Source organism: Vulpes lagopus, chromosome 22, assembly GCF_018345385.1.
Source record: "Vulpes lagopus strain Blue_001 chromosome 22, ASM1834538v1, whole genome shotgun sequence".
NCBI classification, from domain to species: Eukaryota; Metazoa; Chordata; class Mammalia; order Carnivora; family Canidae; genus Vulpes; species Vulpes lagopus.
The window spans coordinates 110,969-241,381 of record NC_054845.1 but is presented as its reverse complement, the minus strand read 5'-3'; the positions used below and the strand labels follow the sequence as shown (position 1 = coordinate 241,381).

Here is a 130,413-nt window from a genome sequence, read left to right as displayed (position 1 = left end):
AAATGGTTCCAGTTTTTGGCCTAAGAATGAGCATGTGACCCAGTTCTGACCACTGAAGAATAAGGGAAAAGTGTAAGGGGTCTCCTGGCAAGCATGTTCCTCTCCGATTAGAGACTAGGAGGAGCTCTTGGACCTGCACCACTAGCTTTTGTCTTTGAATGTGGTCCCAGAAGGACGAGGTGCTCGAGATCCCTGCCATGAGCTCGCCATCCAGAAAAGTCCAGGAGACCAACCTCCTTTTTTAAGTTTAATTCCAACGTACACTGACGGGGGCACTTGATGGGATGAGCACTGGGTGTTATTCTATATGTTGGCAAATTGAGCACCAATAAAAAATAAGTCTATAAAAAATAATAATAATTCCAACGGAGTTAACGTACAGTATTACACGACGTTCAGGTCTGCAATATAGGGTTCAGTAGTTCCGTGCATTACTCAGCACTCTTGGGGTAAGTGCACTCTCCATCGTCCCCACTTATCTCCTCCACCACCACCCCCGCCTCCCGCCCGTAACCACCAGTGTGTTGCCACAGTTAAGACTCTGGTTTTTGGTTTGTCTCTTTCTTTTTTTCCTTTGTTCCTTTGTTTTCAGGCATTGAGTTGTAAGGTTCTTTATGTATTTCGGATACTGACTCTATAGCAGATATCACAAATACCTTCTCCCATTCAGTAGGTCAGCTTTTAGTTTTGTTGGTTGTTTCCTCTGCTGTGCAGCAGCTTTTTATTTTGATGTAGTCCCAATAGTTTATTTTTTGTCTTGTTTACCTTGCCCCAGAAGACATAACTAGAAAAACGTTGCTATGGCCAATGTCAAAGAAATTACTGCCTGTGCTCTCTTCCAGGATTTTTATGGTTTCAGGTCTCATATCAGGTCCGTAATCCATCTTGAGTTTACTTTTGTGCATGGTCAAAGAAAGTGGCCCAGTTTTATTCTTTTGAATGTAGCTATCAGTTTCCCAGCAATACTTGTTGAAGAGACTGGGTTTTTTTTCCCCATTGCAGATTCTTGCCTCCTTTCTGGAAGATTAATTAGACATATAATGTCTCACACTGTTTTGATTACTAAAGTTTTTGTAATATAACTTAAAGTCCAGAGTTGTGATACCTCCAGTTTTGTTGTTCTTTTTCAAGATTGCTTTGGCTATTTGGGGTCTTTTGTGGTTCCATACAAATTTTAGGATTGTTTGTTCTAGTTCTGTGAAAAATGCTGTTGGTAGTTCGCTAGGGATTGCATTAAATCTGCAGATTGCTTTGGGAAGTATAGGCATTTTAACAATATTTGTTCTTCCAGTCCATGAGCATGGAATGCCTTTCCATTTCTTTGTGTTGTCGTCAATGTCCTTCATCAGTGTTGTGTTATTTTCAGAGTATAGGTCTTTGACTTCCCTGGTTAATCCTACTCCTAGATATTTTATGATTTTTGGTGCTATTGTAAATGGTATGGTTTTCTTAATTTCTCTTTCTGCTACTTCATTATTAGTGTATAGAAAGGCAACAGATTTCTATACATTGATTTTGTATCCTATGATTTTATGGAACTTATGTATGAATTCTAATAGTTTTTTGGTGGAGTTTTTAGGGTTTTCTGTATAGAGTATCATGTCACCTTCAAAGAGTGAAAGTTTTCCTTCTTCCTTACCAATTTGGATGCCTTTTATTCCTTTTGTTGTCTATTTTCCATGGCTAAGACTCCCAGTACTATGTTGAATAAAAGCAGTAAGAGTGGACATCCTTTTTTGTTCCTGTGACAAGTTGTCAGTTTGTCACCACTGAGTATGATGATGTTGGCTGTAGGTTTTTCATATAAGGCCTTTATTATGTTGATGTATGTTCCCTGTAAACATACTTTTTGAGGGTTTTTATCATGAATAGATGTTGTCCTTTTTCTGCATCTATTGAAATGATCACATGGTTTTTATCCTTTCTCTTATTTATATAATGTATCACATTGATTGATTTGTGAATACTGAACCACTCTTGCATCCGGAGACTAAAACCCACTTTATCGTGGTGAATGATTTTTTTTAAAATGTGTTGTTGGATTCAGTTTGTTAGTATTTTGTTGAGGATTTTTGCTTTAATGATGATCAGAGATATTGGCCTGTGCTTCTCTTTCTTTTGTGGTATCTTTGTCTCGTTTTGTTATCAGGGTAATGTTGGCCTCATAGAATGATTTGGAAGTTTTCCTTCCTTTTCTAGTTTTTTTGAAAAATTTGAGAAAAATAGGTGTTAACTCTTCTTTAAGTGATAGAATACACCTGTGAAGCCATCTGGTCCTTGAATTTTATTTGCTGGGATTTTTTGATTCTGGTTCAATTTCATTGCTGGTGAACAATGTTCAAATTTTATATTTCTTCTTGCTTTAGTTTTGGTGGTTTATGTGTTTATAGGAATTTGTCCATTTCTTCTAGTTTGTTCAATTTGTTGGCATATGATTTTTCATAAAATTCTCTGACAATCCTATGTATTTCTATGGTGTTGCTTGTTATATCTCCTCTTTCATTTCTGATTTTATTTGAACCCTCTCTCTCTTTTGCTTCATAAGTCTGCCTAAAGAGTTATCAACTTTGTTGATTTTTTTGCAAAGAACCAGCTCCTGGTTCCATCGATCTATTATTTTTTTAGTTTCTATACCATTTATTTCTGCTCCAATATATGTTTATTATATCATTCCGGCTGCTGGCTTTGGGTTTTGTTTGTTCTTGTTTTTTTCTAGCTCAATTAGGTGTAAGTTTAGGTTTTTATTAGAGATTTTTCTTGCTTCTTGAGATATGCCTGTATTGCTACAGACTTCCCTTTTAGAAGTGCTTTTGCTGAATCCCAGAGATTTTGTACCAGTGTGTTTTCATTTTCATTTGTTAACATGCATTTTTTAATTTCTTCCTTGATTTCTTGGTTGATCCGTTCATTGTGTAGTAGCATGTTATTTAAGCTCATATATTTTTGCTCTTTCCAAATTTTTTCTTGTGGTTGATTTCTAGTTTCATGTTACGGTCAGAAAAGATGCATGATATGATTTCTATCTTTTTGAATTTGTTGAGACTTGTTTTGTGACCTAATATGTGATCTATTCTGGAGAATGTTACGTATGCACTTTAAAAGAATGTGTATTATGCTGTTTTAGGTTGGAATGTTCTGAATATATCTGGTAAATCCATCTGGTTTAGTATGTCATTCAAAGCCATTGTTTTCTTGTTGGTTTTCTGTTTGGATAGTCTTTCCATTGATATAAGGAGGGTATTAAAGTCCCTTACTATTATTGTATTTCTATCTATTATTTTTCAATGTTTATTACTAGCTCTTTTGTGTATATGGGTATCCCCATGTTAGGTGCATAAACATTTATAATCTTTATATCTTCATGTTGGATTGTCCCCTCTATGAGCATATAGTGTCCCTCTTTGTCTCTTGTTACAGTAAGAGACTAACAACTTCTTAATAGCAGAGCCAGCATAAAATTTAAGTTCAAAGATTCTAGGCTTAATATCAGAAGATCAGAGAGGATCTCCCTCTGATCAGAAGAATCTCCCTCTGATTTTTAATTATAAAAATAAAAGGATTCCAATAGATATATTTCCTTTCCCTTGGAGGGGCAGTAGTTATATAGGAATACTTTGAATAATATTTACACAATATTTTATCCAGAGTTAATCTGGATATATATCAGTCGGACATTTTTTACCAGTAAGCCTTATAAACACCTCAGAAATGCTTATATACTCCTCTCTTGGTTGAGCCAACAGTTCATATATCCGGATGGACTTTTAGGTTTAGTTGTGTAAGCTTAACTGTCTTTTTACAGACATGTTTGGCAGAGAATTGGAAGTAATTTTAACTGGAAATATTGAAACAACTGGAAGTTATTTTACTCTTTTTCTTTTTTTTTTAGACAATAAACATGTATTGGACAAAATTATTAGCAATCAGCAGAAAAAGTTTGCACTGTTTGGTATACTCAATGAAATTTCAGTTTTGTGTTTCTTTAGGTGCTTCAATTTTTGCATAAAAGGTTCACTCCAGACAGATGCAACGATACCCTATAGGCATAAGTGTTACCTTGTAGTGGGCAACAGGCAATTAAAATCCACCAAAATCACATTTCACTGTAAATGTCATTCCAAGAGGGAAAGGATGTAAAGTTTACCGGATCTATGCCCTGTTTCTAAGGGAGGGGAATATCTTCAAAATATTTAGGCAATTCACATGTATCAAATGTCACCAATTTCAAAAAGAGCCCATTTCTAACATCTGTTACTTAAAGGAGTATCTGTTATGTAATAGAAATAGCTTCTGACAGCTTTTAGTAGCTGCTTTGGGAGTGTGAACTTTCTGATTAAACACTAATTGATCACTCCTAGAATGTAAATTCTTACTAACATTTAGAGAAAGAATGTAAGCTCCATAAAGGCAAGGATTTTTGTCTTTTTTGCTCAGTACTGTACCTGGCCTAGAGTAAGTGCTCAAATATTTGTTGAAATGACTCTGCTGAAGTATTTAAGGTATAACCATTATATAAAAAAACACATTTTGGCCACAGGCATTCTTAATGCAACCACAATAAATAGGTTTCAGACATAGTCTTATTTTAGGGGAGTTCAAGAACTGAAAAGAAAACAAAGGTAAGAGGACATGCACACTAGATTTCCCATATTGGATATTATATTTATATACTTTCTCTGAGATTGTTAACAATCTGGCAGCCATCACAGAGGCCCACTTAATCTAAAAAACTGGTACTTATAGCTAGGACATTGTGGGCCTCTATTTTCTGTATAGCTCTTAACTCCTTTTTCTCAAAATCCTTCCCTTGCTTTTGAGTAATTTATTTTTAAATATTTCACTTTAATATTTTACATTTTTGTATTATACTAATCTGGCTAATCCTTAAAATGTTAAAGGCAAAACATTACTATATTTCTTAATGAATACACTAAACCTTTACATAGAAATTCAGCCCCTCTAAAGCCATCAGATTTTGAAAAGTTTTTAAACATGAATCAAAGAGTCTAGTTTTAAGAACTTAGCTATGAATGGGTGAGATCATTACCCATTTAATATAGTCCCCAAAAGGAATAATAAGAGTATGTAAAATGAAAGAAAAGTCCCTCAGTTTGAGATTCTGTTGCACAATCCTGTCTCCTTTGTTCAAGAGGTTTGTAGTCATTCTCAGAATCCACTCCAGGAACCAACTTCTTAATCTAGACATCAGGCAAACCATTTATGGTAAAAGATACACGAAGATGCACAACACCACATTGAAGAGGATGAAGAGCCACAGATCCAGCCAGTAGGAATGTCTCAGAAACCGGTGGGCTGTGGGTTGAGGCCGCACTTTGTCGTTCTGCTGCTGCCTCCCAGCCTCCCCCAAGCTTAGCTGCTCCTGGGCCGCCCGACCATCTTCTGCAGCCTCCACCACCCACCAGTTGTCGCCTGCCGCAGCCAGAAATCCCTCAGGTCCCCTATTTTGCTCTTTTTCTATATGAAGATAATATCTAGTTTATTTGACTAAAAGGCACAGTTAGGGCACTTCTGGGATATTTGTACCATGGAGGCTTCATATACTGTTATGGTTTACAAAGCAGTTTGGAACAAATGGCATTGATGACCTGAGCAATATCTGAAATATGTGAAATATGTGAACAGGGGAAATCGGTAGAGTTGCCATATACTTTTACTTAAACAAAAATATCAATAGTTTGAAAGAGAAAATATGCCAGATTTTCCCTGGGGCCAGATAGCACCTTCAAATAAAGATACATATCAATTTAATGTAATTCTGGAAATTTTGGTGAGGGATTTTTTCCTAAATATCCGAATCACCGGCTCAAGATAAGCTCACAACAGGTAGATGAGTACACTTTACTTTCTATGATCACAATGCTGTTTGACCTGGTCAACTACTTAAAAAATGAGACTCTTTTAGTATACAGAAGAGACTCTTGTGACACAAATATGCTTTTCTAAACCATTTTATCATCAGTGTTCAACATTAGCTTAGAAGGCCCACCCTATGAAGAGCTGACACACAGTCATTATTTTGCATCAGTCTAACTTTACCTTAAAGGGCAATCAATTGCATATAGAAAGAAAAACAAATTAGACATGTCTGAAGTAATTGGTACTAAAGAGAAACAACTAAACTCATTTAATGATACCCTACATCCTTGTAAACTGGTAATTGTAGTCTATGTGTTGTTCATTTGCAGTTTTAAATTAGTCAAAACATTCATGTTTTCTAATGTGACTTCCGAGGAATGCATTATTATTTTTTTTCAAAGGACGGAACCATCTTAATGCTGATGGGAACATAAAGCAGATGACACGGAACGTACACACCTTGTGACCACAAGAAATGCGATGCTGAGCTTGCTGCGGCCCAGTAACTGGTTAGGGCTGTCTATCAGGAGGAAGGGGCAGCGATGGACGAGGACACACTCGCGGCCAGTACAGAGGGAGGGGGAGGTAGACCTAAGAAAACAATCTGACGCCAGCCTGAGCTGGACTTCCAAAATCAGATGAAACCTCAAATTTCAAGGATATTCTTTGAGATGGGCCACCTTGAAAACAGTTTTGCCAATCAATTCGAGTATCATATTTTATATATTTTCGGCAACTGTATATGCATTGAAAATCTCACACACAAATGCAGTGTTCTTCAGGAAGCAAAGTTTCAAATATTGTCACATTTAGGTAACAGATGGACTCAGCCACTCAATTCAAACAATAATTTAAGCACAGAAGCACCAAAAAAGTTACTAAACCAAGGTTCCTTAGTTGGTGATACTATTTTTCAGGTTATGAATATTTGGATCCAGTAGATAGGCAGAAAATAAACAAGAATTATCCGTTGCCTTAATGAATAACTCAAAATTCTCCAGAGGTATAATAATGGAATCCAGTCAAATGCAAAATCAAGTATAGAACACTATTTACCCGCCATTCCTCTCAAAGGAAACAAAACCCATATGTATGAGAAATATCTATTAAGATTTCTTTCCAAGCTATTATTGCAACTCAGATTTTTAAAAAGTTGTTTACTTAGCATTTTCAGGATCCACGTTTTTGAAGAGAATTTGCAGTTAGCAAGTAGTGAGTCTCAGTCTTTTTATACGTACAATAGGAATAATAACAATAGTACTTCATAGAGATGTTGCGAGGATGAAATAAGATCTGCTAAACACTTTGGCATCTGGCACTTGGATTGTGCTCCAAATATACGGTGCCTTTGTTCTATAGGTGGCTCGATGCAGACAACAGCTTAGCAAAACCTTTCTGACAGACGGTCTCGGGAGGGGCCTTCACTGGATTTTGAACTATCCCTAAATGTTGAAATAATCACTCCAATCACTATTTTCTAATTGCATCGGCGAGGAAGGCTTTGTCCAAGACACACGGTCTTCACTGGATCAGGATCTGCCTCATTCCACTCTCGGTCTGCGTGAGCACAAATTCAGAGACCGCAGAGGAGGACTATCATCTGATCAGGATTTTACGTCTGTGAGACACAATTACAACCTACTATGCTGCGCTCAGAGCTGATATGTTAATTAGGCATTTAATGAGATAAGAAGGACAAAGCAGCAGTATGCAAGGGGCGTTTCTAGAAACAAACAGAAGAGCAGACACAATGACCACATCACAAGAGGCTGGGGTCAGGAGGGAGCTGGATGCGGGGGGCACTGGGCGGGTCAACTGGCCCCTGGGGACACAAGGAGCTGGACAGCTTGGCCCGGAGCCCAGCAGGTGCCTCCCACACCAGCGTGGGGCTGGCTTAGGGGGTGAGCTCCGAGCACACAGCCCTGAGGTCTGTAACCCAGAAGCCCTCCGCTGGCCCCCAGGCAGGCCTCTCAGGCGGGCCGCGGCTGCAAACAGAAGTGACCACCAGCGAGGGAGGCCCCCGTTATGCAGCCCCCGGGGAGCAAGACCTAGAAAGGGCCCAGGAACCAGGGCAGCAGTGCTGGGGCCGTGTCCTCTGACTTTAGGGACCCAAGGCTTGGGTTGGGTTGCTGGAGAGGCTCCCTGGGGCCAAAGTTGGGTGGCTGCAACATTTATTAAATGACATTTGTATGTGTTTTCTGGCCTTGCGTGGAGAAAACCAACGAGTGAACTCAGTTCCACGTGCCAGCTTCCAGGGAGCATAACAGGCAAGAGGTCTCTGTTCTCTTTCCAAATCCAAGATCTCCGCGGACGACATTTGGCCCACATTGGTACCAATGAAAGCTATTCCTGAAAAACGGCAAAGTTCCCATATAGCAATAGTTTTTTGTTTTGTTTTGAGATAAACTTCACCTAACATACATTTCACCATTTTAACCATTTTAAAGTACACATTTCAGTGACTTTTAGAACATTCACAGTGTTGTGCAACCAGCACCGTTCTCTTGTTCCAGAACGCTTTCGTCACCCCGAAAGGAAACCCCATACACACTAAGAAGTCGCTACCCACTCGTCCCTCCTCCCAGCCCCAGCCCCTGACAACTAACATGCTCTCTATCCCTATGGATTTGCCTTAGGAATGTATTTCTTTTGGGATCTTCTGAATTTGCATTTAATTTTCCAACTGGACATTGTACATAACAGAGTGTATGCGTGTGTGTGGGGGGGGATGAAAGTCAATATTCACGAGAAACTTTGCAAGATCAAATCTGTTTAAAATATGCGAACCAAATGAAAACCTGAGAGGTATTTATTTTTCAGTTAGATGTCTGTAATTTAAAGCAGGTGTCTGAACTTAAAAGTTCTCAAGGGTTCAGTCAGTTACAGGTCGTGGAAACATCAAACAGTTCTTGAAATATGTCTGTCACATTGAAAAAAGGTGTCTGAGCGCATGGGGGCTTTGTGTGTAGCCCCTAAATTAAGCTGCAAGGCCCCAGGGCCCCCAGCTCGTCCTGGGCCCGAGCTCATCCTGGGCCGGAGCTCGTCCTGGGCCCGAGCTCTTCCTGTAACAGCTGCTGACAACCCCGTTTCCTCCAAGCATTGCGCTGCTGACCGTTCTTTACTCTGCCTGTCCTGGGGAGCACCTCAGATACAGCGGAGCACACAGGACGCCTGCGGTAAGTGAAAAAGGAGCTTAGACATAAGAAGACCCCCCTTTTTCCCCAACCGTAAATACCTCTCAATTTTAGATGGTTTGTACATTGTATTCTGGCTGGAATTTATAAAAAGCCTCGGTGTCCATCGAAAGATGAATGGATAAAGAAGATGTGGTCTATGTATACAATGGAATATTCCTCAGCCATTAGAAACGACAAATACCCACCATTTGCTTCAACGTGGATGGAACTGGAGGGGATTATGCTGAGAGAAGTAAGTCAATCGGAGAAGGACAAACAGTGTATGTTCTCATTCATTTGGGGAATATAAAAAACAGTGAAAGGGAATATAAAGGAAGGGAAAAGAAATGTTGGGAAATATCAGGAAGGGAGACAGAACATAAAGACTCCTAACTCTGGGAAACGAACTAGGGGTGGTGGAAGGGGAGGAGGGCGGGGGGTGGAGGGGAATGGGTGACGGGCACTGAGGCTGACACTTGATGGGATGAGCACTGGGTGTTTCTCTGTATGTTGGTAAATTGAACACCAATAAAAATTAATTAAAAAAACAGAAAAAAAAAGCTAACCTATTCACAAACTTAAGAACTTTGAACACGAACTAGAAAAACTAGAAAATGGTTCTTACAACATCCTGTTTCTTTTTATTTTTGGTAAAGTGCTTTAAAATTTGCATGGCTTTCTTAGTTATGATTATATTAATAGAGAAGTTGCATTTTTGGAGTTCTAGAAATAATGCATATTTTTGAAAGAATTTTTAATTTTCAGCCAAGTAAGTCCTCAGAGTTGGGTCTTGTGATTTATGCCGTGCTCTCTAACCCCGAATGCCACGGCCAGGAGATTCCTGGCATCTTGCATCCTGCACATGTATTTTGAGGACTTTTATTGCATTTTCATTTTCAATTCCTTTTCATTTCATGAGCCTCAACTAAGGGATCTTGCGCTTTCCGTTGGTAAGGACTCGGGACTCGCCGGCCAAGGCTCCGACGCCCAGTGGCTTCAGGTTCTGCATCCGCTCGGTTGCTCTCCAGACTCTCCCCTGCGCACTTCGCTGTGGCCTCTCCTTTGTCTTTGTCTTTTTCTTCTCCCCGTTTGGGCTCCTGGGGACCCCCTGCGGCGGCAGAACGCAGCCTCCCCGTGACCTCGAGGCACAGACTTAGCTGCCGCCGCCGCAGTGCTTCTCAGGCCAGGTCAACTGGAAGCAGTTGTTTCTGCAGCACCTGGATGTGCTTTAAGGCCCCCGGAGGCCGCGCGAAGGTCAGCTCAGCGTAGGGCCTCGGTCCCGTAGCCGCACACGTGCCCGCCCAACCCCCCCAAACCCCCCCAGGACCGGGCCCCCGCGACCCGGGTCACCTGCCCCGGACTTCTCGGGGAGCGAAGACCACGGACTTGAAAGCCCTGCGGGAGGGAAGCGGGCACAGGAGGCTGGAAGGGCCAGGCCGTCGGGGCAGCAGGTGGGCGGCGGGTCCCTATCTCCGCCCTGCAGGCCGCCCGCCCCGCCCGCGGCCCGGGGAGGCTCCCGATGCGGCGCCCAGATACCCTCCCCCCCAGCCCCGGGCCTGGCGACGGAGGCGGCTCGCGGCCGGGCGCTGCTGGCCCTCGCCGCCCCCCCCCCCGGGACCCGCCGCGGATGCCCCGTCCCTGCGCCAGGAGGGTCCCGGCCGGCGGGGCACGAGCGGGAAGGGCCGCGGGGCGGGGCTGCAGCGGGGCTGGAGGGAGGGTGAGCGCGGCGGCCTCCAGGCGCCCGGCGGGCGGGATGCCCGACCCTAACCCTGGGCTGGGGGGGGCGACGACCCTGGGGGCCCGCGGGGGGCGCCGCGGGAGGAGGCCGCAGGGGGAGGCCGGGAGAGCGCACTCGGACGTCCGGGGGCGCTATGGAGGCCGTGCTCCGCTCCCCCAGCCGGCGGGGACTCTGCCCCGCGGCCCCGGCAGCCCCGCAGCTCCCACCCCCCACCCCGCCCCTGCGGCTCCGCGCGGTCCCCGCGGCCCAACGCCCCCCGCCCCACCCCGCAGCGACCCCCGCGGCCCAGCGGACCCCGCGGCCCCCCGCGCTCCCCCCACCGAACGCCCCCGCGGGTCCGCCCCCCGCGGCCCCGGCGGCACCCCCTATGCCACCCCCTCCCAGCAGCGACCCCCTGCGGCCCAGAGCCCTCTCGGCCCACGCCCCCGCTCTTCCCCGCTCCCCTGCGGCCCCGCTTCCGCCCCTCGCGGCCCCATGACCCCCCCCGCCGCCCTACTCTGCCCCTGCCCTGCGCGCTCCGCCCCACCCCTGCGGCCCAACGTCCCCTCCCCCCGCAGCCCAAAGCCCCCCGCCCCCCATGCCCCCCGCGGCCCCCGCTCCCCCCCACCCTGGGCCTGGCCCTGGGCCTGGCCGGCTCCTCACTGACGGCTGCGGGCGGGGGGCGGGGCCGGGGCGGGGCGGGCCGGGGCGGGGCGGCCCGAGCGGGCGTCCGCGGGGAGCCCCGCCCCGGCCCGTATAAGCGCGCGGGGCGCAGCGGACGGCGGGCGGCGGCGCGGGGTCGGGTGCGGGCGGCGGCAGCGCGGCCTCCGCGCCTCCATAAGGCTTTGCCTTTCCGACTTCAGCTACAGTGTTAGCTAAGTTAGGAAAGGAGACCCCGAGGGCCCCGGTTCTCCCGCCCCTGCCCCGCGGTCCTCGGTGCTCGGCGGGGCCCGCGCCTTGCACGCCTTGCCTTGCACGCCTTGCCTTGCACGCCTTGCCTTGCACGCCTTGCACGCCCAGCTCGCCGGAGCCAGCGGCCGCGGCGCTGCGGGGTCGCCCGGGGTCATGCCCAAGGCCGGGGAGCAGGCCCGCCCGGGAGGATGCTGCGGTGAGTGGGGCGGGGGCTGCAGGGGCGGGGGCGTGGGGGGACAGAGTGAAGAGTTAGGGTGCAAGGGGCGCCCTCGTGCCCTCTGGGGTCCGCACCTAGTGACCGGCGGTGCTAAGGGAAGAGCCCGCGCCTGCGACAAATGCACATGTGCGTCCCACAAACGAAGTCGTAATAACCGTGTTTGATAAGAAAAATGAGCGTGGCAGCCCGCGCACCCAACTCACCGCCCCTCTCGCTGTCTCGCAGGGTCCCTAGCAAACTACCTGACCTCCGCCAAATTCCTCCTCTACCTTGGCCACTCTCTGTCCACTTGGGTAAGTGACTGCACGGTGACTCTTACAACACACTTTTGCATAACTTCTTGTTTCCTTTCGTTCGGACCAGTTTCATGAAGCCATCCTCCAGGTTGGCCAGGGAGCGAAAGGAAGAAACCATCCAGGTACACCTGTTCTAATGAAAAAATTATTTTCACCAAAGATATTCTCCCATAGGGGTTAGTAAGTGCTACTGAATTATCATACTTTATATATAGATGAACAACCCTCCAAAGATAAAATGAACAAACACAGGAATATTTGCAATGCCTGTAAATTTGTAGTTTGCATTTCAAGGCTTAGTAAATGGTAAAATTTGTTACTAAGAATGGATGAATGTCTCCTGTATCTTCTACTTCTACATTTTAAGCTATTTCTCACTTTCTTCTTTTGTTAAAATGATAAGCTCCAGCATATTACATTACGAAAATAGAGTAGAATAGTAGTGACTGACTTGCGCTAAAAATAGTATACTCAGATTAACTTAAATATAATTGACCCAAGAGCAAATATCTGAGTGATAAAAATCCTCTGCTTTAAAAATGTCACCCATTGGTAGATCTGTGTGGGGCATCTCAGGCTATCTTAAAAACTATCACCCACTGAAAATTAGCCATGATATTCATAATCTCCCTCCGACTTCCTCTGTGGTCCTAGAAGGCCAATGTTTCATGGGCCTGGGTTCCTCCATCAACACCCCAAAAAAGAATAATCCCAAAAGGATGCTGGGTGTGTGTTTAATTAAGGATTAGAATCTTTAAACAATTGTTGCTGAAAAGCAGTATCTGGATAAATTCTTTTTGTGCCTCATATATGATATTTAATTTAAAAAAAATCATATATAAGGAGGGAGAATTTTTAGGGTAAATTTTGTGAATGTTATTTTCTTTCTAAATTGGGAACTTCTACGGGATCATCCTTAAGGCGTGAATGCAGACTACTGTATGAGGAAATCTGTACCCATGCCCTGGGGAAATTATTAAGCTAGGTTATCAGCTCTTTAAGAAATAGCAGTTCAAAGATGGCTTTGGCTTTTTAGAAAGGCCAGCTCCTATCTCCCCAGAGGCTGAGACAAGGATGACTCTGCAAATACACATAAACAAATTGAGTGTGTTTGGTTTCCAATAGCTGATGATTCTAAGGAGAAGTCTAGTGAAACTACTCCTAATTATATCTAAACCAATAGTTTTTTTTCCTCCTCCATTTAATTTAGTAAGTATTAAGTATTTTAAAAGCCAGTAGCCAGTGGTGGAGACAGTATCTGAAGCTGTCATCTTGTGACCTGGGCCTCTCTCCTAGGAGAATGAGGTGCCTCGCTCCCAAACACTCATTATGTTGTTTAACATTTATATGCCCTTTCGGTATTTGGTTGGGAGGTCAGATTTGCCAAAAGGGTGGAACTCTAGTTGTTCCAGGAGGATTTTTTTGTCAGAGTAATTAGAAGTCCCACAAGAAAAGTGACAGACATTTACCCCTACCTTACCGTAAGTTGAGCATAGGGACTTCTTGTGGAACATTGGATCAAAACAAAACAAAACAAAACAAAACAAAACCCAACAACTACAACTGTATAAGGTTGAGTGGAGTTTTACTTCTTGTTGCAAAAGAGGAATGCTCACTAACTAGATCATTCTGCCTTTTAAGTTTTGTCTCCTGTTCGACACTGATTTTGTTCGAACAAAATCTATGTGCTTATGTGTGTGTATACACATACACCCTCTGCCTATCTATCCATTCCCCCCGCAAACTCTACCAAATCATGGTTTCCTATACCCTAAAAATAGAGGTGTTAGCCTAGAAGGTTCTATGTGCGTGGGGCTGAATGCCTTTTGTGTCTGTCTGCCAGTAGATCAGTGCATCTCTCCCCGTACTGTCAGGATACAAAGTACTGCAAGAACTGGGTCTTGTTGTCAAGGGCCTTATAACATAGCTTGGGCTTTAAAAAAATGTATCTGGTCGCAAAAACCTAACCAACAGCAAAAGGCAATGGAGAGGGGTGGCCAGTAGTTTATTTCTTGCGTCATTATCCTATAGGCTGTGTGTTCATAATCTGGATGTCCGCACGGCCCCAGCCCTTATTCCTTTCAGGCCTCTGCTCAGAGAGGTCTCTACGTCACGCTCAATGCCACCTTCCGTGCACGCTATGTCATATTTCCTCGCAGCAGTTATGCCACCTGCACTGCTCTAGGCTTGCCCTTGGTCTCGGCCTCCTAGGTACAAGCTACATGAAAGTATGGACCTTGATTTTATGTCCCGCTGAGTTTGTCACGCCTGCAGTAGTGCTGGGTACATAGGGCCCCTCGCTAAGCAGTGCGGGCCTAAGCACTGGGATCCTTCATTCACAGATACTCAGTTGGCCCCCAGCCCTCAGTCCACTGGGGTACACGGGCATGTAAACAAATCATCAAAGTACAGGGAGCGCACATAGGAGGGCAGGAAATGGATGTAAGGAAGGAATGGGTGGGCTCGAAACTGCACTTGGTCAACATTTACTTGGACTTTGCCTGATTCTTGGGCTTCTTAAGCATGGACTCTGTTGCCACTTAGAGCCCCGACCCTTTAGGAATTGAGGTAACTAGAGCAATTTGATGCCTCTCTATCAAGGAGGTGTTGTGTCATATAAAGATAAACCAGAAAGAACATTTTCATTTAGTAGCACTTGTTTTGATGGCCTGCTGTGGAGGAATCTAAAAAGCTTGTGGGTAAAAGATAGTTAAAAAACAAAGAAAGAAGCTGTAGAAAGTAATATTTTTTATTTTTTACGTTGAGAGGAAATTCGCTCATGGAGGCAACTTGTAGTTTAGGGCATGTGTGTGTTTTTTGTCTTTTCCTTGGGAACTCTTCAGAGGAATGGAGATTAAAGTAGGGGAGGTACTTTACTTACTCTTTATTCCTAAGGGAGCCACTTGCTCTCCTTATGCCATTGTATTTTAATTCAGCCTGGATTTGCTTCTCTTGTTAAAGATCAAGAAAACAGTTTGTTATTCTAATTGACATCTTCCCCTTAATATAAAGTTGTTTTTTTATTGGTTGCAAACCAATTGTGTGTCATACACTTTTAATCATTTAATACAGTAGTATTTGAAACTTAAACAATTCCTGCTTGATTTAAGCTTTCTCTTATCAAAACAAACACAAGCTGTGTCAGAAATACTTGGGTACGGTGCTGGTTAATCCTCAAAGTTTTGAACGTTCGTGGAACTAATCTAACGTACCAGAACGACATGACTGATAAATCAGTCTAGGGTTTTGCCACTTATTTTATATTTTCTCATTTACAGTTGGGATTCACTACGTATCTACTCCTTTTTGGTTTCATGGTATCTAATCTGGGTCATGCACTTGGCTGAGGTTTGAGATTGCAGAATGTTCTAGAGCCACATTCCAGACCATCAAGTTAGAATCAGTCTTTCACACATGGTGCTTCCACTGGCTTCCAGTGTTTGCTTTAACATTTATTTGATCATATGCACCCAATCCACCAAGGCCCTGATGTTACGTTAACTTAGAATTGCATTTCTAAATTGTGTTCCTAATCTCCTACGTCAAGGTTTCTTTACCTTGGTACTGTTGCCATCTTGGGCTGAATAATTATTTGTTGTGGGGACTGCCATATGCAGTTGTAGATGCCAGTAGTACCCCCACTCCCTGCTCCCAGAGTTGTGACAACCCAAAACAGTTTCAGACATTACCAAGTGATCTCTGGAGGGTAAAAGCACTCCCACAGAGAAATACTGGTCTACAGGAAGATTATTGTAGATGATTGCTATTGTATATGTGCATTAATTTTAAATTTTTTTTTTTTAATTTATGATAGTCACAGAGGGAGAGAGAGAGAGGCAGAGACACAGGCGGAGGGAGAAGCAGGCTCCATACTCCGGGAGCCCGACGTGGGATTCCATCCCGGGTCTCCAGGATCGCGCCCTGGGCCAAAGGCAGGCGCCAAACCGCTGCGCCACCCAGGGATCCCTAATTTTAAATTTTAAATGCATAGGATTATTGCCTTGGTTTTATTGATTTTTTTACATTATTTGATAGACCAGGATAATACTTTGCTCCTGATACAGTAAATTTATCAAACGGTTGTTAAGAGACTTTGGAAAGAACCAAGACTCAGTATTTCCACATAGAGTCAAATTCATAAGTAACTTAGCCTGGAAATTTTGTTTCCTGTAGTGATTTCCAGGGGTAGGTTATAATAGAACATTGTTGTCCTATTTTATGTTAACTCAGAAGTCAAAGTTGGAGCCAAAAATCTCAGAATAAGACCCATTAAATATTTCTTACACGTTAATTTACCTGATTCATTAAAAGTGTTTGTTTTTTTTTTGCATTTTACAGTAATGAATTCCAAAATTTCCTATATAGTCTGAAGAAATAATTAGATTTTTTTTCCCCTTTCAAAACCCATCTGTATTAAAATGTTCAAATGAAAACCTGCTTATGGGTTTATTTCTGACATTTATATAAATGAATTTGCCCATATTAATTTGATCTTTCTGAGCCCTGCTCTTTTTTGACTTTGAAATTTGTGAAAGACATGGATTTTATATTTATTTATTTATTTATTTATTTATTTAAATAAATTTATTTTTTATTGGTGTTCAATTTGCCAACATATAGAATAACACCCAGTGCTCATCCCGTCAAGTGTAGGGCATGGATTTTAGAATGTTAGAGGCCAAAGAAACCCTACAGATCATATAGTTCATTCTTCTCAGTTTACAAATTGGAAAGCTGGCTTTTTCTTGACATTCAAGGCATATGAGTGTTTATAGGCTATACTGTAGTTTCATTCTGGTTCAGTAGCAAAACTACTTTATGCCTCTCAATTCAGGATGGGTCAGTTCCAGACCCGGGTAGAAACCTGACATGAAAGGGAAGACATTTTGTCTCCAAAAGCCTTCTTTGGTGTGGCAACTACATTTTTTTTTTTTCTAGAGTGATAAGCAGTACGTGTGTTTCATTAATATCATGTTTTTTGGGTTTACTTAGTAAATGGGCCAGAGCATTTTCTGTTGGGCCATGATGGATGGTTTTAACACCTGACCCATGCTCAATTCATAGCGAAGTTGTTGACTTTGAAAATCTCATGGCATAGCTGGAAAGTACCTTTTTGATAAGGAAGCAATTTCCTGAGTAGAACTGACTAGAAAGTAAAAAATGATTTCATCAAAACATTTTCTCTTTTCTTCTTCAAGGGAGATCGGATGTGGCACTTTGCCGTGTCCGTGTTCCTGGTAGAGCTCTATGGAAATAGCCTCCTCCTGACTGCAGTCTATGGGCTGGTGGTGGCAGGATCTGTTCTTGTCCTTGGAGCCATCATCGGTGATTGGGTGGATAAGAACGCCAGACTTAAAGGTGAGTAGAGGTAAACTAAGGCTCTATATTCGTGGGACCCATGCCTGAGCTAAAGAGAAACCAGTGTGACTGACCCATTGCATCTGCCTGCCACTCCTGAGTGACGGGATGCTCAATGGCAGCACTTCTGCCTGGAGGGTCCTGGGGCCTCTGCACAAAATTGGAATGCCAAGATATTAAGCTTATAGATTTTTTTTTTTTTTGGCTCTTTGGCAGTTCATGGATTCCAGATGTTAATAATTAACACCATAGTTCTTTTCTGGGAGGAATGTTAAACATTAAAAGTTTGCTTAACTCTGGTGTTTTTTCTAACCATGATTTGCACTGAAATCTGTTGGTATGATGTTGCTGGGGCAGTTTTAACATCTGTCCTCTGGGTTACAGTGTTTCATATAAAGGCATGTGCGAGGAAATAAAAAACTGTATATTTAAGGGAGAGTATCTGAGTCTGGGTCATGGAGAGCTGAATTACAAATTTTTTAGGGAAAAGGAAGAAATGACATTTATTCTAGCACATTAGTGCTGTTTTGTGTAGGAAAGAGAGAGAGTGATTGAACAATTCAGTTATACAGAGTATAAGGGCAATGTAAATAGTAAAATCAGGGCAGAATTTTCCTGAATTTCATAGTTGGTAATGCCAAGACCTGGCCACGTCTGTCTTAGATGTTGGAGAAAGATTGAGGTATCAGTCTCCTACAGTGCAGAAAACTGCCCCTGGATGGAGAGCAATTTGGATCATCAAATTCCAGGACTCAATGCTATTAGTGAAATGGTCAAGATGGCCTTTGTCTCTCGTGACAATGGATAGACCAAAACACGTATAGGATGAAGTCTACGAGAAAAACATTCCTAGTGTTTACATCATTATTTATAGGAACGGAGGAATATTATACACAGAGACCTCGTGACTCATGGTGTTTGCACACTGGAAATCTAGGTTGGGAAAGAATGTTGAGTTGGATGAGAAAGTGTGTGGTAGGATAGTGGTCTCCGGTTCATCCCATGGAATCCACTCAGATGTCACCTTCCATGAAAACCTCTCCCGTTTCTAGGCCGAGTTCATCATTTCTTCCTCTGTGCTCCCAGGAGGCTTTGTCAGTACCTCTGCCACCGCACTGACCCTCTTACAATGACCTGTTCGCATATCTTTCCTTCCTCTGGTCCATGGGCTCCTGAAAGCCAAGAACCTCGTGCAGTTGATATTTAAATCTTGTGCAATGAAAGAATGAGTTCTATGTTGGGATTTTATTCCACACTAATTTCAGAAAGCAGGTTGTTTCAGGCTCTTCTGTGACCTTCCAACCCAGCATGAGCTTTGCTGCCCTTGAAGACAAGAGCCCTAATTATACGTTACATACACGACTCTATTCTCCGAAGTACTTTCATGAGTATTTTATTTGAGCACCATAATGACCTTATAAAGTAAAGAATGCAGGAATGGCTTGTCATCCTCAGTTTATAGACACAGGCATAAGGGACATTATGTGTCTTGTCCAGATTACCTCCCCTGGTGATGGCACAGAAGAGATTCCAAGTAAGACGGGGTGTGTTATGTGGTCTACTGACCAGCCTTACTCCAGTACTTCGTCTACATAGAATTTCCTAGCAGTGGCCTTTCACATTAGAATGCCCAGAGGGACGCACTGCTGCTCTTTATTCTTGGTGAATCTTTGTGTGTCGTCCCTACTTCTGCACACCATCTGATCTTGTCTGATTCAGCCCACCCTAGAGGAGGTTATGGAGCCCATGACCTCTTCCTTAACCCAATCGATAACTTCCTACATATTCTTATTTTAGCTTAAGCAATAAAGAGCTAAAAGACGGATCTTGTCTATGTAATGTAGTTGTTTATGACAGCAAACTTGGAAGAGAATCAACTAAATCAAAATGTGGTCATTATGAATGGCTTCAACTACTTCATCCTTCCTGCAAATTTTATTGGTCTGGTTCAATATGGTGGGTCCTACTAGAAATAGTTCATTCAGGATTCACTTCAGGAATGTTTTTTTTTTCCTTGTAATAATTTGCATAGACATTAATGTAGTAGTAGAACAGGAATGTGTGGACAAAGATGGGCCCATTGAGGTATTTTGATTTAGTGAATACTTTATTTCTCCCTCTGTACAGTGGCTCAGACTTCGCTGGTGGTACAGAATGTTTCGGTCATCCTGTGTGGAATCATCCTGATGATGGTTTTCTTACATAAAAATGAGCTTCTGACCATGTACCATGGATGGGTCCTTGTAAGTTCTCAGTGGAATTCCTAATGGCAGAAAGTAGGACATTGTACGTGCAGTGAAGTAGGTACGTGTGGTGAAACTGACACTTCAACTCCACTTTTTTCCTGTAATCCCTCAGACTTTCTGTTATATCCTGATCATCACTATTGCCGATGTCGCAAATTTGGCCAGTACTGCCACTGCCATCACGATCCAGAGAGACTGGATTGTTGTTGTTGCTGGAGGAGACAGGAGCAAATTAGCAGGTAATCGGGTGTTGCCTTTTAACTAAATGGGTTATTAGGATTCACTTTAAGTCAGAGGTAGTAAATGAGGCTTGAGCTTTTTCTTCTGGGTGTTTTTTTTAAAATATTTAATTAATTAATTAATTAATTAATTAGATGGAGGAGGGAAAGAGCAGAAGGAGCGGGAGAGGGAATCTCAAGCTGACCCCACTCCAAGTGTGGAGCCTGACGTGGGGCTCTGTCCCAGGACCCTGAGATCATGACCTGAACCAAAATCAAGAGTCAGCTCCGTAACCAGCTGAGCCAGTCCTGCACCTGTTCTGGGACTGTTGAAGAACAATAGGTTGAAGACATCGTCTTTGTCTTATCATCACATTGTCTCAGTGCGATGATTTATCTCACTGTTATAAAGTTGATTTATAGGACAGTAAACTTCTCTTTTATTCTATACAAACCTGGCAAGTGGAAAAACATTTCTTTTGAGCTCTTTCTTTTAAATTCTGCTAACATTCTCTAAATGTTTACTTAAGATTTAGAACAGTGAAAATCTGGCATGGGATTATATGAGTCATACCATGGATTTTATTATTCTCCCAAGCGAGTGAAAGTGCATTAGTCCTAAAAGAGACTCTAGTAGTTAATTCCTGCAACTTCAAAGTTACAATCTAGAACTTTTATTACATTACATACAATGTAACATAATTGCAGTTACAAATACGAAAGAAATTAAGGCCAGAATATGATTTTTAAGAAGCTTACAATCTGGGCAGCCCGGGTGGCTGAGCAGTTTAGCATCTGCCTTTGGCTCAGGGCATGACCCCAGGTCCCGGGATCGAGTCCTGCGTCGGGCTCCCTGCGTGGAGCCTGCTTCTCCCTCTGCCTGGGTCTCTGCTTCTCTCTCTGTGTGCATCTCTCATGAATAAATAAAAAAGAAGTTTACAGTCTTAGTTGCCCCTGAGGGGCACTTGACGGGATGAGCACTGGGTGTTATACTATCTATATGTTGGCAAATTGAACTCCAATAAAAATAATACAAAAAAAAAAAAAAAAAAGAAAGAAAAAAAAATCTAGTTGCCCACCGGAAACATATACAAGCGGCCAGGGAAAGACAGAAGAAAGCTTACACGGCAACATGTCCTACTGCTTCGATACCACTCGGGCTCAGAAGAACTCCTGCCCTCCACCCTCCCTCCGCCCCCTGACACAGACACACAGGGACTGGTAAGGACACAGGCTGAAGGAGGAGGGCACACTGTCCCCTGATCAGCTCAGCCGAAGCGGCCCGTTGAGCTAAGGGCTATCACAGGCCTGTTGCCCAGCCGTCCTGCCCGACGAGGAAGCCGTTGCCAACGATTTAAATGGCTCATCCCAGGACAGAGGGCAGGAGTAGGTGCTGGGAGAGCAAGCGACTTGGGGCCATGTGGCTGAAAAAGGAAAGGAAGTGGTGACAGAAAGGAAATGAAATCTATGGAAGGTGCAGAGGGAGAAAGAGGAATTTGCTTAAGTCACCACCTTGTTGCAGCAGAGTCACGATCTGGGCGAAACCACAGTGACTCAGGGGAAGGCGTTTGAGTAGGAGGAGTTAGCACGTGTGAGGGCTGCTCCAGGACATGCTTTTTACAGGTGAAGCAGTGATTCTCACTGATTTTTTCCCCTTCCTGTAATCACTTACTGATAGGAAATAATTTCATGTCTGTTTGTCACAGTAAACTGTAAGATAAGTCTTTGTCCTATTTTGTTTGTTTTTTCCCTGTTATTTCCTTTCTCTCTTTACCATACTATTTTAAGTATGTAATACATGTCCATGGTTTAAAATTCAAAGGGTATTAAAAGATATGTTTTGGAAGTAGATCACGTACATATCTGCTAGAATATATTTGGGGGGCGGGAGTTGGCTTTTAAAGTGGTTTTCTTTTCTCTTAATCTGAATTTCTTTTTTAAATTTTTTTAATTTTTAATTTTTATTTTTTTTATTAATCTGAATTTCTTAACTCATTTTGACTCTGAAGTCTGGAGGGAGGAAGTCCTGAGGAAAGTGAAAGTTACCCAGAATCCTTAATTTATTCTAAATATCTACATTAAAAAAAAAAAAACAAAACACCAAAGATTCCATGTAACTTCGTGGGCCTTTTGATGTCCCAGAACAGAAACAAAAATGGGCCCTTTCTCTGCTGTCCCTTATTACCAGGAATAATTGCAGAGTGGGAGAGACTAGGCCAACCAGTCCATTTGCTAACCTTCTTGAGTTTCTCAAGTTTGAGAAAGGAAGTGAGCTGCCCGTCAGACTTTGGTCCGTTATGAGCTGTTAGTCCTTGGTGCCTTTTTGCTTCCAGCCAGTAGTGCAAGCGAGCAGCCTAGTGAAGGAAAACCTGCGCGTCGTCTTTCCTCAAGGTTTAACATCCACATCTGTTAAAAAAAAATCAATTAAGGGCTGTGCTTCGAAGTAGGATAGAAACTTTTCTACGTCAGAAGAAGGTCAGCAAGGATCTAACCATGGATTTTTGGTGCTGCTTCTGCTGTAAGGCAAAGAAAGTTGCAGGATGGACGGGAAGGAGGTGGAGAGAGGAAAGATAGAGAAAGAAAGGACGGATGCAGGGACTCCACCTGCCACCCCAAGTACCTGTAGGCGTGAGTCTCTGGACACAGAGGCACCTGCTGCAGCCAGGATCGTGGATGTTGTGGGCGTTTTGCAGGCTAAGTTTTGAGTCACCAGTGAAAACTCTTAGGAACCCGTGCAGGGGACGAGGCAGGGCTGCTGCACGTGTGCAGCCTCGTGTGCGCACGTCCGCAGTGGGCAAGGGCGGTGTGCACAAGCAGGAGAGGTTGTGGGCTGGATGCGCGGCGCTCCCATTCTCTTGCCCCAGTGTTTCTTGATTTCAGAGTAGGTCTTAAAATTGGAAGTTGTATCACCGAGGGTTTAAAAAAAGAAAAAAAAAAAAAAAGAGCAGGAGACCGTTACCCTGGAATGTGAAAAAATTTTAGAATTTCGGTGGCATCAGACTAGACTATCAGCTGTTAACATCTAGTTTGGACGGTTCCAGAAAAGGAATTGTTTTCCTACATAAATACTGTTAATTAATCTGTTAACTGATTTGCCTGGGTCCTTGCTTTAGTGTTCTATCGAGACGTTGTCTTGGGCCATGACCCGTAGCCTGTCAAACCCGTTTGAAGCTCCTTCCTTTTCCCAGACTTGTGACTCTGTTTTATTTCCCTCCCTGTTTCTTGGTCAGCCGTGGTTGGTCCTGGCTTCTGAGGTTCTGGACCCTCCGTCCTAACATCTGCCAGTTGGCGTGGTCGCGTATGCAAGTTGCGTTTGTCATTGGAACTCTCTGCACTAAAAATCACCCCATATTTAAGGCAGACGGATGCGCTCGGCGGGCGCCCCTTGCCCAGCGGGTCAGCAGCCGATGAGGTCGAGGGACCCTCCATAGTCGCAGGTGGCGGGGCCTGGCGGGCTCAGGGCGCAGCAGCCTTGGGTACTGGGAGGGAGCCAGGCCAGGGCCCTGTTGCGCGGGGCCGCTTCCCCCCTGCCCGCCCCTGCTCCCGCTCGCTCTCTGCCAGATAAGATTTTTTTAAAGATAAAATAGTAGCAAGTAGCTGTTTAATGTGAGTCCTGCGCCGCAACTGTACTGAGAACAGTTGCACCAGAGCCGTGAGCACACGCGTGTGTTTGCATTGCAACAACGAGAAGCTTGTCACGAGGATGTGTTTGCGTGTGCAGAGGACATGCTTGCCTCCCTCTTCCGGGTAGGACGGCTCGGCCTTTGTCACAAGCCGTCGCACGACCATCGAGCTGCCTAGGCTGCCTCCCTGTACCCGGGCGTCACCGCCTCCGGGCCGGAGCTTCAGGTCGCCCAGCACCCGGGCAGCGACAGAACAGCAAGTCCTTTCGGCGGTGCTGACCTAGCAGCTGCCACAACGTGTGTGTGTGTCCGGGGGGCTGAGGCTGGGGGGCAGGAGGTCGGGGGGTTGGAGGCCGGGGACTGGAGGCTGGGGACTGGAGGCCGGGGGGCTGAGGCTGGGGGCAGAAGGCCAGAGGGGCTGGAGACTGGGGGGCTTGAGGCCAGGGGCTGAGGTCGGGGGACAGGAGGCCGGGGGGCTGGAGGCCAGGGACTGGAGGCTGGGGGCAGGAGGCCAGAGGGGCAGGAAGCCGGGGGGGCAGTAAGCCGGGGGCTGGAGGCCCTGGTGGCCTGCGGTGGGTGGGTGCCGCCTGGCAGGGGTGCAGCATGTCACTGTCCCACTGGTGCCCTCCACTGTAACTGGCTGGAGGCTGCTGGGGCCGCGAGCACCGAGAGGAGGAGCCGGCAGTGGCCTGTGGGGGGGCCATGTGTCCCGTACCACCTCCCCCAGGTGCCGGCGGGACTGGGACCGCTCAGTCCTCCCCTCTACTCCGAGGGGCAACAAGAAGGCACCTTGGTCTTGTCCTCCACTCTGACCCGGTTGTGCACTCCAGTGGGCACCCGTCTCTCCAGGCCACCGCTGCCTTCCCAACTCACTCCTCCTGCCCCCATCAGCCCGCCACCTGCCACCTGGCCAGCACCCACACATCATTGCTGGTGCTCCCTTGTCCCTGCCTGTCACCCTCTGCTCTCCCTTCCCCACCCAGCTGCAGCGCCAGGCTGGGCCTTCCGGTCGCACGGGACCACCGCCAGCGTCTGGCCTCATGCACTTGGTCTCTGTTCCTCCTGCCACTTTTCTTTCGTGAGAGCCCGCTGAAACCATTTTTGCTCACTCTCCTCACTTAGCGTTGGTGACATGGGGCTCAGGTTGGCCCTTCATACTGCCAGGTGATCGTCCTACCGTCTGCGGGAGGACGAGGTCTCACCTCCTTTCTCCTTGCACAGCTCATCCACACCTCCTTTCCCAGCCTCGCTTCCAGTGATGACCTTGCTTTGTGTTTTACTGAGAAAATAGGAGGAATGAGGAGTCCCGTGGGTGGTCTGCTCGCATCCCTGCTCCGCTCCTCTCCAGGAACTCGTCTGCTTGTGCGCCAGGCTCAGGCTCCATCCCTTCTTGTCATTCTCTGCTGCATGTAGACGTGCAGTAGTTTTGCTTTTCAACATTTTCACCTCTCTCTACACCTCTGCCCCCCGCTTCTCTGTTCTCCTTTTCAGCAAAACTTAAGAAAAAAAATGTCTAGGCTCACTCTTCTCAACTCCTCTCCGTGGTCAGGGCTTTACTTTCTATGACGCCAGGAGGCAACGTGCACGTTGTGAATCCAGGGCATGCTACTCACGTAAAATAGCATATAAGTGGCATCTCTATCTCCTGGAGCTGGCAACAGCCTCTTAAACCAACCTCAGTCAGGCATTTGCCCTACTGCCCTAGCAGAACTACTCTTTTTTGAAGTTCCCCAACCTTCCACGTGACCAATCTAGAGCTTCTTGTCAGGGCTCATCTTCCTTGACCTATCAACTTGACCAAGTGGCACTTGCCAGTTGATTACCCCCTCCTCTTGGAATCAGTTGCCCCAGGGCTTCTAGAATACCACAGTCTCCTGGTTTTTCTCCTCTTTTACTAGCTCCTCCTCATTTTCCCTGACCTCTAGGCATTGACATGCCTAAAACTGGATCCTCAGATCTTGTCCCTTCTGGCTCTACAGTCAGTCCCTTGGTTGACCTCATCCAGTTTCACTGCTTTAAAATTCAACCAGCTGGGGTGCCTGGGTGGCTCAGTCAGTGAAGCATCTGACTCCTGGTTTGTGTTCAGGTCATGATCTCAGGGTCATGAGATCAAGCCCTGAGTCCGGCTCCGTGTTCAGAGTGGAGTCTGCTTGTCCCTCTCCCTCTGCTCCTCCCCTCACTCACACATGCTCTCTCTCTCTCTCAAATAAATAAACACATAAAATCTTAAAAAAAAAAAAAACCACCCAAAAACTAAACTCGACCAGCTGATGACTACCAAACCTGGCACCTACTTCTTTTCCTCAAGTCCAGACATATTTAACTGCCCAGTTGATGTGGCCTCTTGATGGTCAGTAGGCCTATGAAAATCAGCATCTCTAAACTAAGTACTCACTCTTTTGCCCCAGACCAGATCCTTTGAAGTCTTTCCTTTCCCAGGAAGTGGCGACTCTATTCTTCTAACTGTTGCTCAGGAAAAAAGCAACAAACTTCACAGTCCTCCCTAATTTTTCCCTTTCTCTCACACCCAATATCTAATCACTTTGCACGACTTCCTGATTTTACCTTTGAAGTGTATCCAGCATGTATTTCTCCATCTCCATTATTACTGTCCTGGTTTATGCCACATCGTTTTCTACCTGTCGTCTTGCCTCTGCTCGTCTGCACATCCCTCACCCTCATGCTACACCTCAGAAGCCAAAATGAACCATTAACAGTGTGTCAGACCACACCACCTCGCTGTTCATTAGCTTCCAAAGGCTCGCTGCTGACTCATCATTGTCCAAGTCGACATCCATACAATGTTCACGAGACCCTGCATGACTGGGCCAGTCCGCCCTCCCTCTCTAATCTCATCTCTTCCTCACTCTGCTTCAGCCCTGCCAGCCTCCGTGTTGTTCTCTTACACTCTAGGCAGCTCCTCCTGCCCCAGGACTTTTGCACCCCCCTTGGTCTGGAATCCTCATTTCACCAATATCCACATGACAGGTTCTTTTTCCTCCTACTGCTTCATGTCTCTGCTGTGATGCTCTTTTCTTCAGTGAGCCCTTTCCTGACCCTGCCATATTTAAAACTGAAATTTCTCTTTTCCCTTGAGCACTGTCTATGCCCTTTTGTACTTTATTGTTCGCCCTAATGTTGAATTAACATCCGACATGCTGTGTGTGTATATATCTGTATATATGTTTGTTGATTAACTCTTTTTTTCCCATGCAAAGGTAAATTCCATGAGGACAGGGCAGGATATTCATTTTCTTTATAGTGACAGATTTGGTGCCTAACTCATAATAGGCATTTAATAAATGTTGAAAAATGAATGTAGAGTCACTTCATTTAAAAAGCTGATGTTTTCTAAAAAAAAAAAAAAAAAAAAGCTGATGTTTGAGTGATTTATGCAACCTCAAGGGAATCATGATTTTTGAGGCAAATTTAATGTGACTTGTTCCAAACAATAAATTATTTCCAAATAAAATGGTATGGAATGTTTATGGAAATTTGCATTTTAGGAATCTAAGCTCTTAGATTATGAGTTTGTATTATGTAAGTTGGCAGTCTCTCTTTGATAGTTTTGCACACTTTTCTACCTCTTTTACCTCCCTCTGTAGATATGAATGCTACAATACGAAGAATTGACCAGTTAACCAACATCTTGGCCCCCATGGCTGTTGGCCAGATTATGACATTTGGCTCTGCAGTCATTGGCTGTGGTTTCATTTCGGGGTGGAATTTGGTGTCCATGTGTGTGGAGTACTTTCTGCTCTGGAAGGTTTACCAGAAAACACCTGCTCTAGCTGTTAAAGCTGCTCTTAAAGTAGAGGAAGCTGAATTGAAACAGCTGAATTTACATAAAGGTAATCTCAACACAATGATCAATTCCTTTTATTCTGATGTTTAGACCTTAGGCGTTGGTGAAGACCAAAACTATGTCGAATTTATGTCAGGTTTATTACTGCTGAAGGCCTGCATGAGGTTAGATATATCGCTTTGGTAGATGAGTCACAACGCTGGGGTTGGATGGCCTGAGGACAATTCTGGTTTGAATCTCAGGGGGTTGAAGTGGAACCGCTGGTCCTTTTCCTTAATGTGAGTAGTAGACATGGAGGGGAAGTTAATTGAGGGATGGCTGGGAAAAATTGAGCCATAGGAATGGAAAGAACAATGGGGAAAAAGAGAGAATAAGAGAATTCGTAAGAGTCTGTGAAGAGAGGAGTTACATGGCTATTTGTAGAACAGTAGAAGGGAGTGCGGGCATGCAGGTGGGCATTTCCCAAGAAGAGAGGAAGTTGGGCTTCTGGGTAAATGTAATCTTAACAGGGCCCCAGAAAAGAAGATGCTGTGTTTTTCCAATTATTATATTTTTATTTGACGGGTTTTCCTGTTACTGACTTTGGTGGGTGTATAATTCCTTTTTTTTTTTCTTTTTTTTTTTAAGGCGGGAGTATAATTTCTGACGGGGGCGGTGGGGAAAGGGAGACAGACCACATGAGAGAGACGGGTATCGGTAGTATGTTGTTTATTTAATATAAATGCTACTCGGAGATTGTTCCATGGCTGAAATTCTTAGATTAGTCAAAGCAAATACATACTATATTGACACATATAATGATGTCTTTTATTAACAGAAACTGAGCCAAAACCCTTGGAGGGAACTCATCTAATGGGTGAGAAAGACCCTAATATCCATGAGCTTGAACATGAGCAAGAGCCAAGCTGCACCTCCCAGATGGCCGAGCCCTTCCGCACCTTCCGAGATGGCTGGGTCTCCTATTACAACCAGTCAGTGTTTCTGGCCGGCATGGGTCTTGCTTTCCTCTATATGACTGTCCTAGGCTTTGACTGTATCACCACAGGGTACGCCTACACTCAGGGGCTGAGCGGGTCCATCCTCAGTATTTTGATGGGAGCATCAGCCATAACTGGAATAATGGGAACCGTGGCTTTTACTTGGCTCCGGAGAAAATGCGGCCTGGTTCGGACTGGTATGATCTCAGGATTTGCACAGCTTTCCTGTTTGATCTTGTGCGTGATCTCCGTGTTCATGCCTGGAAGCCCCTTGGACTTGTCTGTTTCTCCTTTTGAAGATATCCGTTCTAGGTTCATTCAAGCAGAGCCACTGTCCACAATGACACCTACAAAAGTACCTGAAATCATCTTTACAACTGAAATGCACGTGTCCAACGGGTCTGACCCTGCTGGTATTTTCCCAGAGATGACTCCCAAATCTGTGCCCATAATCTCTGTCAGTCTGCTGTTCGCAGGCGTCATTGCTGCTAGAATCGGTAAGTCTTTTTTCTCTGTGTTGATGAACTAGAGTGTCTCTTTGCAATGTAGGTTCAGAAAACTCAATGATAAATAAATGACTTGAAATATTCTCTGAGTGTGAATTTAAGCAAAATCCATTATTTATTTTTATGTACGTTCCCGTCTTTAATTATGAAATTTTTATTTTATAGTTTAAAATGCAGTGTGTATATATGTACATATACTGTCTTAAAACATGATTAGGGCTTGAAATTTTTTTATAGATGAACATTTTAAGTATTACTCCCGATGTAGCTTAATTTTCAAAAAGATACGAGCTTTAATAATCATAATGCCATTTAGTAATTTAGAATCTTTATATTGGTATAACTCTACCAAAAGGACTATAATTTAAAGGATATTTGTATAGGACAAAGTAAAAAAGATAATGTTTTTGGTCTCAAAAAATAAAAAAAAAAAAGACGTGGTAGCTGGAAAAAAAATCCTTCAAAAGTTTGTCTAGCTTTTGTGTATTTATAGTATACTTTGCCAAACAAATGGATTTCATAACTCTGGAAGGAAACACTGTGTAAAGACTTCTTACAAGGCAAAATTTAAGTAATTATTAATAGAGTACTGGTGAATTATCTCTGCCTGAATTCGTTCTTGAAATGAAACCGTATTTATCTTGTGATAGAATGCAATTCATTAATTTATCAAAGACAATTAATATTCAAGGAAGACAGCTTTATTGTAGGGGCTTTAGAACCCAGGCAGTAAATGTAATAAACTTTAACCATAAGGATATGTTAGTACATTCACTTTGAACCTTTAAAACACTCTTACTTATAGTAAGATTTATTGTCTCTGATTTCAGAGTTTTGCTTTTGTAGTATAAATAGTCACAGAAAAATTGAATTAAGAAGTTTGTAGGGGATCCCTGGGGGGCTCAGTGGTTTAGTGCCGCCTTCAGCCCAGGGGTGATCCTGGGGTCCCGGGATTGAGTCCCACGTCGGGCTCCCTGCATGGGGCCTGCTTCTCCCTCTGCCTGTGTCTCTGCCTCTCTCTGTGTCTCTCATAAATAAATAGAATTTTTTTTTAAAGTTTGTAGGTTGGACTTATTACTGTACAGTGGCTATAAAAATCATTTCTTGAAGCCACTAGTAACCTAGTATTTTCTATTTTATTTTTCAAGTTTTTATTTAAATTCCAGTTAACATACAGTGTAATATTCCTTCCAGGTATAGAATTTAGTGATTCAACACTTCCTTAAAACACCAGTATTTTTTAATGAAAAAGAATTCTCAAAGGCAAGGGTATGATGAATATATATACTTGGTGACTTTAAGGTAAAGGGGCCAATGTGTATTTTGCACGTGTCACCATTTTTAAACTGTAAATCATTTGAAATGTAAAAGATATAAATTAAAATTCAGTCTTTGTAACAAATACCTTTTATTATAGGTCTTTGGTCCTTTGATTTAACTGTGACACAGTTGCTGCAGGAAAATGTAATTGAATCTGAACGAGGCATTATTAATGGTGTTCAGAACTCCATGAACTATCTCCTTGATCTTCTGCATTTCATCATGGTCATCCTGGCTCCGAATCCCGAAGCTTTTGGCTTGCTTGTGTTGATTTCAGTCTCCTTTGTGGCAATGGGCCACATCATGTATTTTCGATTTGCCCAGAAAACTCTGGGCAGCAAGCTTTTTGCCTGTGGTGCCGACAATGAGGAAGTCACGAACGAAAATCAAGCGAATACGTCTGTTGTGTGAGACGAGTTAACTGCTGCTGCCCTTGCTACTAGGTTCTGTAGAGCACACGTGCTTAGCTTGGACTTCAGCATCCCCCCCAATGGCTAGGTGTTTCTCTCTGGTTTGACCCCGGTCGTACTGTGAGGGCTAAAAGCTAGTTCAGAGGCTTAGGTCAAAGGCAATGAGCTGGTTAATTTTCCTTACATTTAAGGATGGGGAAAAAATAGGAAAAGAAAAACTCAGTTTAAGCGTAGAGAATAAAATGGTAACACTGATTTTTCCTATTTCTCGTGAGCAGACCAAACTTTACAGGAAGAGCGGTTAGTCATGTGATTAAAGTCGTTCTTTGGCAGATATTTGTTATCTGTGCAAGAGTTCAGAGGTCCCCCCCCCCGACTCATTCGTATCCACGTCTAGCTAATGCACTTTCTTTTAGCATCTTAGTCACGTTATAGAAAACATGTTCTGCTTCAGGTGTGAAGATGGGAGTTTGATGAGCAGTATTGTTCTCCGTGATCCTGCTGATTGTGGCGGTTCGCATGCATGTGGGAATGCGGCCCCCCCCCCCCCCCGCCTCGCTGCGCCCCTGGGCCCTTGTTACCCTGCGGGGCCTCTGTGCCGTGCGCCCCAGCCCGTGGGGCCCTAACCCGGGCTCAGGGCCTGGCCAGGTCACACGCAAGGGCACGCTCCCGGGGCTGGCACCATGTCGCTCAGGACAGCCGTCCCGCCACCTGACGGATGGAGCTTTCCAACAGCAGATGAAATGTAGAAAGCAGGCTCACGCTTGGGAAGCTTTTGTTTTAAAATCATTTGATTTACTTTAACACATGCTTGGGCAGAGCATCTTTACTTTCACTGTTTTGTACCAAGGAGTCATTTTTACCCAGTTGTAGCTGAGACTGTTCATAAATGTGTCCCTTTCAAATGCCTGTGAGGAGAATGGAGGGAGAGAAACACGTTTCATGGAGTTCTAGAAGACTGCTTACAGAACTGCTTTGGGTCCTCGAGCCCTCGTGACCTGCGGGCCCTGGGCCGCCCGCGTGCACTTTCCAGGAGGCCCCCTCCGGCCGCCAGGGCTAACCTTTTCCCTGTCGGATGATGTACTGATTCCTGTTGTAAAATCTTTGTAAACTATTTCTATATAAAAACATTTTTAAAATCTTGATTCTTCTTTCCTGAGTTGCGTTCCTCAATTATTTGACATTGTTTTCACTACAGCACATCTGCCTGGGACACAGAGCATTGTCCCCCTCCTGGGTCCGTGGCTTCACACCCTAATATTTAGGGTCGCTCTACTCTGCGTGTGGGGGGTTACGGCGGCCCCCATAAGCACGGTCACGATGAGGCCCAAGCGTTCTCCCCTGACCTGGCGGAAGTCATGAGCCCTCGGAGTTCAGGTTTTCCTTCTGCAAAGTGGGGAGGCCGCCCTGACGCCGGCCCTGCCCACACCCCAGCTCCCCTGCTCCGGTCAACCAAGCGCGGTCCCTCGAGGCCCTGCGGACCCCCGATGGGGCGGCGCTGGCACTAGGGGCCGGACCCAGCAGAGCCGCTTGCAGAGGCTGCCCGGCCTCCCTGCCTCCCTGCCTCCCGGGGCCACATCCTGAATTCAGTGGATGTTTACTGAACACTTGATCTGGCTGAGGCGTCCGGGATGCAGCTTTGACTCACGCAGCGTTGATCAGAGGCCCCTTTTCTTCCCCCTCCAATTAAGAAGTTGGACACTTGGGTCATCACCCTGAGGCTCTGGATCTGCTCGAGGCCTTTGCACAGACAGTTGAGGGGTCTGAGCTTTGGCTGCTCTTCTGGAAGAGGGCCTCTGTTCCCTCCCCTGGGAGTCGAGCTGGGGTTGGGCTTTCTGGCCTGAGTGTTTGCAGCTGTAACTCAAGGACTGTGACCTTGTAAAATGGATAGAATCCTGTTAGCAAAGGAAGGTTGAAGTTCTTAATGTGGAAATTTTGCCAAATTATGGGTCTGGGGAGGGAGAGAGAGGCTGTGTAGGAGGAAGGAGCTTGGAGTTGGAGACCTGAGAGGAATTTTTACAGCTGCCTCTCTTATCTTTGCAGAGTATTCAGAGCAGGAGGGGTGGGCGGGGGGAGGAGTATCGCTGCTGGCCTGGGGCCCTGCTGTTTACCCCGTCAGGCACCGGAGTAGGCGGTGGGGTGGGGAGGTGACCTGGACCTGTGTCCGGGCCTGTTTCTAAACCAGGGTACAACCTCAAACACCTGCAGGGTCACGTAGGTAACGATGAACCAAGTGGATCAGATACAGGAAAGTGGCCTTTCATTTAACTTGTAATTACATTTCACAGAAGAATCACTTATTTTGTTCCCAGTCAAACGCAAATTATTACGTGCTTGTCATGCTTCATTCCATGGGGGCTTCTTGTGCTGTTTGTCCCAAAGTCCGTTCTCTCAACATAGGCATTCTCTGCCTACTGAACGCAGAAAGCCATCTTCCTTCCCATAAGGAAATAGGCCTTCTTCCATTTTTTCTTGAATCATCTGGTTTGCTTGATATTCCTTCCATTGCTCCCTGCCTCGTCCCTCACCAAAAAGAAAGAAAAGGTAGGAGAAGTTTCTTTCCTATTCCCCATAGGACAAAAAAATAACAATGCAAGAGGTGCACTGAATGGGACCCAGCCCGGGAAGTGGGGGGCAATGGTGTGGTCGGGCTCTGGCAAGCTCCAGGGGCAGGTGTGTGGGCCCTGTGTTGCATCTTTCGATCTTTCAAGAGAGGCTGGGAATCTGGAATTTTGTGCAAAATCTCCAAATTATTAAAGTACTGGCAAGTAATTTGAAAATGCTAAAACATCTTCCCAGCCAAACTATCTATGGGCTACCTCTGAGCCATTTTTGAGTTTTTCTCTACGAGGATAGCCTGTGAACGAGAGGATGATATTCTAGTAAAGCGAAAGAGAGGAGGTATAGACACCAAAATTGTGGAGTACGGAGAACAAGAAAGAACAGGGCAAACATATTCATGGTGAAAAATGTTAAGCTTTTAGGCTTCCTTTAATAGAGATCATTTAAGGTCAAATGATCTATTCATTTATTACCTGCCATATTGACGTCAGCGAGCATTCTTTATTCCATGTGGTAAGTTTACACTGTTGGGTTAAAGGATAATGATGATTTTAAAAACCTTTCTCTTTTTAAAATTTTATTTATTTATTCATGAGAGAGAGAGAAAGAGAGAGAGAGAGAGAGGCAGAGACAAGAGGGAGAAGCAGGCTCCATGCAGGGAGCCCGATGCGGGACTTGATCCCGGGACCCCGGGGTCACGCCCTGAGCTGAGGGCAGATGCTCAAACACTGAGCCACCCGGGTGTCTCTAAAAAAACTTTTAAAGTTTTACTGAATTAGGTAGTATGCTCCTGTTTTGAAAAAGAAAAAGTGAGAACAGAATTTTATATTGACAAAGTCTCCCTTCCCATCCCACTCCCAGAATCCGCAGGAGAGCCACTGTGAACACTTTGAGGTGTATCCTTACAGATAATTTCTTTGTAATAAGTTTTAAAAATAACTCTTTATGCCATTATTTGGTTGCTTCACCAAGATTATATTGATCTCTGTCTTTATACCTGCTCATTGATTTATAAGTGTGTATTTTCCCCCAAATTCTGAGTTCAAGTCATGTTTGCATTAAGACTGTTGATAGAGCCACTTGATGGGATGAGTGCTGGGTGTTATATGTCGGCAAATTGAACTTCAATTAAAACAAAAAAAAGGCTATTTATAGAGCAATCAAAAAATTTTAAAACAGAGTAAAAACTTTCAAAACAAAGAAGCAGTATACAAATCTCTAGTCTAACACATTTATTATGATTGAGAAATAAATTTAGTCTGAGATTCCATTCAGCCAAGACAAAAGGCCACTGAGTTTTTACCTTTTCCCCCCAAATGACACTTACTCGAAACTCTTTATTCCCTCAGTTAAACATTACCACTGCTGTAACGACTCCCTTTTTCCCCTGGGTCCACCTTTCAGAATAATCTTTGCTATCAGGACATTTTTGTTTTACAACATAGTAATTCAAGAGTAGAGTTGAAATGTTGGGAGAACCTTGTGACAACACATACACATGTATCACAAACAAGTCTGAGCTGGCTACGTTTAAGTCACACGTTAAAGGTTAAATGACTTTTTTCCTTATATGGATACTTGTTTACATTTTCCAAGTCCAAAAGGGAGCAAATATTTTATCTAAAGGATGGACAAATGAGAGATCAAAGTACAAGTAAGTGGTTTTTTTTCCACGTTCTTCACCCTGGCCTTTGTGCAAATTAGTATATATTTTTCTATTTTCACATTTCCCTTATTGTATTTAACTGGGAGAAAGGTTCGCCACAAAGTCCCTGAAATGGTTATATTCTCAACTGTCTTAGAAAGCGGTTGTCTGGGGATCCCTGGGGGACTCAGGGGTTTGGCGCCTGCCTTTGGCCCAGGGCGTGATCCTGGAGTCCCGGGATCGGGTCCCACGTTGGGCTCCCTGCATGGCGCCTGCTCCTCTCTCTGTCTCTCTCTCTGTCTCTTTCTCTCTGTCTCTCTCTCCGTGTCTCTCATGAATAAATAAATAAATCTTAAAAAAAAAAAAAAAGAAAGAAAGAAAGCGGTTGTCCTTAACTAATGTAGGCAGTTGTTGTGACGCTAATACAAATGTTAATCTAATTAAATTGATTGAAGATGTAAGGGGATAAATCTGTTTTATGGCAATTAAAACACTTCAGGAGAAAAATACGTTTGAAGAGCTGATTTTCAAAGGCTTTGCGATAGATGATCCATGATAGGCAGGACATGGTCGCACAGTGACTCATACCTCAAGGAATACTGGGACCTGCCCTGCGACCTGGCCTATTCCTGAAACACCGCCATCCGCTGCTGGGCTCCTGTTCGCTCCTGTGTATTTGACCAAGTAGAGATGCGTATCTTCTTATCTGCTAATTATAAGGTGCCTAAATAAAGGAACTTCTATTTAAACATGTGATTTGTCAGCACTTTATGTAATCCTCACCGCAACTCAGTGAAGAAGGTATTATCACCTGTGCTTTATAGACGAGGAAGCGGAGTCTGGGGGTGAGGGTCACGGGCTTGCACAGCTGCGGGTGGCGAAGAATCTAAAGCCACTTCTGTCCCCAAAGGCTCTCCTCTTTTCACACCCCCACCACAGGCTTTGTGTCATGGGACGTGTCCTAAAATCCGGAAGGTCCCTAAGGGGACCGTGTGTTTACTGACCGACTCACTGAGCCAGAGGGTTTCTGCATTTCCAGGCGCTGAGGCCTTTCCATGCACAGCCACCACACCCACTCAAAATGTCTTAGTTGGTCCTTTGCAGCATTCATGACGCTGGGGGTGCATGAGGAAGGTGTATGGGGGTGGGCTTCCCGCACCCCTGCGAGGTGGACGGGAGATGCCCAGCAGCAGCTCAGAGCCCTAGGTTCAAGTTCTGGCCTTGTCACCCAGCTTCTGTGCTCCTGGGCCAGTTGTGTAGCTTCCCTGAACCTTTGCTTGCACAGTGGGAGTATTAATCACCATCTCATAGGGCATTAACATTTTTAGCCCAATACGTGACGTGGAGCCACCAGGAAAGTGTTTCTCAAATCCACATGAGAAAGAGTTAAGGCTCTTCTCTGTTCCAATATAATTCATTTTTACCTGAATTATTCTTATGTAAGTGTGTCCTGTTGCATGAACTATTCAGTCAAATACAGCAATTAACTTTACCTGTTCATTTTTTTTCTTCAAATGTAACATATTCCCTTTGACAGTGAAGACCTATAGACGGATCTGTCTAGAAGAAAAGTACCCCGAATATACATTTAGTTTTAGGTCTTTGGAAAGCAAATGGCTGAGATTTCTTTTGTGGACATTGTAAAGAACCTCTATTTTTAGAAACAGGAAAATCCTCATCACTGATTTTAATTCTAATATTTCCTAGGCTTCTAGGCACTCCTCTGTAAACGACAAGGAGAGAGCGGCAGAAGGATAGAAGGATGAAGAGAAGACGGGTGAAAGAAGGCAGGTAAGACATTGGGGTGTGGGAGGGAAGTTCACAGCACACGTGTTTGGGCAAGGATCCCACGGAGCACCTGTGTTCATCCAGTCCCCTCCACAGGTGTCCCTGGGATGACAGATGAATACCCATAACCCTCAGCTGCTTTTTCTGGCTTGTTCTCAAGCGGGGATAGACTCCTCAGCAGATTAAGGGTACGTCCCTGGTATAGAACCAAGCAGCTGAGAAAGTACCGCCACGTCGCCCCGGTGCAGGAGCCGCAGCACAGGCTGAGCCGCCTTTCCGGGGGGCCTGGCCCGACAGGTGTGGACAGCTGGCCAGGGAGGTGGGCAGCAGGACCTGGCAGGTCCTTCCACTTGCGGAGGGCGTGTGGCAGCCCAACGACACGGGGTCACGTGCAGAGTGGACACCAGCCTGGGGTGGTGCTTCTATGGGGTGCGGACCCCAGGGAGAGGCCCTCTGGCCCGACCCTGCAAGTGACCCCTGCATCCTTATGCCCCTGCTGCATCTTACAGAAGCCTGCCCTCGCCGTGAGCTGCCCACCTACTCACAGACCTTCTTAGGGTGCTATGTGTGGAGAAAAGACAACTCCTCGCGGTGGAGGAAATCCACAGGAGCTACTGTGGTGCATCAAGCTCGCCTGCCTTCCACGTGTATGCACAGATGGCCCAGAGTGACCGCCGGACACCTCGGAGGAACCAACTGCTCCAAACAATGGGACCAAGATGAATAAGCAATGTGATGTGCGGGTGAGCACTGGGCGTTATGTGTTGGCAAATGGAATCTAAATTAAATAATGTAAAACAAAACAATGTGATGAACCAAGAAAACTCAGAGATAATTTAGGAAAGAAAACAGATTTTTTTAAAATTCTAGTTGATAGCCTCAGATTCAAAAAGGAATGATATTTATAGAATAAGTACAAAGTTTTATGCAAAAATAGAAAAGGAGGAAATCACTAGAAATTAAAAATAGGACTCTCCTCAAAATTAAATAAAAGATTTATTTAAAAGTAGAGCAAAGAGGGATGCCTGGGGGAGGTGGGCTCAGTGGTTTAGCACCTCCCTCAGCCCAGGTCAGGATCACCGGGTCCTGGGATCAAGTCCCCCATGGGGCTCCCTGCAGAGAGCCTGCTTCTCCCTCTGCCTGGGTGGGTCTCTGCCTCTCTCTGTCTCATGAATAAATAAGTAAAATCTAAAAAAAAAAAAAAAGAGCAAAGAGACAAAAATAAAGTATAAGAGAAAAATAAGTGACCTTAAAGATGGATGTCAAGGATGTCAAATATCTTTTTCTGTGATTGACAAATCAGGCAAAAAAAAAAAAATGAAGAAGATGAATAGAGGGGGAGGAGGGAGAAGGATATGGATTACTTAATGATACAATGAAAGATTACTGTATTTTTTGTCCAATAGAAAAAGAAAGGTAGGGCAGCCCGGGAGGCTCAGCGGTTTAGCGCCGCCTTCAGCCCAGGGCATGATCCTGGGGTCTCGGGATCGAGTCCCACGTCGAGCTCCTCGCATGGAGCCTGCTTCTCCCTCTGCCTGTGTTTCTCCTGCTTTCTCTTTCTCTCTCTGTGTCTCTCATGAATAAATAAATAAAATCTTAAAAAAAAAAAGAAAAAGAAAGGTTACGAGAAACAAAAAAAACCAAAAACTTGCATAAGAAAATAATTTCCATATATGACACAGTCAACTGTGGCATGATTCTGAGGAATTGTTGGAGTAAAAGAAAATTAATTTTAGGGTTACCTGGGTGGCTTAGTCAGTTAAGTAAGCATCTGCCTTGGGATCAGGCCATGATATTGGGGTCCTGGGATTGAGCCCTGCATTGGGCTCCCTGACCAGTGGGGAGCCTGCCTCTCCCTCTGCCTCTCCCCTCCCTGCCTCCTATGCTCTCTTTCAAATAGATGAGTAAAATCTTTTTTTTTAAAAAAAAAAAAGACAATTTTACTTTCTTAGGTCATTTTCTTTGAGTGGTGGCATAATGATACATCATTTGTTTTTAGTTTTAAAAATTAACTACTAAGCAAAGTTCAGAAACTTTTTAATAAAGCCATACAACAAGGACAGTGCAGCTGTAAATGTAAATGTTAGAAATATTTATAAATTAAAAGTCTTGGTGTGGTTGACAAAAGCCGGGAGTTGGTACAAAAGAGGTGAAAGTGGAGGGTTCTTATGTCCTCACTTATAGAGAAGGAGATAAAAACAGTCTAAAAATTATGACAATAAAGGGAATTTAATCATATTATATGAAAGTATATAAATTGCATAATTTGAAAACAAGCCATAATGTCACGGAATTCCTTATCTGTTATAATGCATCATTGAGAGAAATTGTCTCAGATTGCTAAATCAAGAAATAAGCATCAGTAGTAGTGAGAATTTGGTGGAGCCGGCTTACATGAGTCATTCTGGTAGATCCTAATAGTTAGGTGACCAACAGTTACTGAAGGCTTTTATCTATTTAGTGACCGCTCATTCTTCTCGAATACAATTTTTAAGGAGCCCAATCATTTAATTTAATTATCAAAGAAAAACTTATCCTGCTCATTTGGAAATTCACGTTTAGGAAGGCCTGGGCAGACTTTTTCAAAAAAGGAATCTCAATGGCCATTGATTTCATTAAACATACACCAGATCGCCTTACTTTGAAAGTGAAAACTACATTTGTGTAAAGTGGGGAGGAAATGCTATGTGCTCTTAGAACTATATCCAAGTTAATTACAGTATTTATCAAATAATTATCAAATGTCATAATGTTTTATGTTTTACTATTTACATCACATGCAATTGACTACGGTTTAAAACTATGGTCATTTGCGTCTGGTACTTCTTTTTTTCACTCCTCTAATTTCTAATCATCCTTTAATTCTCTGTCACCCTTCTTTTTCCTAGCAGCATTTCATTCATATTCTCCAATGTTTTACATTTTTAATACTTTTGGCCCATTGATCTTTAGGTAAATAAATGCTTAGCCGTGCATACGTGCCTTAGAAACAGCCTCATGGGATCCCTGGGTGGCGCAGCGGTTTAGCGCTTGCCTTTGGCCCAGGGCGCGATCCTGGAGACCCAGGATCGAATCCCACGTCGGGCTCCCGGTGCATGGAGCCTGCTTCTCCCTCTGCCTCCCTCTCTCTCTCTCTCTCTCTCTGACTATCATAAATAAATAAAAATTAAAAAAAAAAAAGAAACAGCCTCATGTAATATGTTCAGAATGATGACATGTGCCTAAAATAACACGTTGTAGAAATTCTAAGCTTAATTGACAAGAGCTAAAGTAAATAAACACTCAGGAAGACACCGACTGACCTGGCAGTGTCAATATTTATAGAATAAGAGTTACAGATTTCACGTGATCATTAGCAGCTGGTGCTGTCATTGGCTGGAGGGGCCTGTGAGGATCACACCCGCCCAACCTGGAGGCCATCAGCTGAGCCTCAGGGGTAAGGAGAGGAGGCCACCAGCTGAGCCTCAGGGGTAAGGAGAGGAGGCCACCAGCTGAGCCTCAGGGACAAGGAGATGAAGCCACCAGTGCCTCAGGGATAAGGAGAGGAGGCCAGCACCTGAACCAGGGGTTAGGAGAGGAGGCCAGCAGCTGAGCCTCAGGGCTGCAGGAGCAGAGGGCATCCCCTCTGGTCGGGGGACGGTGGGTAGAGCTGGGACTTTGCATTCACTGCCCATCGCCCTGCGTGCATCCAGCAGTAGCGGCACCAGGGAGCTGACGGTCCTCTCGGGAAGCACGGGGACAGTTGGGGTGGGAGGCAGGCCCTGGGGTCCCACCCGCTGAGCCGGGGCTCTGGGTCCCCGTTCTCGTGCAGCTGCCCCGACCCTGGGCAACATGCGGCCTCGGTGAACGGGAACCTCACCTGATGAACCAACAAACAGGGAGGAGGACTTCACCGTGGGATACCTCGGAGGGTCCTCCAGGGCTGACAGCGGAGCCCTGGGCCCTGGGGCTGCTCCTTGGGCGCTCACAGGCCTGGGAGGCCTCGCACCCCACTTGGCAGGTGCGGAAAGGGAGAGCCCAGGAGGTGGACGGGTCCCAGTGACTGATCAGCACCAGCCACTGCCGAGGCTCAGACCAGGATACCCAAAAGATCCTGAAGAACATGGATCTACTGAGATCCTATATCTTGCCTGAAGGGACACAGATCCATAAAAAGAAGAAAGGAAAGAAGAAAGAAAGAAAGAAAGAAGAAAGAAAGAAAGAAAGAAAGAAAGAAAGAAAGAAAGAAAGAACGAACTTGGCATTTCCCCACAATTTATTTATCTCATTAAAACTGTTGAAAAAAATTACATCTTAGGCAGCCCGGGTGGCTCAGTGGTTTAGCGCCGCCTTCCGCCCAGGGAGACCCGCAATGGAGTCCGGCGTCGGGCTCCCTGCATGGAGCCTGCTTCTCCCTCTACCTGTGTCTCTGCCTCTCGCTCTATCACTGTCTCTCATGAATAAATAAAAATCTTAAAAAAAAATACATCTTAATCTCATAAAACTGACACTACTATCTCTTACGACATATCACTTTATAGGATTTTTTTGTTTCTGGATAGTTTGAGTCATGCGGTGCCTGCTGTGTGCCCGTCTCTGATCTTTGTACAATAGGATCAAAACAAATAGGCTATCAGGGATATTCAAGGTATTTCACGAGATACCTTTACATCGTCATATGGTTTTGCTATGGTTGAGATGTGCGTAGGGCGCTGTGCGACATCAGAGAGCAGCGCTGGAGTTAGGCCTGCTGGAGTGGAGGGAAGGCAATGCTTCAGTTCTCTCTCTTCTGTTTCTTTGTCTAGTGGTATTTATTTGCTTATTTAAAAATCCCAAATAATACATTAAAATATAAACAAGAGAGTAAAATTCACCCAGAGATGATCACAGTTTGATGTTTTGGTGAACACCCTTCCAGGCAAATGTGTGTATGTGCATATATAGACATAATTTTATATAAATGTGGCTACACTCCACATGTTATTCCATTTCTTGATTTTTTTTTCACTCAACAATATATCCTGGATTATTCCTTATCAATGAATTAGAAATTATATCACTTTTCACAGTTATAGAGTATTCCCCCTATATTTTCTACCTTTAGCTAGAAGTCTCTTTTCAAAGTACAGTTAGGTTGTTTCCCATTTTCTTGCAGTTTTAAATAATCCTGTGTTTAATATGATTGTATATATACCTTTGGATTCTCGGGCAATGACTACTACAGAGAAGTCTCTACGAGAATTGCTAGACCATAAGTGACACACAACTGAAATTTTGATTCCCAAGTGCCAGACGGCTCTCCAGAAAAGTCGCGCCCATTCATCCTCCCGTATTTTCCTGTGCCTCTGCCAACACTGAATTTTATCTGTCATGTCTTTGCCAGTCTGACACATGAAAATTTTTTCATTCCAGTGTGTGTTCCTTAAACATATTTTCACATGTTTTTGTCTATTTTTAAGACTTTTATGAATTATTTATATTTTCATTGCCATGTTTATCACCATCTGGTTGATTTATAAAAGATCTTTTGATACTAGGAATATTTGCTTGTCAATTATTATTTCACTTCTTTGTTTGACTTTATGTTTTTAAGATCTTGGAGTCAGGTCTAGCAGTCTTTTCTATTTTGATTTTGACTTTTGTGTGGGTTGTAAAAAGTCCTCTCCACATTAAATTTTTAAAATTATTTTATTTTTTTATTTAAATTCCCTTAGCCAACATAAAGTTCATACTTAGTTTCAGATGTAGCATGTAATGATTTATCAGTTGCATATAACACCCAGCGGTCAAGATTTCTAAAAGCTCGTATTTTCTTTAGTTACTTTTATTTTTATATTTAAATATTTAAGCCATCTAGAATGAGCTGTGATATAAAGTAGGGTTTGAATTAGCTTCCTATCTTGAATGATATTTTTTCTGTGTGATTTAAAATACTATGTAGAGTAGTGATTAAGGGAATGGGTCTTGGAGGTAGGCTATTGGGGTCCAACTTCTGGTCCCAGGGCTTACAAACTGGGTCTGATTTCTCATATATAAAATGGGGTCAAATATCTATCTCTTGGAGTTGTCAGGACTACATACATTAATATATAGAGAAGGATTAGGGGAACGCATGGCACATTATCAGAGCCCACAAAGTAGTAACTATCATTGGGTGCCCAATTCATATTTCATGTGGGATTATTTCTAGACCCTATTCTGCTACGCTCAAGTCTAGAAGTTCATGGGTCAGTATCAATTCTAACTATAACATGTGTGGACAAGTTCTCTCATTCTTTTTCAGAATTTTCCTGATTCTTCTAGCAATTTTATTATTCTAGATAAGCTTTAGAGTTATTTTTTTTAAGCTTTAGAGTTATTTTGTCAATTCCTAACAAGCTCATTGAGATTTTGATAGTCATAATAGAGAATATATATTATTAGGAAAAAGTGATTTCTTAATAATTTTGAATTTTTCTTTCTGTTAAATAAGTATGTCTTTCCATTTATTTGAGTTTTCTTTCTGTTATTTAATAAATCTTTATAGTTTTATTCTTTAGGTCCTTCTCATTTCTTGATACTGAATATTCTGAGCTAAGTCTTGAAGGATGAATAGGAGTACGCCAGACAGAGAAAGAAAAAAATTAGGCGTGTCTCTTTAGCTAGTTCTAGAAATAATATTCTTTAGTCAATCTACCTAAGATATAAGTAGTAAATTGAACTGCCAAGAAAAAAAATCTTTCTGCAAAGGTCTTTCCTACAAAGAAGTGGAGTAAGGCAGGCAGCCAATGCAAGAAATATTTATGCAGCTGTTGCCTGACCTAATCCAGGAAGCTTCTGGGCACTGGAAGCGATATACATGTTCAGCTTTTTCTGAGCCTACTGACTTGTTTAAAAAAATAAATCAGAAGCCCATTATGTTTTCGATCTGGGTGTATGAACCAAGGGATTTGAATACAGATTGGTGGTGGTGGTGGGGTGTTTTGAACTGAGCTGACCCGGACCTAGGCAAGTTTGTGAGGCAGTTCCAATTTTTTTTCATTTGCCATTTGACCTCATTTTGGCTCATGCTGCCTCAACTTCAGAACCATGACTTTGGAACACCATCGCTAGGGTTTAATTTCCTGCCCAGGTACTCACATTCTGTGCCCTAGTCCAGATAACACAAAACAGAGCCCTGTCCCTCAGAGGTCTGGCCATGAATAGCTGGTCCTAGTCCCAGTCGGCTTAGCCGAGGGGTGAAGTAAACACTCCCTGCTCCCCCTCAGAATGTAGCACCAGATCCTGACTTGTCCTTCAAATCTCAGAATTTTAAAGAGATTTATGGTACCCCCCCGCCATGTGACATCTTATTACTATTCTTTATGCCACTTAGAAACATAGGGTTGCATTTCCCTTCCCTAAGTCCTTTAAAAACACCATGTATACTTGGGTGAGGGAGTTCGTGTCATCCTCAGGGCAGGAGTCCAACCTATAATCCAAGTGTTGAAGAGAACAATTAGGCCAATGCTTTGCTCTGCTCTACCCTAATCTTAGGATCTTAGACCTTTTGTGAGTCAACCAGGAAGACAGAATTCATCCAGTACTGTCTGCGCGTTAATTAAAACATGTGTACCTCCGACTTAAAAAAATACTGGCTGTTCCATTAGTAAAGCAGTTTCTTCTATTAGTCAACATAACCTTTACAGGAACTGTAGGAAGAATTCCAAAAAAGCAATTAGAATACAATAAGTGAAAAAAAAAAAGAGTTGGTAATTTATTATGCAAAAACCATAGATCAAAAAGGGCCTACAATTAGGTTGTGGTGATGGTTGCACAGTTTTGTGACTACACTAAAAACCATTTTATCGTACACTTTATTTTTAAAAATTTTTTTTAAAGATTTTATATATTCATGAGAGACACACAGAGAGAGGCAGAGACCCAGGCAGAGGGAGAAGCAGGCTCCATGTAGGAAGCCCAATGCGGGACTTGATCCCGGGACCTGGGGTCACGCCCTGGGCTGAAGGCAGGCGCTCAGTCACGGAGCCCCCCAGGCGTCCCCTATCATACACTTTAAATGGGTGAAATGTATGGTATGTGGATTATGTCTCAAAAAAAACCATTTTTAAAAAGCCACTGATATTCAAAGAGCCAAGGAAGAAAGGAAGGAGGGAAAGAAAGAAAGAAAGAAAGAAAGAAAGAAAGAAAGAAAGAAAGAAAGAAGAAAGAAAGAAAAGAAAGAAAAGAAAGAAAAGAAAGAAAGAAAGAAGGAAGGAAGGAGGAAGGAAGGAAGGAAGGAAGGGAGGAAGGAGGGAGGGAGGAAGGAAGGGAGGAAGGAAGGAGGGAGGGAGGAAGGAAGGAAGGAAGGAAGAAGGAAGGAATGAGGAAGGAAGGAAGGAAGGAAGGAAGGAAGGAAGGAAGGGTAGTACTCAGTGTAATTCGATACAGTAACTGAAGGCTCCAGATAATGGCAGTGGTGAGAGTAGCAGGAGTGGCTTCTTTGCGGTGGGTAGTTTGTGTGAACTCTCATTCAACGTAATGAAGGAAACACGATTATCATCTATTCCACAAGGAGAACATGCTGCTTACAGAGGTCACGTCCACGGGCTACGGCCAGGCAGGGGGGTGCAGTCTGCAGGAGGGGACGAGGCATCTGTCCCCAGAGCTCAGGCTCTGAGACACTGAACCAACTCAAGCTCCCAGGATTGGCTTGTGTTTCGCTTTCACTGCAAACAGCCATGAACCCTGACTGGCAGTGTCCTCTCCAGAAGACTTAGACAAGCCCTTTCCTCTAAGTGGTCCCAGTGACTTGATGTCATGCCACAGACTGTAAAACCGTTACTTACATATAGTACATTCTCTGTAATCTTTAATTTAGTAGACAATTTCTGAAAAAAAAAAACTATTATATTTTGCAATTTAAACTATGTTTTAAACCACAGGGCTAGAGCAGCCTTCTGTGGAGAGATCTGTGTTCCTCCTATATAAATAAACAAAAATGGCAAATATTTTCCATCTCTGTAAACCCGTATTTTTAGACTGCATTTGTTTCATTGTGGTGTCAAATTTCTCTGCATTTTCAGAAATTCCAGCATCATTATCACTCCGTATGTATCCACTAGCTCAGGAGAAGCCAAGGTTATCCTGTCGGAAGAGAAGGGAGTCTCCCATTCTACGTAGGAGAACTCAGCATCTAAGATGAATCTAAAATACATGTGGAGGGTTTACTGTGAGCTTGTGAGAAAGTACAAGGAGGAGTGACTTTTATTATTATTGAATGTTCAATTTAAGTAATTAGGAGGCAAAACCAAACCTTTGTCTTTTACGGGAAATCTTGTGGTAAAGATGAATGGGGGCGGGGCACTTGGATGGCTCAGTTGGTTAAGCGTCTGCCTCGGGCTCAGGTCATGATCCGGGGGTCCTGGGAATGAGCCCCATGTCAGGCTCTCTGCCCAGCGGGGAGCCTGCTTCTCCCTCTGCCTCTGCCTGCTGCTCTCCCTGCTTGTGCTTTCTCGCTCTGCTCTTTTTCTCTCTCAAATAAATAAATAAGATTAAAATAAAAGAATAGGAACAGCTACATATGAAAATGTTGTCATGGGGACATTCTTGAGATTGAGATTTGGGATCATTTCTTCCCCCTCACTCTCAGTAGGGCTCATGGGTACATGAAGTTTCCTTTGGCTGTTTTTTATCGCTTTTCTCCAAGTATCCAACCATTAGCAGCACGTGGTTCATAAGAGGGTTGCTATTGTGTTTCAAAAATAAAGGCACATAATTTAGTAATTGAGGTATATTTAACAAAATATTTAGATTAAATAATAATTTTGACCTTCTCATCTACTGGCTCTGAAGTTCATAACAATTTTTTGATGTGTCATGTTGATTTTCCAGTATCATTTTTAGTAAATCAATAGTCTTTAATTAGTGATCTACTGAAGGCCCTCCAAAGAAAATCACTGGAAGAGCATATAGGGGTATAAAGAGATGAATAAGATAGAACCCTTACTCTTGAGGAGTTTGCTCTAAGAGGGTAAGCCACGCCTGCTAGTAACTCTAAAACAGGCCATTCTGGGAAAGGCAATCAGTTAAGACGTTTGATGAGCACATACCATGAGCCTATCCCTGGGTCTTATGTTAAGTGGAATGATGCACAAACAATGCTAAGCATCAGGGATACTGTTTGCTTATCAGAAATGACTTCATGGAGAACATGGAGTAAATAAGTCTTCAGCCTTAAAGAATACACTGTTTGAAAGATGGTCTACATGTATGGAACTGGCAGGAGATAGGGAAACTAAAGACTACCTCTATATTGCAGAGGTCACAAATGCTGGTTTAATTAATTTTTTGGTGATGTATTTATTTATTTGAGAGAGAGTGAGTGGGGGCGGGGGAGCAGAAGAAGAGGGATAAGCAGACTCCACTCTGAGCATAGAGCCCAGCATGGGGCTCAACCCCAGGACCCTGAGATCATGACCTGAGCCGAAATCAAGTCGGATGCTGAACCAACTGCGCCACCCAGGTGCCCCACAAATGCCACTTTAAAATTGACGTCTCAGTTTAAAATTTGCAGAAAATGAGGAATCAGTCATTGTTTCCAGGTTAACTCTTGGAAGAGGAAGAAGCAGCATCTAGTTTAGAATGGAGTGGAGAGAGGTTGAGGTAACAGGAAGCAATTTAAACTCTGATGAGAAATAATAAGCGCTTTGGACCAAGACAACTTAGGGAAAGATCAACACATTGCAGAGATAGAGCCAGCAGGATTTCTAGAATGCTTGTGTCAATGGGAACACGGAGAACGACATGTGTGATGACTGCAAGGGTCTGAGCCTGGTTGGGCGGAAGAATAATAAATGAACAGAAACAGTACAATAGAGAGGAGAAAATACCTCAGGGAATTGGAGGATACAATGCTCTCCATTTTAGTTTTATTAAGTTGTAGGTGCAACAACTGGAAATGGGAGTCTGTAGTCAGAGAAGCCAAGGCAAGAAATAACAACTTAGGAATCAGGGCCCGAAAGGGATCGCTGGATCCAAGGGGCAAGTACAGCCACAGAGAGCAGGGAGAGAGGGCAGGCTTGGAGTGTGATCTGGGGGGAATTCTACGTTTCGCAGCGGGAGAGAGAAGTGTGATACCCTGAAGATGGCAAAGAGTAAGAATAAGGTGGGAAAAGAATGAAGCATGGAGAGCTAGGCCTGGGTGCCGAGGAGGCTTAAGGACGGAGGCCGGCGATGGCAGCGCTTGCACAGGGATGGGGGGACGGTCTCCCGGGTTGTCGTAAAAAAACCTACCCTTGCCTTGAGCCAAGTTACCTCCATTTTAAGAAATAAATTTAGGTGTCATGCTTGAAATGCTCTCATTCTTTTCTTTAAAATAAAGCCTAACAATATTACCCATTTCCAGTTTTGGAAGTTAGTCTCTGGTAAAATTTAGTTTGCTGATCAAAACTTTCCCTTTACTGTGACAAAGGCCTTGCATGCATAGATCCGCATTCTTCCTCCAAATGCCAAGAACAGAGAGGATGGTGCACAAGGGAAGAGTGAGAGGAAAGGCCAGCTTACCACTGCTCTCTTTTTGTTTTAGCATAATTTTTTAAGAGTTTGGTCTAATTGATCCAGAACATGGATTCCGGGGGTGGCTGGGTGGTGCAGTCGGTTAAACATCCGACTTTTGGTTTGGGCTCAGGTCATGACCTCGGGGTCATGACCTCGAGCCCTACATTGGGTTTGGCATTCAGCATGGAATCTGCTTGAGGATTCGTTCTCCCTCTGCCCCTCCTGTTTGTGTTCTCAATCTCTCTCTCTCTCTCTCTCAAATGAATAAATAAATCTTCTTTTAAAAAAGCAAGAAAAAAATAAAAAAGCAAGGAACAGGATTTGGTCCTGTTAAGAACTGAATTGTGTCCCCTCAAAATTCATATGTTGAAGTCTTAGCACCAGTAGCTGCAAATGTGGACTTATTTGGAAATAGGGTGGTTGCAGTTGTAATTAGTTAAGATGTGGCCTCATTGGAGTAGAGTGGGGTCCTAATCTCTTGTGAAAAGGGGAGGTTGGGACACAGATACACACGGGAAGGAAACCATGTGAAGTTGAAGGCGGAGATCGGGGTGATGTAGCTAAACCCACTGAACGACAACTCTTGCCAGCAAACTAAGCTAAGAGAGAGGCATGGAATGGATCCTCTCTCATGGCCTCCAGATGGAACCAACCATGCCAACAACTTGCTCTGGAACTTCTTGCTTCTAGATCTGTGAGACAATACGTTTCTGCTGCTTGAGCCACCCAGTTTTTGGTACTTTGTTGCCCAAGGCCTAGTAATCGGCAGGCCCGTACACTCGTGACTCACGATGTGGCGCACACTGCAGCCTCTTGTGCCACGGAAAGAACAAGCGCCTGTGAGAGTTGTTTTCACTCTGAAAAAAACATATTCGCATAAGCAGTTTGAAGCTGCCTTCCTTTCCAAATCCACTTCATTTCCCGGAGACAGTGGTTCTTTGACTAGAGTTTACATTGGGAGGGAACAGCCAGTTTTGGAGAATAAATCTCTTCCACTCTTTGAGGCCGAGGCTCTTCTAAACCAGTCTAATAATAGAACTGGCCTGTTGACAATGGCCATGGCACAGCTGAGCCATCAGAGGTGCTACAAAAATAAAGCCAGATGGAGTTGCCATTACCAGTGAAGGCTCGGAATCGGTGTTTTTAATGGAGGAAGTGATTATGATTTCTGGAAATGTACTGTTGGTGCTGCCTTTTGATATCCAGTGTTATTGGAAAAATAGACCCACCGCTATTTTATAAAGTCACCTTTTGTATAACTTTAGACATTTACAGTTGGTCTTGGTTGCACCTGGCTTGGCACGAGGTTCTCTCTATACAGTGGAAATAGTTTTTGACAGTCCAGCTGCTGAGCGGGAGGCTTCCACGGCGGCGCTGCTGTACGTGGGCCCCTTTAGGAACACAGAGCGCTATCCATTTCTATTTACAAGAACTTCAGAAGTTGTTCTGTGGCCAAAGGTTTTCTTCCTAGACAAAACAACCCAGATTCTGGCTAACACTTATTGGATTTAAAACATGATTTTTTAAAAAAGACTTTATTTATTCATGAGAGACACACGGAGAGAGAGGCAGAGACCCAGGCAGAGGGAGAAGCAGGCTCCATGCGGGGAGCCCGATTCGGGACTCAATCCCAGGACCCCGGGGTCACACCCTGGGCCAAAGGCAGGTGCTACACTGCTGAGACCCCCAGGGGTCCTCTTAAAACATGATTTTATAAAATATGATATAAATCCATCACTGGCCAAATATTTGCTATAATCTCTCAACCCAAAGAAAGCCAGAGCTTCCAAGTGATCATAATCTGAGGAATTTATGTGTGTACATAATTATTACAAATTGCCAGGAAATAAAATGATCAAAACAAGAGGATGTGACCGCAAGAGGATGTGGTGCACCATTGGTGACACCACGGTGACCCAGTCCTGCTGTTCAGCTTGCCTGTGGACACGTTATCTCCTTTCCTTGGGTCACTCCAATTCTCTGTCCAGTGCTTTTCCAAGAGGAGTAGCTTTCCACTGGAAGTTTTAAAACTCTGAATGGGGATCCCTGGGTGGCGCAGTGGTTTAGCGCCTGCCTTTGGCCCAGGGCGCGATCCTGGAGACCCGGGATCGAGTCCCACATCGGGCTCCCAGTGCACGGAGCCTGCTTCTCCCTCTGCCTATGTCTCTGCCTCTCTCTCTCCTTCTCTCTGTGACTATCATATAAAAAAATTTTTTTTTTTAAATAAAAAATAAAACTCTGAATGGCTGTTGAGTAGGCCGATGCCCCAGTCGGTGAAAGGGTAGGGGCACAATGGTCTGACCACTGCGCTGCGGGAGCATTGATCAAAGACTCCAGCATAAATCATAATAGCCAACCTGATAACAGTAATCCACACGCTTCGCCTCAGCATTTGGGAGCACGGGGCAGGGAGAGACGATAAAAACCCTACATTCTCCTCTGAAGGAGGCAGCCATTACACAGCTGATTTCTGCCATGGCAAGTGGGCCAAAAGCGGACAGATTTCCTGATTTTCCAAAAGAGGCCAAAAAGATATATTTTCTTTTTAATGTCAAATCTTATGGTTTTTAAATGTTAGAAACTGTACCAGCTTCCCACTGCAGCTATAACAAATTACTACGAACTTAGTGGCTTAAACAGTATGAATTTATGATCTTATAGTTCTGAATGTCCAAAGTTTAAGATGGGTTTCATTGGGTCAAAATCAGGGTGTTAGCAAGGCTTTGCTCCCTCCAGAAGCTCTAGAGAAGAATCCGTTCCCTTACCTTTTCTAGTTTCTAGAGGCTTCCTGCATTTCTTGACTTGTGGCCTCTTCCTCCATATTCCAAGCCAGCTTCACGGCATCTCCTGATTTCTCTGATCTGACCCTCTACTTCCTTCATCACATCTCCTGTCCTGACTCTGACTCTCGGGGTGTGCTCTTTCTTTTGTAAAGACCGTCGTGAATCTGCTGGGCCCACCCGAGTAATCCAAGGTGCCCTTTCCATCTCAAGATCCAGATCTTTAATCGCATCTGCAGAGCCCTTTTTACCTGGATGGCAACGTATTGATAGCTCCTGGAGATTAGCACATGGACATCTTTGGAGGGAGGCATTTTTCTGTCCATCTCAGAAATAGATTCATTTCTTCTTTTACAGTAAAGGCCCAAAGAAAACATGCCGTGGCTACTCTTCTGTGATCCTGGTTAAACTGTGGCTATACTATCTCTTAGAGTAAATGTTTGTCCTGTAGAGATCTGTGTATCCAAGTCAACAGTTATACCCTGGATAGGTGAAGAAAGGAATATTTGCAGCTCACACTGACAGGAAGTTCTCCGAGGGGACCTGGACGTGATCATCCATAGCCACCCTGGATTGCTTACTGTTGGGAAAGAATTTCACAAACCACTATTGAGCAGATCCAGCTGGAACACCTCAGGGATTTATTCTAGATGGAATCACTCGGGGGTGATAAACAACAAGGGAAGAGCAACCAGTGCTGTTAAGAATGGGGTTTCTCAAAGGTCAAGATTTGGGTGGCAGAGGTCCCATGAAATGCGGACATTACACAAGAAAGGTACACACAGGGCAAAGGGGTGAGGTTTGGGGAAGGCCTAGGTAGGAACTGCCACAGGAGCTTAAATTTGCTGGCTGTTTTGCCCCTGGACTATTTCTACTGAACTAAATTATTCCTTTCTTGGCTCTGTTCTTTGGCTGTGTTACCTTGGCAATTTGGTAAAGACTCTTACATCATACAGGGTTGTGGAATGATCCTGTGGGAAACAAATGGGTTGAGCAGAAGAGAAGAATGGCCTCTCTTGTCTGCTGGTCCCATGTGAATTAGTGGCACCCTCCCCAAAAGGGGTTTAGGATTGCAAGTCCTAGAAGATTCCTAGCTGCAAAACGGGCCATGCCACATGCCAGATGGCAAAGGACTAGGGAGGAGCAACTCCTGGGCGGATAGTGCAGGAAAGATAGAAAGGACAAGGCCTGTACTGAATATACCAGAGGAAATGCTCTCGGTGCAGAGAGAAGAGGGGGGGTGCAGAAGGTGGAGGGGTGAAGCCCACACAGTTATGGCCATTTGTAACACTTGCCGCCCCTGAAGGGATAACTCTCCAATAATCAGACCACTAATTTTTGCCTTTGGCTGACGGTTTGACAGTTTTATATATTGATTTTCTGACAATATTTCAGTGTGCTTTAGGGGACATTGGAGTGAATACTAATTCATGCCACTGTATTTCATTTCAGATATGAGCAGAATAATTTGCTATTCACTTCTAGCTGCGCTCATATGCAAGCTTTCCCGTGTCATGGTTTCTTCTTAGTCATTACAATTTTGAGAGCTGCGCCTGCTTTTTCTAGGGAGTAACTTGGGCACAGATGCAACCTGGTACGAGGAATATGACATTAACTGTCCTCATAACAATGATCTCATAAATCAGGTTGCTTTTTTAAAAAAATTTTTATTTATGATAGTCACACACACACACACACACACACACACACACACAGAGGCAGAGACACAGGCAGAGGGAGTAGCAGGGTCCATGCACCGGGAGCCCGACGTGGGATTCGATCCCGGGTCTCCAGGATCGCGCCCTGGGCCAAAGGCAGGCGCCAAACCACTGCGCCACCCAGAGATCCCAGGTTGCTTTTTTTTAAATAAAGATTTTATTTATTTATTCATGAGAGATAGAGAGAGAGAGGCAGAGACACAGGCAGAGGGAGAATCAGGCTCCATGCTGGGAGCCTGATGTGGGTCTTGATCCTGGGACCCCGGGGTCATGCCCTGGGCTGAAGGCAGGTGCCAAACCGCTGAGCAACCCGGGCGTCCCTCAGGTTGCTTTTCAGCTTTGTGGGCTTGTATGGATCTAAGAAAAGATAGAATTGGTACGGTGACCAAGCAATCTTTTCACATGATTTATGATCTATCCAAGTCAAAGCTGAAACAGGGCAGGTAGGCTCAGTTGGAATTGTGCCTGGCTTGGGTGCGTTTGTCTCCTGGTGAAAAGATGTCTTCTAGCTCACTCCAGGAAGCATTAGACATTTTGCTGAGAATAGCTGCACACTCTGCAGCCACATTGTAAAGAAGGACACTGTCTTCCTCTCCTGGTATGGACACCAGGGTTGCCCGCAATGAAGGAGTAGTATATAGAGTTGGCTTTGAACACATAGCATCTGTGTCACCTCAGGCAAGTTACTCAACTTGTTAAATAAAAGAATAACATCTATGTCACAAAAACCTTATAAGGCCTAAATGGAGTAATGAATGTGAAGATACTCTGTAGTTCTAAAGTGTCACACAAAGTATTGAGTTATTGTTGTGCAATTTGAATTAGATTTTACCTTTTCTGCATACTGTGTTTTTTGGGAGAAAACATCAAGAATCTTGTTGATGATCTGGCCTAGGTACCTTCTAGATGTTTTTTTTTTTTTTTGTTTTTTTGTTTTTGTTTTTTTTTTTCTTCTAGATGTTTATAATACTTATCTAAGGGCATCTTAGCTAACTAACCTGCCTGAGGCCCAGATGATATTAGTTCAAAAAAATTGTTTTTGAACTTTTCTTCATGGGGGAAAAAAAGCCAGAATTAACCCAGAACACCCATATCAAATACCGTATGCCAAAGAAAGTAGGGAAAACTCATAAATAGCCTCTGGAGTCTCAATCAGAGGGTAGGGATTTGGGATCCTTCTATACATTGATAATTGTATGGAAGGATGGGTTTTATTAATCTCTGATTTGGCAAACTTACTAAAACAGAGTTAATTGGTTTGAAGGAAACATGTTGACGGCATATTTTGGAAGGAGAAGCAGATTTGGTCACTGACAAAACATTTCCCATACACAAAGGCACTGGTTTACTGGTTGCTGAAAACACCTGGAAGACTTCGTGTTTCACCTTATTATGAACTAGAACAATAGGGTTGTAAAAAAAATTCCAGCTGATTATGAAGCTGGTAAACCATGGGCTACATGCTGTGGCTCTCTCTGAGTTTGGCAAAACTTAGACCATTGTTTCTTGACTCGATGCTGGTTTCTTTGTCAATCTTTCACAATTAATTCGTATTCTCTTCAGGTCATACATCTCTACCTGCTCATTTGACTGATTCAGTTGAATGGTTTGTGTTCACTCATCTTATTCCGTGGGTTGTTAGGAGGGAGTTAGTTTTGTATCTTCCCATAGACAAAGAGATAAGCCTCCTTGTTGATAGGATGCCCTTCACAGGATCCTTAAATTGCCTAAAGCACAGTCTGAGGCTGGGAGACTGCACCCTTCCTCACGGGGCCTCCTATTTGGTGGAGATGAAAGTCATTCCTGCACTTCTGTCCTCAGCACTAGAAAGAAGCTCAGTGGGTAAGCTAAGAAAAACACAAATTTTGGAGTCTAGAAAGATGGTTTTGAATCCCAGTTTGCCTTTTTTTCCCCATGGGTAAGCATTGCTACACTATTTTATGTCTTGATTATAATAGACCCTCAAGGGAATCACTCAAGGGATACTCTTGAGACACGGAATCCTTAAATACAAGAATACTAATGGAGCCACTGAAGACGGGAGAGGAAGGTCAGAAAATCTTGTTGAAATGGAGATGCTTGCCCGTAGATCCCACCTCATCCATGGGTTAGCCTCTTACTCCTCTACTTCAGCCTCCAAGTGGGCATCAGTTTCAAGTGAATACGTCAGAAAACAGATAAGTCCTTTACTTTTGGGGTTACTGACCAATAGCCAAGCCCTCCAATGTTAAATCTTTAAGTCACAAGAGTCTAATATAGTACCCACTTCTTTGATTTCTTGTGACCATGAAAAAAAAAAAAGAGTTAGAACATGACATATAATCAATAAATGTTAGAAATTTTCCTTCCAAACTTAGAAAAAAGGAAACTTTCCTTCCAAATGTTTGCTTGATCAGTGAACCAATTTGGTAAGATAATTGTTTCTCTGTAGGTAAAGGTATAATAAATGTAGGTGATCTTTGAACATTTTTTCCTAGAGTTCTTCCAGGTTCATTGAATTTGGGAAAATACTGGCTGGTTTAATACATTGGCTCTGTGGCCGTACAACAGGGAAGTCGGATCCCAGTTGCTCATTCACCACTCCTCGGCCTTTCCTCAACTCCATTGTCTGGGAGGTAGAACTTGGCTCATGCACAGTATGTGTGTGGGAGGCATGCGGGTTGTTTCTCAAATATATTTTCTTATTTTTAGCTGAATTTTGTAAAAAGAGATTTTTTTAAAACAGATTTTATCTATTCATGAGAGACACAGAGAGAGAGACAGAGACACAGGCAGAGGGAGAAGCAGGCTCCATGCAGGGAGCCTGATGTGGGACTCGATCCCGGGACCCCGGGATTGGCACAACCAGAGCCGAAGGCAGATGCTCAACTGCTGAGCCACCCAGGCATCCCTAAAAAAGAGATTTTAATGTGGCTTAAAAGATGCATCAGAGAATTAACATGAATCTCACAGATAAATGAAAAAAAATAATAAAAAGCTAAGAGAATTAATGATCACATATTGACTATGTTATGGTTCATGTAGGAAGTCAAACTCAGTAGGAAAAGCAAAAAGTTGTCTATAACAAATCATATGTGTCTCTTAATTCCTTTACATACACACAAATTACATAAAATATTAAAAATATTACTTTTAACGCTTGTGGTTTAAGGTGGCAAATGTAGCTACAGAGAGCAGGGAAAGGGAGCCTAAGTTTTATAGATGATAGGAGCTACAGGGAGACCAGAGCTGACCTGCTTGATAGAATGAATCCAGAAAGATTCTGGCCTCAGAGTCAACAGCAAGTAAGTGGGAACTGGGGTTGAAATCAGGGTATTTCTGGGCATTGATTTTGTCTCCTGTCACACTGCCAAATTGCTGTGACCTGGTGCAGTCACTCTGGAAAACTGTGTGGAGGGTCCTCAAAGGGTTAAAAATAGACCTGCCCTACAACCCAGCAATTGCACTGCCGGGGGTTTACCCCAAAGATACAGATGCAATGAAATGCCGGGACACCTGCACCCTGATGTTTCTAGCAGCAATGTCCACAACAGCCACACTGTGGAAGGAGCATCGGTATCCATTGACAGATGATGGATAGAGAAGATGTGGTCTGTGTATACAGCGGAATATTCCTCAGCCGTTAGAAACGACAAATACCCACCATTTGCTTCGATGCGGATGGAACTGGAGGGTATTATGCTGAGTAAAATAAGTCAATCAGAGAAGGACAAACATTATATGGTCTCATTTATTTGCGGAATATAAAAAATAGTGAAAGGGAATAAAGGGGAAAGGAGAGAAACTGAGTGGGAAATATCAGGGAGGGAGACAGAACATGAGAGACTCCTCACTCTGGGAAATGAACAAGGGGTAGTGGAAGGGGAGGTGGGTGGGGGTGACTGGGTGACGGGCACGGAGGGGGGCACTTGGCGGGATGAGCACTGGGTGTTATGCTATATGTTGGCAAATTGAACTCCAATAAAAAAAATACAAAAAAAAATTGGGGGATTTGCTTGAGGTCTGGAATAAAGCCGCTGCCCCCAGTGGGCGCATCAAGCCCTCTCCCCCAAACCGACATGGAGGCAGATGGATGTAGGGCTCATCTCTAAATAAACTGAACAACCCTTGGGGAAAGCAAAGACAACTAACCGCAAGTGCCCTATGGACAAAACATAGGCACTTTGCTGTGCTTAGAGGACAATAGGTAGATATTAATAACTTAATGTGAAAAAGCAAAAATGTAGCTGATTGGAGAAGGAAAAGCACACATAGAAGGAAAGATAAGAATGCTAATACACTGATAACATCACTGTGGTCATTCATTCATTCACTTGACAAATACTAATAACCCACGGGGTGCAGGTGTTGTTTTAGGCACTTGGGATACAGGGAAAGTAAAACATCAAATGAAACTCCTTTAGTCTTGGAACTTACATTACGTTATGACATTAATGAGGCTGCTAGAAATACTGCAAAAGCTGTTGGAATAAGAAATAGTCATTTAAATCTATTATTTAAAGGGAGCCTGGGTGGCTTAGTTGGTTAAGACTCTGCCTTCTGCTCAGGTCATGATCACAGGGTCCTGGGATCCAGCCCCGCCTCAGGCTCCCTTCCAAGGTTAGAGCCTGCTTCTCTAGCTCCCTCTGCCACTCCCCTTGCTTGTACTCTCTTGCTCTCTCTCTCTCTGTCAAGTAAACAAATAAAATCTTTAAAAAAATAAATATATTATTTAAAGACAGAAAGGTAATAGAAAAACTAAATAATACCATGCATTGAGAAAAGTAGAGTTGACTAAGTGACTGGAATTTCAAGTGCTTGTAAATGGGATTCATTAGATACTATCTAAAGTGGACAAATCAAAACAGAGATAAAATCATGATATCTTAAAAAAAAATCATGATATCTAGAATTAGGGAGGGACTCACCAAAACTGACACCAGAAACAACTGAATGGTTTGCCTGTGGGGTGTGGTGTTGAGGATGAGAATAGAAGGATGGGAAGGGTTTTTTTGTGTGTCCGTCATGTTCTATTTGCTTAGTTACCATGTGCGTGTATTATATTGATTAGTATATAATTTTAAATTAAGTGACTTCTAAGAACAATTTTAGGCAAAGAATGAGACTCATTTTTCATCCACCAAGTGTTATGGGATTAAGCACAAAGTCATTAGAAATGGATTTTCCTTTTCTTTTAATAAGTGTTTAAAAATAAATACCATTTCATTGTTTTCTCTTGACTGTAATAAATGGTGGGGTTCAAAGAATAAGTTTGCGAAGGTAAGTGCTAGGAATGAAAGATAGCTTGGGCACAGTTCATTTGAGCAAAATAATGCTTTCATTTCCCCATTGTTTACCTGTACTTAGCTAGCAGTATTTAGGAAAGTGGAGCTAACGTTTACTGAGTGCTTATTTTGTATAAAGCTCTTTGCATATGATAAATCAGTTAACACACTCAACAACCTCATGGTATTGACATTAATGTTCACATCTCATGGTTGAAGAAATTGAAGGGTAGACAAATAGTGAAGCTTGCTGACGGCAATCCAAGAGGTAGGTGGAGAGCTAGATTTCCCACCTAGGGCAAAGCTGCACTCTTTCTTCCCCAACCCTTGGTTTTTCAAGTGCTTACTTTCTTAGAAAAAGGCAAGATTTCGGTAAAATTCCATTGTAAGTTGTACTTCCCATTATAAGTCAATATTTTCTATGATGTAAATTCCTGTAAGTGACCAGTTTTTCTAGGTACCTATTGATAATATAAGTACCTATCAGCTGCCTCACATCTGAACGTGGAGAAAACTTGTCGAGTTTTATTTTCACCCTCAACCAATAATATCCTTCCTAATATCTTGCTGTATTTTAAAATATTCTTCAATGGTAGTTTGTCCTTGGACAAGTCTTTTGCTCCTTTTTTTTTTTTTTTATGATAGTCACAGAGAGAGAGAGAGAGAGGCAGAGACACAGGCAGAGGGAGAAGCAGGCTCCATGCACCGGGAGCCTGACGTGGGATTCGATCCTCGGTCTCCAGGATCACGCCCTGGGCCAAAGGCAGGCGCCAAACCGCTGCGCCACCCAGGGATCCCTCTTTTGCTCCATTTGATGACCAACTTTGCACACATAATTTCTTGTGTTGCTCTTATTTGCTGAAATTAAGCCATTGTCCTTCCTTGAGCCTACTAAGTTATCAAAAAGAGCAAGTAGCAAGTTAGAGGCGCACAAAAATGGGGGACGTAGTAGTAATACTAGTAATCATTCAAAAATAAGCTATCTCCTGTTTGTATACATATTAGATGCCAGATGCTTTGCACGGATCACCTCATTTAATCCTCTCTAGGGATCTGTGGGGCAGATATTGTGATCCATACTCTACAAACGAAAACTATAACCCATAGAGTTTAAGCAACATGTTCACACTGTCATAAACAGAGGACCTGGTAGAACTAGGACTTGAATTGTAGGTTTAGAAATATGCTTGTCACCTTTCTGAAGTTGCCTGACATAAATAATTTTACAGGTTCTGACATGTTATCTTTGGGAGGCAAGATAGCTGTTGAACAGTAAAGTTGGAATCTGTGACTTATCTGAAGTAATTTGCCTCTGCCAATGCCAATGAAGGGAAGTCCTAAGTGGGATACATTCTCTAACTTGTTTGGTTCCATGATGTTATTAATGGGTTAGAGATGTTCCTGCCATGCTGTTGCTGCTGCTAATTATTATTGTTGTTGTTATTATTATTATTATTATTATTATTATTATTATGGAATATGCAAAACTGGAAAGAGGAGAAGGAAAGTAAGTGAGAATGAGAGTCTTAAAAAAATCTAACAGTTTACAGCAAGGATCTGATTCTCGAATAAGAGGAAATTAAATAAGTGCAAAATTATAATCACGCTTTTGTCTGAAATGTTATCTATTCAAGTACAGGAAAGATGCAGCTTTGTAAGACCTCATACAAAATTCTGGCCATCTTATCCGTTTTGAGGCTGCATTACCATGTTCACAATGATAGCTCCCAAATACCTGTCTCCAGCCCAGGCCTCCACCTGGCTCCCTCCAGGCCGTATGTGCAGGAGCCCCGCGAATTCCTCTTCTGGGTGTCACATGTCCAGAAGTCTCCTTATACTCAGTATGTCCAAGATTGAACCCTTAAGCCATTCCCTCCAAGCCAGGTCTTCTTCCACTAAACTGAAATCAGTGAATATTACCACCATCTGTTCTGTTAATAAATTTAGGCATGTTGTTGATCCCTCTTTCTCCCTTATCCTCTCGTCTCCATCTTTAATTGCTCTCCAGACCCTGTCCATTTTAACTCCTAAGGATCTCAGAATTTGTCATTATTTTGTCTCCACCACTACTTATTTTCCACGGGACCATCATTTCTTTCCTGTACTATTGCTGTGGTCCATCTGGTCTCAATGTTTCTAGCCCTCTTCGCCCCATTTAACATGCGTCAGTGATATTTTCATATCACAAATGGGATTGGGTCATACATACATTTGCCCTGAGATTAAGTTCCTCCAATGCCTTTTATTTCTCTCCGAAATGATGTCTGTTAGACAGACATCATGCCCATGTATACCTTCTCAACCTCATTTCAGCAATCTCCTCCCTGTTCTCTGTACTCCAGTCATATGGGTTTTCTTTCAGTTTCTTGATCACACTATAGATCTTCCTGCCATAAAGCCTTTGCAGAAGTTCTTCCTTCTGTCTGAAATATTCTTTCCCCTCCTCATTTGGTTAAAGCCTACTCATGCGTCAGGTCTCCCTATTCAGATGGTATTTCCATAGGAAATTCTCCCCAACTCTTTAGGTTGAGATTCTTTAGTCACATATTCTGTTCCAGCCGTTTGGAGCTCTTTTTTCTTTTTTTTTTCGTTTGGAGCTCTTAGCTGAATTTATAATTCATTCATTGGTTTACATAGCACATATTTATCAAATACTTACTATGTACCAAGCTCTGTTCTAAGTGCTGGGGATACAGTGATCAATAAAACAGCTCTCTCCTAAGGATCTTCATGTGGCGGTAGAAGAGGTATACAATAGTCAAGTCAACAATAAAACATAAAGTGTGTCCTTTGGTGAAAGTGCTACAGAGAAAACTACCCCAGACGAAGAGGACAGGAAGTGCCTATGTGTGCGCATAAGTGCATGCTATTTTAAATAGTCAGGGAAATGATGAGCTAACATCTGAACTAGACTAGAGGATGAACCTTGCATATACCTGAAAGAAGACTGCTCCAGGTAGAGGGAGGAGTAAGGGAAAAACCTCTGAGACAGAAGTATGTTCTCCAGGTCTAAAGAGCAACAGGAGAGCCAGACTGTTTGGAGCAGGTTGATAGGCATGAAAATAGCAGGAGATGATGATGGAGAGGTGAGGTAGGAGCTTGGAGGTCGGTGTAAGAACTTTGGCTTTCAGTCAAGTATGTGGGAAATAATTATGCAACATAAGCAAAGGTTGTGATCTGACATATGTTCTTAAAGGATTGCACTGGCTGCTGTGTGGAGAATTAACTCTGTGTGGATAAGGCTGATGAAGGGTGGAAGCAGTGATATCAGTTAGGAACTTGTGGGCACTGATTCATGCAAGATATGATGGTGGGTTGGTCAGGATGGTGACAGTAGACATAGGGAAATGGTGAGATTCTGAATGTTTTTGAAGGAAAGCCAACAGAAAATGTTGAGAGATTGGATGTGTGTTACAGAAGAAAGAAAAAAAAAAATCATGAGTTACATTAAGATTTACGGCCAAAGTAACTAGAAGGATGGAGTCATGATTTACTGAGATGGACACGTCCATGGGAGCAGCAGAATTGAGGAGAAAGATCAGGAGTCCATCTGGACATATTAAGCTTAAGATGCCAAGTGGAGTTAGAGAGTAAATAGGTAGTCAGATTTATGAATCTAGAGGTTGGAATAGAAATCTGGGAAGTGTGACCAACCATCGTGGTTTGCCTGGGACTGAGGAGGTTCACAGAATACAGAACTTCTGGTTCTAAAGCCAAGAAAGTCCTGGGCAAACTGGGGTGGGTTTTTATCCTAGGTCTGGGGTAGAGATATGAATGTGTGGGGCTTTGGCATTTGGTTGATTCCGCTTGCATGAAGTATCTAAAGTAGTCAAATTTACAGAATCACCGATTGACATGGTGGTTGCCAGTGGGCTGGAAGAGAGGAAATGGGCAGCTGCTAATCAACAGGCATAAAATTGCAGTTAAACAAGATGAATAAGCTCTAGAGATCTACTCCACAACATTGTACCTATAACTAACATACTATCCCTATTTTACACTTAATTTTGTTTAGAGATAGAGATAGATCTCACTTTTACTGATCTTACCACAATATAAATAGATAGATAAATAAATAAATGAATAAATAAAAACCTAAAAAGAAGTTTAAACTAATATTCTCCTTAACATCTTTCCAAGTTTCTACTTCAGCTAATTTTGCCACTACCTACCCAGGAACTAAGGCCCCCGATCTGGTTCTCGCCTTCCCTTACTTCTACCCTGCCCTCACTCCACACGTTTAATTAGGTGACTGATCTTAACTATTTCTCAGGTGTATGTCCTCTACTCCCTCCCTATTGCCATTCTTCAGTTCGTGTTCCTGCCATCACTCACCTGAACCAGTATAGTCACTTTCTCGCTAGAAATCCTGCCTTGACTCTCTTACCCCCCCCCCCCCCACCAGCTGTCTCCACACTGCTGACAACCACCTTTCTAAAGTTTAAATCTAGTTATTTGCTTCCTGGACTAATACGTATCAGAAGCTATCTTGTTACCTTCAGAATAAAGTTAAAACCTCTTCTGGCGCAGAAAGTCCTTCGTCACTTAGCCCTCCCCCTTCTTTGGCCTCAGCTCCCGGCCCCACTCCCTTGTTACCCTCATCCATCAGTGACCAGCCATTAACGATGCCCAGCTTTGCAGTCCCCTTCATTCCACCCTGTGTCTGTCAGGGTGTCACAGCTGCCGTTACGTTATTCTCTGTGGTGAAGCTCTGTTCCTCCATCTTGACAACTGAAAATCCTTCTCCTTCATGGATGTTTTCTTGATGTACCCGTCAGTAGAATGAGCCCTTTTAAGCCATGCTTGCTGCTTCCAGCACTTGCTGCAGCGCAGTACAGTGACTAGTTGCACCGTCTACTCTCCACCAGACCGGGAGTATCTGGGGGCAGCACCTGTGTCTTTTTTTTTTTTCACCTGTGTCTTCTCAGCATTGTGTCTCATGTACCTTCTGAGCACCTGGCCCATTACAGGTGTTCAGGGAACTGTTGCAAAGTGAATGAAATTCGTCTGTATTTCCTAATTTCTTCTCATCAGAATTTCTTAAACAGAAAATAGGGGACAGAATCATAGAGAATTTTTGTCCTCACCTGACCAGGGATATGAGGGCTTAGAAGAGAGTAGAATGGGAAAGGGGGAGAGAGACACTGTGTGGTACGCTTTTGGCAAACAAAAATATTTGTGAGGCTCAAGTGGAAGAGCACACAGGGAGCTTGGCCTGCCTTTAGTTTTTGCCTCGCTGCTTCCACAGGAGGGGAGTTGCCAAATGCCCAAGAGAGCAAGTTACAGAGAAGGAAAGAAGAGGCAATGAAACAGGGTTCAAGATCCTTGTGTGCACCCGGCTTCTGGCCTGTTCTGTCAGGATCCCCGCTTTCTTCATCAGGTAGTTGGAGTGCTGAGTCATGTGAGGATTGCACAACTAGCTGCGAGGCCGCTTCATGCAAACCTTAGGCTTTCTTCCTTAAAGTGCGTGCAGCTGAAGAAAAGTGCTTACACTCTCTGTCTTACTATTCACATTGGAATGAACCCAACATAATTTTCAGGCAACAGCTGTTAATAATTACAGAGAAAGCATTTTATGGCTATGCAGCTGGAGCACGTTTTGTGTCTGAGACAATGACGCATTAGCTAACAGCTTCTTTCCCTACTTCACCCGTTTTAATTTTCTTAACTTCAATTGCATTTTTTTTCTACGACAGACACCACACCTAGCACCTGTCCCTTTCTTGTTAGCTCCAGGCTCCACCAAGTCCAGCTCAGACTCTGATCTTTGGTCTCTGAGCTGTTGACTCGTCTGTCGTTAGCTGTCCGGGACTTAGCAGGTCAGTCTGAAATTCAGATAGACAATGGTCTGTGAAACCACCTACTGCCTGCTGCCAGGTTCTCTGCAGCGTCTTGAGAACAAGTGACCTGGGCATTTGTGGGAAATATACTCAGATGGTGGCTGTGGTGTCTCCCCCGTATTCTTGTCAGGAGGGGTGTAGAAAACAGATATTCAGTTGCCTCCTTTGAGCCAGGCAATATGTTACTCATGTCCATATATACTAACTTACTCAAGCTTCATTTAAAAAAAATGCATTATTATCAGATTTTACAGATACAGAAAACAGTACGGATACACAAGCACAACTAGACAGAAAGACAACCAATGGCTTTTGAACCTAGCCTGGCTTCCGTCAAAACCCATGCCTCTTACAACACGTGCATCAAGCTGTAGGTTTATGGTGATTTGCCCGGAGGGAAGAAAAGTCCAGAGGTGTGATTACCTCATCCTACCTCTTGTCCCCTGTCTTAATTCTCAGCCTTCAGTGTGTGGCCCTCCACCAGACAGTGGCATCTCTATTGACACTTTGGTAGCCTCTGCTTGCTCTTTCACTCTTCGCTAGCTTCAGCCTTTAACTCCTGGAAGACAAGAAAGTTCCATAGTGTCATAGTATCAGAAAATGGAACGTAGGTTTGCTCTAGGCTCTGCTCCTTCTTCGAGGGACTTGGTTAAGTTCCCAGTCTCTTTGGGACCCAGTTTACTCATATGTAGAATGAACAGATTGAATGAGGTTGTTTAAGGCTGCTCTGGTAATAATTTCGAACCCTAATTGAGAGTTCATGAAGTTTTCCTATTAGAATATAGGAATTATTTGAGCTTTCACTCAAGGAAGTTAAAATTAAAAACTTCTGTTGAGGAAACTGAGGCTCTACAAGAGCAGGTGTACACAGAGTTTTATCCGTGTTTCAGCAACCTGGGCCTCTGTTCATGTTCGTTAGTTCCTTCTGCGCCTCTTTACTTCCTTCTACCACCCTGGAGAGTTCCTATTGTTTCTTCAGTTTGTGTCTCCTCTTCCAAAAACTGTTTCAAATATCCCTGTTGGGGTAAATTGCCCCCTTCCTTGCTCCCATAGCACATTGTACATAATTTCAACCTCAAATTTACGGCATTTTCTTAAATGCGTGTGTTTTATTCTATCTTCTCTATTAAATCATAAGCTACTGGCAGGAATGCACCCTGTTCTATTCATCTTTGTGTCGCAGGCTGTATCATGTGCTCAATAAATATTATTGGAACCAAACCAAATGGACTGATGCCAAACACCGGACTTTACCCTTGTATTTGTCAAGATATTTTCCAAGTATGTTTATATTCACACTGTCATTTCACAAATAGAGAAACGCAGGCCATATAACCGAGGATAGAACTTCCGAATTTTGCTCATTGCTAGGCTTCTGGGAAGAGTTATCTATGCCCATTTTCCTAATGCCTTACTCACCTTCCACAGCTAAGTTCTCTTCAATCCACCACGCCACTCAATCTCTTCTGGTCATATTACAAAATCCAGCATCAGCCTCCGGTCTTCCACTTACTTGCATTTCCTGAGTCATCACTTTCTCCATTTGAAACTCTCTCTTTCCTTGGTTCCTTTTTTTTTTTTTTAATAAATCAATGTTTATTGGTGTTCAATTTACCAACAAACAGAATAACACCCAGTGCTCATCCCATCAAGCGCCCCCCTTAGTGCCCATCACCCATTCACACCCCCCCCCCGCCCTCCTCCCCTTCCAGCACCCCTAGTTCGTTTCCCAGAGTTAGGAGTCTTTATGTTCTGTCTCCCTTCCTTTTTTTTTTTTAAACATTTTTTAAATTTTTATTTATTTATGATAGTCACACACAGAGAGAGAGAGAGGCAGAGACACAGGCAGAGGGAGAAGCAGGCTCCATGCACCGGGAGCCCGACGTGGGACTCGATCCTGGGTCTCCAGGATTGCGCCCTGGGCCAAAGGCAGGCGCCAAACCGCTGCGCCACCCAGGGATCCCTCTGTCTCCCTTCCTGATATTTCCCACACATTTCTTCTCCCTTCCTTTATATTCCCTTTCACTATTATCTATATTCCTCAAATGAATGAGAACATACACTGTTTGTCCTTCTCCGATTGACTTACTTCACTCAGCATAATACCCTCCAGTCGAAGCAAATGGTGGGTATTTGTCGTTTCTAATTGCTGAGTAATATTCCATTGTATACATAAACCACATCTTCTTTGTCCATTCATCTTTCGATGGACACCGAGGCTCCTTCCACAGTTTGGCTATTGTGGACATTGCTGCTAGAAACATCGGGGTGCAGGTGTCCCGGCGTTTCATTGCATCTGAATCTTTGGGGTAAATCCCCAGCAGTGCAATTGCTGGGTCGTAGGGCAGGTCTATTTTTAACTCTTTGAGGAACCTCCACACAGTTTTCCAGAGTGGCTGCACCAGTTCACATTCCCACCAACAGTGCAGGAGGGTTCCCCTTTCTCCACATCCTCTCCAACATTCGTGGTTTCCTGCCTTGTTAATTTTCCCCATTCTCACTGGTGTGAGGTGGGATCTCATTGTGGTTTTGATTTGTATTTCCCTGATGGCAAGTGATATGGAGCGTTTTCTCATGTGCATGTTGGCCATGTCTGTGTCTTCCTCTGTGAGATTTCTCTTCATGTCTTTTGCCCATTTCATGATTGGATTGTTTGTTTCTTTGGTGTTGAGCTTACTAAGTTCTTTATAGATCTTGAAAACTAGCCCTTTATCTGATACGTCATTTGCAAATATCTTCTCCCATTCTGTAGGTTGTCTTGTAGTTTTGTTGACTGTTTCCTTTGCTGTGCAAAAGTTTCTTATCTTGATGAAGTCCCAATAGTTCATTTTTGCTTTTGTTTCTTTTGCCTTCGTGCATGTATCTTGCAAGAAGTTACTGTGGCCAAGTTCAAAAAGGGTGTTGCCTGTGTTTTCCTCTACGATTTTGATGGAATCTTGTCTCACATTTAGATCTTTCATCCATTTTGAGTTTATCTTTGTGTATGGTGAAAGAGAGTGGTCCAGTTTCATTCTTCTGCATGTGGATGTCCAATTTTCCCAGCACCATTTATTGAAGAGACTGTCTTTCTTCCAGTGGATAGTCTTTCCTCCTTTATCGAATATTAGTTGACCATAAAGTTCAGGGTCCACTGCTGGTTTCTCTATTCTGTTCCATTGATCTCTGTGTCTGTTTTTGTGCCAGTACCACACTGTCTTGATGACCACAGCTTTGTAGTACAACCTGAAATCTGGCATTGTGATGCCCCCAGCTATGGTTTTCTTTTTTAAAATTCCCCTGGCTATTCGGGGTCCTTTCTGATTCCACACAAATCTTAAAATAATTTGTTCTAACTCTCTGAAGAAAGTCCATGGTATTTTGATAGGGATTGCATTAAACGTGTAAATTGCCCTGGGTAACATTGACATTTTCACAATATTAATTCTGCTAACCTGGTACTAGGGAGCTAGCATGGAATATTTTTCCATCTCTTTGTGTCTTCCTCAATTTCTTTCAGAAGTGTTCTGTAGTTTTTAGGGTATAGATCCTTTACCTCTTTGGTTAGGTTTATTCCTAGGTATCTTATGCTTTTGGGTGCAATTGTAAATGGGATTGACTCCTTAATTTCTCTTTCTTCAGTCTCATTGTTAGTGTATAGAAATGCCACTGACTTCTGGGCATTGATTTTATATCCTGCCACACTACCAAATTGCTGTATGAGTTCTAGCAATCTTGGGGTGGAGGCTTTTGGGTTTTCTATGTAGAGTATCATGTCATCGGCGAAGAGGGAGAGTTTGACTTCTTCTTTGAGAATTTGAATGCCTTGAATGTCTTTTTGTTGTCTGATTGCTGAGGCTAGGACTTCTAGTACTATGTTGAATAGCAGTGGTGAGAGTGGACATCCCTGTCTTGTTCCTGATCTTAGGGGAAAGGCTCCCAGTGCTTCCCCATTGAGAATGATATTTGCTCTGGGCTTTTCGTAGATGACTTTTAAGATGTTGAGGAATGTTCCCTCTATCCCTACACTCTGAAGAGTTTTGATCAGGAATGGATGCTGTATTTTGTCAAATGCTTTCTCTGCATCTAATGAGAGGATCATATGTTCCTGCTGTTGACCTTGAGTGGGAGGTATGTGTGCACACGGATGGGATACGTGTGTGTGTGTGTGTGTGTGTGTGTGGTTTCCAGCTTTGCTAACAGCAGGAGCTCAAAAGGGCAGAGAGGAGGGAGGACCCATGACACTCAGTCCCATACCATATTGAAGGCCAGAGGCAATTTAATGTTAAATTAGGCAGGATCTTCCCTCCTTCCCAACTGACCTTTGTATTTCCTTTTTGAGAACTATGAATTAATGATGCCTCAAGGCTGACGGATTAATTGCCCTAGGTGGAGAATTTAGCCTCCTAGTAGTCATACCAACCTCAACTCTGCATTTCTCAATATCTATTATGTGAGCTACTAACTTGACCTCTTCCACCCATCACCCAGCGTTTTTGAATTATAAAATTATTTCCTGCCTTGTTACTTTGGGAATTTTTAATCTCTTTGGTTTTGTTTTTAAGAAGTAACCTAAAATTTCTACAACACTAAATAAAATGGTACTACCTTTCAAAAAAAAAAAAAAAAAAAAAAGGATCATATGGTTCTTGGTTTTTCTCTTGCTGATATGATGAATCACACTGATTGTTTTACGAGTGTTGAACCAGCCTTGTGTCCCGGGGATAAATCCTACTTGGTCATGGTGAATAATTTTCTTAATGGGTTGTTGGATCCTATTGGCTAGTATCTTGTTGAGAATTTTTGCATCCATGTTCATCAGGGATATTGGTCTGTAATTCTCCTTTTTGGTGGGGTCTTTGTCTGGTTTCGGAATTAAGGTGATGCTGGCCTCATAGAACGAATTTGGAAGTACTCCGTCTCTTTCTATATTTCCAAACAGCTTTAGTAGAATAGGTATGATTTCTTCTTTAAACGTTTGATAGAATTGCCCTGGGAAGCCATCTGGCCCTGGACTCTTGTGTCTTGGGAGGTGTTTGATGACTGCTTCAATTTCCTCCTTGGTTATTGGCCTGTTCAGGTTTTCTATTTCCTCCTGTTCCAGTTTTGGTAGTTTGTGGCTTTCCAGGAATGCGTCCATTTCTTCTAGATTTCCTAATTTATTGGCGTAGAGCTGTTTATAATCTGTTTTTAAAATCGTTTGTATTTCCTTGGTGTTGGTAGTGATCTCTCCTTTCTCATTCATGATTTTATTAATTTGAGTCTTCTCTCTCTTCTTTTTAATAAGGTTGGCTAATGGTTTATCTATCTTATTAATTCTTTCAAAGAACCAACTCCTGGTTCTGTTGATCTGTTCCACAGTTCTTCTGTTCTCGATTTCGTTGAGTTCTGCTCGAATTTTAATTAACTCTCTTCTGCTGGGTGTGGAATCTATCTGCTGTTTTTTCTCTAGCTCCTTTATGTGTAAGGTGAGCTTTTGTATTTGAGTTCTTTCCAGTTTTTGAATGGATGCTTGTATTGTGATGTATTTCCCCCTTAGGGCTGCTTTTGCTGAATCTCAAAGATTTTGAACGGTTGTGTCTTCATTCTCATTAGTTTCCATGAATCTTTTTAATTCTTCCTTAATTTCCTGGTTGACCCTTTCATCTTTTAGCAGGATGGTCCTTAACCTCCACGTGTTTGAGGTTCTTCCAGACTTCTTGTCGTGATTTAGTTATAATTTCAAGGCATTATAGTCTGAGAATATGCAAGGGACGATCCCAATCTTTTGGTATTGTTTCAGACCGGATTTGTGACCCAGTATGTGGTCTATTCTGGAGAAAGTTCCATGTGCACTTGAGAAGAATGTGTATTCAGTTGAGTTTGGATGTAAAGTTCTGTAGATACCTGTGAAATCCATCTGGTCCAGTGTATCATTTAAAGCTCTCGTTTCTTTGGATATGTTGTGCTTAGAAGACCTATCTAGTATAGAAAGAGCTAGATTGAAGTCACCAAGTATAAGTGTATTATTATCTAAGTATTTCTTCAGTTTGATTATTAATTGGTTTAAATATTTGGCAGCTCCCACATTCGGGGCATATATATTGAGGATTGTTAAGTCCTCTTGTTAGATAGATCCTTTAAGTATGATATAGTGTCCCTCTTCATCTCTCACTACATTCTTCGGGGTAAATTTTAGTTTATCTGATATAAGGATGGCTACCCCTGCTTTCTTTTGAGGACCATTTGAATGGTAAATGGTTCTCCAACCTTTTATTTTCAGGTTGTAGGTGTCCTTCTGTCTCAAATGAGTCTCTTGTAGACAGCAAATAGATGGGTCCTGCTTTTTTATCCAGTCTGAAACCCTGTGCCTTTTGATGGGGTCATTCATTTCTTCTAGGATAAAGGAGAAAATCCTCATATGGCTGTTAAAGGCCCTGTATGATCAGCTCTTACTTTTCCATTTCTCCAAACTTTTCCTATTTGGACCATAATCACAATCATAACTGTATCATTATTTGTTTACTCCTTTTTCACTTTTCTTTTAAAAATATCTTCCCCCTTAAAATGTAAATTCTTTGAGACTAGTGTCCAAGTCTGTTCTGTTGATCCCTGAATCATAGAAATCTAGGACAATATCTGGTGTGCAAAAAATTGTCAATAAGTATGTGTTGAATGAATGAATCAGTTAATTAATAACTTCTTTCAGCACATAAAAATAGGTCATCCTTCAGGGCTCCACCTCTGGGCAATTCTCCCAAGTCAAGCATTCTTAAGAATCCTTATTATAAGGATTAGACTCAGCTATATTATATTTCATATTATTCCTTTTCTATCATTTATTTACTCGTGAATAAAATTCAACTATATGCCAAACACAAAGTTAATAGAAGTAAAAGTACAGCAAGATACAGAGAGTGAAAAAGATCCAAAAGGGAGTAGGAAACTATTCTTTAATGTTTTGGAACAAGTATTTACTAGTTTGAGTATCGGTTGTGCTGGGATATCTTTCTGAGATTCGGAAGATGACGGCCGTGTCTACTGCTGGAAAGGAGGTGGGTCTGCCCAGTTTTTTGCTGTGTGTCATGACATTTGGACTATGATGCTTTTTCAGTCTGCACCCGCCCTGTAGCATTGGAGAGGCTGCTGAGAGCCCATTTTTGTTGTGAGGACACCAACCCTTTTAGGAAAGCATCGTCACTTTGGTTACTGTCTTGGCCTTGGCTGTCGTCTCTTGCAGATTTTTGGTTCTTCTGAAGCCCTAGTCTAATAATGTCAGGAATGTGAGTGTATTTCTGTGAAGCCAATTATTTCCTCATGCCAGAGGCGGTGTAAGTTTGTAATTCAAGAAAGAGTAGAAGATGGCCAGTACTAGTGGTGGATTCAACTCCACATTGGCCTTACTCTGTAGCTGCTACCGCGTTCCTTCATTAGGTAATCCCGAGCAGGAGATGGCATCGACATGTCACATGACTGTGATTCAGCGTCTTCACGGAGCGTGTACCACTGCACTATTGAAAGTAAGTGAACGGCCAGGGTGGCCACGATGGGTGGGAGAGTTCAGGGCATACGTACTTCACTAAAAATGACCATATGCCCATAATGTGAGCACTGCCGGGAATTCCAGGATTTGGTTGTTATTTGTACACTGTTCTCTCCTTCCCAGAGATATACCAGAACCCCAGTGCTAACCTGGTACTAGGGAGCTAGCAGATGGTAGATGTGAGAAATATCTAGAGTCACACATTGAGCCAAGATTTTATTTATTTTAATTACTAAATCTTCTGCACACAGGAAATCAGCACAGTTTGCTTCTGATATATGCAGCCTCGTGCTTTCAGCACAGTGCTAATGTCTTGTTATGTTAAGAATATTTACTGAGAAGAAGTGGGCTCTCTTGGGCTTCCATAAACATTGTGGGTTTTTGTAGGTCGAACAAAATCCGCAGCAGCAAAGTCCTGCAAATTCCTGGGCAGAAATCTAAGGCACCGCTCGAACTGCTTACTCTTTTTTTCTTGGCAGACGGTGTTTCCGTTCAACCACACGCTGATCCTGCCCAGGCCTCTGCTTTAAATGCTGCTTTATTAAAAATCTTGATTTAAACCTGCTTTAAACTGTTAGAAGGTTTTCTGGGAGGCAAGTGAAGGGACTATCATGTGAAAACTTTTTAAAAGCATTTTCCAGAATCACCAGTTAATACTCGGCAACCCAGGAAAGGCCAGGATCCCTAAAGTCCGCAGCGGTGGAGCCAGTCCCCATGCCCACTGTGCCCTCCAGATAACGCTCCGGGCCCGGAGCCTGTGGCCCAGCCCCTGTGAGTGGGGGCGAGCCGGACACTTGCCCCGGCCTGGGGCGCAGCCACCTCAGGCTGCTGGTGGCACCTGCTGGGGCCTGGCTGACAGCGCGGCCTGCGGGGCGCACCCCACTGGCCCAGGCCCAGGGTGCACCCCCCTCACTCCCCAGGACAAGCCACGGCCTGCTTGTGGTCCTTGCTGTCCTTGCTTCTGTACGTGGCCCGGTGTCTGTTGTGGTGACATCTCCAGGGGGAGAGCCCTGCTTGCAGTTTGGCCCTGGAGCCACTGCCACAAATCTTCTCTTTCTTCCTTCTGGGGCACTCGTGCCAGAAAGGCTCAGGATAAAAGGTGTTTTTAGGATTGAGTGTGGGTTATTGTCCCTCTTTGCTCAAGGAATGGGAATGTGGAAGAGAGGAAGCGCTGAGGGAGGCCCTAAGTGCTGTAGGCCCCGAGTTGCTCACAGTGGCAGGAAGCTCCGAGGGGGTGCTCCAGGGTGAGGGTTCTCCAGGGTAGGGGTGCTCCACGGTAGGGGCACTCCAGGGTGGGGGCGCTCAGGGTAGGGGTGCTCCAGGGTAGGGGCGCTCCAGGGTGGGGGCGCCCAGGGTAGGGGTGCTCTAGGGTAGGGACCCTCCAGGGTAGGGGTGCTCCAGGGCAGGGGCACCCCAGGGTTGAGGGGAAAGAGGAAGACTAGTCCAGGGGCAGAACATGGAGAGAGAAAGAAGACCTGCAAGCTCACCCAAGCCTCTGGGTGTCCTGGAGAAGACCTTCCCTGTGAGGACACGGCACCTGCACGGGGGGCAGCTACGAAGGGGCAGGGCCAGCTGCGGCTCAAAGGCTGGGTGTCGGGGGGAAGGAGGGTTGAGGGACAACCGGGAAGGCCATCAGCGGCCTTGCAGTGGTTGCAGGACACGGGGACTCAGCACAGTGCTCAGGCGGGAGGGGACCCATATCCCGGGCTACAAAGGAGGCCCTGACCCAACCAGGGTCTGCACCAAGGTCAGTATTTAGAATGAAAGGGGAATCCCAACCAGCGACCGTGATTTATGTTCGCTGTGACACAAACACAGGAGGAAAGCTTCAGGCTTCAGGTCCCATCAGCCTCATGGCAAATCCGGCTCTGGCCACAAGGATGTAAGTGCCCTGAAGCAAGTGCGGATTGTATGGCTGGGGGTGTCCCAGGGGAGCTACGGGGGACACAACGCATCCTCCACATGACAGCTTCGAGACATTCACATGTGCTCGGGGCAGCTCCAACTGCAGATTTTTTAAAAATAAAATTTAAATAAGACCATGCATATGGAGGTGTTTTAAAAACTTGTAAAGTTCTCCTGCAATGCTAGGTATTTATTTTCTTTACTTTCTGAAAAATCCATTATATCTTAGCCATTCATCAAATTGATCTAGGACTTCAATGAGCCTGTTTATTTTCACCCCACACAAGCTCCTTAGAATTTTGTTTTACAGTTACTGTGAAGTATTATCTCTCATTTTTCCTAAAACGTTGTTCTCTCAGCTACCATGATTCCTTTTTGAGAAAACAATATTATTTCAGTCCCCATTTAAGAATGGTTTATGAGGGCAGCCCGGGGGTGCTGAGTGGCTTAGCGTGGCCTTCGGCCCAGGGCGTGACCCCGGGGTCCCAGGTTTGAGTCCCGCGTCGGGCTCCTGCATGGAGCCTGCTTCTCCCTCCACCTGGCTCTCTGCCTCTCTCTCTGGGTCTCTCATGAATAAATAAATAAAATCTTTATAAAAAAATGGTTTACGCTTTCATCATCTCTCCAAAGTTCTAATCTTTGCTTTCATCTTCTTTCATTAAGTCCTTAATTCCTTTGTTAATTTACCATTCTCAATTTTGTGCTTTCTCAAGACTAATTGTTGTATTTTTTTCAAGGTTTCTGGCCAGAACGGGAATGAATATGGAATGGAAAGAAGAGTTTATAAGTCACTTGTGTGTGTGTATGCGCAGGTGGGTGTGTACTTTCTGATCCTTTTGCTACTTAAGTGTCTCATTTGGCTAATTGTTGGCAATGATGGGCTGACTTGTTTTCAATTTGGTTTCTCCTATAGGGTTCCCTTCCGTAGTAGTTAGTTGTGATCTGGGAGAAATTTGATCAGGGTAACCCAGGATGCAGATGAAGTCTGGGGCAGTGAGCGAGGGCACTCCAAGCACCAGGGACAGTGGATGGAGAAAACAGATGGAAATTAAGAAGCGGGGTGCGACCGACGGAGGCACCTGAGAGACCACGGGTCACGGACTGGGGAGCACCAGGTGCCTGAGAAGATAAGAGGTTCTGATCCTGGACGACAAGCAGGAAGTTAGGGCACCCGGCTGGTACAATGGAGGCGGAGCTGGACCTTGTAATTAGACCAAAGGTTTTCATTTCATGAGTGGCCAGTGTGGGACGGAGGCAGAGATCAAATAGACCAAATAATCAAATAGAACTTGTGTGGGAGAGATTAGAGAAGTAGTTCCCAGCCCTGTCTTCTTACGACGATCACCTCAACACTTAAAAAAAAAAAAAAAAGATTTTATTTTGTCTTTGAGAGAGGGAGTGTGAGCTGGGGGGAGAGGGAGAAGGGAGAGGATATGAAGCCGGCTCCACGCTGAGCGCGGAGTCCCAGCTGGGGCACGAGGGCCCGTCGTGTGACCACGACCCGAGCTGAAGCCCAAAGTAGGCTGCTTACTGGGCTGAGGCACCCGGGCGCCCCGACTTTGACAGTTTTACATGCCAATGCCCTGGGGACATAAGCCAATTGAATTAAAATCTGCAAGTAGACCTAGGCATTGGCAGGTTTTGAAAAATTATCAAATGGATCAGGCATGCATTCAGAATTGAGAACTATGCCCTAGAGCCCTGGTTCTAAACTGGAGAAGTTTTTATAATCCTGCTGGTGCAGGTGGTCTTACTCCTTACCAATTAAGTTAGACATTTGGGAGTGAGATCCAGGCATCAAAATGATCATCAAAATGATCCAGGCATCAAAATCCCCTGGGTGGTTCCAATGCACAACTAAATTTAGGAACTGTTGGGTTAGAGGGATCGTATCCTGTGACCTGCTGTGCATTAGGGATACAGTGAAATTTTGTTGTGTGGTAGGCCCAGTATATTAAAATCACACTTGCAGCCTTGAAGTTGCAGGCAAAGAAAAGAATCCAGATGCTGCAGTTTGTCTTTGTTCTGGAGCTTCAGTACACCCTTCTACTTTATTGGGTTTTTTTAAGATTTTATTTATTTATTCATGAGAGACACACACACAGAGAGAGAGAGAGAGAGAGGCAGAGACACAGGCAGAAGGAGAAGCAGGCTCCATGCAGGGAGCCCGACACGGGACTTGATCCCGGGACCCCAGGATCACGCCCTGGGCTGAAGGCAGGTGCTCAAACGCTGAGCCACCCAGGGATCCCCCACCCTTCTACTTTAATGGAATTAGAATAGCAAAATTTTGAAAACTAGAAGAGACCTCCGGGAAGGAGTAATGCAGCACTTCCTCTTTTATATGAGAAATAAGAGACCCAGAAAGGAAAGTAAAATTGTTTGTGATCACTTGGGCGATCACTTAATGACAGAGAGGTGTCCTCTGACTTAAATATTTTTCAATCTTCTTCTTCCACAATGCTGGCCACTTAGCTCCGAAGTGCTAAATGCTGGAAGGGATAGGATTTAATTTATAAAATCTAGAAAGTAGAGGAACAGGATTGATGTGAACCTGTCCACAAAACTCTAGAACATGAGGAGTAAAAGCTATTCTTGAAGCATAAAAAAAATATTTTTAAACAAGTTAGATTTAAAAAACCTAATCCCCAATATGGCATTTATAACGTTACTGGCTATGAGACTGCTTCAAGCCATAGAGACAGTCACAGGATAGCCATCCGTTTGTTTAGGGAGACTAGAACCTGGGGGGGCTTTAGACCTGGAAGCCCAAATACTTGGGTTTCCTAAGGTCATCTGCTAACTGTAAAAGGAAGTTGTGCAGTCAGTACCTAGACCCTCAATCATGAGGCTTTCATGTGCTTTCGTATCTTCTGAGTTGGGTAGTCCAATTCCTGAACTAATCCAACTTTGCAGAAATCAGAGCAAAAGCAGATCTCTGGGGGATAAAGATAACTGCATCTGATTATATTCTGTTTGCTAAATGTGCACCCTCCATTGTGCATATGTGGACTTAAATCCCAGTATACAATCTTTGCAAAAAACATAGCGGCCATCCCCACCCTCCCCTCAAGCGATATCTTTTGGTTGGTGCTACGTGTACAGCTTTCCTGGCCAGGATCTTTGCCAGTGGCCATGGCTGGAACATGCTGATCAAGCCTAAAAGGGACTTGAAGAAGGGAAAATGAGTACATTAGGTCACAGAATTGGGATTCAGAAAGGTCTCTGTGCACGGCAGTGAATGGCCAGAATCTAAGCTACGATTCTGTGGGAAGAGAAGACCGCAAGCACCTGTACTTGGACCCAGAACTCGGTACAGGAGGGGGGAGTACTCTCCCTTACAGCACATGAAGGGTCGTTATTGAGGAGGGTGCCTAAGCTTAAAGCCCATAGATCATCATGCTCTTTAGGGGCTTGGTCATGCCCCAGAAATTGCCTGTCGCCTTCATTAAATGCTCGAAATAGGAAAAACCCAGATTAGACCTAAAGGTTTTAATGGGAAAAAAAAATAAAAGGAAACTACAAATAGATTTTATCTCCACATGAGAAAGAAATTTCTCAGTTAAAGCCATCCAAAGATGGGATGAGCTATCCTGGGAGGCTTCAACTTTCCGAAACATTTGGCAAGGATAGCATGGAGGGGATTGAAGCAACAGATGGATGGTTGAAATGGGTCATTATGTCTCTTCAAAACAAACAACCGTGTGCATGGGGAGAATCCCTGAATGCAAGTCACCTGGAGGCTGGTGGGGCAGGAGACCTCGGTGCCTGGGGGGCTCAGGGGTTGAGCATCTGCCTTCGGCTCCAGGAGTGACTTTAAAGAAAAAGTCTTTGGGCTTTCTTTAGAGAAAGAAAATAAAATGTGAGGGTATAGTAGCTCTGAGCATGGACTGTGAAGTTAGGCTGATCAAATCTCACTTCTGCCTCCATATTTACTAGTCATTTACTATGACTTTGGAGAAGTTATATAGCCACTCTGTGTTTCTTTCTTTTTAAAAAAAGATTTTATTTATTTATTCATGAGAGACACAGAGTGTGAGAGGCGGAGACCCAGGCAGAGGGAGAAGCAGGCCCCATGCAGGGAGCCTGACACGGGACTCAAACCCAGGACCCCGGGGTCACACCCTGGGCCGAAGGCAGATGCTTAATCACTGAGCCCCCCCTGCATCCCCACTCTGTTTCTTTTCCTATCTAAAAATGAAAATAACAACAGTACCTCCGTGTAGGTTGGAGAATCAAATAAATACAAAAGTCCTGTAAAGAATTTAAAATGGTGATAAAAAATGTTAGCTACATTATTATTGTTATTTCTAGTTACTGAAGATACTTGAATTTTTTATAAACTGTCATTTATTTACTTATTTATTTATTTTTTAAACTGTCATTTATTCGCCGTGTGATGTAGGGGAAATTCCTACCTCTCTGGCTTCAGGTTTTGTGCCTGTAAAATAGTGACCACATTTCTATTATAGACAAAGACAGGATCTCATGTTATATTGTCCTTAAGAGTTGAAGGAGTCAAAGTACCTGAAAGGCCTACTAAGGTAGCAGAGCACAACAATAATTTTACAAATTTGTGTTTGTCTCAGAACATTAATTCTTGATTTGGAAGCAATGCTTTAGATTAGGTTTTGAAATCACCAGCAAAGTGTACTCGTAGTCGGTCATCAATCCTTGTTAGAGCCTCACCTGTGTGTCGAGCCGGCGTCTCCAGAGCTCAACCCAGAACTTTAAATAAGGAATGTCTGACAGATTTTTTTTTTTGGGGGGGGGGGGAGGATCTGTACATTTTTTATATATATAAATTTATTTTTTATTGGTGTTCAATTTGTCAACATAGAATAACACCTTTTAAACACTTCACAGCACTTCCTGACCCGGCTCCCAGCCGCAGCTGGCGTTCCCAAGCCCGGGGAGGAACTCGGCCTCCACAGCAGTCGGAATCCTCGAGGCTCCCTAACACCACTGACTCTTCACGTCTGGAATGTTTTTGCAAAGGGAGTGCCTGTTGCAGAATTGGCCAGGGAGGTTCATCAAGCTTTATAGTCTATTTATAAAGCGGTTGTTTTTGTCTTAAAGTGAGGCCTGGTATATATGTATTTATGTGTAAGAATGCCTAATCTTTAATTAATAATTGATGAAGCCTCATAGGAAAGGTAATGGGGTTTTGCTTTTAAATTTAGCTTCAAATGCTAAATTAGCAGTGGAGGAAACATGCATCAGGATAGTCTCATTATTTTAGATTCTACTACTCTGAGGTTTGTGTTAATTGACTGGACCAATGTGTACCTCCACTCAGTCATCTTCTTTATAGCAGAAATTAATAGCATTCCCAAACATTTGAGGTTTTAAAAGAACAGCTCTTAAGCTCTGTAAGTACTTTATAAGCAACTACTGAAATGCTCATTATAAATTACTCTTATCTGTTCATCACATCTTTTCTTGAGAGGAATTAGAGTCTCAAGAAGCTGACAAAACCAACTTTCAACTCTGAGTTCTTGGCATTCTTTGAAAAAATGATTTTATCAGGTTTTTATCTTCAGCCCAGTCTTCTGGTTTTTGCCTTTTTTTTTTTTTTTTAATCTCCTTCCTCACTAGCCATGTTCTGCTTGGCTGCTCTTTTAATTTATTACCCATGCAGAGTATATGACAGCTAGTTTACACTGATTAGCAGATGTCAGATTTTCCTCAGGCAGTTTAGGTTCTTTTGGAGTGTCACAGAGATCTGCTTTCTATTTCTTGGGTTAAAAGTAAAATCATCAAGAAGGAAATAGCCCCTCTTATGACTTTCCTTCATTACTAGGAAACCTCTCTGGGACCCCTCCCGGTCACACCAGGGGCTATACAAGGAAGAACTTCATCATCCTGAACCCCATCCCCTCTCTCTCCGCCCACAAGCTCCCTGAACCTCTGCTTTCTCCAGTGTCTATACCATTCCTCCTCAGAAGGGCTCCACAGTTTTAAATTTTGCTCTTTGAACTTTTTCTTTCCCAAAGTGAACAAACTGTTTTGAGACTATTCCTCATCTTGTATTCAAGAACAAGGAGCTATGACTTCAGTCAAACTCTTAGATACAAACTTTTCTCAATGGCGAAGCAATTTGAATTTGGGATTAAAGTCCAGTCTTTGGAAAACTATAAATTCAGGAAGAATGAGTCCCTCCCCTTCTCTTGCTCCCCTGGACATCTGGCCATATGGACTCTAGTGTTCCCCGAGAGCTGTCGGCCACAGCAGATCACATCCCCAGCCTTCCTGTGTGCTGGGGGGCTGCCCTGGCCTCCCCCACCTCCCATCCCAGCTCCACATGTGGGAGATCTTCAAGGCCTTTTCCTTTATGACTCAGCCCAGCCTGCCTTCCCCTGGAACAGTCCTGTATGTGGACTTCACCACGCTGTCTAGGTGCTCCACTCACCACCACCTCCTTCATATTCTTACAGGTGAGATGGAGGAGGAGGAGATGGACAGCATCACCAAGTTGCCTGCGAACTGCTCTGTGCTGAGGAGCTCCATGCGCTCGCTGTCCCCTTTCCGGAGGCACAGCTGGGGTCCTGGGAAGAATGCGGCCAGTGATGCTGAAATGAACCAGCGCAGTTCATTGCGAGTTCTTGGGGATGTTGTCAGGAGACCCCCCATTCATAGGAGAAGTATGAGCTGGTGTCCCTCTGGTGTGCAATACTCTGCTGCCCTGAGTGTTGACTTTAATTACAGAAGTTTCAGCCTAGAAGGCTTGACAGGAGGAGCTGGTGTCAGAAACAAGCCATCTTCATCCCTAGATGTAAACTCCATAAACACCAAAGAACTCAGACACCCTTTCAATGGTGAAGAAAGGGGTGACTCTTTGGTGTCACTTTCAGAAGAGGATCTGGAATCAGGCCAGAGAGAACATAGGATGCTTGATCAGCAGGCATGTCACAGATCTAAACAACAGGGATTCAATTACTGTACATCAGCCATTTCTTCTCCATTAACAAAATCCATCTCATTAGTGACAATCAGCCATCCAGGGTTGGACCATTCTCGGCCTTTCCACAGCACCAGTGCCAATCTGACTGAGAGCATAACAGAAGAGACCTATAGTTTCCTGCCACAAAGCCCCTCTAAGAAAGATTTTGAAGGGAAGAGTGGAACAAAAGTCAGTCGTACATTCAGCTATATCAAGAATAAAATGTCCAGCAGTAAGAAGAGCAGAGAAAAGGAAAAACAGAAAGAGAAATGTTGCTTCATGCAGGGGCACTTCGCTGGCTCAGTTGGTGGAGCACTTGACTCTTGATCTTGAGGTTGTTGAATTTAGGCCCCTGTTCGGTGTAGAGATATCCTATAAATAAAATATTTTTTTTAATTTTATTTATTTTATTTGAGAGAGAAAGAGAGAGGGTGGCCAACTCCTTGCTGAGTGCAGAGCCCAACTTGGAGCTCAGTCTCAAGACCCTCAGATGGTGACCTGAGCCCAAACCAAGAGTTGGACACTTAACTGACTGAGCCATCCCAGTGCCACACAAAAAAAAAAAAAAAAAAAAAAAAAAAAAAAAAAAAATCTTAAAATAAATATAAATAAATAGATAAATAAATAAATAAATAAATAAAGCCATCTTGCTTCCTGCAGAATCTGTTTACCTGATTGATTTATCCTTCACCCCCACGTGAGCTCCTCTGGAGCAGAGAGCATTTCTGGAGTACTGCATCTAGCATAGTGCATGCCTAGACATAACATGTCCTCAATATAAATCTGTAGCATAAGTAAGTTTGTGGCATAACTGAATTATAAGCATCGACCATTCTATAAAAAATAAACAGAATTAGTGAATTTCTAGAAATTATAAATTTAGAGAGGTCATTGTTAGGCAATGGCATTGAAATAATAGGGAAAGTTAAGATTATTTCAAGTAAGGGCAACATACAGTAAAATTCTATTTAACAATTATATATGTCAATAAATAGACATTTAGAAATTTTTTTAAGATTTTATTTATTTATTTGTGAGAGACACAGAGAGAAAGAGAGAGAGGCAGAGACACAGGCAGAGGGGGAAGCAGGCTCCATGCTGGAGCCCGATGCAGAACTCGATCCCAGGACCCCAGGTCATGCCCTGGGCCAAGGGCAGGTGCCAAACTGCTGAGCGACCCAGGGATCCCCCACGTTTAGAATTAATACAAAACACAAATAGTAAAAAAATTGTTTAAGCAGTTGTGGGTTGTTTTTGTTTTGTCTTAAATAGACAAAATATCTCATAGTAGGCTTTAAAAATGCTGCCTAGTAGAGATTTTTCTTCCTTCTCACTTAGCTGTGTGACAGGAACTGTCATGGCTTTTGAAAACAGTTCCGTTTGAAAGATTACCTCTGGTTTGAAGCAAAAGAAAGGATTCTGACACTGGTGAACTAAATTTTTATTTTCAGAAAAGTCATAGGAATAAAATTAATTAAACTTTAAAGATAAAGGTAAAATAAATATGAAATTACAGTTGACCCTTGAACATTGTGGGGGTGAGGGGTCCTGACACCTGCACAGTCAAAAATATGCATATAACTTTTGTTGTATAACTGTATAAAACTTAACTACTCATACCCTACTGCTGACCAGAAGCCTTACCAACTACAGAGCCAATTAACACACATTTTGATTGTCATATGTATGATATACACTCTATATTTTTACTGTATTTCTACAATAAAGTAAGCTACAGAAAAGAAAATTATAAGAGAAAAAGCATTTACAGTAGTATACTGTATTTACTGAAAAAAATTCACATGTAAGTGGACCCATGCAATTCAAACCTGTGTTGTTCCAAGAGTCAGTTATATAGTAAAACACTAAGTAATTAGGACCAAGACTGATTAGAATTACTGAACTTCTTGAATCAATACAATATTTAATCATTATGTTGCATACCTGAAACTAATATAAAATTTTTACTTTGATAATAAAAATTTGAAAATAAAAATTTTTAAATATTTAAATAGGAATATGATTGTATTGCTTTCAAAGAGAGACAGGACCTGGATCTAGGTTAATGTGTGTCCTGTATTAAGGAATATAGAAGGGTGATCGGCAACTCTGTGAGTTAGGCAATGTTGCACTGAATCACCTCACTGTAGAAATATTTCCATTGGCATATTCACTCCAATCTTGAATTCAGCTTACACATTGAAGTAGAAAATGCCCTTGAAATTGTGTTTAGTCCATTAATTTACTTCAAAAATATGAAAACAAAAAAATTAAATTTAGCGCATTTCTGAATTACCCAAATTGCCAGAGAAAAGATCAAATGAATGAGAAATTGTTCGTTTTAAAAGTTAAACGTATATGAGCGGAGGTGGGGAGAGAATACTTGGCAACATAACTTTCATTTCATTCACAAATGTAAGTTTATTTAAAATGATTTTTAAGCCATATAAAGAGAGAGAAATGCTAGAATATGGAATTTTCATTCCAGAAGAAAAATTTCAAAATTATAAGTTCTGATTAGTAACTGAGTCAAGTCACAAAGTACTTCCTCGTCATCAGCATTTCTGTCACAGGATTCCGTGCTTTGCAGTCCTCCAGCGTGAACGCAGACTTGTGACTGGCTTAAGAACCTGGCACATTGACCTCAGACAAAGTGGAATAAAAAGAAAATACTCTCCAATCATGTGATGTTTGGATTTGAAGATGACACATAAGTCTTTTTCAGCTGTGATTTTTATAAATGGCATAACATGGGTAGGGTTTGGGGAAAATTGGTGAGGAGAAAGAAAAGGAAAATGAAGGATGTACATCCTCTGGAAAGAAGGAGGAGTAGATGTAGTGTGGAAAGGGTAATGATACAGGGAGGGCTTCACTCTTTTTTTTTTTTAAGATTTATTTATTTATTTGAGAGAGAGAAAGAGTGAGAGAAGGGAGAGAGGGAGAGGCACAAGCAAACTCCCCACTGAATGTGGAGCCCTGATGCAGGGTTTGCGCTAAAGACCCTGAGATCAGGACCCTGAGATGGTTACCCTGAGGTCATGACCTGACCCTGAGATCACAAGCTGAGTGGAAATCAAGAGGTGGAAGCTTGACCAGCTGAGCCACCCAGGTGTCCCAGGGAGGGCTTCACCTGTTCCCAAAACTTGAACACTGCACCTGGTTGTGAAACTGCTGCTGTGTGCTGTGCGCAGCTGATGCCCTAGAGTGCCACCTCCCAATCTGGCCAGTCCGGGCTTCTCCTCTTTAACTTCTCTTGCAAGAAAGAGTGTTTGATTCCAAGAGCCATGGTAGAGAGGGACCTGCTGATCCTACATTCCGTTAGGAAACTTGAGGAATTTATGGCGGTTCCCACCTTCCCTCTGGGCACTTCATGCTTCCAGACAACCTTTGCTTTTAGTTTCCTTTCTTTTTCTCCAGGGGGATGGCCCTAAATATCGTCAGATTTTTTTGTGGCTCTCTGTCCTATATACATCTTCTCCTTATAAGTGTGTGACTGTATCTCTTAAATCATGGTTAAAATTAGTCTCTTTTGTTTCCCTTCCCTGTCCTTCCAGCACTAGTAATTTCACCCACCACCCTCTCTTCTCATTCTGTCTCCCTAAGAGAATCCTTCCCTTCCCCCTTTAGGACTTTGTTCGATCAGTTACTGGTGGTTTCACATTCTGCACTTTGTCTCTTCCCTCAAGCTAAAAGAGACTAAAAGAATCTTAATTCTGCTTCCACCTCAAACTTCTGTTTAATCTCTCTTTTTTTGGACAATAAATCATATAAGACATATATTGTCTATATTTGCTCTAACTTCCTGACCTCTTTTGGCAAATTGACTTCTATCTCTAGAACTCCTTAGCAAATGCATTGGTTAGGATTACTAGTAACTTTATAATTAGCAAATCCAGAACCTCTTTTCCAGTTTTCACCTTCCTTGGCTTCTTTACAACTATACCATTGACTATTTCTTTTCTTAGTTCTCTTACCTTTTTACCTATTCTTTCTTAGTTTCTCTCATTCTTTCTGCTTCTTCATTAACATTTTTTAATCACCCAGAATTCACTCAGGATTGCCTTGTCATTCTTTCTTCTCTATGTCGTCTCCCTGGGGCAGTTACTGCATGCATCCCCCCAGGGTCAACAATTAGCAATCCTTCCTCAGCTACCAATATCAGATATATTTCTTCTGCATCAACCCTTCTTTTGAGCTCCATTTATGTATTAGTGATGGCAACTTTGACATTTATATGACTGTGGGCAATTTATGTAAGTTTCTGTTTTTTTCATGTGTGGAGTTAGCTGGAAGATTCCATAATCTAACGTTTCTTGTCATGTTTTAAGAATAATGAAGGCCAATGGAAATGTCTTATTCCTAATAAATGAACAGCAAAGGTGAAAAGCAACTTCAGTGGATGCGGTGTGGGCAGCAGGAATAAATGTCAAACAGGGGAAGCACCACATTTTGCTTTGAGATGAACTAATGCTGTGGAATAAATATAGAGTACGACTACGCCAGTGACAAACATGAAGACTAGCAAACATGAGTAAACAGACCTAGTCCTAAACTAAACAATTTAAAATGCTGAGTTTTATTCCATTTAAATATCAGCATACTCCAAATATGAAGACTGTCTTGCATTTTCTGTTGGTGAATTAATGTTTTCTTTAAATATATGCATTTATAAGTATTAATTAAGTAATAGATTGCATATTATCTATCATCTAAACAATAATGATGAAACTTTTGAACTTATGCTTTTCTCAGTGATTTGTTACCTTGAAAAAGTATCATAAAAATGGATTTTTTTCATCAATTTAACTTTTTTTTTTTTTTTTTTTTTTTTTGGAAATTGGTCTGTGCCAGGCACAGTTGCATGGTGGTGCAGATTATTATAAGACAAGGGTACTTGCTTCAAGAAACTTAAAAAGAAAGCTATGTAACTAGATAATATACCTGACAGACATGTGCAACAGGTAAGAAGGATCATTTTGCTCAAAGTAATCAGCAGAATAACCTATGACTGGGGTGTGTCCCCCCGTTGGTCAAGTGGCTCCAACAACTCAAGAATGTTGATGAGTTACCTGCCCCAGACATCTTTCCCTGAGTCAGTGTCCTAAAATAATCTATGGCTTGTCCAAGACTAGAGTCTGCTCTATTTTCTTCCTCCTCACTATCAACACTTCTCCTTTCTATATCTTGTTCCCATGGGACTCATCCTGCTACTTCACCCAACCATCTCTTCTCATACCCCATTTCATTATTCTGGTTCTTGAGCTGTGTATATTCTAAAATCTCAACCGATTGGACACTTTTAAGATCTGCAGTTTGAATATACTGATCTCAGGTTTCAGGACAATCTTCAATGATTTGAAGATGTTGAAGAAAATTAAAGTATTTGCTTGGGTAGTTGCCTTGATTAATAATAAAACCATGTGAAAGGTTATCTGGATTTTTTAATTAAGGCTAAAAATGATTATTATTTCTTTCATTCCTAAAAGGTTTAAGAATGAAATGGTATATCTTCAAATGCATGATTAACTGGCTCTATTAATTAGATACGATAGAATCAAGATAAAACTTTGAGAAAAAATTAGTAGTTTACTCTTTGACAGGTTTTGAACCTTCTGGAGTAGTTGAAACCCATTTGATATAGAAATCTGATAAAAATGTAAATCAATGCTCCTTAAATTTGGGCAAGACTCACTGCTGGTACTTGTTCCCATGAACAAACATCCTCTTGTGAAGGAAAGGCCAAAGTTTCCTTCCTTTCCAAGAGAACTGATTACAGTGACAGTTTCTATTTTGGTAAGATATATAAACATGTTTCAATGAGAGCAAAAAAGCAAAGCATAGCATGGTTGGTGATTCAGCAAAAATGAGGATGGCTTTGGTCAGTGAAAACAATTGAGATTTTTCTCATTAATGAGTGCTATTTCCACTAACTCTCAAAAACATTGTTTTTAAAGTTGCCTTAAGAAAAAAAAATAGACTGTTTATTGAAAGCCCCTTTAATTTCAAGCTTATGGTAGAATCATAACAAACGTGACTCACCGGGAGAACATTTCCTGGGAATGAGATAATAATTCAGTATTTGGTCAGTCATCGCCTTCCAGATACCATTCTCTGCCAACTTTGAGGTTTCTGTGTATTGGACTATAAACTGCCAAAGTCAATGTTTTCATATATAAGAATAAAGAATGGAATGGCTTTTCAAGTACTTTCATTTGAAGCCTGCACACTTGATTTTTGAATATGCCAATGTATTTCTTGTCTGAATTTTTTTTAATTTCAGAAAATTAATTTAATAGAAACTAAGGCAACTTCATTTTACCTCTTACTCTCAAAATAGGTAAAACCCAGCTGGACCACTGATACAGGGAGACAGGCAATGCTGGCAGGAGAGGCTTTTCATGGTCACAAGAGTAAATATACCCACAGGGTAACCAACCTAAGTAGAAGTGAGACACTTCACTGGAAGGATTTATTGGAAAATCATAGTTTGATTATTCATTCATTCAAGAAATATGTATTGACCCTTTACCATGTTGACACAGCCTCTGACATCACTAAGCTTTCAGGGCAGTGGCAGAGATCATCAAGTAAACAGGTGTAATCAGGATAACATTTTGAAAATGCTGAGCAGATGTAATTTTAATTCCCATTAAGTCATGATACTCTGCAGCACCTCATGATGTATGCATACAGATGGATCATACAATCCAAACTTGGGCTAAGGAGGTATTGTTATAAGGATGAATAAGAGCTGGAGCCTAAATAATATTAGGCAAAAACACAAACAAGTGTGAAATCCTGGATCCCAGTGAGAGCATTCAAAGAACTAAAAGAATGGCTGGAGAGAGGAAGAAAGTGGTAAAAGACCGGGGTGGTGAGCAGAAGCTAGATCATACAATGCCTAATAATCCCTGTTACCACATATTTGGTGTATTTGAAGAATTGAAAGAAAGCTATCGTGACTGTACCATCCAAGTGGAATGTTTGAAATCATGAGTCTAAGTCGTGTGCAATTGGAACATTAGAGTTTAATGAATTAATCCAGCTTGGGGAGCTATAAAATAGCCAAGGATGTTCATTCTTATGATCCAGTTTGAATGAGTGCTTTGTGTGAGCAGGAAAAATGAAAAGGATTTGGGTGTTTGGTAAAGTTGCCTGTAAATCTGAATTGGATACAGGGAAGTGATGGACTCTGCGCAGCATTCCCTGGGTGGACAGTCTCAAATATTCTAAGGGCTCATTTGTGGCAAAAGTAGGTCTAGGTTCTGGCTCAGGAAAGAGCAGGAGAAAGTCTATGAGGCAGTTCTGAATACTCTCCTCCCTGCCCTCATGAGGGGCAGCTTCCTTCGAGGACTAGAAGTTAGCATTCATAAGAGACTTTGAATATGGCCCCTGAAAAAGCTGTAGAGCCCCACAATGGGGTTGATGAGAGAATGAGACAGGCCTGTGGGACACTGCACAAGGTAGTTCCTATTTAACTATAGGAATCAGAGGCATCCAGAAAGCTAGTCTAGAGAATATGTCTAAGAAAGCGTGTTAGGTTAGGTTATCAGTTATGGTTCCAAACATCAAGCAGGAATCCAGAAACAAAATGAAGAGGAACAACGAGCTCATGAGGAAAGGAGTCTAGGTCTGGAATTTTTGCAATGAGTAGAGTAATGATGCCTGGATTCTCCTTTGCTGGGCACCAGCTATATTTGTATGAATGAGTCAGCCTCAGTTAAGACACAGGCTTATGGTAGACATGTACAGAAATGCGGACTGTTAACTAAATGGTCTCCATTGATTGGAACTATCACCTGCAAGAGCACTCATTAAGGCAGGTCATGGTAAACCAAAGGAGTAACCAAGATCCACTACCTGCAATTGTTGACATTGGGAGCTACTATCAAAAGAAACCAAGGAAAACCACAGCAGAGAGTCCCAAGACGGAAAGGTAAACTAGAGGATCACCCTGGGAGGCCACCACATAGCTCTGGCTTTCTCTGAAATTCCAATGGAAGATACTTTTTGCTATAAAAGAAGGGAATAGAGATGGGGAACTGGTAAATAGAAAACACCTGGCTGGAGTTTTGGACCATCTAGTATATAATTATAACCTATCGTTGGACTCCTCATAGAAGGCAAGAGAAAAGATGGCTATATAAAGCCAGAAATGTGGTTATGATGGATGCCCCTTGTTTTTGGTTTGTTTTGCCCCTGGTTTTTGGTTCGCAAACTGGTGGGTCAGAAATAAGATTTCTTTCATGATGACCTGATGAACTTTTGCATCCTCATCAGTTTTTTTTTTTTTATCAATACATCACCTTTTAGTGAACTTAGCTTATGACACCTGAGCATAAAATATATTTATACATGAATCATTTCTTTTATTTAGTGCCAGAAACTGTCGGCGGGGGGGGATCTCTAGCAAGATGACTTTTTATTTTTATATTTTTATTTTATTTTTTTGCAAGATGTCTTTTTAAAGGTGTATTATAGGAGTTACAAATGGTGATTTGAATTTAGATCCAAACAACCAATTTCTTAAAAAAAAAAAGATTTATTTATTTATTTATTTATTTGAGAGAGAGAGAGGGAGAGCACGAGTAGGAATGGGGAGGAGGGAGAGGGAAAAGCAGACGCCCCGCTGAGCAGGGAGTAGATGATGTGATGATCCCTGGGATCATGACCTGAGCCCAAGGTGGACACTTAACTGACTGAGCCAACCCAGGTGCCCCTACACAACCAATTTCTTTTAAATCAAGAGACATCTATGAGTAGTTAAAATAAGGAACTAAAAGCTTCCCTGAGTCTTAAGTTTTGAGTAAATGGAAACACAAACATATTAGGTAATCTTGCACATGTCCTTTTGCTATGACTATTTCCTTCAAGTATACTGTTCATCCTCCTGAAAAAAGAATTAAACTAAATGATACTTAAAGTAGTATAAAAATGCTTTTATTATTAAACGGTTGGAATTAAGCGAATATAAGTTAGCTAAAATGTTCAATAAAATTTTAAAACATACAACTTTTAAGACAGACTATATAGAAATAGAGTACAGGGAAGGAGAAAACATCTGTGGTTAGTCTCATAGTAGTTCATGAGGAGAAAACTTAGACAACCCAACATGAGTTACTTTTGCCCTTCCTACCAAGAAACTCGGATCTAAGTTTTCCGTGATAGTTCATTGTACTTTTAATATGCATTTATCTGATGGCTAATGATGTTCAATACCTTTTCATGTGCTTATTTATCATCAGTATGCCTTCTTTGGGGAACTATCTATTCATGCCTTCTTCCCTGTTTTGTATTTTATTTTATTTTTTATTTTTTTCTGTTTTGTATTTTAATATGTACAACTTTCTAACCTCAGTTGTGCATTTTTTAATTTAAACATACATTGATACCATGTACAGATCTTCCTCCACTTACGATAGGGTTCCATTCTGATAAACTTACATAATTTGAAAATATCATATCAAAATTGCATTTGATACACCTATCTACTGAGCATCATAGGTTAGCCTTGCCCACCTTAAATGTGCTCAGAACACTTACATTAGCCTACAGTTGGGCCATATCACCTAACACAAAGCCTATTTTATAATAAACTATTGAATATCTCACCTAATGTATTGGATACTAAACTGAAAGTGATAACAGAATGGTTGCCTGGGTACAGAATGGTTCTAAGCGTATCCATTGTTACCCTTGTGATTGCATGGCTGACTGGGAGCTGTGTCTCATGGGCTGCCTAGCATCACAAGAGGGTATTATACTGCACGTCACCAGACTGGCAAACTATCAAATTTAAGATTCAAAGTATGGTTTCCATTGAATATATACCACTTTTGTACCCTTGTAAAGTAGAAAAATCTTAGGTTGAACCCTACTGGAGAATGTTCACATCTTTTTCATTGTTTCATTTCAAACAGAGAAGCCAACACATTTCCCACAGATCTAAGCTTCATATTTGTACTCAAGATTCACTTGAGGGGCACTCGGTTGCCCCTCAGTTGGTTAAGCATCTGCCTTTGGCTCAGGTCATGATTCCTGGGTCCTGGGATGGAGCCCCATGTCGGGCTTCCTGCTCATTAGGGAATCTACTTCTCCCTCTCCCTCTCGCTGCTCCTCCCCTGCCCCCACGTGTATGTGTGCTCTCTCTCAAATAAATAAATAAAATCTTTTAAAAAAAAAGATTCCCTTGAGAGTTAGCAACCAAGAATCTGAGAAATGGCTTCTAGAAGACTCTCAAATTTTTTTTTTAATTTCATAAAATATTTCTGACCCTTAGGGATTCCAATTGATCCAGTAAATTAGCTAATAAATTAGGTCAAGTAGTGGAAAATACATTTACAGCCTTAAAAATACAGTTGTAGGACATCCCACACTCCCCATCAGCTAGAAGGAAACCTCCAAGAGACATCAGGATCTCTAAGGTGTTGAATCTGCATTGGGGAGCTGGGTTCAGCAGGTCAGTAAGACAAGCATGCACACCTGCCAGCCCTTGACATGTGGTTTATTTATTATTATTATTATTATTATTATTATTATTATTTAGCGGTACCTGATTTAATAAACACACTGCCTTCTAAAAGACAACACCCCATCCTCTCATAGTATTCCTTCAACCTCGCAATTAAGGTGCCTGTAGGAGGCCTTTCCAGCATTCTAAAGGTCAGCTGCCTCCAGATGTGCTATGTGCTCATGTGGTTTAATATCAGTGAAGGTCAGGCAGTCCTGGTGGTGCAGCAGTTTAGCGCCGCCTGCAGCCCAGGGCTTGATCCTGGAGACCCTGGATTGAGTCCCACGTCAGGCTCTCTGTATGATGCCTGCTTCTCCCTCTGCCTGTGTCTCTGCCTCTCTCTCTCTCTCTCTCTCTCTCCGTCTCTATGATTAAATAAACAAAATCTTTAAAAAAAATAAAAATAATAAAGTTTTTAAAAAAATATCAGTAAAGGTCAGCAGAGAACTGACAGGGTGGCGCGAGGGGCTTTGGCCTCATCTTGGTCAGCCACCGTACACACCAACACGACACGAACAGCTGGGTGCTTGTTGGAAGTCTCTATGGTGAGAGGAGGGTGAGTAATGGTGACTGGGATAGAGCAGGCAACGGTGCCCCCCAGGGCCTTTGCCTGTCAGGGCCCCGTAGAGAAGAGGAAGTTTCCGAGCCAGAAGGGAGAGAGAGGCGAGACAGACTGACTAGAGATGTTAGGGGTCAACAGGACATGGCTTTGCATAGTTGTTTGGGGAAAAAAGTCTTTGAATGAGAGGGAAGCCCCAGACTTAAAGGAAGAGATAGGATGTCTTGTTTTTCCTTTCCTTCCAGGATCATACATCTGAGAATGGCTTTTAGAAACTCTAAACCCTAGTGTGGGGCTTTATTGGTAGTGGCTGGTGAGCGACTGAAAAACCTGCTTATTATTTTGTTTTTTTGATTTTTGAGTCTACTGGTGTTAGTCCAATCCCCATCCTCCTCAAATACTTTCTAAGGCTATAGTCGGGATAGGACCAAAAACATCCTAAATTAAAGAAAGAAATTCTAGACCAAGACTAAAGGATTGACTCATGATTTGAAGGGTGAAAAAAATATCCCCCAATAATTCGCTATCTATTCTCCCCCTCAATTACCATGATCTTTTACTGATAATTTCCACAGCCAAATTTCTTAAACTGGTTGACCCCATTTCCTTATTCCCTCTCACTCTTTGACCTGACTTTCTCCAATATAGTTCTTGCTAATGACCTCCCTGTCATTAAATCAATAAGCATTTTTAGGGGTGTTTTTTGGTTTTTTTAGTTTCATTTACTTGACCACAAGGCAGAATTTTTTTTCCCTGTGACTTCTAATGTCCCTCTGACCTTCCTGCTCTCTCTTTTAGACCTCCTGTAACGAGACGATAGAAGTTGGAGCCCCTCAAGACTTAGTTCCAAACCTTTCCTCTTAATCTACCTACACCCATGGACATATGAGGCCACCTATACTTGTTTTGAAGCTACCAGAATCTCTCCATTGAATTAAACTTACAGTTATTCACTCTTGGCCTCTGCCCCCCAATTCACTCTCTACAGTGTTATTTTTTTTTCTACAGTGTTATTTTTAAAAAGTAATCTCGTCACTTCTCTGCTTTTAAAGACTGGCTCCTGCTTGCTGCTCCTACTGCCGCCAGGCTCAGCTCTGTCAACACATCCTCCTTTCAGTTCTTTCTGTCTCAGGGTCTTTGCTAAGGCAATTTCCTCTGCCTGAAATATTTCTGCCTCCCCTCCTCTCCAGCTTCATCTAGTTGTTGACTAATCATCCTTCACGTTTTAGCCAGAATGTTACTTCCTCAGAAAAGCTTCCTGATAGCCCCAAAATAGATCAAATCCACCCCTCACATGCTTCAGAGACCCCTGCACTCTACTTTCAAAGGCTTTTCGCTGTTTCTCTGTATTCAAATGATTATTTGATTAATTTGTGTTTGTCTTATGAGACTCTAAGCTCTGGAAGAGGAGGCGCCTTGGCTATTGGCCCTCCCCATAGCTTTAGACCCCAGTATAGAGAATGAAGAGACCATCTAGTCATAATCGTTCGAGAGCCTGAAAAGTGGCTGAAAAGTGGCCCCCTGGCCCTCAGGTCTCCAAGGAGTAGGTCCTCCGCAGCCAGTGGGTGTTGGGTCCTGGAGTGGGTACCCTGGACCCAAGAAGTAAGCACAGGTTGTGACTGCCTCTGCTTAATTGTACCAAGTTCAATTTCTGGTGATCTTCTTTTCTGATTATTTGAATAATTCCCAAAAGCCTTGCTCATCCAGAAATTGTTTCAGTGTTTATTTTTAAAATGTTTTAAAATAACATTTGTAGGGCATTTTAGAGTTATAAAGTATATGCATTTTCATTATGTCATTTCAATCTCCAAACACCTTCTGAAAGAACATGTATCATTCTTAATTGACAGATGTGGGAAATGAGGCTTAGAGGGATTAAGCGACTAACCCAAATTCTCTCAGCTAATAAGGGACCAAGCAGGGACTTCATTCCAGATTTTGCAATGCCAAAGTCTGTCTTTTCCCACTGCTAGATAACTGCTCATGGCTTCTCTTTACTTGGTCGAGTCTGAATTTGGACTTTCAGGGTTAACAATAACCCAAGAATGATAGAGCTTGCCTGAGCAGAGCAGACATGTCTGCCAATGATCTGCATCTGTGTCAGTTTTTCTTTTCTTTTCTTTTCTTTTCTTTTTCTTTTCTCTTCTCTTCTTTTTCTTTTCTTTTCTTTTCTTTTCTTTTCTTTTCTTTTCTTTTCTTTTCTTTTCTTTTCTTCTTTTCTTAGATGTTATTTATTTATTCATGAGAGACCCAGAGAGAGAGGCAGAGACACAGGCAGAGGGAGAAGGAGGCTCCATGCAGGGAGCCCGATGCAGAACTCGATCCCAGGACCCCAGGGTCACGCCCTGGGCCCAAGGCAGGTGCCAAACTGCTGAGCCACCAGGTGCCCCATCTGTGTCAGTTGTCCTTATACTAGAAGGGACACATGATACTTACATAGTTGTCTTTGTCAGATGACCGTGTTTTCCTTTCTTCCTCCCTCTTTCTTTTTCTTTCTTTCTTTCTTTCTTTCTTTCTTTCTTTCTTTCTTTCTTCTTTCTTTCTTTCTTTCTTTCTTTCTTTCTCTTTCTTTCTTTCTCCTTTTTAATTTGAATTATAGTATTCAGGAAATTGTTTACTGGGTTTACAAAATAATAGGACAAATCCTCAAAACTATAGGGAGTCCTTTATTGCTGGGCATTTAGTTGCACAAGAATCTGGCTGCCCATTTCTGAATTCAAGGTTTGTTAGTCCTGACTAGCAGGTTAGTTGCTACTGAAAAACAGAAAAATAATTGCAGTGTGGAAAACCTGACTCTTTACTTTGAGCTAATTTAGATTTCTATCGACTGTCTTCTCCTTGAGGCAAGCTTTATGGTGGCAGTTAACGTCTAGTTCTTGGCTCCACAAATATTTACTTGAAGACGACCTGCAAATTTAGGTCATGGCTCTAGTGTCACTGTTGTTAATGTGCTTACCTCGTTGGCTGTCGGGGCTCAGTGAAAAAAAACGAGGTTAAAAGGAGCTGTTCCGTATACCTGGAAAGTGCAGGCTCATGTGCAGACACCACAGACTGCCAGATTCATCATGATCTTGAGAACAACCTCCTTCGTTTTTCGCGAAAGAAGAGAAAGGCAGCAGGAGGCCAGGATCCTGAGGACTCACGGTGCCAGGCCAGCTCTCTCTGAAAGCAGAGGGGGGCAATAAAAACAAATGAGCAATCAGGCAAAAGCCTCTAAGCTGGTAGAAAAGAACATATTTTAAAAACAAGCACATTAGTATAAAAACATTTTGATTCTAGAAAAGTGAAACTGGAAAAAAAAGAAAAGTGCGTATTAGGCTTCGGGAAGCCTGGTAGCTGGTTCTGAGAGGCCGACTGTGTTCCGTCTACACCAGACACAGCCTGGGTCGCTGGAGGCGCTGGCAAAGCAGCTCCTATCAGGGACTTCAGGCCTGTGAGCGCCCGACTGCCCAATATCCCCCCAGTGCAACTAAGAGTATCTTAAAGGATGGAGGTTTTACATGGTTGGTCATTACTGGCATTTCTTCCTTTAAAAATCCTCGAACATTTTAGATTTTTTAGATGCTTTCTGTAGGAATAGAAAAAAATACAAAGCAAAAACTTGTATTTTGTGTATGAATTTTTGAAACTTTGAAACGTTCACTTCAAGCGACTAAAATAAACAACAAATTTCTTAAACATCTGTGTTAAAGAGTGTGATTTCGGGGGTGCCTGGGAGGCCAGCCCGTGAACATCGGCCTTTTGCCCGGGTCCTGACCAAGGTTGCGCCTGGGCCTGGCGGCTCCTGTGCGCAGAGTTCGCCTCTTCCTCCTGCCTGTGCTCCCTTTCTTTCAAGTGAATACAGTGAAGAGATAAATTCTTTTTTAAAAATGTGATTTCAGACAGATGACTTAAAAATATACTCATGAAATATAGAAGAGAGACTAATTCACTTCTGCTGAAATGGCATCTATGAAATCTATAACATCCAAGTTAGAGGAAAGTTTTAACAGATTATGCCGGTGTTATTTGCAAAGGCTGAAGAAAATTATTTCCTACTTAAATCCCGACTAGTGGGAGCCTTGTAAACTCACACTCCTTGAGGTGCTGGTGGAGCGTCTAGTGCAAATTATATGACAGACAAGGCGTCATAAAAAAGTTTAAATGCTTTGGAATTACTATGATGAAAGTTCTCCTCTAGTCTAAGTATAGGATGAAGTGTTCTATTACTAAGAAAAGTCAGTGGTCTAAAATTTAGAAAGTTCTTGTGAATGGCTGCTGTTGATAAAAATGATAAGAAAGTGTGATGATAAAAAAAAAAAAAGTGTGATGATTTTCATTCAGAACCATTCTAGAAAAAGCATTGGTCTTTTTTCCTGTAAATTCCTTCTACATTACTTCTTGCCTAAAATCACCTTGTTCTAGTTTAGACAAATCATTCCTTTTTATAGGGCCCCTAAAAATATACTCTGCTCTATGCATGGGAGAGTCTGTAAAGATAATTTACATTATAAGGAGTCATTTCTTTTAAAGCTCCAATATATCATTGGTAGTGTGTGTACCTGAATGATGAAAATGAAAAGTCAGATTCCTTTTTGCTACTGATAAATTATTAAAAAGTCAGACTTATTCAAACAAATGTTTTATTATTTTTCTGTTTTTATGATTTTCCTCCTAATGGAAAATGGTCAAATATTAAATACATAGCTTCAACTGGGTCAAATATATTTGAACTTTTTTTTAACTGACTGTACAATTGGTCCAGCTTGTCATTATTGGATCCATTTTTAGATGCCCAGAAATAGACTCTTACCATGAGGGAAATCACACGGTTGGACTGGAGTTTCCTGTTACACCTCCAGAGGAGATGCCAGTGTGTGGCTGTACATGAGGCCCTGGGTGCGAAAAATAGAGCTGACTCTGTTTGATGGTAATCCGAGTTCTTCCCTGGCAGACAGAGGCACGGAAGCGTGTGTAACATGTGTGAAGGTTATGGTGCTCTCGGTCTCGGAATCAGCCTGTGGGATTTTAGCAGGAGGCTATTGGGAGGAGAATGAAGAGTAACTACCTTTCAAAATCTCAGCCCATCTTGTGCCTTTGATGTTTTCTCCATCAGAGGACGCCAACTTGGTCCTTCTACGGATGCCTACTTGTTAGTGGCCTGTTGTGATGCAACGTGTCCTGAAATTGAACTAAGCAAAGGTCCTTCCGTTCTACCATGTTAATACTCTTTTCCCTTTTTCACAGCATTTACCACCTGTTATGATACCTCCACAGGGTTGGCGTATTTTAGGAACGTTTTCTGTCTTAGATGAGCACAGTTGATGATGGATTAGTCCATGCACATGGTCTGCACTGGTGTTTGATGGGGATGGTGCACAATCTGGCGGTAAGTAATCAGGAAGGCCCTTTGGCTTCCATCGAATATCAGGTGGAGACCTGGCCTCTTGGACTGAGAAACTTTTTAGTGAGTCAGAGGAACAGGTAATTGCATTTAATCTTATGTAAACCAGCCACCAGGAAACATTTGCTACTTATTCCATAATCCAGTCTCCTGACTTCCCTATCAGCCTCCAGATTCCAACCATACAGAGAAGCTCTTCTGAGAAGACAACACCGCCAGCAGTATTTACTTACGAGAACATTTGTCTTTGTCCAGGGAATTTCTCCACTTGTAAGCTAGCACTCTGAAAAAAAAATTGTATGTTAATAAGCCATTGTCCACATGATAAATACTATTGTCTTTTCCTTACAAATGGGATGTGATTGACTCATTGACACTGACCAGGAATTTGTTTTCCTTTTTTTAGAAAAAAAATTATTCATGAGAGAGAGAGAGGTAGAGACACAGGCAGAGGGAGAAGCAGGCTCCATGCAGGGAGCCTGACATGGGACTTGATCCCGGGACCCCAGGATCACGCCCTGGGCTGAAGGCAAACACTCAACCGCTGAGCCACCCAGGTGTCCCAGGAATTTGCTTTCCATTAGTGGTGGTGGATTTTCACAGATCTATCCACACCTTGCCTTACTTGCCTCATGGCTGGTGATCTTTGAAGCAACGTGAGAGGCAGTTGCCAGGAGGCTAGGAATGTAAGTCAGACTGGAGTCTTCAATTTGTCCAGATATGTTCCTATTTATGAGGTGATGTATACTGGTAAAACCACAGCTACATCATTGTTGCTTTTAGGAAATATAATCATGTACAATGATCCAGAACAAACCACACTTAACAAGGCTTCAGGAAGTGACCACACTCCCCACCAAGTACTTGTAGTTAACCCTTGCTATCTTCTCCATCTTGAATTTATCCTGACTCTTACTGCCACCTTGAGAATTCTCATTTTCTTCTTTTCATTGCCCTAAGGCTCCCTGAACACCTGCTTAGCTTATCCCTTAAACAAAGGATACAGTTGGGTTGGCTGTGCTCTGGAGGCTAACTTGCTTTGTTTCAGCTCCTTTCATTACTGAACTAAATGCTATGGACTAACCGCTCCCACTTCAATGTTGCCATTCTTTCATTAACTTGAGATCCACAGCACACTCTTTTTCAGAATAATAAATGTCTATTGAACCTAAAACAAAAGTACATTTGAAGACCAGGGTTATTTCAAATACAGTGTATGCACACTGAGAGCAATGACTAGCCATCCTTTTTGACTCTATGGCACTGGTCATGCTTCCTACTGAAGTTAAGAGAACTTTCTGTTGCTCCTGCCCACATCAGGACCATATGGGAATTTTCCAATGCATGCTTATTCAATGAATTGGATGTATAATTGAAAAAGGACCACCAGCATCATGGTTCAGGTAAAATATAGATTAAAAAGATTTTGGTGGGGGGCACCTGGATGGCTCAGTTGGCTAAGCATCCAACTTGGTTTTGGCTCAGGTCATGATCTCAGGGTCTTGGGATCCAACCTTGCATCAGGCTTCATGCTCAGAGGGGAGTCTGCTGGAAAGTCTCTCTGTCTCCCTCTGCCCCTCCCCCTACTGAGGTACTCTGTCTCTCAAGTAAATAAATCTAAAAAACAAACAAAAAAAAGATTTTGGTGGTCTGAAATGGAAGCCCAACCATCATTTTCTAACCTGACAAGAATACACTTTCCTATTGAAACAGTTTAATATTCGTGCTTTTAAGTCAGAAACAGTAACACATATGTACAATGGAGAGACCGAGACAGAACCCAATATGTGAACAGTTTGTACTGTGTATAAGGGTACATGTATTTTAGGAATGAGGAGTGAGGAAATGGATTTATGGGTTAGCAGAGTTGACCAAGATACAGTGATTCCAAATATACTTTGGGGAGAATAATGAGTGTCTTTTGAGAGAAGGTGACTGAGTAGTACTTCAGACAAGCTGGACAAACTAATAAAGGAAGGATCACTTTCCAGCGTCACAGCGTCCAAAGGCTTGGGTTCAAACTTGAAAAAAACATTCATTTCATTGTCCTTGAATGATTAGCCAAAATGCCCCAGGGGACTTGGTATGGTTCCCCTGTGAGGAACCATGAATGTAGATGATTTTATAAGGTCTCTTCTAGTTCTGTAATCTGAATCTTCTTGGAAGGAGAGTCTAAATATACAGCTAAGAAGATTTAGTAACTGCCTCTTGCTTTTCTAGAGAAAAGCTGCTTCCGGAAGTGAAGTCATGCATAGTCCTTTGTTGGTGCAAAACTAGTCTAGGTGATTTAATTCCTAATCTTGGCTATAGGAAGCAAGTTAGGATTGGGCCACGGCGCCCTCTAGCCTGCATGCCTGCGTAGCCAGAGGCGGGGCTTCCTGGGATTCTGTAGAAAACAACTGAGTAAGTAGATTTTCTTCATACAATACATTCTCTTATCATTTGTTTATGTAATTTATATTCTTCAAAAGTGTTGCTCCCTCTTCAAGCTAAAGGACACTTACTCATTTTAGGGAAAATGAATGACACCATACCCAAGACGTCCTCTACTCCACTTATCTAACATTCCTTGGAGTTTAAATTTTTAAAACCTGACTTTGAAATATTTTGTTCTTATGAAGGCAGGAAGTTTATAGCAAAACATCTTCATATAGATGGTAAAGTCCTTGAGTATTTTAAGGTCTTATATTTGGAAAAGTAAATGGATATGTATATAATTTTAGGTGGAACCAAATTGCATTTCTCTAAACCACATTTGCTCTACAAAAATGGTAGTTTTGTATTGTTTACCCTAATATTTAAAAGGATAAATAAACAATGGAGAGAATTGAGATCTGGGAGACATATGAGAGGCAGAATTATTTTTTTATGTATATTACTTGAAATACAAGGATCTTTTCACCATATTTGAAAAATTAATAAAAAACATTTTAAGAGGAGAAAAAATTTGTGGTCACAAATTTTCCTAAACTGACTTACTTCACACTTTTCTCCCTTCTTTGCCAGAGTTGTTTATTAAACTATCTGATGAACTATTGTTTTCAAACCTCTGACAAATAATCTTTAGAAATATGATATAAGGGGGCAGCCCAGGTGGCTCAGTGGTTTAGCGCCTGCCTTCAGCCTGGGCCTGATCCTGGAGCCCTGGGATCGAGTCCCACGTCGGGCTCCCTGCATGGAACCTGCTTCTCTCTCTCCCTCTGCCGGTGTCTCTGCCTAATAAATAAATAAAACCTTAAAAAAAAAAAAAGAAATATAATCTAAGGAAATGTATCATCTAATTTCATAAATATATATGCATAAGGGTTTTTATTGTTTTAAGATAGTGGAAATTTTAAACAACATAGATGGGAGATTGTATAAATAGAGTACGATGTACACATTTATTAGAATACTATGTAGCTACTGTTTTTAGATTACTTTTAGCATGCTTTTTTTAAAAAAAGGATTTTATTAATTTGTTTGAGAGAGAGAGATAGAACAGAGGGAGAGGGAGAGGGGGAAGCAGGCTCCCCACTGAGCAGGGAGCCCAATACCGGACTCAATCCCAGGACCCTGAGATCATGACCTGAGCCGAAGGCAGATGCTTAACTGACAGCCACCCAGGCACTCCATTTTTAAGTATGTTTTATAACTTTTTCTTTCTCTCTTTGTTTCTTTGTTTCTTTTCTTTCTCTTTTTCTCTCTTTTTTCCTTTTTTTATGATTGGATTTGATGTACTGGATAAAAGGAACTGCCTTTCATAAATAGACCTTTAGTAATAAGGTGTGTGAGGGGAAGCAGTCTATTGTTCTATGATCGTGTCTCAGTCTTTTAGTGAGCCTATGTTTCTGGACTGTAAATGTCACAAGTGTTCCTTAGTTTTCTTCTCCTCCTTTAGTTGGACAGGATGGCCAGAGTGGGCTGGCCCTGGCTGTTCCCTTCCCCCACATGAAAGACCAGAGTTGATAGAAGCAGCTGGTTCCCTTCCCCAGGAGAGTTAGGCTCTAGTAATAACCCAGCAGGCCAGGCTCTGGCTCACTAGTTTCTCCGGAGGGCAGGCCTTCTTTGGAGGAACAGACTCCTCCACCTCTTTCAAAAAGGAAACTTCTTCCTTCCCAGCCAGAAGCTAGATAGAATGTTTCTCCTCACTGGGGGAACTTGCTCAAGCTCCTTGAGGTACATTTTACAAAATTGTGGAGGTCCACCATGATTGAGTGCCCTGGAGTTCTTAACCTTCAGATTTGGGGACCCTGAGCCTCCAGGAATTCATCAACTACAGCTCAAATTTTCTGAGCCTGCTCACTGAGGTGGCTTCCACTAAGTGAGCTGCTGCTATGGTAAGCCATGACTCTCTGGGTTTGCTGATCTCAGAGATAGAGATTTGCCCAGTGTCCTCTCCTCGCTTATAAATCCAGTAAGAATTGATGATTTTCAGTGTGTTTAGCTTTTTTACTTGTTGTTAGGATGCTACTGCCAGGCTCTTTAAATGCAGAACAATAAATGCCTTGAAATGAATTTTTAAGGTGACACTGAGCTTCTTCCCAATGAACATTAAAGGATATTACAAGAGAAATGGAAGAAGTCTCTAGGGCAGGAGGAGGGCAGAGGAGGGAAGCAGAAGGTGGGGTAGGAAAGGAAGGTAAAATACCAGGAGCCTGTGAAAACAGTGGTCCAAGAGACAGCATCTCTACACAAGGTGTAAGGGCCCTGGGTCTGGGTCTGAGGAAAGACTGCTGTGAGGCGCCCAGACTCACGTTGGATCAAAGGCCTTTCCAGCCAGAAAACTACGTAGGGTTCCTATGCAAGAGAACTTCACATCGCCTACACAGAGGACCTGTGCCTGTCCATCTCACAATCTGCACTCTGGGAGAACTGTCCTCTCTCTGTATAGTGTTCTCACCGGCTGATTATCCAGTAGGACAATTCCCAGTCTATCCACCAGTCTTTGCTTTCTCCCACTGCATGACCGCTCCTTGTAGACATCTCGTGGCAATGTTCTCAGGGCACCTATTAACCCAAGGGGACCTAGTGGTGTGGTGGTAATATGGGAGGGCTGGGATTGACAAACTGACTATGCTTGAGCAGCCTAAGCTTGAGCAACTGAGAGTGGACCCCACTGTTCTGTCTGAATACATTAAAAAAACAAAAATATCTGAAAGGAAATATACCAGATTAATACAGGATATTTTGACCTCTCTGTTGGACAATCTTTTCCCATTATTGTCCTATAAGATTGTTTGGACTTTGTTTCTAAATATCAGAGCTTTAACGACCATTTATAGGTTTGATTGTTGTGTAAAACAAAACAAAACAAAACACCGGAGATAGAGACAACAGGCCCAAAATGGAGTCACTTGTGTTGGCCCCACATCAGGAAACCAAGACAATATCCAATTTAACTGCAATTTCAGCCTTTCCAGGGAATATGATCTTTAACCCATTAAGGTAGAATTACCTGATCAGCACTAATGCAGCAATCTGCAAGCTAGACCCCTGCCCTTCCCTGAAAGGAAGGTAACCTTGCCTGAAACAGTTTATTTTTTATTACAAACTTCTTTTTTAGCCCCCTTCTGCCTATAAAAGCGTTTCATTTCATTCAGTTCCTCAGGGCTCTTTTTTACTTGCTAGGTGGGATGCTGCCCAAATTATGAATTGTTGAATAAAGCCAATTAGATGTTCAGATTTACTTTTATTTTTTAACAATTGATTTTCAGAGTTAAAATATACTGTTTCTATTCTTATTTTTCTAAAATTACTTTCTTTGGGGAACAGTTTTTATGTGCAAATTCTGTAATGAAGATTTTTATTGAAAAATGGCTCACAGTATTTGACCTATATTAGGTCAAATGACCTATATTAGGGTGCATTATTACTACTAAATCCAATTTCCTCAAGTCAAATTTTCAAATTTAATTCTTTCAAGGAGAGGGAATTCCTCTATTACTTCTAATCAAAATTTTATTGTGTATAGTTTAGCAATTTCTTTCTCCTAAAGAAACCCCAAAAATTTCTGGGTTAACATGTGCAGTTATCCCTCAGCTTGTTTACTAACTATAATGAAAAAGGGCCCAGTCCAGTCGGAGTCACAGAAGGCGGGTGCTAACAGGCAGGGCGTTTCGGTGGTGGGAAGATGAAAGCACATTTATCTAAGAGCTTCTATTTTCTCTCATGATGTGTGGGGCAAGGTGAGCAACTAGAAGTGAGAGAGGAGAAGGACATGAGTAAATTTTTGGAACTAGGAGGATGTGTGATGTAGTTATTTTGGAGAGAGAAGAAGCTGCCGTATCAGGCAAATAGGGTAGGATTATTGATTAGTGGTTAAGTGTTCTCTTGAGATGTGTGGTCATGGATTTAAGTGAGACCAGCTGTGTATGTTTCTCCCACTGTGTTCAGCCACTTGATTTCAGGAGCATGGCAGACAGTTGAGGTTCACCTGAGTTGGAGTTTGGCAAGGCGTTGGTGGCTGAGGAAAGAAAGCATTGCTCCCATAACTGTCTTTTCTCTCCTACATCATCAAACTTTTACTCACTGATTATTTCCTCTGGTATAAAATATGTTTCAGTACCTGCTATCTTTAAACAGTAACAATCAATACAAAACAGAATACTAAACCAGCGTTTCTTTTACTGCACTCCTCTTAAAAGGGCCAAGCTACCACACTAATTTTTCTGTTCCCTTCAGAGCTTAACTTCTTAAGTGATAGTTTCAGCTTCATTTCCCCACTTTATATATTCTTAACCCATTCCAATCAAGCTTCTCTCCATGACTCCACCAACAATTGTGTTTTTCACAGAACCAGTGACTGCTATGGTGCAGCATTAGTAGTCAGTCCTCAGTCCTCCTCTTGAAACCACCTTCTTCTCTTGGATACCTTGACACAACACATCCCACCCCCATTTCATTGGCTGCTCCTTTGGGGTCTCTTCTGTAAAAGTTTTAAATGTTGGAGATCATGTTGCTAGAGATCACGTTTTGTTACCTAATTTATTCTTCCTAGGGAATCTTCTTTACTAGCAAGTATTTAAGTATTATTTATATGCCAATGATCTACATAAATTGATTTTCCTTTTTTTTTTTGAAGTTCAATTTGCCAACATATAGTATAACATCCAGTGCTCATCCCATCCAGTGCCCCCCTCAATGCCCGTCACCCAGTCACCTCTTGCCCACCCACCTCCCCTTCCACCACCCCTAGTTCGTTTCCCAGAGTTAGGAGTCTCTCATGGTTTGTCTCCCTCTCTATTTTTTCCCATTTATTTTCCCTGCTTTCCCTTATACGCCCTTTCACTATTTCTTATATTCCCCGTATGAGTGACACCATATGATGATTGTCCTCTGATTGACTTATTTCACTCAGCATAATACCCTCCAGTTCCATCTACGTTGAAGCAAATGGTGGGTGTTTGTTGTTTCTAATGGCTGAGGAATATTCCATTGTATACATAGACCACAGCTTCTTTATCCATTCGTCTTTCGATGGACACCGAGGCTCCTTCCACAGTGTGGCTATTGTGGACATTGCTGCTATAACATCGGGGTGCAGGTGTCCCGGCGTTTCACTGAATCTGTATCTTTGGAGTAAATTCCCAGCAGTGCAATTGCTGGGTCGTAGGGCAGGTCTATTTTTAACTCTTTGAGGAGCCTCCACACAGTTTTCCAGAGTGGCTGCACCAGTTCACATTCCCACCAACAGTGCAGGAGGGTTCCCCTTTCTCCACATCCTCTCCAACATTTGTTGTTTCCTGCCTTGTTAATGTTCCCCATTCTCACTGGTGTGAGGTGGTATCTCATTGTGGTTTTGATTTGTATTTCCCTGATAGCCAGTGATGCGGAGCATTTTCTCATGTGCTTGTTGGCCATGTCCATGTCTTCCTCTGTGACATTTCTGTTCATGTCTTGTGCCCATTTCAGGATTGGATTGTTTGTTTCTTTGGTGTTGAGTTTAATAAGTTCTTTATAGATCTTGAAAACTAGCCCTTTATCTGATAGGTCATTTGCAAATATCTTCTCCCATTCTGTAGGTTGTCTTTTGGTTTTGTTGACTGTTTCTTTTGCTGTGCAGAAGCTTCTTATCTTGATGAAGTCCCAATAATTCATTTTTGCTTTTGTTTCCCTTGCCTTCATAGATGTTTCTTGCAAGAAGTTGCTGTGACCAAGTTCAAAAAGGGTGTTGCCTGTGTTCTCCTCTGGGATTTTGATGGAATCTTGTCTCACATTTAGATCTTTCATCCAGTTTGAGTTTATCTTTGTGTCTGGTGTAAGAGAATGGTCTAATTTCATTGTTCTGCACATGGCTGTCCAATTTTCCCAGCACCAGTTATTGAAGAGACTTTTTTCCAGTGGACATTCTTTCCTGCTTTGTTGAATATAAGTTGACCATAGAGTTGAGGGTCCACTTCTGGGTTCTCTATTCTGTTCCATTGATCTATGTGTCTGTGTTTGTGCCAGGACCACACTGTCTTGAGGACCACAGCTTTGTAGTACAACATGAAATCCGGCATTGTGATGCCCCTGACTTTGGTTTTCCTCTTCTCTATTCCCCTGGCTATTTGGGGTCTTTTCTGATTCTACACAAATCTTAAGATGATTTGTTCCAACTCTCTGAAGAAAGTCCATGGTATTTTTATAGGGATTGCACTGAATGTGTAAACTGCCCTGGGTAGCATATTTTCACAATATTAATTCTTCCAATCCATGAGCACGGAATATCACAAATTTATTTTCCAATATTGAATAATCCTTGCATTCCTAGACCACCACTGTTTATGATGTAGCATTTTTTTGTTCATTAATCAGTGCAACTTGCTAATGCTTTATTATTTTTTATTTAGGAGTTTTGCAGCTGTATTTATCAATGATATTACCTGTAACTTTTTTTGTATTTACATTAAACTCGGCTTTTCAAAATAAGCCCCACTAAAGAAAAACTATTCAATATTCCAACCAAAACTATTTTAGTAGAACTTTCCTTTCTAGAAACACTACTGAAGGAAGCAAGGCATTTCGAAAAATGTGGTCCTGAATAAGCCACAGTAAAAATTTATGTTTACGTAACTTTCACTTCCTCAAAGAAGAGGATACTTTCTGTTCCTCAGACTTGGAAAGAAGATAAAGTACAGCCACTCAGCAACTTTGAACAAAGGGCTTGCTAAAACAAAACTCAAGCAATTAGGGGGCATCTGAGTGGCTCAGTTGATTGAGCATCTGACTTTTGGTGTTGGCCCAGGTCATGATCTCAGGGTCATGGGATCCAGCTCTGTATTCAGTGGGGAGTCTGGTTGGTATTCTCTCCCTCTACCCCCACCCTGCCTCTTAAATAAATAAATAAATAAATAATCTTTAAAAAAAACCAAACAAAACTCAAGCAGTTGAATATAGACACCTCTTAAAAGAATTTGGGGGAACCTAACAAGGGATTCCAGTTCTATTTATAATAGCTGATACAAAGGTAAAGCAGCTCCTCCCAAGTAGCAGTGCTGCCAAAGCCTGGCCCAGCCTGGTGCTCACCTATGCTATGCTCCCTAAGCAAAGTCTGGTACCTCTACTCCTGGGGAGACTTTTCTTTTTAGAGGTTTGAGGGTCAGTGTCCGGGGAGCTCTTTCATGTGGGTAATTTAAAGGTTGGAGGCAAAAGTATTTTTCTAACATGGCTGGGTAGTTTGGGTATCAAATGCCTCATTTCTAATTTGTCCTAATCCCCCACCACACATTTGTAGACCTAGGACCACAGACCTCTGCTACGTCATCATAATCACATCTGTCTGTCCTAACTAATGTCATGTTCTGTGCCTGACAACGGTCCTTGCATTTAACAAACAATACCTACACATAAAACAATCCACTATTACCAGGCACGTGGTCACAAGACATTAATAATCTTCTCCAAACCAAGCAAAGATCATAAACCATATCTGGTCATGCATCAAATTCACAGTCAGAAATCCCAAGATCAAAAAGAATTTACACAGTACAAATAAAAAACACAAACACACACACTTCTTACAGAAATGTGCTTAGGGAAACTTCATTTGTTGTATGCCAATGAAGGCATGTTTTGCTAAACTGCCACTCCAGGTATTTTTGTTTGGAACACCTATCCCAGTAGGGCACAGGTATTTATTGGATGAGGAGAAAAGAAGGAGTTGTTTGTGGCAACCAGATAGTTTTAAGGTCTTATTAAGTTGTACAAAATGGACATAAAGATGAGTTGAAGTGTTGTCAGGATGGAAAACTGGAGCTGAAATGTGGTAGCAAATCAGTTGCAAAAGCATACAGCAGCTATGTCCTGTCGTCAAACATGGACCCAGATGTACAAAAAAGTTTCAGGACACATAGCTTATTGGCCTTGTTCCATATCATTACATAATGTGATCAATCATATATGAATTTCACAAAGATTCACTGGTATAGAGGATTGCCTCATACCCCTCCTAAGTTTGATCTTCCTAGTCTTTTTTTTAAGATTTTAAAAAAAGATTTATTTATTTATTCATTCATGAGAGACGCACACAGAGAGAGAGGCAGAGACATAGGCAGAGGGAGAAGCAGGTTCCATGCAGGGAGCCTGAGGTGGGACTGGATTCCAGGTCTCCAGGATCATGCCCTGGGCTGAAGGCAGTGCTAAACCGCTGAGCCACCCAGGGATCCTGATCTTCCTAGTCTTTTAAGAGAGGCTCACATATTATTCCAACTTGTGGGAAGGTAAAGGGGGCTGGTCTTTCTTCAGAAGGAATCTGGAGAACTAGGCAGCGTGCGTGCTGAGGAATAAGGCTGATTCTCCAAAGTACAAGCTTTACTCTAAAAACAACTTCTGAAGGTCTCTCCCTCTGATAATGACTATATTCATGGTTATAACCTGAAAATTTGCTCTGGTGTTGAAAGGCTGGCAGCTGAGCAGAACAGACTACTCTCATGCTGGATGCATAAATATTTACAATATTATATCCTCTTATTGTATTATCCCCCTGATTATTATATAGTGTCCTTCTGTTTCTCCTATTACAGTCTTTATTTTAAAAATCCATTTTGTCAAAAAAAAATAAAATAAAATCCATTTTGTCCAATATAAGTATTGCTACCCTGGCTTTCTTTTGACATCCATTTGCATGATTATGTTTCTCCATCCCTTTACTTTCGAGCTTCAGTGACTTTAGGTCTGAAATGAATCTCTTGTAGGCAGTATCTAGATAGGTGTTAATTTTTTATACACTCTACAACCCTATGTCTTTTGATTGGAGCATTTAGTGCATTTACCTTCAAAGTAATTATTGATACATATGTATTTATTCCCATTTTATTACTTGTTTTGTGGTTGTTTTCGTAGTTTTTCTCTGATCCCTTCTTGCTCTCCTTCATGGTTTGTTGCATTCCTAAATTACATACTTGGATCTCTTTTTCTTTGTTCTCTTCATATTTATTACTGGTTTTTGATTTGTGATGGCCAGTAGGTTTGTATGTAACATCTTCTGTCTATATTAAGTGTATGGCTGGTTAAATTTGAACAGTCTTTAATCTACTTCCCTCCACTCCCTGCACACTTTTTAGGTATATGGGGTCACATTTGGTATCCTTTTATGACTCCCTTGACTAATTTTTACAGAAACGCTTACTTTTACTACCTTTGTGCTTTTTACTTTTCAGTCTTTCACTAGGGGTCTTTCCTAGAGTTCTCTTTAATATTTCTTAGAGGGCTGATTTAGTAGTCATGGACTGCTTTAACTTTTGTCTGAGAAACCCTTTATCTCTCCGTCTATTCTGAATGATAGCTTTGCTGGATACAATGTTCTTAGCTACAGATTTTCCCTTTTAGTACTTTGAATATATCCAGATACTCTGGCCTACAAAATTTCTGGTGAAAAATCCTCTGATATCTTTATGGGATTTACCCATGAGTAACTGTCTTCTTTTTCTTATTGCTTTAAAAATTTTTTTCTTTATCACTACTTTTTACCATTTTAATTAATATGTGTCTTGGTGTGGATCTCCTTTGGTTGATTTTGGGAAAGGAGAGAGTCTCTATGCCTCCTAAATCTGAATATCTGTTTCCTTCCTCAGATTAGGGAACTTTTCAGCTATTTCTTCAAATAAATTTTCTGTCCCCTTTTCTCTTTTCTGGGATCCCTATAATGTGAATACTATTGTGCTTAATAGAGTCATTGAGCTCCCTAAGAATATTCTTAATTTGAATCATGTTTTTCCTCTCATTTTTTTCAGCTCAGTTTCTTTCCATTGCTCTTTCTTTGAGGTCATTAATTTGTTCCTCTGCTACATCTACCCTGCTATTTGTACATTTTTTACTTAATTTATTGTGTTCTTCAGAAGGAGCAAGATGGCTGGAGAGCAGGGGTCCTCAACTCACCTGGGGTCCCCAACTCACCTGGATAACTTTCAAAGCATCCTGAACACGAACGAATTTGACCTGAGATTTAAAGAGAGAACAGCTGGAACCCTATGGAGATAAGGGGTTTTGCTTCTAGCAAGGTAGGAAGGCAGAAAAAAATGAAATAAAAAAGAATCAAGTGGAGGAGACACCCTCACCCCCCCACCCTTGCCCAGGATCCAGGCTAAGGCAGGGCTGCGAGAGCCTCCGGGTCAGGAAAGCCCAGTCCTGCAGAAGCGGGAACTTTAACAATCTTCACCAGATTCCTCCCAGATGGAAAGGTGCTCAGCAGGGAGCTCGGGCAGGACCCCAGGAGGGGAGGGAGGCCCCCAGTCTCCCGGGGTCACTAGCGGAGGAGGGCGCCCCGGAGAGAGCGCACTGCACACCTGGCGACCTCGGTAAAGGGCTGGAGCTTACACCCGGGGGGCCTCGGAGAAGCCGGTGGGTCAGGCGGGGGTTCCGGGTGGAGGGGGCTGAGCCCAATCCCTGAGGGGGAGGAGGCCCCGGGAGCGCAGGTCCAGTGACACAGGACCCCAGATCCCAGGGCGCCGAGCGGACACAGCCCCTGATCCTGCACTCCCCCAGGGACAGGTGGGGGCAGGGAGGGCACAGGACAGCGGGGACCCCCCTGCCCCCAGGTGACCCTGGGGGAGGCGGGGAGGGCACAGGACAGCGGGGACGCCCATGCCCCGGGCGCCCCCAGGCTGTGCTGGTCAGCACTCCCTCCGCCCAGGGAGCACCTAGGCCAGTGCGGATTGGGAGACTGCGGGCGGTTACTGAGAGAGCTGACTCCAGAGCTGCAGACCTGGCCGCTGCCAGTGGTTGTTCCTCCTGGTGTCACCGTGTGCCTGGTGGGGGGTGGGGGGGGCAGGGGACAGAGGCCTCACGGGGTCAACAGCACCCACTGACCCCGGCACCCATTGGGTGAGGGGGGCATCTCCCCAGGTACACATTAGGGTCAGCACAGCAGGACCCTCCCCCAGAAGACCAGCTGGAAGGACAGGGGAAGAGCAAGTTCTGGCCCAATAGTGCTGGAAAGCTCCAGGGGAAGTTGAGGGATTTATAGTATATAGAACTAGATGGTACCCATCCTTTTTTTAAAAAAAAAATTCTCCCCTTTTTTCCATTACAACTCGTTTTTATATCAAATTAAATATTTCCAATATTTTTTCTCTTTTCCCACCTTAACTACAATATTTTACCACCTCTTCATTTTTAAGTTTTTTCCCTTTTTACTTTCATATTTCTACAATTACAGGCCTTAGATGTATTGTTCACTTCTGGATTGCCTTCAACATAGTCGATTTAATTTGGGGAGATACACGAGATATGGGTTTTTATTTTGTGTTTTTTGTTTTCTCTGCCTCATTGTGTTCTACAATGGTGGAAGTTAATACCTTCTAGACATTGACCAGCAAGCATTCAGAACCAAGTGGAATACTGTGCTGGCTCATTTTGTGATTATATTCTCTCTTCCTTCCCATTCTGCTCCCCTCATTTATCTCATTTATGTTTTGGTGGTCAGTGGTGGGGCTTTCCACAAGTATGGCTAGTTTATATAGATTTGGGACTGAGCATCTTCTAACATACAGAAATTACTGTACTCAGAACCAAGAGGACCACCCTCTGGGACCCCTCAGGTAGACTACATTCTCCCTCCACTACAACTTCGTCACCACCACCATCTCCTAGTCCCCCCACTTTTTTCTTTTTTTTTTTCTCTCTTTTTCTTCTTTACTTTTTTCTCTTCTTTTTTCTTCTTCTTTGGGATTTTTGGCCTTTTATTTTTTACTACTATGTTTTAAAATATGTTTTTCACTGTAGTGATCCTTTCATTTTACTTTGTTCTGCTCTTCTTTTTCATTTTCTGGTCTCTGAAATCGTCAGAATCATCTAGTGTGAAATTTACTTAGGTCGAGGTTGATAGTCTTGACTCAGCCCGGTCATACAGCCACTCTGCACTGAGCAAAATGATTAGAAGGAAGAACTCACCACAAAAGAAGGAATCAGAAACAGGCCTCTCTGCCACAGAGTTACAGAATATTTGGATTACAATTCAATGTCAGAAAGTCAATTCAGAAGCACAATTATAAAGCTACTGGTGGCTCTGGAAAAAAAGCATAAAGGACTCTAGAGATTTGTGACTGCAGAATTTAGACCTGATCAGGTCAAAATTAAAAACCAATTAAATGAGATGCAATCCAAACTGGATGTCCTAACAGCTAGAGTTAATGAGGTGGAAGAAAGTGAGCGACATAGAAGAGAAGTTGATGGTAAGGAAGGAAGCTGAGGAAAAAAGAGAAAAACAATGAAAAGACCATGAGTAAAGGTTAAGGGAAATAAATCATAGCCTCAGAAGGAAGAATCTACATATAATTGGGGATCCAGAAAATGCTGAGAGGAACAGAGGGCCAGAAAGCATATTTGAACAAATAATAGCTGAGAACTTCTCTAATTTAGAGAGGGAAACAGGCATTCAGATCCAGGAGATAGAGAGGTCCCCCCCCCAAATCAATAAAAACTGTCAACACCTCAACATTTAATAGTGAAATTTGCAAATTCCAAAGATAAAGAGAAAATCCATACAGCAGCAAGAGATGAAATTCTTAACTTATATGGGGAGAAATATCAGATTAACAGCAGACCTCTGCACAGAGACCTGGCAGGCCAGAAAGGGCTGCAGGATATATTCAGGATCCTAAATGAGAAGAACATGCAGCCAAGAATACTCTATCCAGCAAGGCTCTCATTCAGAACAGAAGGAGAGATAAAGAGCTTCCAAGCTAGGCAGCAATTGAAGGAATATGTGACCGCCAAACCAGCTCTGCAAGAAATATTAAGGGGGACCCTGTAAAAGAAAGAAGCAGCCCCAATAAATAATCCACAAAAACAGGGACTGAATAGGTCTTATGATGACACTAAATTCATACCTTTCAATAGTTACTCTGAATGTGAATGGGCTAAATGATCCCATCAAAAGACGCAGGATTGGGCAGCCTGGGTGGCTCAGTGGTTTAGCGCCGCCTTCAGCCCAAGGTGTGATCCTGGAGACTCGGGATCAAGTCCCATGTTGGGCTACCTGAATGGAGGCTGCTTCTCCCTCTGCCTGTGTCTCTGCCTCTCTCTCTCTCTCTCTCTCTCTTTATGTCTCATGAACAAATAAATAATTTTTTTAAAAAAATAAAAAACACAGGGTTTCAGCCTGGATAAAAAAGCAAGACCCATCTATTTGCTGTCTACAAGAGACTCAGTTTAGACCTAAGGACACTTCCTGTCAGAAAATGAAAGGTTGGAGAACTATTTACCATTGAAATGATCCTCAAAAGAAAGCTGCACTAGCAATCCTCATATGAGATAAATTAAAGTTTATCCAAAGACTAAAAAAAAATAAATAAATAAAGTTTATCCGAAGACTGTAGTAAGAGATGAAGAGGGACACTATACCATACTTAAAGGGTCTACCCAACAAGAAAACTTAAAAACCATGAATATTTATGCCCCTAATGTGGGAGCTACCAAGTATGTATATCAATCAATTAATAACTAAAGACATACTTAGATAATAATACACTAATAGTAGGAGAATTCAACATGGCATTTTCTGCAAATGACAGATATTTTAAGGACAACACCACCAAAGAAACAAGGGCTTTAAATGATATACTGGACCAGATGGATTTTATATATATATATATATATATATATATATATATATATATATATATATATATTCTTCGTGCAAATGCAACTGTATATACATTCTTCTCAAGAATAGACCACATACTGGGTGACAATTCAGGTCTCAAATGACACCAAAAGATTGGGATTGTCTGCTGCATATTTTCAGACTACAATGCTTTGAAATTTGAACTCAATCACAAGAAGAAATTTGGAAGAAACTCAAACACATGAAGGTTAAAGAGCATCCTATGAAAGATGAATAGGTCAACCAGAAAATTAGAGAAGAATTAAAAAGATTCATGGAAACTAATGAAAATAAAGATACATCCATTCAAAATCTTTGGGATATAGCAAAAGCAGTCCTAAGAGGGAAATACACCACAACACAAGCCTGCCTCAAAAAAACTGGAAAAAACTCAATACACAGGCTAACCTTGCACCTCAAGGAACTAGAGAAAGAATAGCAAATAAAACCTACATCAAGCAGAACAAGAGAGATAATAAAAATTCCAGCAGAACTCAATGAAATAAAGACCAGAAGAACTGTAGAGAAGATCAAGAAAACCAGGAGCTGGTTCTTTGAAAGAATTAATAAGGTAGATGAATCATTAGCAAGCTTTATTCAAAAGAAAAAAGACTCAAATTAATAAAATCATGAATGAAAGAGAGGAGATCACAACCAATACCAAGGAAATACAAACAATATTAAACGTATTATGAGCAGCTATACGCCAATAAGTTAGGCAATCTAGAAAAAATGGATGCATTTCTGGAAAACCACAAAGTACAAAAAGTGGAACAAGAAGAATTAGAAAACCTGAACAGGCCAATAACCAGGGAGGAAATTGAAGCAGTCATCAAAAACCTCCCAGGACACAGAAGTCCAGGACCAGATGGCTTCCCAGGGGAATTCTATCAAATATTTAAATAAATAATACTTATTCTACTAAAGCTGTTCCAGAGGATAGAAAGGGATAGAATACTTCCAAATTTGTTCTATGAGGCCAGTATCACCTTGATTCCAAAACAGACAAAGACTCTACCAAAAAGGAGAATTATAGATCAATATCCCTGATGAACACAGATGGATGCAAAAATTCTCAACAAGATACTAGCCAATAGGATTCAATAGTACATTAAGAAGATTATTCACCATGACCAAGTGGAATTTATCCCTGGGATGCAAGGCTGGTTGAACACTCATAAAACAATCAACATGATAGATCACATCAACGAGAAAAAACAAGAACCATATGATCCTCTCAATAGATGCAGAGAAAGCATTTGACAAAATAAAGCCTCCATTTTTGATCAAAACTCTTGAGAGTGTAGGGATAGAGGGAACATTCCTCAGCATCTTAAAAGCCATCTATGAAACGTCCACAGAAAATATCATTCTCAATGGGGAAGCAATGGGAGCCTTTCCCCTAAGATCAGGACCACGACAGAGATGTCCACTCTCACCACGGCTATTCAACATAGTACTAGAAGTCCTTGCCTCAGCAATCAGGCAACAGAAAGAAATAAATGGCATTCAAATTGGCAAAGAAGAAGTCAAACTCTCCCTTTGCACATGATGGGATACTGTACTTAGAAAACACAAAGACTCCACCCCAAGATTGCTAGAACTCATACAGCAATTTGGCAGTGTGGCAGGATACAAAATCAATACCCAGAAGTCAGTTTAGCATTCCTATACACTAACAATGAAACTGAAGAAAGAGAAATTAAGGAGTCAATCCCATTTACAATTGCATCCAAAAGCATAAGATACCTAGGAATAAACCTAACCAAAGAGGTAAAGGATCTATACCCTAAAAACTACAGAACACTTCTAAAAGGAATTGAGGAAGACACAAAGAGATAGAAAAATATTCCATGCTCATGGATTGGCAGAATTAATATTGTGAAAATGTCAATGTTACCCAGGGCAATTTACAGATTCAGTGCAATCCCTATCAAAATATCATGGACTTTCTTCAGAGAGTTGGAACAAATCATCTTAAGATTTGTGTGGAATCAGAAAAGACCCCGAATAGCCAGGGAAATATAGAAGAAGAAAACCAAAGCCAGGGCTTCACAATGCTGGATTTCAGGTTGTACTACAAAGCTGTGGTCATCAAGACAGTGTGGTACTGGCACAAAAACAGACGCATAGTTCAATGGAACAGAATAGAGAACCCAGAAGTGGACCCTCAACTCTATGGTAACTAATTTTCAACAAAGCAGGAAAGACTATCCACTGGAAATAAGACAGTCTCTTCAATAACTGGTGCTGGGAAAATTGGACAGCCATGTGCAGAAGAATGAAACTAGACCATTCTCTTACACCAGACACAAAGATAAACTCAAACTGGATGAAAGATCTAAATGTGAGACAAGATTCCATCAAAATCCTAGAGGAGAACACAGGCAACACCCTTTTTGAACTTGGCCACAGCAACTTCTTGCAAGATCCATCTATGAAGGCAAGGGAAACAAAAGCAAAAATGAGCTATTGGGACTTCATCAAGATAAGAAACTTTTGCACAGCAAAGGATACAGTCAACAAAACTACAAGACAACCTACAGAATGGGAGAAGATATTTGCAAATGACCTATCAGATAAAGGGCTAGTTTTCAAGATCTATAAAGAACTTATTAAACTCAACACCAAAGAAACAAACAATCCAATCCTGAAATGGGCACAAGATATGAACAGAAATCTCACAGAGAACACCTAGACATGGCCAACAAGCACATGAGGAAATGCTCCGCATCACTTGCCATCAGGAAAACACAAAACACAAATCAAAACACAATGAGATCGCACCTCACACCAGTGAGAATGGGGAACATTAACAAGGCAGGAAACAACAAATGTTGGAGAGGATGCGGAGAAAGGGGAACCCTCCTGCACTGTTGGTGGGAACGTGAACTGGTGCAGCCACTCTGGAAAACTGTGTGGAGGCTCCTCAAAGAGCTAAAAATAGATCTGCCCTATGACCCAGCAATTGCACTGCTGGGGATTTACCCCAAAGATACAGATTCAGTGAAACGCCGGGACACCTGCACCCCGATGTTATAGCAGCAATGTCCACAATAGCCACACTGTGGAAGAAGCATCGGTGTCCATTGACAGATGATGGATAGAGAAGATATGGTCTATGGATACAATGGAATATTCCTCAGCTATTAGAAACGACAAACACCCACCATTTGCTTCAACGTGGATGGAACTGGAGGGTATTATGCTGAGTGAAGTAAGTCAATTGGAGAAGGACAGACATTATATGGTCTCATTCATATGGAGAATATAAAAAAATAGTGAAAGGGCGTATAAGGGAAAGGGGGGAAAATTAGTGGGAAATATCAGTGAGGGAGACAGAACATGAGAGACTCCTCACTCTGGGAAACGAACAAGGGGTAGTGGAAGGGAGGTGGGTAGGGGATTGGGGTGACTGGGTGATGGGCACTGAGGGGGGCACTTGGGATAGGATGAGCACTGGGTGTTATACTATATGTTGGCAAATCGAACTCCAATAATATAAATATAAATATAGATAGATTAGATTAGATAGATAGATAGATAGATAGATAGATAATTTAAAAAATAAGTATTGTGTTTTTAATCTATGATTGGTTATTTTTTATCTCTTTGTTAAGGGTTTTACTGATGTCCTCCACTCTTTTCTCAAGTCCAATGAGTATCTTTACGATCATTATTTTAAATTCTCTTTCAAGGATTTACTTATATCTGTTTTCACTTATGTTTTTTTGTTGTGGCTTTGTCCTGTTCCTTTATTTGGGACATATCTGTCTCCTCATTCTGTCTAAGTCTCTGTGTCTGTTTCTCTGTGTTAGGAAAATAAGCAACATCTCTTGCTTTTGAAGTGATGGCCTTATGAAGTGAGGTCCTGTAATGCCCTGCAGTGTAGTGTCCCCCGTTCCCCAGGACCTGGTGCTTTAGGGAGTGTCTCCTGTGTGTGTTTCATGTGCTCTGTTATTGATTCCTGGCCTCTTTTCCTTCAGTCCAGTTGTCTGCAGAGCCCTTCTGCACATCTGCAGGGGCTGTTTGTTACGCTGTCTTTAAAGGAGGGGAATCTGCTTCCTAATGCCTTCCAAGTTCTCTCAGAGCAGCCCACTGATTTTTATAATTCCAGGCTTTAAGTCCTGTTGATTCTAAGAATTCACAAAATTCAGCCTCTCTTACTTTCAAAGGCAAATGTTATGGGGACTCATCCTCCCTGTTCAGGCTCCTTATAGTGAGTATTTTTTTAAGGGGAAAATACACAGAGAAAGATACACTGATGCATTAGTATATTGAAGTAAATCTGTATTTTATTGGTCCTGAGATGTGTATGGTGTTGTGGTGAGATCATGAGCTCTAGAGCCAGATTGCCTATATCCTAATACTGCACCCTCATTTCCTAGTGTGTAACAAAGTTAACTTCTACATATCTCAGCTTCTTAATGTTTAAAATGGTGAATAACAGTGCTTAACATAAAATTGATGATGGTTCATTGATATGTGACATGAAAAGCCTTTAGAAGAGTACCTGGCACATAATTTATTCATTTGAAAAATAACACATGTTTATATTGGGTTTTAGTTAACATGTAATGAATGTCCATTGGGCTGTGAAGCTTGGAGACTAATAAAGTCCTAGAGGGCAAGGGCTGTGTCTATATCATTGACCTGCATCTTCAGCACTAAGCATGGTGCCTGACAAGTAGTGGATGCCTAAGTGAATGAAATCAGACAGATTTGGGTTCCAATCATAGCTTTGCCATCTATAAAGACCTGCCTCGGTTACTTGACCTCTCAGCTATAAAACGAGGGTAACTTCATAGGTTTGTTGTGAGGATAAAGTATGCATATAAAGTACTTTAGTACTCGTCACACACTGCATCAGAGATGTTCGCTATTAGCAGGAATTCAAATGCTGATAGACTATGGAACTGAGAGTTTGTGATGTCAACCTATTCAACAGTCTGTCACAGCTATAGCTGGAAACCCCTGCCCAGAAAGCAGTCTGTAATCACATCCATTTCCTCACTTTCCTCATCTTCCTCCTGATAACTGAACCCCCCAAAATAAGCTTCTGAGTCTTCTTTTGATTGTTCTAGTGTGGAACACACTGTTGGATAGCTACCCAACAGTTATTCCATTCTCTCTTGCTTTCAGGACCCCAGTTTGTTTGGAATTAGGGGATAGATTAGATTTTTGTTCCCAGCCCTTCATCCTCTCTCTAATAGAATTGTACATCCACACCTTTTGGTGTGTGACTTTGTAGCACTTTCCACTGGAGTAGGCCAAGTATATATCCTTGCCCAGTGTGTTTTGGAACTGGCCAGTTTGGGAAATGGAATGTTACTGTACATGACATGAGCAGAGATTCTAGATGTGTTTATGTGTGTGATTTTATCCGGCTTCTTGTGTGCCTACCATTTGCCATAAGACTATGCCAGGGACATCAGCAGTACCAGAACAAGAATATGAATAGGGCAGACATGAAAACACACACAGTCCTTTATCCAAGCCTAGTTGATCCCAGCCAAACCCAGGAGAATCACAGATGACCTATGTGCTCATAAGTGAGGAACAAACTCTTGTTCTAATAAGCCACTAAGATTTGGGGAGTTATTTATTATGAAGCATCATCACAGTGAAAGATGGCTAATATAGGCACTAGTCTGACCTCCTCCAGAAGATGAATCATAATTAATCTAAGTTAACCTTGTTGTTCTTGTCCATACAAGAGAATTTCCCAGATTTGCTTGGAGCTAAAGGTGGCCAAATGACCCAGTCTTGGCTGGTGAAATATATGATGATATCTACTGGGGACTTCTGGGAAAGCTTTGACTTCCACGATAAAAAGCACTGTAGGGGCTGAAAATGGTCTTTCCTTCTTATTTCTTGCTTGAAATTTCAGTGGGCATTTTGGGGCCATAATTTGAAAACACAAAGATGAAAAACTAACAACTATGGATGATGGAGCAAACAAATAAAAGTCTAGGCTCCTGATGACATGGCTTAGTGGTTGACCAACATCAGCAGTCACCTATCTTTGCACTTGTTATTTAGTCAGATATTTTGCTTCCTGCTTTCTAAACCATTCCTAACTTACTAGAGCTGAAATATGTCAGTTTCATTATCTTAATCACCATTTCTCTGAGGTGAGTGAGGAAAAAGTAAAGGGAGCTAGGTAATCACAAGTCTCCTCGCAAGCCTTAGGAAACTTTATTTGTTAGGTTATTAGAGCCTGATGTGTGTGTGTAGTCTTTGTTTGTTTTTCCTGTGTTGCCTCTTTTGTCAAATGTTTGTAATAACAGCAATTAGCTTATGGCCACTTTTAACCAAAAATGTGGTGGGAACTGATTTGGATACAGAAAAGTACATCCTGACCAACACTGGAGACCATTATGTCAAATGGGGATTTCTGAAAAGGAAATTGTGTCAACTATAGAGTCATAGTAAGAGCATCTGTTAGAGGGTTGCTAGAGAGTGAGCTGCCAAAGGTATTCAAGAAATATGTGATGTATGTAATATGTATCTTCAATTTGCACAAGCCGTGTCCTCAGTTTAAATTTGGAGTATGTGTGGATTGCTACCAAATGAAGAGCAAAAATTGCCAACAGGGTGCCATCTACAAGATTTTTCCTTGGATGGGATGAGTGAAGAGTCAGGTATATGAACCAAGGAACTTGATGTCTACACAGATCACCCTTAGAAAAGTTCTCTTTAATGTTGGAGACTATTCATTTTATAAGAACAAAATGTGGGAAAAAGGCAAATTGTCCTAGTTAAAGCAGATATTTCAAGCTCTTCTCAAAGCCAGCCTCAGAGACATAGAGCAGACTCCTTTAGTTAGAGAAAAAGCTAGTTTTGATGCTGCGCTCTTGTAAAATCCCTCAGTGTTGGAGACGGCAGCTGTGGGTGAGAGTGCAGCCTCCGAGCCAGCCAACAGCATAAAATTTATCTGTCCAACCAGAACTTTTCCTTTAAATTAGCCAGCAGAGTTTACCAGAGAGAATGTCAACAAAGAAAACAGACAGAATGGACACAAGAATACACAAAAAATTCTTGATATCTTTGCTTCTTCGATAGAAAATAAGACTTGCTCTGATTTATGTGAGAACCTCAAGAAATGATGACAAGCTCAACATTCTGATACTCCTCACTATTGGCTGCATGGCCATTGTTTACTGTGCTTGCAAGATTTCGACAATAAGAGGAGCTGGAATGTGCCCAGGAAGTACTGGAAACAAAGGCAGCCAGTAATGTGGCCTGGATGCATCATAAATTGAACACTGAATTTTGTTGTTGTTGTTTTTTTTAATGATAGTCACACACACACACACACACACACACACACACAGAGAGAGAGAGAGAGAGAGAGAGAGAGAGAGAGAGAGAGGGAGAGGGAGGGAGAGGCGGAGACACAGGCAGAGGGAGAAGCAGGCTCCATGCACCGGGAGCCCAACGTGGGATTCGATCCCGGGTCTCCAGGATCGCGCCCTGGGCCAAAAGCAGGCGCCAAACCGATGCGCCACCCAGAGATCCCTTTGTCAAAGAGTCTGGTGACCAGTTAGTTGATCTAGTTAATTGTGGGACTGTGTTAGTCTATTTGGGCTGCTATAACAAAATCCCGTACACTGGAGAGCTTAAAAGCAAGCATTTATTTCTCACAGTTCTAGAGACTGAGAAGCCCAAGATCAAGAGGCTGAAAGATTTGGTGTCTGGTGAGGGCCACTTCTTTGTTCATAGGCAACCATATTCCTGCTATGTACTCATAGGACAGAGGCAAGGGAACTTTCTGGGGACTCTTATAATGGCACTAATGAATTAATAAGGGCAGAGCCTAGTCAACTCCCAAAGGCCCCACCTCTAAATATCATCACATGGGAAGATTAGATTTAAAAAATGAATTTGAGGGAACACATTCAGTCTATAGCAAGGACCAATGAAATCATCACTGAAGTTACTACAGGAGACTTTTGAAGTGGATTTGAAGGAGTTCCACATTTCTTGAAAAATGAAAAGGAATTAGTGATGTTGAAATTTGGCACAGTTTTTTTTTAATTTTTTTTTTAAAATTTATGATAGTCACAGAGAGAGAGAGAGGCAGAGACACAGGCGGAGGGAGAAGCAGGCTCCATGCACCGGGAGCCTGATGTGGGATTCGATCCCGGGTCTCCAGGATCGTGCCCTGGGCCAAAGGCAGGCGCCAAACCGCTGCGCCACCCAGGGATCCCAGTGATGTTGAAATTTAAGGGCTAGCCATGAAAAAGAAATTTTAGAGATATGATGTCTTCCAGGTTTGATGATCTCAGGGACAACATTCCACTGCTTGAATACACCAGGTGAGATGGTGAACTAACTGTATTTTCACTCTAGGCTACCAAAATACTTTGGCCAGATTGAGGTCCCAAGATGTATAATGCAGATAATTACTCTGGAAAATAAAAACTGTGGAGTAACATCTTTACTGAGACATATCTGATGCAGCTGATGTCATTGTCTATGTGAGAAATTCAAAAGGACAGTGTGACTGAGAAGTCCTTAAAACTGTTCAAGATGGAGATTCTCACAATAAAGCAATTTATTGAAGGAAAAGAGAAACCAAGAGCCTTCTGGTACATACATACCAGGTATGTTTATCAGAAAAGAGACCAAGAAGTCATGAGCATTTCTTTAAGAGTCATCAGAAAAGTGAGCTCAGGAAGAACCAGCAACCATGACCTGGTGTTTAGACCCATCACTATGAAAGCAGCTTCATTAAGAGTATGAAGCTGAAGGCTGGGCAACTGAAAGTTAGCAGAGATGTGGTAATTATCCCAGTAGGAACTCCATATTATGTTCATGACCTATTTAACTGTATCGGTTGGCTGATGATTTTCTTTCTCCAGAGCGCGTTAAACAATGCTTCTGGCCTACTTAGTAATTCTGTCATCTGTCGCAGATTTATGCCAATCATGAAGACACATTACAGGTGAAGAATGTTATCTACTGTGGCTTCTGCTATACGAAAAGCCAGCAAATCCAGTTTCATCAAACCCTGAAGGTCCCAGAGATGCTGTAACCCTGGAACAATGGAAGTGATTTATTGGTAGCTGTTAAAACTCCAGGTAGGATTCCTGTAGGATTTTAAGAATCGTTTCCTCATTTAAAAAAAATCATACCTGACTTTTGAGGGTACTCTGATAATGTATATTTCTAGTGTTTAGAGACACTAAATATATGTGTGTAGTAAATAATCACAGAACATGCATCCTTAAACTGTGACTTCTCACCTAGTGCAGTTTTTACCAACTTGCAAAAACAAAATCTCTTACTAGCTTTGGTGCAATACCGGCAGTTACTCCATAGCTACTTATTTGGATAGTGTAGACAAAATGCATTTACAACTATTAGGAAACACTTTGCAGTTTATTTGGGTTGAATTTTGTTTCATGTTTGTCTAAGTACCCCTTCCTCTGTCATATAAGATTCAGAAGAACAATAGAGGAAATCAATAGCTAATGATAGAGTTTTTATTATATTGCATAGAATTGACATTATAGAGTAGAAATTTACTTCTGTAAAATTCTGGGGGTTAATAATCTTTTTTAAATAAAGTTTTTTACTTAAATGAAGCTTTGCTGGTTTTAAGTGTTAAGTATTTTTGCACTATTCACATAATTTTTAAAAGCTTGCAAAATACCTGTGCTAAAATAAGTGACATCAAACCATGTAAGGCAGAAACTAACAGATTTGCCAAGAGAAATAGATGAATTCATTATCATGATTTGAGGCTTCAGCACCACTCTGTCAGAATGGATATGGAGCAGGCAAAAGATAGTAAGGACATAGTTGAATTCAACATGATCATCAATCAACTGGATATAATCTCCATCTACAGACCACTTTATCCAACAATAGCAAAATCCATATTCTTCTTAAGCTCACATGAAATGTTCACATAGGTAGACTGCATTCAGAACCTAAAACACCTTAATAAATTTAAAAGAATAGAAATCAAACAATATCTTCTCTTAGATCACAATGGAGTTACCTAGAAACCAATAACAGGAAGATAATAGGAAAATCCTCAAACATATGGAAATTAAACAGCACACTTTTAAATAACACATTGGTCAAAGAAGATATCTCAAGAGAAGTTTAAAAAATACTTCAAATACATGAAAATTAAAACACAACTTACTAAGTACATAGGATGTGGTGAAAGCAGCACTTACAAGGGATATTTATAGCATTGAATACATATATTAGAAAAGAAGAAATTTCTACATCAATACATTTCCATCTTAGGAAATCAGAAAAAGAAGAGCAAATTAAATCTAAAGTAAGTAGAAGAAAATAAATAATAAGAATTAGAGTAGAAATCAATGAAGTGGAAAGCAGGAAACCAACAGAGAAAATTAATGAACCCAAGAGCTGTTTCTTTGAAATGATGAGTTAAATTAGTAAGCCTCTAGTCAGATGAATAAAAACAGGACACAAATTATTAATATAAAAAATAAAAGGACATCATTATAGATTCCATGGGCATTAGAAGGATAATCAGGGAATGGTATGAGCAATTCTATGGCCCATAAATTTGATAACTTAGATTAAATGGATCCATTCCTTGAAAGACATCATATGCTAAAACTCACACAAAAAGGAATAGGTGAAACAAATAGACCTGTGTCTATTAAAGAAATTGAATCAGTAACTAATAGACTTCCAAAACAGAAAGCCTCAGGTACATTGGTAAATTCTACCAATCCTCTACATTTTTTTTCAGAGGAGAGGAGCAAAGGGAATACTTCCTAACTCATTCTATGAGGCCAGCATTGCCCTAAAACCAAAATTCATTTTAAAAAACTACAGATGAATGGATAGCTCTTGTGACAAAGATACAAAAATCTTGAACAAAATATTAGTAAATCAAATCCAATAGTGTATTAAAAGAATTGTATACCACCCCAAGAGGGATTTATCTCAGGTATACAAGGCTGGTTCAACATTTGAAAATCAATTAATGTAATCAATTACATCAATAGGCTAAAAAGGAACAAACTAATGATTGTATTAATAGGTGCAGAAAAAGCATTTGACAAAACTTAACACCAATTCATGATAAAAACTCAGTAAACTAGGGATAGGGAAACCTTCCCCAACTTCACGAAAAATAATAATAAAAAAGCCTTAAAACTCTATAGCTAACATCATACTTAGTGGGAGAAATTTGAAATTTTCCCACTAAGATCAAGTACAAGGCGAGGATGTCCCCTTTAACTACTCTTTCAACACTGTACTGGAAGTTCTAGCAAATACAACAAGACAAAAAAAGGAAATAAAAGATGTACAGATGGGGAATGAAGAAATAAAACTGTCTTTGCTCACAGATGACATGACTGTCTACATAGAAGATCTGAAGGAATCAACAAAAAGCTCCAGGAACTAATAAGCAATTATAGCAAGGTTGCAGGATACAAGGCTAATACATAAAAGTCCATCGTTGCCCTACGTATTAGCAATTAACAAGGAGAATTTGAAATTAAATTTCAAATTTACCTAATACCATTTAATATCCAAAAAAATGAAATACTTAGGTATAAATGTGACAACATATGCACAAGACATATATGAAGAAAACTACAAAATTCTGATAAACAAAATCAAAGAAGAACTGTATAGATAGTCTATACTCATGATTTGGAAGACTCAGTATTGCTATGGTGTCCATTCTTCTCAATCTCATCTATAGATTCAATGAAATCCCAATCAAAATCCTAGCTAATTATTTTGTGATTATCAACACGCTCGTTCTAAAGTGTGTATGAGGAGGCAAAGACCCAGAATAGCCCATACAATATTAAAGGAGAACAAAGTTAAAGGATTGACACTACCCAATTTTTTAGACTTACCATAAAGCTATAAAGCTGTGTGGTATTGGTTAAAGAACAGATCAATAGAACAGAGGAACAGAATAGAAAGCCAAGAGATAGATAAATAATGCCAACTGATCCTTGACAAAGGAGAGTCTTTTCAACAAACAGTGCTGGAACAACTGAATTTCCATATACAAAAAAGAAAATCTAGACACAGACCTTATTATGCCTTTCACAAAATTAAATCAAAATGGATCACAGGCTTAAGTGTGAAATGCATAACTATAAAACTCTTAAAAGATAATGTAGGAGAAAACCTAGATAACCTTGGGCATAACAATGACAAGATACAATACTGAAGACACAATCTGTGTAAAAAGAATTGGTAAATTGGATTTTATTAAAATTAAAAACTCATGCTCTGGGAAAGACAATGTCAAAAGAATGACAAAGCCATAGGCTATGAGAAAAATATTTGCAAAAGATACATCTGATAAAGGACTTATCCAAAATATAAAAGAACTCTTAAAAATCAACCACAAAAAAACAACCTGATTTTAAAAAGAGCCAAAGACTTAAACAAACACATCATCAAAGAAGATATTCATATGACAGATAAGCATATGAAAAGATGTTTCCCATCATAAGTCATCAGGGAAATCCAAATTAAAACTGTGAGAGGCCACTGCACTCCTGTTAGAGTGGCCAAAATCTGGATTATGGATAGCACCAAATGTCGGTGAGGATGTGGAATGACCGAAACTCTCATTCATGAATAGTGGAAATGCAAAATTGTACAGCCACTTTGGAAGTCATTTGGTGGTTTTTTGTAAAACTAAACATACTCTTACCATATGATCCAGCAATTGTACTCCCTTGGTATTTACTCAAAGGAGCTGAAATCTTATGTCTACCCAAAAATCTGCACACAGATGTTTATAACAACTTTATTCATAATTGCCAAACCTTAAAGCAACCAAGATATCTTCAGTAGGTGAATAGGTAAATAAACTATGGTACACCCAGACAATGGCATAGTATTCAGCACTAAAAAGAAATGAACCATTAAACCATAAAAAGGCATGGAGTAACCTTAGATACTACATAGTGACTAAGTGACTAAGTTACTAAGTGAAGGAGACAATCTGAAAAGGCTACATACTGTATTACCCTAACTGTATAATATTCTGGAAAAGGTATTATGTCACCCATAATTATGGAGACAGTAAAAAAATCAGTGGTTGTGTGCACTGTAGTCATGGGGAGGATACAAAATCTCATCTTAGATTGTCCCATACTCAATTAGCTCACTTGCTACTGCCATTTCCCAGTATTCAATTTATGCCATATGGCAACAAGTGCAGTCTCAATGCATCCTTAACACATTTTTTCCAACTGGTCTGATTTAAGAATTTGTAACATCATGTTATAAGAAGTTGAATGAAAGATACAGCAACTATTACAATTAATTAACATTACATTGGCAGTATTGGGTGCTTACATAAAAGTGCACAGAACTTATTCAGGTGAAAAGGATTCTGGTTTTGTAATCAAAGAGCTGAATTAGAATTTGAGTTGTATCATTTATTGATATATGCCTTTGAATAAGTCACTTAACTTCTTCTGGGCTATACTAACCATTCTTCTGACTACTGCATAGTTACAGAGACCAGTGAGGTATTCAATGGGCATTGTATTTGGTAAATTGCAGAGGGGTGTGAATAGACAGGTTTCTATTGATAGTACATATCCTCAGAACAGATGTGTGCAGTGACAGAGTGAGGTAGCAATTTGCACGTGGTTGTTCTGGGGAAGGACATCTGATTAGAGTCTTATCCTACTATTTCACATGAAATATATGCCCATATGTGATGATGATGAGCCTGCTCTCAAACTGTAAGATGTAGTGTCAGATCCCACTGGCCTATGACAAATTGACCATATGCACTGTTGCAACTTAGAGACATGGCCTGCATTTTACCCCTTGACAAAGAATAAACTTAAAAACTTGTTGAGTGAAATGAACTTGGGGGCATCAGAAATTTCCAGGCACTCCTTGATATGATTAGAATATTGTGGGTGTTTTCAGGGAGATAACGTTTCCCTGGATTTCCTTGGGATCCAGTAGAAAGCCCAACACTCTTCACACACCATAAGAATTAGATCTGTATCTATGTGTCTGGTTAAATACTCGGATATGAAATGATAATACAATTTCTTTTATTTCCCTGAGAGAGCCAAATGGTTACAAAACAGCCTAGGTCCCTAAGTTAAGGCACAGTGTGCAGGTCAACTGATGGCAATGCTTTCTCCAAGTGGAGATATGATATGAAGCCCAGGCTTTGGCACCACCTCTATATCATAACAGCTATGACACATGGGGCTATAGGGCCTTTGGAGATATTTCACTTATACAAAGAGCAGGGACTCAGATCATTATATTTCTAAGAAGGCTATTTCAGGAGGGCGAGGGACAGCTACCTTCTTCACTTTTCATCATCACTAGCCTATAGTGCCCAGACATTTGTGTAATGTAGTAGGCTTCCCTAGTTTATTAATATATTCAATAATGAATTATTGCTATAAAAATATTACCATCTTTAAAAAAAGTATCTCTGGTTTACTCAAGTGGAAATTGCCCTTAAAGAAAGGGCAAGATTGGGGTACCTGGAGGACTCATTTGGTTAAACAGCTGCCTTCTGCTCAGGTCATGATCTCATGGTCCTGGGATGGAGCCCTGCCTTGGGCTCTCTGCTCAAAAGGGAGTCTGCTTCTCCTTCTCCCTCTGTGTTCTCTCTCTCTCTCACACTTTCTCATCCTCTTTCTTGCAGTCAAATAAATAAATGAAATCTTTTAAAAAAAAAATGAAAGGGCAAGATTGGCTCAGGGTCACACAAAGAGTGAGGCATAGACTCCAGACAAGGGCCTCTGCCTCCCAAATGTTATATCACATAGCTATACAAATGGATTCACAGTAACATTTTCCCTTAATTACAGTAATTCAACTTAGAACAGATATAATCCTTCATGCACAGATTTTAGTCAAAATCAAAATCTATCACGAGTAAACACCTTTAAAAATTATTATCATCTTAATTGCAAAAGATATTATGTAGTACTCTTGCAGTCAAGGACCTTCAGAGCTGGAAGTCACCTCAGAAATGACCATCTCTTTCCACTTTACTGATGAGGAAGCAGATGCTATGGGAGTTTCAGTGATTTTTTCCCAAGCAGTTCAGCAGAGCCACTGTGACTGAGTCAGGGATTGAGCTATCCTTTTTTTTTTTTTCCCTCCAAGAGTGGCCTGAGAGTAGATCCCATAACACCCTGAATTGTAAATGTGAACCCATAGTGACTGGCATACAGATTGCTCCTGCTAGAGATCTTCCAAAAGATGTAGAGATATTCAAGATGATTTAATTTCCCATTAAGAGAAGACCTTGAATGTGTGAGGAGACAAAGGCAAAATATGGAATAGCAATTATCCTTAGCTCAAGATACTCCCAATTTTCGGACATACCAGTTAAAGGTGTACTTTCTGTGTAGTTTGGTCCCAATAGCCAGTCAGACATCTCTCTGCTCCTTTATTTGAGGGACCTGAACATATTGGTATATTTTGTAGTGTTCAGTGTAGTGTTCAATGTTTTCTTTAGGTTTTCTTATATAGTCAATAGGATATTTTCTACCAAATTAATGATTTGGGGGATGAGAGGAGTGTTACAAGTGTTACACATTGGATACACTAGACGGTGGAGTGGAATGAATTTGGGTATATTTAATTATCAAGAATTCCAAAACTCAGGGCAGCCCGGGCGGCTCAGTGATTTAGCGCCGCCTTCAGCCCAGGGCGTGATCCTGGGGACCCGAGATCAAGTCCCCCATCCGGCTCCCTGCATGGAGCCCGCTTCTCCCTCTGCCTGTGTCTCTGCCTCTGTGTGTGTGTCTCTCATGAATAAATAATCTTTAAAAGAAAAAAACAGAATTCCAAAAATCTGCCAAATTATGGAGACAGAGCAGAAAGGCAGAACAGATTGTGTCACATAGCGAGAATCATTTGAGCTGGAGTGCTTAGTGCCCTGAATGCAGGAGACATGGGAATGCTAAGTCTCTTAGGATTCAACTTGAAGGATGAAAACTGGTTCAGATGAAATAGAATAGGAGAACAAGATAAATACAAAGGAGGACAAAGGCACAGAGAGTAAGGGGATAAGGAGAGTGCTGTTATTAAAGCTAAAACTAGATAAATTGCTTAGGAGGAAGTGGTAGCTGGGAAAGCCGAGGGTTTAGGAGGTTTAGGAGGAAAAAAGGAAGTCATCAGGAGGCATTATGAGGTGAGGAATCTGAGCAGTTCTGATGACAAACTAAAGCTAGCGAGACAGGTTGCAAGCACTTGGTCCTGTAGCAATAGATATAGCAGAATTTTTATATACTTTTTTGAATTAATATTTTTATTTTGAAAACTTTCAACTTACAGAAAATTTGTAAGAGGAGAACATTAAATATCCATATGCCCCTCTCCTAGACTTACCAGTGATTAACATTTTGCTAGATTTGCTTCTATCTCATATGCATCTTTATTTAATGAAACATTTATATTACCTGTGAATTTTAAATGGTTTGTGTCACACTTCACACTTAAATATTTCATTATTTATTTTCCAAGAACAAGGGCATGACAACATGACTACGATTCACTTATCACCTTCAGGAAATTTAACGTTGATATAATCTTATCTCTAAAATTTATATATATATATATATATATATATATATATATAGATAGATATATGCCAATTTATATATATATATATAAATCTATCTATCTATCTATCTAATCTATCTATCTATCTATCTATCTATCTATCTATATATTGTCCCCCAAATTTGTAGCTTTTTCTCCTTCCTCCAATCCAATATCCAACCAAGGATCACACACTGCATTTAGTTGTATCTCTTGTAGTTTCCTTTAGTCTGCAATAGTTACCTACCTTTATTTCTTTCAAGACTGCCCACTTTGAGTCCAGATCTGCTTTGCCGAATGTCCCTCAATTTGGACTTGTCTGTTTTCTCCTGTTGAATTCAGATTAGACACTTTTTGTAGCAGTACCATATAAATGGTACTGGACACAAGCTTTACAGTAAGTCACAATGCACAAAAGTCCTACAATCCTTCTGATTCTACTTGTCATCTTGAATATGTGTTTTGTGAGGAACAAATGGGATGTGCTGAAAGCTGATCTAGACCTCCATGGCATAAATTGGATTCATCTCAAAATTCTGCTTCACTCTGTGCTACATGTAGTTCAGGAATCAGAAGGCTGGATTCTGTTACTGATAATCAAATCTTTTTCACTCTAAAGCTTATACTTTGCACTTTCTTTGTCTTAAGGAACTGATTTATAAAACATATACAATATGTTTGGCAATATAAGTATCAAGAATTAACCTCACGATAAGTTTGAGTCTTACTGTAATTCATCTTCAAGCGAAAGCGAAATCCTTTCACTGTTCAAGGCAATACATTTTAGCCAGGGTGGCTAAATCTGCCAACTTGTTTGCTTAACATTTATGAAAAAATTTGTATTTTTGTGACGATCTTTATCATACATGATTGTATTTGATGCTCAGAATGATCCTGTGAGGTTGTGAGATGACTGGGCCTCAAAGAAGAGATTCAGTTGGTCCTAATTTCCAGTGAGACTCACATCTTTGCTTGTTGGGGCTGGTTTGCAGTCACACATACACTACCTTCCCCTCTGCCTGAGAAAGGTGGCAGTTTCAGAACCGGTTACTGGAATGATCAGGTTACCAGAGAAATCAAGTTAATTGAGATTTTTGAATCGACAATTTTTGTGGAAAAATGGCCAGTTCTAAAACAAAAATCTCACTTTAATATGTTGTTTTAATTGCATGTTACCTAATAAATTAGGACATCCATTTACTCACTGAGTTTTCAAATTT

The 130,413-nt window shown here is 41.9% G+C and overlaps 3 protein-coding genes and 1 pseudogene across 13 annotated transcripts; 3 read left to right on the top strand and 1 right to left on the bottom strand.

Moving 5' to 3' along the window:
* Window positions 1-9,503: 9,503 nt before the first annotated feature.
* On the bottom strand, window positions 9,504-11,837 carry LOC121480806 (translation initiation factor IF-2-like). The gene is made up of 4 exons (XM_041737726.1): window positions 11,741-11,837; window positions 11,523-11,645; window positions 10,404-11,156; window positions 9,504-10,279 (listed from the first exon to the last, which is right to left on the bottom strand). Exons 1-4 carry the CDS (start codon window positions 11,835-11,837, stop codon window positions 10,242-10,244), a joined length of 1,011 nt encoding a protein of 336 aa, XP_041593660.1. The 3' UTR covers window positions 9,504-10,241.
* SLC40A1 (solute carrier family 40 member 1) lies at window positions 11,534-31,803 on the top strand. The gene is made up of 8 exons (XM_041737290.1): window positions 11,534-11,878; window positions 12,125-12,192; window positions 17,394-17,553; window positions 19,681-19,796; window positions 19,912-20,038; window positions 27,246-27,491; window positions 28,263-28,919; window positions 30,346-31,803. The coding sequence occupies exons 1-8, from the start codon at window positions 11,836-11,838 to the stop codon at window positions 30,657-30,659; spliced, it is 1,731 nt and encodes a 576-aa protein (XP_041593224.1). The 5' UTR covers window positions 11,534-11,835; the 3' UTR covers window positions 30,660-31,803.
* Window positions 31,804-36,236: 4,433 nt separating this feature from the next.
* LOC121480484 (A-kinase anchor protein 13-like) lies at window positions 36,237-80,583 on the top strand. Of its 11 annotated transcripts, none has more exons than XM_041737011.1 (5): window positions 36,237-36,656; window positions 37,163-37,396; window positions 73,892-73,966; window positions 78,021-78,182; window positions 79,592-80,583. In XM_041737011.1, exons 2-5 carry the CDS (start codon window positions 37,373-37,375, stop codon window positions 79,652-79,654), a joined length of 324 nt encoding a protein of 107 aa, XP_041592945.1. In that variant the 5' UTR covers window positions 36,237-36,656; window positions 37,163-37,372; the 3' UTR covers window positions 79,655-80,583. The 11 variants fall into 11 exon arrangements, with proteins under 11 accessions (XP_041592945.1, XP_041592938.1, XP_041592937.1 ...); XM_041737004.1 differs by adding an exon at window positions 36,750-36,841 and having other exon boundaries at window positions 36,270-36,656; window positions 78,021-80,583; XM_041737003.1 differs by adding an exon at window positions 36,738-36,841 and having other exon boundaries at window positions 36,270-36,656; window positions 78,021-80,583.
* A 37,787-nt stretch (window positions 80,584-118,370) lies between these two features.
* Window positions 118,371-121,635, top strand: LOC121480805 (annotated as a pseudogene).
* Window positions 121,636-130,413: the final 8,778 nt, after the last annotated feature.

What these genes read in the sequence shown, in the direction of transcription:
- SLC40A1 (XM_041737290.1), top strand. Translation starts at nt 11,836, where the DNA reads ATGCCCAAGGCCGGGGAGCAGGCCCGCCCGGGAGGATGCTGCG. An exon ending in CCGCCCGGGAGGATGCTGCG is followed by an intron (nt 11,879 to 12,124) that starts GTGAGTGGGGCG and finishes GCTGTCTCGCAG; the next exon opens with GGTCCCTAGCAAACTACCTG. An exon ending in ACAGCTGAATTTACATAAAG is followed by an intron (nt 27,492 to 28,262) that starts GTAATCTCAACA and finishes TTTTATTAACAG; the next exon opens with AAACTGAGCCAAAACCCTTG.
- LOC121480806 (XM_041737726.1), bottom strand. Translation starts at nt 11,837, where the DNA reads ATGACCCCGGGCGACCCCGCAGCGCCGCGGCCGCTGGCTCCGGCGAGC. An exon ending in TGCAAGGCAAGGCGTGCAAG is followed by an intron (nt 11,646 to 11,740) that starts GCAAGGCGTGCA and finishes TTCCTAACTTAG; the next exon opens with CTAACACTGTAGCTGAAGTC. An exon ending in CGCCCCGCGCGCTTATACGG is followed by an intron (nt 11,157 to 11,522) that starts GCCGGGGCGGGG and finishes GGGGTGGCATAG; the next exon opens with GGGGTGCCGCCGGGGCCGCG.
- LOC121480484 (XM_041737002.1), top strand. Translation starts at nt 79,459, where the DNA reads ATGTGGGAGATCTTCAAGGCCTTTTCCTTTATGACTCAGCCCAGCCTG.